The following is a 144,179-nucleotide window of genomic DNA, read 5'->3' on the forward strand; positions in this document are numbered from 1 at the left end:
CGGATGATATGCGGTACTCATATCCAAACGAGTTCCTAATGCCTCCTGTAGTGATTGCCAGAATTTTGAGGTAAATCTACTATCACGATCGGATATAATGGAAATAGGTATTCCATGCCTTGAAACAACTTCCTTTATATACAATCGTAATAGTTTCTCCATTCTACCCGTTTCCTTTATAGGTAAGAAATGTGCAGACTTGGTGAGACGATCAACAATCACCCAAATGGTGTCGTATCCCCAGGCAGTCTTTGGTAACTTCGTGATGAAATCCATAGTAATACCATCCCATTTCCATTCTGGAATTTCTGGTTGTTGAAGTAACCCTGACGGCTTTTGGTGTTCTGCTTTGACTTTGGAACAAGTCAAACATTCCCCAACATATGTTGCAACGTCGGTCTTTAAATTTGGCCACCAATAACGTGTCTTAAGATCTTGATACATCTTTCCAACTCCAGGATGTATCGAGTATCTTGTCTTATGTGCCTCATTCAATATCAACTTCCTTAATCCACCCAACTTCGGTACCCAAATACGATTTGCAAAATATCGAATTCCATCTTCCCGCATAACGAGTTGCTTCTCATACTTCTTCATTATTTCATTTCCTTTATTTTCTTTAGTAAGTGCTTCTCGTTGAACTTCTTTGATTTGTGAGTTGAGATTCATGCGAATTTTTATATTCATTGCTCGAACTCGAATTGGTTCTCGTTCCTTTCTGCTTAAAGCATCGGCCACCACGTTCGCCTTTCCGGGATGATAACGAATTTCACAATCATAGTCGTTTATTAACTCGACCCACCTACGTTGCCTCATATTCAATTGTTTCTGATCAAAAATATGTTGAAGGCTTTTATGATCAGTAAACACAGTGAATTTAACCCCATACAAGTAGTGTCTCCACATCTTCAATGCAAACACGACTGCTCCCAATTCTAGATCATGCGTCGTATAATTTCGCTCGTGAATCTTCAATTGTCGGGATGCAAATGCAATAACTTTCTTCCGTTGCATAAGAACACAACCAAAACCTTGTCGCGAAGCGTCACAATATATTTCAAAATCATCGTTCCCTTCAGGTAACGATAAAATAGGCGCCGTAGTTAACTTCTTCTTCAGTAATTGAAATGCATTCTCCTGCTCCGAGGTCCATTCGTATTTCTTCCCTTTTTGCGTTAACGCTGTCAACGGCTTAGCTATTCGGGAAAAATCTTGAATAAACCTTCTATAATAACCAGCTAAACCCAAAAATTGGCGTATCTGTGTTGGTGTATTAGGAGTCTCCCATTTTTCAATAGCTTCAGTTTTTGCTGGATCAACCTGAATTCCTTCGCTATTAACAACATGGCCAAGAAATTGCACTTCTTTCAACCAAAAAGCACACTTAGAAAATTTAGCATATAGCTGTTCTTTTCTTAACAACTCCAATATCAACCTTAAATGCTCTTCATGCTCTTGCTCACTCTTGGAATAGATAAGAATATCATCAATGAAAACGATAACAAACTTATCTAAATACGGACTACAAACTCGATTCATGAGGTCCATGAATACAGCTGGCGCATTCGTCAATCCAAACGGCATGACCAAAAATTCGTAATGACCATAACGTGTCCGAAAAGCAGTTTTCGGAATGTCCTCTTCTTTGACGCGTAGTTGATGATAGCCCGATCTTAAGTCGATTTTCGAATACACACATGATCCTTGCAATTGATCAAATAAGTCATCAATTCTCGGTAGTGGATACCGATTCTTGATAGTTAACTTATTTAATTCACGATAATCTATACACATCCTGAAAGATCCATCTTTCTTCTTAACAAACAAAATTGGAGCTCCCCACGGTGAAGTACTCGGTCGTATGAATCCACGGTCCAGTAATTCTTTTAACTGACTTTGAAGTTCTTTTAACTCGGACGGTGCAAGTCTATATGGAGCACGAGCCACTGGTGCAGCTCCTGGTACTAAATCTATTTGAAATTCTACCGATCTAAATGGAGGTAATCCCGGCAATTCTTCCGGAAAAACTTCAGGAAAATCTCTTGCCACAGGCACGTCGTTGATGCACTTTTCTTTCTTTTCGACTTTATTAACATGTGCTAAAATAGCGTAACATCCCTTTTCTAAACACTTCTTGGCTTTCAAACAGCTAATGAGTTTTAGCTTTGAATTACCCTTCTCTCCATAAATCATCACCGGTATTTTATCCTTACCAGGAATACGAATTGCCTTCTTAGCACAAACAACTTCCGCTCCTATTTTGGACATCCAGTCCATGCCGACTATTACATCAAAACCTCCTAATTCCACGGGTATTAAGTCGATTTTAAACGTTTCTCCGGCTAGATTTATTTCACAATCACGACAAATTTTATCGGCTTTAATTAGTTTACCATTAGCTAACTCAATCAAGTACTTAGCATCTAGAGGTAATGATGAACAATTCAATTTAGTGTAAAAATTTATACACACGTAACTTCTATCGGCGCCAGTATCAAATAAAATAGATGCTGATAAGTTATTAATGGTAAACGTACCCGTAACAAGCTCCGGGTCTTCTCGTGCCTCACTAGCATTAATAACAAACGCTCTTCCACGTGCAGGTCCGCCATTCTTTTCTGGATTCGGGCACTGACTCTTATAGTGACCTTGTTTTCCACACCCAAAACAAGTAATGTTAGCCAAAGCAGTTCTATTTGCGTTGGTGGCAGGAGTCTTGCTACCGTTTGCATTTGTAACGAGAGCCTTACAATCTTCAGCAAGATGTCCCTGTCGATTGCATTTGGTGCACAACACACTACAGTAACCAAAGTGATGTTTGTGACATCGGTTGCATAAAGGACTTTGTCCTTTGTAACCAAAGCCTGAACCGCTACCCGCACCTTTCGGGGTTTCTGGTTTCTTAAAAGATTGCTGTTGGTAACCTCGATCATAATTTCCGTTCCACTTCCTTTTGTTACTCGATACCTTCACCTCAGTAGTGAATGCTTTCTTATCCAGAATGACCTGATCCATTAACTCGTTCGCCATGGTTATAGCTTCATGAATTGTCTTAGGTTTCGACGCCGTAACGTTTGCCTTGACCTTTTTGGGCAACCCACCTTTGTACATTTCAATCTTCCGTGCTTCGGTTGGAACCAATTCAGGACATAGTAAAACCAATTCCATGAATCGCTGATTGTAGTTGGTGATTTCAGTACCAACCACCTTCAAACTTCGTAACTCATCTTCTAACTTAATAACCTCATTCCTTGGACAATACTCGGTGATTATCATTGCTTTGAATTCTTCCCATGGAGTATCATAAGCTACATCTCCTCCTACCGCCTTCACATAATTCTTCCACCATGTGAGTGCACTATCTTGTAAAGTGCACGATGCATACTTGGTCATGTCTTTTTCATCACAACCACTGATTTTGAACACCGTCTCCATCTTTTCTATCCATCGGGTTAAACCGATCGGTCCTTCCGTTCCACTGAATGATGAGGGCTTGCAAGCTTGAAACGTCTTGTAGGAGCATCCTACACGAGGATTTGGATTAACTGCAGCAGCTCTTGCAGCCTCAACCCATAACATTCTATCGTTCACTCACTGGTTGATGAGTTCCTCGAGTTCTTGTTCCGTCATTCGATTCAATCGCGCCATTTCCTAATGAAAGAAAATAATTATTCACATGGAATATTATAGATGTAGTGTGTATTTATAGTACATTTATAGCTTGTTAATAATATGAACCAGGTATTATTATAAAAGCCTTTTCTTCTTATTAGCGTTTTATAATTATATCTAGGGTAGTACCTACCCGTTAATGTTCATACTTAATAGCTTAGTACAGAATCAATTACTACAATCTAAATAATACTTAACCATGGAAAATTATTGCATTTCATACTTCGCTATTTTACATATGCTTACATCAAACTTTAAACAAACCACACTAATAATATTATACAAAACATTATTTGATTCCATGGTTTAATTCGGCAGCGCATCGTTTGATCTATTTCCCAAAACATTTATGTCCAGGGAATCCCCCAACGCGAATCCTAGCTGTCTCCCTACGTTTTGGCTGAGGTGCCGAAGAACTAGATGCGGGGATAGCACTAATAGGAATAGCGGGAATAGGGGTGGTAGTGTTGAGTGGAATTGGTGCCACTTCATTCTCACTAAGTTCGGGATTTGAATTTTCTAATTCATTCACTTTTCGTTTCTTTCCTTGATCGAATTTTTTCTTTCGTAATTTCTAGTATTTCTTCCTCGGGTTCACTTTCTTCTTCGGGTTCACTTTCCTCTTCGGGTTCACTTTCCTCCTCGGGTTCACTTTCCGATATTTCTATAGTTGGTTCATCCGGAAATTGTGAGTCTTCCCCAAAAATACCACTTTCGTCATCGGATATGTTAATGACTGAAACACAATCTGAAGATTCTGGTTCGGAGTCGCTGAATGTGATAATAAGTTTCGAGCCCGACATCTATCACATAACAACTAACCCATTAGTACTTACATAATATTTATATATAAATTTTTAACCAACAGTGATAAGCAATGGTTTTTAAAATCAGACCCGGTCAAAGTCCAGACTTTACTAATGTATCCTAACGACTTCTCGGTTAGACACACTAATGCAAACCTGGTTCGCTAAGACCAACGCTCTGATACCACATGTCATAACCCGTCCTTAACCATAAGAACGCGTTAGATAACGTATGATTTCATTGCGAGGTATTGACCTCTATATGAGACATTTTTGAAAGAAAACTGCATATATTATACATTACAAACCATAACCATTATTTTTGTTACAAGCTTAAGACAATAAAAAGAAGATTAACGTTTAGCGATAATCTTCGACTTACAAACTTTACAAATGATGACAACAACACGGTTTCTAGCATATTTTACAATACAACATCTCGGATATGCAGTTTTATTTTTGACACAAACATGCGTACGCAAGATCCTGGTTAGATCCAACATGATGCAGCGGAAACTTTAGAAATCACCTGAGAATAGACATGTTTTAAAAGGTCAACATAAAGTTGGTGAGATATAGGTTTAATGCCGGCAGCAATATATATATATATAGACCACAAGATTTCGTATATAAACAGTTTCATAAAAGTATTCTAAGTGGTTGAGCACTTGGTAACCATACTTAACATTTTCACGTCGCATATTCCCTTTAATATGAAATCTTACTACACCGTACCAAGTGTAGTCACCAAACGAAGTACTGTGCAACCGTTGAATACTGGTCGTCCAGTCCGGTTGGGGTTGTCAGGCCCGATAGATCTATCAACAGGATTCGCGTTTACAATACCGCTGTAAATATTAGTTACCAAGCTACAGGGAAGTATGCCAGTGGTACAACTCAACGTAGAACATATTTTTCAGTTACTTGTGTCCATATCGTAAAACATAAAATACATGTATTCTCATCCCGAAATATTTAGAGTTTAAAAGTGGGACTATATACTCACGGTTGTCTTTGAAGATATAGATAATTGACTTGGTCTCCCGGTTGATATCACGAACCTATCCATATATAATATATCAATATGTTTTCATTTTTAAACAAACGTTATAAATATATACTTGTTATACTTTTAATACTTTGAATAATTCCTTAGTCCGTAGTTAGCAGTCCGATGTTAGTAATTCAATTTTAATGGTTCATTTTTAGATGTTTAATATACCCGCAATGAAATAAATAAAACCCCCAACGAAATCAATAAAACCCCAACGTATATGTATTGGTCGAGATTAATCTTGACCCACGGTACCGGTGTTGTCAAATGACGTGTTGCGTACATAAAGTACCGGTGTTGTCAAATGACGTGTTGCGTACAATCATGGGATCTTATGATTAATCTTCTCGTGTTGTTTACGGGTGATCCTGAACCATATAAAATTGAATTATAAGTACATATATATAAAATATCATGTTATCTTAGAAATATGTGATTTATATCATTTTTTTCCAATTGATCCCGTAGTTGAAATGATCTAGGATAACCAATTTTGTTTCGGTCATAGTTTCTTCGTTACAAATCCGTTTTCGTTGATTCAAATTGCCATCTTCTTGGATCGAGTTCTTCTTTAAGACTATGAACTGTAAATACCTTTGTTTGTATTCAAAATCATACGGCATAAGTGAAACATTAGTGAAACATATGAAGTTAAACATTTTTGTTACAACAAAATCATTTAATGACCATTTTTTCTAAAAAATACTTATACTTTGAAAAACCAAGTTTTACCTTGTTAAATTAACATATAAATAAGTTATGTTACATGTCTTGAAGTATTTTAAAAGTTAAGTTAGAAGGATCTATTTAGTTTGCAAACAAGTTTGAAAACATTCAAACTATGTTCTTGTTGTTAAACTTTTGTACCACAAAATAAGATAGCTATATATATATGAATTGAATAAGGTTATGAACATAAATTCTACCTCAAGTTCCTTGGATAAGTTTGCTGTAAAAGAGGAGTAAGAAGCTAGAACAAAAAGGGTGATTGAAGTGGATGAAAGATTGGAAGTAAGTTGGTGTTCTTGGAGGGTTTTCTTGAAGTGTTTTTGTATGGTTTTCTTATGGTGTTTTAGTATGGTTTTTGAAGCTAGATCTTCTTGGTAAGTTGCTGAAGTGTTATGGAGTTTAGAGTTCTTGAAAGAGTGTGTGTTTTTGCTAAGATAATTGAAGTGAAAGTGAATCAAAAATGGGAAATGAATGGAAGTATTTAAGGTGGTGATGGTGGCGTTTTTGATGGTGTACAAGGACAAAAGTTTTAGTTGTTTTCTTGTATAATTAGTCAAGTATTCATCCAAAAGTAATTACCTAGCTCTAAGGGCATGAATAATGGCTGGTTAGGTGGTGATTTTGATGTGTATTTACTATTAGTAAATACGTATAGGAGCTAGGTATGATACGAGTACAAATACTCTAGGTATACGTATAGAAATTTTGTGAAAAATGAAATGAGGATTCAAATATAGCTATCTTTTGTGAATACACTTATATGGTTTTATGTATTTAAGTTCTTTAAAAGTAATTAAATACATTACTTATACAATATATGTATAACATTATAAGTCTTAAGTATATATGTCAAATAACGTTACGTATTGTTATCGTTTTGAAAACTTAAGTTAGTAGTTTCAAAATACACATATAACTTGTTGTTATTAATATAAAATGAGGTATTAAAACATTCTTAAATCATGTTAAATATGTATATATACATATATATACACAAACGTATAATTATCATATATTGTATAGTTCGTGATATCATCGGTCAAACTAGACGGTCAAACGTTGTGTAAAACTCTTTTCGGAAATATAAGTCTCAACAATTTGGATTGCTTATCATGTTGGTAAGGTTTAATTTATGTAAATATCAATCTTATAAGTATAGAACGATCGAAAAAGTGCGGGTCGTTACAATACACTTGGTTAATTATGTTAAATTATAAGTAAATATATTATTAAGTGTATTAATAATGAAATACATATGTAAAAATAAGACTACTAACTTAATGATTTCGAAACGAGACATATATGTAACGATTATCGTTGTAACGACATTTAACTGTATATATATCATACTAAGATATATTATATATCATAATATCATGATAATATAACAATTTAACATCTCATTTGTTATAATAAATAATGGGTTAACAACATTCAACAAGATCGTTAACCTAAAGGTTTCAAAACAACATTTACATGTAACGACTAACGATGACTTAACGACTCAGTTAAAATGTATATACATGTAGTGTTTTAATATGTATTCATACACTTTTGAAAGACTTCAAGACACTTATCAAAATACTTCTACTTAACAAAAATGCTTACAATTACATCCTCGTTCAGTTTCATCAACAATTCTACTCGTATGCACCCGTATTCGTACTCGTACAATACACAGCTTTTAGATGTATGTACTATTGGTATATACACTCCAATGATCAGCTCTTAGCAGCCCATGTGAGTCAACTAACACATGTGGGAACCATCATTTGGCAAATAGCATAAAATATCTCATAACATTACAAAAATATGAGTAATCATTCATGACTTATTTACATGAAAACAAAATTACATATCCTTTATATCTAATCCATACACCAACGACCAAAAACACCTACAAACACTTTCATTCTTCAATTTTCTTCATCTAATTGATCTCTCTCAAGTTCTATCTTCAAGTTCTAAGTGTTCTTCATAAATTCCAAAAGTTCTAGTTTCATAAAATCAAGAATACTTCCAAGATTGCAAGTTTACTTCCAAAGTTTCTAAATCCATTCCAAGTAATCATCCAAGATTAAGAAACCTTTGTTACTTACAGTAGGTTATCTTTCTAATACAAGGTAATAATCATATTCAAACTTTAATTCAATTTCTATAACTATAACAATCTTATTTCGAGTGGAAATCTTACTTGAAATTGTTTTCGTGTCATGATTCTGCTTCAAGAACTTTCAAGCCATCCAAGGATCCTTTGAAGCTAGATCTATTTTTCTCATTTCCAGTAGGTTTATCCAAGGAACTTGAGGTAGTAATGATGTTCATAACATCATTCTATTCATATATATAAAGCTATCTTATTCGAAGGTTTAAACTTGTAATCACTAGAACATAGTTTAGTTAATTCTAAACTTGTTCGCAAATAAAAATTAATCCTTCTAACTTGACTTTTAAAATCAACTAAACACATGTTCTATATCTATATGATATGCTAACTTAATGATTTAAAACCTGGAAACACGAAAAACACCGTAAAACCGGATTTACGCCGTCGTAGTAACACCGCGGGCTGTTTTGGGTTAGTTAATTAAAAACTATGATAAACTTTGATTTAAAAGTTGTTATTCTGGGAAAATGATTTTTTATTATGAACATGATACTATATCCAAAAATTATGGTTAAACTCAAAGTGGAAGTATGTTTTCTAAAATGGTCATCTAGACGTCGTTCTTTCGACTGAAATGACTACCTTTACAAAAATGGCTTGTAACTTATTTTTCCGACTATAAACCTATAATTTTTATGTTTAGATTCATAAAATATAGTTCAATATGAAACCATAGAAATTTTATTCACTCAAAACGGATTTAAAATGAAGAAGTTATGGGTAAAACAAGATTGGATAATTTTTCTCATTTTAGCTACGTGAAAATTGGTAACAAATCTATTCCAACCATAACTTAATCAACTTGTATTGTATATTATGTAATCTGGAGATACCATAGACACGTATACAATGTTTCAACCTATCATGTCGATACATCTATATATATTTCGGAACAACCATAGACACTCTATATGTGAATATTGGAGTTAGCTATACAGGGTTGAGGTTAATTCCAAAATATATATAGTTTGAGTTGTGATCAATACTGAGATACGTATACACTGGGTCGTGGATTGATTCAAGATAATATTTATCGATTTATTTCTGTACATCTAACTGTGGACAACTAGTTGTAGGTTACTAACGAGGACAGCTGACTTAATAAACTTAAAACATCAAAATATATTAAAAGTGTTGTAAATATATTTTGAACATACTTTGATATATATGTATATATTGTTATAGGTTCGTGAATCAACCAGTGGCCAAGTCTTACTTCCCGACGAAGTAAAAATCTGTGAAAGTGAGTTATAGTCCCACTTTTAAAATCTAATATTTTTGGGATGAGAATACATGCAGGTTTTATAAATGATTTACAAAATAGAGACAAGTACGTGAAACTACATTCTATGGTTGAATTATCGAAATCGAATATGCCCCTTTTTATTAAGTCTGGTAATCTAAGAATTAGGGAACAGACATCTTAATTGACGTGAATCCTAAAGATAGATCTATTGGGCCTAACAAACCCCATCCAAAGTACTGGATGCTTTAGTACTTCGAAATTTATATCATATCCGAAGGGTGTCCCGGAATGATGGGGATATTCTTATATATGCATCTTGTTAATGTCGGTTACCAGGTGTTCACCATATGAATGATTTTTATCTCTATGTATGGGATGTGTATTGAAATTTGAAATCTTGTGGTCTATTGTTACGATTTGATATATATATATATATATATATATATATATATATATATATATATATATATATATATATATATATATATATATATATATATATATATATATATATATATATAGGTTAAACCTATAACTCACCAACATTTTTGTTGACATTTAAAGCATGTTTATACTCAGGTGAATACTAAGAGCTTCCGCTGTTGCATACTAAAATAAGGACAAGATTTGGAGTCCATGTTTGTATGATATTGTGTAAAAACTGCATTCAAGAAACTGATTTCGATGTAACATATTTGTATTGTAAACCATTATGTAATGGTCGTGTGTAAACAGGATATTTTAGATTATCATTATTTGATAATCTACGTAAAGCTTTTTAAACCTTTATTTATGAAATAAAGATTATGGTTTTTTTAAAAATGAATGCAGTCTTTGAAAAACGTCTCATATAGAGGTCAAAACCTCGCAACGAAATCAATTAATATGGAACGTTTTTAATCAATAAGAACGGGACATTTCAGTTGGTATCCGAGCGTTGGTCTTAGAGAACCAGAAAATTTGCATTAGTGTATCTTATCGAGTTTGGTAGGATGCATTAGTGAGTCTGGACTTCGACCGTGTTTTCTTTAAAAATGATTGCGTAACATTTTTGTTGGAAACTATATATTATTAACATGTATATATTATGTGATATATTAATCTCTTAACATGTTTGATATTGTGTGATAGATGTCTACCTCTAGCACAAATCCCATTGACTCACCTAATAATAACGAAGAATCGAATATATATTGGACTGATTCACAAGTTCCCGAAGAAGAACCGGAAGAAGAATCAGAACCGGAAGAAGAATCAGAACCGGAAGAGGAGGAACCGGAGGAGGAAATAGAACCGGTGGGGGAAATAATAAAATGGTTAAGTAAAATAAAATCCTCAACCAACCGACCAAGGTTAATTATGGTTAATGGTGTTTCCGCCAAGGATGCAAAATATTGGGAGGATTACCAATTCTCCGATGAATCGGATTCCGACGAGAATTCCGATGATGTTATAGAAATTACCCCAACTGAATTTAAAAAGGCAAAAGAAAATAATAAGGGAAAGGGCATAAAAATAGAGAAATCTAATTCCAACCCCGATGAACTTTATATGTATCGTCAACCCCCGAAGCCCTTAAGTCGTAACAATGACCCGGGAACCTCTAAACCACCAGGTTTTTCTAAACCGTTGTGGAAAACGACAGCTCGTATTAGGGGAACATCATATATCCTTAGAAACTTGGCAAAACGAACCAAAACCGAAGAAGAAGAAACGAGCGAGTCGGAATAAGATAGTTGTATTCGTGTGGTGCAATATATGTAATATAGTGTACTTATGCTTTATGATATATGTAAAAATTGCTTGTATTAATAAGTATTTTTTTTTATGAATCTAACTCTTGTCTATTTTACAGTATAAAAACACAAAATGGATAGACAACCCAATATTTTAAGAGACCTACCCGGAGACATGATTGATGAAATCTTGTCTAGAGTCGGTCAGAATTCTTCGGCACAACTATTTACGACGAAATCAGTTTGTAAGACATTCGAAGAACGTTCCAAGAATGTCTTGTTTTATAAGAGACTTTCGTTTGAAAGATGGGGGATATCACATTGGGAAACCCATAAGTTACGATGTGTTTACTTTGACGCATATATTGCGGGGAACCCAAATGCTATTTTACGCAACGGGTTAAGAAATTATTTTGACTCAATGTATCCGAATATAGGACTTCATGATTTAGAAAAAGCGGCTAACATGCAACATAAAGAAGCATGCTATGCTTACGGGTTAGTAATGTTTGCTTCTCACCAAAGTGAGTAAAAGAACATCGGGCTACAACTACTAAACAAAACGTTCCCACAAGTGACGGAGTCGGTAATTGGGGTAAGAAATGAGGTTTTTAGGTTATTACGAGACTGTTGGTCATTACGTAACCCTCGTCCCTTTGACGACGTTACAACACGCTATCTTATCAACGGCCATAACGGTTATGTTCCACAAGACCAAGGATGGGAAGTAGTCCTAGTAAAACCAGAATGCATGACTTGTTTCTGGACGTATGAATTACGTGTCTTTATTGCCTTTGCTGAACGACTTGTGTACTAGCTAGAATTATCTTCACAACTATCTTGTATCAAAGTTATTGTGTGCTATATTTCATGCTTTATGTAAAATAAGCGGTATTGTAAGTTTGTAAAATATTGTATAAAAGTTTGAACGCGAAATATTATTATAATCAGTTTTTCATATAGAATTGTAGTAGTTGAATTGTATATTAGCTACTAAGTATGAACTTAACGGGTAGGTACTACCCGAATTTAAACTTATAAAACGCTAATATGAAGAAAAAGCTTTTATAAATGAGTTCATATTATGCTACGAAATACTATTAACTACTCTTAATATTCTGTATGATTAACTTGTTCCATTTGACTATCATCCCAACAATCGCAACATCAATCGCAACTACAACAAACGGCCCAACAACAACAACAACAACAACAACAACAACAACAGTAACTACAACAATCATCCCAACAACAATAATAACCGCAACAACAACAACAATTAGAAGCAGCTATGCCAAAGGTGTGAAAAGTATCACTCGGGGTTCTGCACCATATTTTGCAACAAGTGTAAAAGAAATGTTCATAGCGCGGCGAAGTGTGAGGTCTACGGACCCGGGGTTAACAGAACGAAAGGAACAAATGGTGTCGGAACGAGTAATGGCGGAGCAAGTAGTGTCGGAGCAAGTTATGCCAATGTAGTTTGTTATAAATATGGAAAACCGGGCCAGATTATTAGAAATTGCCCGAACCAGGAGAACACGAATGGACAAGGCCGCGGAAGAGTTTTCAATATTAACGCGGCGGAGGCACAGGAAGACCCGGAGTTTGTTACGGGTACATTTCTTATTGACAATAAATCTGCTTACGTTTTATTTGATTCGGGTGCGGATAGAAGCTATTGAGTAGAGATTTTTGTGCTAAATTAAGTTGTCCATTGACGCCGTTGGATAGTAAATTTTTACTCGAATTAGCAAACGGTTAATTAATTTCAGCAGATAATATATGCCGGAATCGAGAAATTAAACTGGGTAGCGAAATATTTAAGATTGATTTGATACCAGTAGAGTTAGGGAGTTTTGATGTAATAGTTGGCATGGACTGGCTGAAGAAGGTGAAAGCAGAGATCGTATGTTATAAAAATGCAATTCGCATTGTACGAGAAGAAGGAGAACCCTTAATGGTGTACGGAGAAAAGGGCAACATGAAGCTACATCTTATTAGTAATTTGAAGGCACAAAAACTAATAAGAAAAGGTTGCTATGCTGTTCTAGCACACGTCGAGAAAGTACAAACTGAAGAAAAGAGCATCAATGATGTTCCTGTCGCAAAAGAATTTCCCGATGTATTTTCGAAAGAATTACCGGGACTACCTCCACATCGATCTGTTGAATTTCAAATAGTTCTTGTACCAGGAGCTGCACCAATAGCTCGTGCTCCTTATAGACTCGCACCCAGCGAGATGAAAGAACTGCAAAGCCAACTGCAAGAACTATTAGAACGTGGTTTCATTCGACCAAGCACATCACCATGGGGAGCTCCTGTTTTGTTTGTCAAGAAGAAGGATGGTACATTTAGGTTGTGTATTGACTTCAGAGAGTTGAACAAAATTACCATCAAAAACCGTTATCCACTGCCGAGAATTGACGACTTATTTGATCAACTACAAGGCTCGTCGGTTTATTCGAAGATCGATTTATGTTCTGGATATCATCAAATGCGAGTAAAGGAGGATGATATTCCAAAAACTGCTTTTAGGACGCGTTATGGTCATTACGAGTTTATGGTTATGCCGTTTGGATTGACTAACGCACCAGCAGTGTTCATGGACTTTATGAACCGAGTGTGTGGGCCATATCTTGACAAGTTTGTCATTGTTTTCATCGATGACATACTTATTTACTCAAAGAATAATCAAGAGCACGAAGAACATTTGAGAAAAGTGCTAGAAGTATTGAGGAAAGAAAAACTGTACGCTAAGTTTTCAAAGTGTGCATTTTGGTTGGAAGAAGTTCAATTCCTCGGTCATATAGTGAACAAAGAAGGTATCCAGGTGGACCCGGCAAAGATCGAAACCGTTGAAAAGTGGGAAACCCCAAAAACTCCGAAGCATATACGTCAATTTTTAGGATTGGCTAGTTACTACAGAAGATTCATCCAAGATTTCTCCAAAATAGCAAAACCCTTGACTGCATTAACACATAAAGGGAAGAAATTTGAATGGAAGGATGAACAAGAGAAGGCGTTTCAATTATTGAAGAAAAAGCTAACTACGGCACCTATATTGTCATTGCCTGAAGGGAATGATGATTTTGTGATTTATTGTGACGCATCAAAGCAAGGTCTCGGTTGTGTATTAATGCAACGGACGAAGGTGATTGCTTATGCGTCTAGACAATTGAAGATTCACGAGCAAAATTATACGACGCATGATTTGGAATTAGGCGCGGTTGTTTTTGCATTAAATACTTGGAGGCACTACTTATATGGGGTCAAAAGTATTATATATACTGACCACAAAAGTCTTCAACACATATTTAATCAGAAACAACTGAATATGAGGCAGCGTAGGTGGATTGAATTGTTGAATGATTACGACTTTGAGATTCGTTACCACCCGGGGAAGGCAAATGTGGTAGCCGACGCCTTGAGCAGAAAGGACAGAGAACCCATTCGAGTAAAATCTATGAATATAATGATTCACACTAACCTTACTACTCAAATAAAGGAGGCGCAACAAGGAGTTTTAAAAGAGGGAAATTTAAAGGATGAAATACCCAAAGGATCGGAGAAGCATCTTAATATTCGGGAAGACGGAACCCGGTATAGGGCTGAAAGAATTTGGGTACCAAAATTTGGAGATATGAGAGAAATGGTACTTAGAGAAGCTCATAAAACCAGATACTCAATACATCCTGGAACGGGGAAGATGTATAAGGATCTTAAGAAACATTTTTGGTGGCCAGGTATGAAAGCCGATATTGCTAAATATGTAGGAGAATGTTTGACGTGTTCAAAGGTCAAAGCTGAACATCAGAAACCATCAGGTGTACTACAACAACCTGAAATCCCGGAATGGAAATGGGAAAACATTACCATGGATTTCATTACTAAATTGCCAAGGACTGCAAGTGGTTATGATACTATTTGGGTAATAGTTGATCGTCTCACCAAGTCAGCACACTTCCTGCCAATAAGAGAAGATGACAAGATGGAGAAGTTAGCACGACTGTATTTGAAGGAAGTCGTCTCCAGACATGGAATACCAATCTCTATTATCTCTGATAGGGATGGCAGATTTATTTCAAGATTCTGGCAGACATTACAGCAAGCATTGGGAACTCGTCTAGACATGAGTACTGCCTATCATCCACAAACTGATGGGCAGAGCGAAAGGACGATACAAACGCTTGAAGACAGGCTACGAGCTTGTGTTATTGATTTCGGAAACAGTTGGGATCGACATCTACCGTTAGCAGAATTTTTCTACAACAACAGCTACCATTCAAGCATTGAGATGGCGCCGTTTGAAGCACTTTATGGTAGAAAGTGTAGGTCTCCGATTTGTTGGAGTGAAGTGGGGGATAGACAGATTACGGGTCCGGAGATAATACAAGAAACTACCGAGAAAATCATCCAAATTCAACAAAGATTGAAAACCGCCCAGAGTCGACAAAAGAGCTACGCGGACAGTAAAAGAAAAGATATAGAGTTTGAAATTGGAGAAATGGTCATGCTTAAGGTTTCACCTTGGAAAGGCGTTGTTCGATTTGGTAAACGGGGGAAACTAAATCCAAGGTACATTGGACCATTCAAGATTATAGATCGTGTCGGACCAGTAGCTTACCAACTGGAGCTACCTCAACAACTCGCGGCTGTACATAACACTTTCCACGTCTCAAATTTGAAGAAATGTTTTGCTAAAGAAGATCTCACTATTCCGTTGGACGAAATCCAAATCAATGAAAAACTTCAATTCATTGAAGAACCCGTCGAAATAATGGATCGTGAGGTTAAGATACTTAAACTGTAACGACCCGGAAATTTCCAACCAAATTTAAACTTAACCTTTATATGTTTCCGACACGATAAGCAGAATTTGTAATGTTGAATCTTAAAAAGTTTGGAACTACATTCATGTAATCAATTACCCTTTGACCGTGTTCGACGATTCACGAACAATTATGTGTATATAGATATGTATATATAATATATAATATTAACTGAAAACATTAACAAAGTATTAGATATATGATACTTTACATGAACATATTTGTTTCGATATATTTATCGACAGAATTAAGAGATAATATCAAATGATTGAATTATCAGATACATTATGATATGATTACGGGCCTATGTTATGAGGTCCACTATGATTTAAGAAATCTATTCTTTTTGACAACTCATTACTTAACCAGTATGATAAAGATAACGATATTTATATTTTATTTTATTAAATATATATAACGATTTAAATTAATATTATATATTTTTATACGCGTATTATACGTACATAGTTTTATACTTTTACTATACTTTAACTTTACCTTTACTTTACTTTTACTTTACTTTAACTTTAATAATTCATACTTTAATAATTCACTTTAATAATTCATACTTTAATAATTCACTTTAATAATTCAAAAATCTATTATAAATAGAATTCAATAGGTTTCATTATTTCATAGAAACTTGAAAATATATTTCTCTAAACTCTCTCAATCGAATTACATATATATATATTTACTTAGTACTATTTCAAGATATTATTAGTATACATAAAATACTACGACGGAGTTATATTCAGACGATTTCAAAATAAGTTTTCAAATGGGATATAGCTAAGGAAATTATGGGTTATAGCTATGAAGGTTATGGGTATTGATCGAGGGTATTGCTCGTGAGGTCAACCTAACATTTATCATTTTCGTTGCGTCTACGTACTTTCCTGCAATATTGAATCACAATATTGATACGTTCGTGAATCCGAGACAAACCCTGCACTTGTTCAGTGCCGTCATATACATAATTGCTATAAAATACAGTATTGTGAGTTTCATTTGCTCCCTTTTTATATATATTTTTGGGCTGAGAATACATGCGCTGATTTATAAATGTTTTACGAAATAGGCACAAGTACTAAAACTAATTCTATGTGGGTTTAAACCAGAAATATACCCTTAGCTTGGTAACATTAAACTACTTGTCTATGTACAGTAGGCGCGAATCCTAAAGATAGATCTATTGGGCCTGACAAACCCCATCCTGACTATGGGATGCTTTAGTACTTCGAGGTTATTTTAAACACACCTGATCTGGTGTACTTCAGAGGGTAAAACATGAACGTTAAGGCTTGTTACCGGGTGCCTACAACTTATAGAATACTTTTATACACTTGCGAGTGTACGGATATTTATAGAAACTAAAATCTTGTGGTCTATTACTATTACGGAAATGATGGATTATGATAAACTAATGAACTCACCAACCTTTTGGTTGACACTTTAAAGCATGTTTATTCTCAGGTATTAAAGAAATCTTCCGCTGTGCATTAGCTCATTTTAAGGATATTACTTGGAGTCATTCATGGCATATTTTGAAAGACGTTGCATTTGAGTCATTGAGTTCATCAAGATTATTATTAAGCCAATTATAGTTGGATGTATTATGAAATGGTGTGCATGCCGTCAACTTTCTTTGTAAAGAAAGTTTGTCTTTTAAAAACGAATGCAATGTTTGTAAAATGTATCATATAGAGGTCAAATACCTCGCGATGTAATCAACTATTGTGAATCGTTTATAATGTATATGAACGGGTCCTTTCAGTTAGTATCAGAGCGGTGGTCTTAGCGAACCAGGTCTTGCATTAGTGTGTCTAACTGATAGTTGTTAAGATGCATTAGTGAGTCTGGACTTCGACCGTGTTTGCATGTCAAAATTTTTGCTTATCATTTTTAGTCAGAAATCATCTACTTACCATCCTTAGGAAATTACCTGCTTATCATTCTTAAGTCTAGACGCGTTTTCCTACATTTATTTCATAATAGTGTATAGACGAATTCTTATCTTAGCATATCTGTTACTGTGAACTTTGACTGACACCTTTCAAAGATTCCTCCGTAATTTATGGGATTTTGGTATTATATATACATATGTAAATTATGTATTGAAGAATACCAAATCTAAATTCTACAATCTATTTCATACCAAAAAAATTCTTTCCCTGACCATACAAGATAGATCCCTCAACCAGTTCGAGTTCCTCGGATTCCGACAGCTATGCCGATATGGATTTCCACATGAGCTCCGAAAGCAGCGTGACCGGAATGAATCAACCAATTAGCCATCATCTATTCTGGATGAATTGGGGATGGGTTCGTAATCTACTTAACCATTGGAGACAAGAAGAAGGCGATCCCTTTCATCCACCACATTGCCCTCTTGGCAATGAACCTGAAGCACTTACCGGCGAACCTGTCCGAAACACCATTTTCTCTCTCATTTCCAGAGTATCTCGTCATGATTGTATACTACACCAAATTCTAGATCTTATTTATCCGCTCGCCCGAACTGACAATTACCCCGGTGTAATAGAAGAAGTCAACGAGCTTCGCGCTCGGGTAGTAGCTTTGGAGAATATGGTGCAAAGATTACAAACACCAGCAGCAGCACCAACAGCATAACTAGTACCGTCATCAACAGTACCATTACCACCACCAACAACAACCGCATCGCAAACCTCAACTTCACAATCTGTCCCACGAGCATCGACATCATACGCCATGTAGATACCAAGGAATACCACAACGATGAAGTATTGATTCATAACTTCATTGGGGAAACATTCTACGGCGATTATGTAATTTCTAAAGTTTAGAAATTATCTATCCTCGCCTTAACTATAAATCAAATGAGTTTAATTTAATATTAACTCATTAAATCAATATTACATCTGAAGAAATATACACATATATATTTCCATAAAGACTGTAATAAAATTCTTTTGTACAAAATATTAATTGTGAATTTTTTTTAACGGGTAGGTAATACCCGAGAGATATATAAATTCACAATTATTATGTTACATTCTTCGAATCTGATTCAGCAAATCATCCATTATACTCCCTACTTTCACAACAATATACATTCTTTTATAAAAATCAAAACAACCATACTCATTCAAAATCTAATTACATATTCTGATTTTGAAATCTCATAATTCGATTCAAGATATAACCGAAATCGTCACTCTTAGATTCCTACATCTTTCAAAACTATACTTTGACTTTAAAACTGTCCTAGAACCTCATTTCTATTCATGGAACTCACAAAAATATTTATATCATTCAAAATCTTAGAACATCATATGTATATTAACAATTACAATATGTGTTCAAACACTTCGAAATTCCTAAAGACATGCGAGATGATGATCCAACCACATATTACCCACTGTCATGCATCTGAAAAGCTCTCGAAACCAAAGTTATAGTTTAACACGTATCCATGTCAGATCCTTTGATATTTATTACCAAATATAATTTTTCAATCTCTTTCCAAAATAGACAGTTTTGTCACAGCTCCAGCAAATCACCTTCATTTGTTTATACGAATAAACCTTATTATAACAATTACCCCTTCATCATTGTTACCGGGGAACCTTTCATATCTCGCCACATTAGCAGTAAACTTATCAACAACTTCATTAACCTTCGACTTAAGCCTCTCCGAAAAGCCACTATACTTATTCATTAAAACCCCATCATGTACTCACCTACATCCTGTAACAATAATTGTCACACCAACTACTGGGAATTAGCAATCAGTATTTTGAATTTCGCGACAATTTTACGTCAAAAGTTATACATATAACGTCTATCTCCTAGACTTACATACTTCAAATGTGAATTTTCTGAAAAACATCCCAAACCATGAACTAGTTCTCCGAAATTGTAAAAATGCTGATGAAGTAGCAAAAACTGTAAACGGCTTTAACCGTCAAAAGTTTGATGATAAAGAATAGTATGGTGGTAAAGTTGAGAAAAAGAGAAGGTTTGAAACTGGAAAACGGATTGAGCATACCATGAAGGATGCTGTGGACAAATCACAAAGACTAAACCTTCCTTCAAAGGATCCAAATGATTCAGTGTCTACTGAAATCGTTAGCAAACAACTTACTTCTTATTCTAAACCTTCACAGACAAATCTTCTTCATCATCCATATTATCGTATCTTTTATTATAATATCTTCGATATTCCTGAAGATATTTTCACAACTATTCTTATCTGAAATCTTTTATCTCTTCGCAATATCTGCGTTACAACATAAAAAGAAACTGTGTTTGTTTCTAAATTCTAAAAAAAAAATTTGAATTTAAAATAGAAATGTTTTTGAAGTAGTGTTGGGAACTGAAGCATGAATTAGTATAATATAATGACACTTGATCAACGTGATTATATTACAGTAAGTCATGCTGAGTTTCTAATGGAACGTGATGATTCACAGAACATACTGTTATCATGTACTGTTTACACGACTCTTACATTCTACCCAATTTCCAAACATATTAAGAACATATCATCTTGATAGCTCTATATTTTTGGATATTCTGGTAATTTGCCAAATCAAGATCGTGCCATTACGATTTTCTTCTTGGAATATTAACTATGTTCATCCAAAAATTCATATCTACGAAATCTGGACCATTATCCGCTTGACTTAAGGTCGGAAAGAGAAAACGAAAGCATGAAGCTCCGAAATATAATGGAGAATATAAAGCCCGACAACAACCCCGAAATTACAAACCTTGTATATCAATGCGTATAGCAATATAAAGACACGGGAGAATGAAAAACACAATAACCCCAAGGTAATGGTAGAAGAAAATAACTTCCTCCGGTGGTAGATGAAAAAGAAGAATGACATATATGAAAGTTAAGAGTATATCAAGAATCAATACTGGATGAAGCATATTAACGAATGCTTTAAAGTATGAATTGGGGAGAAAGACTAGAAGGTGTGAGATGTGGAAATAAAGAAACGAAGGGGGTGGAATTATAGTAAAATATCAGACAGAGAAATCGAGACAGATTATCGCATTTAATCAAAGAAGATCCTGATTTCCTTAATCGCCGAAGAACCAAATCTTATTGCAAAGATTTTCTTTAAATCCCATGAATTCCGAAAATCAATCATAACTACGTCATCGGTTAAAACGAATATACGTTTACTCATTTCACTCTCTTGCGATAGCTTCACTTATACTCTTCGCGTAATCAAATTATTTTATCTATATTACTCAATGATGATAAAACTCTATTTATCAACTCATATTCATCATGAAAACATTTTTATAGTTAGCCATGACGACCTCGATCAAATTTCAGGACGAAATTTCTTTAACGGGTAGGTACTGTAACGACCCGGAAATTTCCGACCAAATTTAAACTTAACCTTTATATGTTTCCGACACGATAAGCAGAATTTGTAATGTTGAATCTTAAAAAGTTTGGAACTACATTCATGTAATCAAATACCCTTTGACCGTGTTCGACGATTCACGAACAATTATGTGTATATAGATATGTATATATAATATATAATATTAACTGAAAACATTAACAAAGTATTAGATATATGATACTTTACATGAACATATTTGTTTCGATATATTTATCGACAGAATTAAGAGATAATATCAAATAATTGAATTATCAGATACATTATGATATGATTACGGGCCTATGTTATGAGGTCCACTGTGATTTAAGAAATCTATTCTTTTTGACAACTCATTACTTAACCAGTATGATAAAGATAACGATATTTATATTTTATTTTATTAAATATATATAACGATTTAAATTAATATTATATATTTTTATACGCGTATTATACGTACATAGTTTTATACTTTTACTATACTTTAACTTTACCTTTACTTTACTTTTACTTTACTTTAACTTTAATAATTCATACTTTAATAATTCACTTTAATAATTCATACTTTAATAATTCACTTTAATAATTCAAAAATCTATTATAAATAGAATTCAATAGGTTTCATTATTTCATAGAAACTTGAAAATATATTTCTCTAAACTCTCTCAATCGAATTACATATATATATATTTACTTAGTACTATTTCAAGATATTATTAGTATACATAAAATACTACGACGGAGTTATATTCAGACGATTTCAAAATAAGTTTTCAAATGGGATATAGCTAAGGAAATTATGGGTTATAGCTATGAAGGTTATGGGTATTGATCGAGGGTATTGCTCGTGAGGTCAACCTAACGTTTATCATTTTCGTTGCGTCTACGTACTTTCCTGCAATATTGAATCACAATATTGATACGTTCGTGAATCCGAGACAAACCCTGCACTTGTTCAGTGCCGTCATATACATAATTGCTACAAAATACAGTATTGTGAGTTTCATTTGCTCCCTTTTTATATATATTTTAAGGCTGAGAATACATGCGCTGATTTATAAATGTTTTACGAAATAGGCACAAGTACTAAAACTAATTCTATGTGGGTTTAAACCAGAAATATACCCTTAGCTTGGTAACATTAAACTACTTGTCTATGTACGGTAGGCGCGAATCCTAAAGATAGATCTATTGGGCCTGACAAACCCCATCCTGACTATGAGATGCTTTAGTACTTCGAGGTTATTTTAAACACACCTGATCTGGTGTACTTCAGAGGGTAAAACATGAACGTTAAGGCTTGTTACCGGGTGCCTACAACTTATAGAATACTTTTATACACTTGCGAGTGTACGGATATTTATAAAAACTGAAATCTTGTGGTCTATTACTATTACGGAAATGATGGATTATGATAAACTAATGAACTCACCAACCTTTTGGTTGACACTTTAAAGCATGTTTATTCTCAGGTATTAAAGAAATCTTCCGCTGTGCATTAGCTCATTTTAAGGATATTACTTGGAGTCATTCATGGCATATTTTGAAAGACGTTGCATTCGAGTCATTGAGTTCATCAAGATTATTATTAAGCCAATTATAGTTGGATGTATTATGAAATGGTGTGCATGCCGTCAACTTTCTTTGTAAAGAAAGTTTGTCTTTTAAAAACGAATGCAATGTTTGTAAAATGTATCATATAGAGGTTAAATACCTCGCGATGTAATCAACTATTGTGAATCGTTTATAATGTATATGAACGGGTCCTTTCATAAACAAAACAAGATACCGATTGTTAAGGTTCGATGGAATGCTCGTAGAGGACCCGAGTTCACCTGGGAGCGTGAAGATCAGATGAAGAAGAAATACCCGCATTTATTTCCAGAAGATACGTCAACACCTCCAACTGCTTAAAATTTCAGGACGAAATTTATTTAATGGGTAGGTACTGTAGTGACCCGAACTTTTCCATGTTTATATATATATTAAATGAAATTGTTATTTACATGATTAAGTGTTTTCAACATGTTAAGCAATCAAACTTGTTAAGACTTGATTAATTGAAATAGGTTTCATATAGACAATTGACCACCCAAGTTGACCGGTGATTCACGAACGTTAAAACTTGTAAAAACTATACGATGACATATATATAGTTATATATATAGTTAACATGATTTTATTATAAGTATGTATCTCATTAGGTATTTTAACAATGAGTTATATACATAAAAATGAGACTATTAATTTAAGAAACTCGAAAACGATATATATAACGATTATCGTTATAACAACGTCTTACTAGGTACATATGAATCATATTAAGATATTGATACACTTATTTAATTATGTTAAATGATAAGTAAATATATTATTAAGTGTATTAATAATGAAATACATATGTAAAAATAAGACTACTAACTTAATGATTTCGAAACGAGACATATATGTAACGATTATCGTTGTAACGACATTTAACTGTATATATATCATACTAAGATATATTATATATCATAATATCATGATAATATAACAATTTAACATCTCATTTGTTATAATAAATAATGGGTTAACAACATTCAACAAGATCGTTAACCTAAAGGTTTCAAAACAACATTTACATGTAACGACTAACGATGACTTAACGACTCAGTTAAAATGTATATACATGTAGTGTTTTAATATGTATTCATACACTTTTGAAAGACTTCAAGACACTTATCAAAATACTTCTACTTAACAAAAATGCTTACAATTACATCCTCGTTCAGTTTCATCAACAATTCTACTCGTATGCACCCGTATTCGTACTCGTACAATACACAGCTTTTAGATGTATGTACTATTGGTATATACACTCCAATGATCAGCTCTTAGCAGCCCATGTGAGTCACCTAACACATGTGGGAACCATCATTTGGAAACTAGCATAAAATAGCTCATAAAATTACAAAAATATGAGTAATCATTCATGACTTATTTACATGAAAACAAAATTACATATCCTTTATATCTAATCCATACACCAACGACCAAAAACACCTAAAAACACTTTAATTCTTCAATTTTCTTCATCTAATTGATCTCTCTCAAGTTCTATCTTCAAGTTCTAAGTGTTCTTCATAAATTCCAAAAGTTCTAGTTTCATAAAATCAAGAATACTTCCAAGATTGCAAGTTTACTTCCAAAGTTTCTAAATCCATTCCAAGTAATCATCCAAGATTAAGAAACCTTTGTTACTTACAGTAGGTTATCTTTCTAATACAAGGTAATAATCATATTTAAACTTTAATTCAATTTCTATAACTATAACAATCTTATTTCGAGTGGAAATCTTACTTGAAATTGTTTTCGTGTCATGATTCTGCTTCAAGAACTTTCAAGCCATCCAAGGATTCCTTGAAGCTAGATCCATTTTTATAATTTCCAGTAGGTTTATCCAAGGAACTTGAGGTAGTAATGATGTTCATAACATCATTCGATTCATACATATAAAGGTATCTTATTCGAAGGTTTAAACTTGTAATCACTAGAACATAGTTTAGTTAATTCTAAACTTGTTCGCAAATAAAAGTTAATCCTTCTAACTTGACTTTTAAAATAAACTAAACACATGTTCTATATCTATATGATATGCTAGCTTAATGATTTAAAACCTGGAAACACGAAAAACACCGTAAAACCGGATTTACGCCGTCGTAGTAACACCGCGGGCTGTTTTGGGTTAGTTAATTAAAAACTATGATAAACTTTGATTTAAAAGTTGTTATTCTGAGAAAATGATTTTTATTATGAACATGAAACTATATCCAAAAATTATGGTTAAACTCAAAGTGGAAGTATGTTTTCTAAAATGGTCATCTAGACGTCGTTCTTTCGACTGAAATGACTACCTTTACAAAAACGACTTGTAACTTATTTTTCCGACTATAAACCTATACTTTTTATGTTTAGATTCATAAAATAGAGTTCAATATGAAACCATAGCAATTTGATTCACTCAAAACGGATTTAAAATGAAGAAGTTATGGGTAAAACAAGATTGGATAATTTTTCTCATTTTAGCTACGTGAAAATTGGTAACAAATCTATTCCAACCATAACTTAATCAACTTGTATTGTATATTATGTAATCTTGAGATACCATAGACACGTATACAATGTTTCGACCTATCATGTCGACACATCTATATATATTTCGGAACAACCATAGACACTCTATATGTGAATGTTGGAGTTAGCTATACAGGGTTGAGGTTGATTCCAAAATATATATAGTTTGAGTTGTGATCAATACTGAGATACGTATACACTGGATCGTGGATTGATTCAAGATAATATTTATCGATTTATTTCTGTACATCTAACTGTGGACAACTAGTTGTAGGTTACTAACGAGGACAGCTGACTTAATAAACTTAAAACATCAAAATATATTAAAAGTGTTGTAAATATATTTTGAACATACTTTGATATATATGTATATATTGTTATAGGTTCGTGAATCAACCAGTGGCCAAGTCTTACTTCCCGACGAAGTAAAAATTTGTGAAAGTGAGTTATAGTCCCACTTTTAAAATCTAATATTTTTGGGATGAGAATACATGCAGATTTTATAAATGATTTACAAAATAGACACAAGTACGTGAAACTACATTCTATGGTTGAATTATCGAAATCGAATATGCCCCTTTTTATTAAGTCTGGTAATCTAAGAATTAGGGAACAGACACCCTAATTGACGCGAATCCTAAAGATAGATCTATTGGGCCTAACAAACCCCATCCAAAGTACCGGATGCTTTAGTACTTCGAAAGTTATATCATATCCGAAGGGTGTCCCGGAATGATGGGGATATTCTTATATATGCATCTTGTTAATGTCGGTTACCAGGTGTTCACCATATGAATGATTTTTATCTCTATGTATGGGATGTGTATTGAAATATGAAATCTTGTGGTCTATTGTTACGATTTGATATATATATATAGGTTAAACCTATAACTCACCAACATTTTTGTTGACATTTAAAGCATGTTTATTCTCAGGTGAATACTAAGAGCTTCCGCTGTTGCATACTAAAATAAGGACAAGATTTGGAGTCCATGTTTGTATGATATTGTGTAAAAACTGCATTCAAGAAATTGATTTCGATGTAACATATTTGTATTGTAAACCATTATGTAATGGTCGTGTGTAAACAGGATATTTTAGATTATCAATATTTGATAATCTACGTAAAGCTTTTTAAACCTTTATTTATGAAATAAAGATTATGGTTTTTTTTTAAAATGAATGCAGTCTTTGAAAAACGTCTCATATAGAGGTCAAAACCTCGCAACGAAATCAATTAATATGGAACGTTTTTAATCAATAAGAACGGGACATTTCAAATTATATATATTTTATGTAAATATAGCTGTTAAAAATATAGCGTTAAACCCAGCTAGCTCCCTGTGGAACGAACCGGACTTACTAAAAATTACACTACTCTACGATTATGTACACTGCCTATAAGTGTTGTAGCAAGGTTTAAGTATATCCCATCTATATAAATAAATAAAACTTGTGTAAATTGTATTGTATTTCGTAATAAAAATAATAGTATTTCGTACTACACCTCGCACACATCAGTAATAAAGTTTGTGATACCTCTGGAAAGAAGAAGAAGAATAAGAAAGTACAAGAAACTAAAGCCGTAAAAGTAAACCCGGTGAAGACAGTTTCACCAAAAATTTCACCAAGGTTGGGTGATCCGGGTGAATTTATTGTTCCTTGTCTACTTAGTGATTGTATCATGTATGATGCACTAGCAGATTTAGGTGCAAGTGTAAGTGTTATGCCTCTTTCATTATATAAGATATTAGGAGTAGGTGAGCTAAGTCCAACAAAAATGAGTGTTCGACTCTTTGATTAAACCATTAGGCATCCAGTTGGAATTGCTGACAACCTAACTATTCAAGTAGGTAATTTAACCTTTCTAGTCGAATTTGTTGTTATTGACATAGAAGAGGACTCAAACATTCCTCTATTTTTAGGTCGACCATTCTTAGCGTCCACCGGGGCGTTATTTGATGTAAGAGAGTGTAGAATGACACTTAGTAATGGTGAAAAATCGATCACCTTTATGATTCGAAAGTCTAAATCTCCACCAACCAAAACCGTTGAACCAATAAAGACGATTGGTAAGAACCATGTTGTTTTAGCAACTTCAACGGTAGTGCTTCGCAATAATAAAATGCATACGTGTGGGGAAGATGAAGTAACACCTAATGATGACTTGATAACAAAGAACCCTGTTGTTGATAAGAAATTAAATGACTCTGTTATTAACAGTTCAATGAAGAAACTTATTAAATAGATTCGCGATGCTAGAACCAAGGGGAACTTTAAGTTATGTAACCAGTTAGTATCCAATCTATCTCCTAAATAAAAGGCGAAACTAGTTGAATTTGTGGATATTACACAGGAATCCAACCAATGGCTTAAAGCAAAAGTCACAGATATGCAAGTTGATTATGGTCCAAAAGAAATCGACAATGAAGTTAATCACAATTTCGACACCACAGCAACTTAAGTATGGGGAGATTCAAATGTTCTAAAAAGAAAATGCTGTCTAGAGTTAGTTGTTCTGTTCTCGTGTAGTTCCGAGAATGGAATCCGGTTGGTCTTTTCCACTAGCAGACACTAAAGAACTAGTTTTCTCCCCTCATTCTGGATTTTTTTTGTTTTATAGGTTTAATATAAAATTAATATGCTTTTTAAATTTAAGTTTTGTGTAAAATTTAAGAAAACAAAATTTACTTTATTTCATTAAGTATAAAAAATGATTTCTAAAATTCGTCGTGAGTTAAACACTAGGTCGTAGAACCGAAATTACTTTACCCTATGCCAAAAATATTATATGAACGTGGGGTTATATATCAAACTTCAAAAATATGTATATATATGTTTGTATTTTATGTTATATACAAAACAGAGTAAAATAACATTTTCAAAAATTAGCAAACAGTTCAGAAAAGCAACATTTTTTGAAGAAAAACATGTGTGATAAAATAACAAAAGGAATGAATGATGAGGCTCGCCATCTATCATTCGACGAGTTTTGTAATTACAAACTGGGTATTTTTAATCACTTTTCTACACTAATCACCCTCATGAATTTATAATTATAGTCCGATTTCATGCAAATGAGGGCATTGCATGATCTCAAGTGTGGGTAAGGGTTATAAATTATCTCTGGTTTACACTTAGTTTAATTGCCAAATTTTGTGAAATTTTAAAAAAAATTCAATTAAATGAATTCAAAATCATGTTTATACATATTCATGAAGGATAAAACTAGGTGATAATACCGAAATTATTGTTACCTCAGAAAGGACATAAATTGAGAAACAACCCAAAACGCTTGAATTTATTTAAAATGGAATAGAAGAGAATAAAAAGGCAAAGAAAAAAATAAATAAAAGCTAAGTATGGGAAGAATTTACCAAGTTCTTTAAAACATATATCACATATATTTGTACAAGATTATTGCAGGTACTTTTGTTTTGGACGATACTAATCAGTTTTACCCAATTTACTGTAATATATTTGAAAGAAAGATGGATCTACACGATGAATCAATTTCATCATTAAAAGGAAGTAAAGTCTTCCAGAAAAAGACACGCGCTACTTGATTTAGGTCAGGAAGTTGTCGTCCAGACCAGCTCTAGGTTGACGAAAAATCCAGAAAAGTCATCTCCAAAATCAGCAGGAAATCCACGGACCTCAACATCAAACAGGGTCGCCAAGTGGTCAGACTTATCCTAACCATGAGAGGATCTTTCTTGTAAAATGGGGAGGGCGCCGTGCAAATTAGCTTGATAAGACTAATGAATCAGACCTCCAGAAAGGATAATCTCCTTAAAGATTAAAAATCAGTTTTTAAGACTGATATTACTCAATCCTTGAGATTGACCTTAAAGATTGAGAATTACAAACTCATGGAATTCGATGATATCTAAACTCGAGCTTGAACGAGAAAATATTTTGATCAAAATTAAAAAACCGATTTGTTTTTTGAAAACCTATTTTCAATGCGTTCATTACCATTGAACGTAAAATCCTAAGAATTCACCGGAATTCATTTGGTCGCCTGAACCAAATTGGGTGTCAACCGCAAGAACGGTGGTTGCATAGCATGGTCAAAGACAGGACCTTGTGCCAGACTAAAAAAATTATAGGGTGATCTTTCCTATTTCTCCTACAAAGGATAGTAATTACATCCGATACTTTGTGGACCATGAACACCTGCATGTCATTAGACATTGCCTTAACAGTTGCTTGTTCAACGCTTTCCTTTACAACCGGATGGTAGTTTACCAAAAGGTAATATACGGAGCAAGTAAACTGGACGTGTGTTTTCCTAATACAAGGTTAGCAAGTGGGTGACACAAAACCACAAGTTTTGAGCTAAAATTTTAAAATATGAAACCCACGAAACCCACAAAAATATTTTGCAAACACCGGTGAAGGGTTATTCCGGAAACCTTATCTAGGGTAAAAGCTAGAATGAATTTTTAAAAGATCAAATGTTTTCATAAAGATCTATTTTCTTAAAGGATCTAAATTTTTATAGTCATGTGGGACTGTAAACCACATCGTTACTATCATTGTATATACCGCCGTATCAAAATCACTTATGTATAAAGTGTGAGAATAAAAAAGTGATTCGAGTGAAGTGTAATTTAATTTCAAGTTCTGTATTGTTTGAGGACAAGCAACGTTCAAGTGTGGGGATATTTGATAGTGCTCTAAATGAACATATATTTAGGCGCAATATCCTTCCAATATGTAAAGCTTTTAGTTGCTATTGTTCTATTTTTATGTAATTTTCATTTAAATAAATAAGTGCGAAGACAAAAGAAGCAAATGAAGATTTGAAGACGCAAATGACCAAAAAGCTCAAATGTACAAGATACGATCCAAGTGATTCCATTTATTGATGAGAAATGTCTACAAATTACAAGAGTACAAGTTGCGGAACGCAAAGTACAAGATATCTACGCATACGAAAGGACGTTCGAAAATCCGGAACGGAGACATAAACCGAGCATCAACGCGCAAGTCAACGGTCCTAAAATTACGAGTCAACTATGCACAAGAATATAAATATATATATAATTAATATAAATTATATAAATTATATATATATTTAAATAAAACATCGGCAAACTAGAAAACAAAAACATGTGAGCTGATCCAGCTGGCCATGCGATCGCATGGCCAGGATGCCCATAACCCATGCGATCGCATGGCACCCAAAGTCAGGCCAGGTGCTATAAATTACAATGAATTCAGCGAGTTGTGTACACCTCAATTTTCTTTCTTCCTCTGTAAAGAATTATATATATTTATCTTTATAATTTAAAGTTTAAATTATGTTTAATAATAATTGGGTTAATGTAAGAAATGTTTTAAGGTTTTGTAAAGACGGAACTCTGTCTGTGTAACGCTACGTAATAAATAATCACTGTAAGCTATGTTCTTCCTTTTTAAATTAATGTCTCGTAACTAAGTTATTATTATGCTTATTTGAGCCGAAGTAATCGTGATGTTGGGCTAAATATTAAGACGGGGTTATTGGATTTTGTACCATAATTAGAGTTTGGACAAAAGACCGACACTTGTGAACATTGGACTATTAACTATTAAAAGGTAGGAGGTATTGTTTAAATGAATGACAACTGATAGTGCTCCAAATGAACATATATTTAGGCACAATATACTTCCAATATGTAAAGCTTTTAGTTGCAATTGTTCTATTTTTATGTAATATTCGTTTAAATAAATAAGTGCGAAGACAAAAGAAGAAAACGACGATTTAAAGACGCAAATGACCAAATAGCTCAAATGAACAAGATATAATTCAAGTGGTTCCATTTATTGATAAGAAACGTCTAAAAATGACAAAAGTACGAGCCGCGAAACGTAAAGTACAAGATATTAAATAGTACGCAAGGACGTTCAAAAATCCGGAACTGGGACCAGAGTCAACTCTCAACGCGCGACGCAACGGAGCTAAAATTACAAGTCAACTATGCACATGAATATAATGTAATATATAAATAATTCTTAAAAATTATATATATATTATATTATATAATAAAACGTCGGCTAATAAGAAAACAAAAATATGTGAGCTGTCCCAGGCGGCCATGCGATCGCATGGCCAGAAGGCACAAATTCCATGCGATCACATAGGCATCAGAACCTGGCCACATCTATAAATTGCAACGTTTTTTTAGCAAATTATGTACATATTTTTCTCTTCTCTTCATCTGTAACATAAATATATATATTTATAATTTTAATTTTAATTTAAGTTTAATAATAATTGGGTTATTGTAAGAAATGTTTTACGGGTTTTACGTCGGAACTCTGTCCGTGCAACGCTACGTGATTAATCATTGTAAGTTATGTTCAACCTTTTTAAATTAATATCTCGTAGCTAAGTTATTATTATGCTTATTTAAGCCGAAGTAATCGTGATGTTAGGGCTAGAATATTAAAGATTGGGTTATTAGATTTTGTACCATAATTAAGGTTTGAATAAAAGACCGACACTTGTGGACATTGGACTATGACTATTAATAGATAAGGGGTATTGTCTAATTGAGCGACAACTCATTGGAACCTGTCGAACCTATCTTCAAATTAGTTAATCTAATAATTATTAAAATAATTATGTATGTCCTATTTAGTGACGTTTATACGACATATTTTACGATCATTTAATTAATTTTTCGGGTTGGGTAATTGATTATTCATTCTGATCAAGTGGGTAAATTAATATTCATATCTCATTAAAATAGGGGTGGACTACATACAAGGATGATTGGTGTAATTGTTAATAAAGTATTAAAACCTTGGATTACGCGCAGTCGATAACCTGGTGTAATTATTAACAAAGTATTAAAACCTTGTTACAGTTCGAATCCCTAATTATTTGGAATATTTGACTTCGGGAATAAGGTTAATTTGACGAGCATTTTATAATTATGACCAATGGACTATTATGGACAAAAACCAAATAGGTATCAAATAATCCAGGACAAAGGACAATTAAACCGGGTAATAAATTAAAATCAACACGTCGAACATCATGATTACGAAAGTTTAAATAAGCATAATACTTTCATTTTATATTTCATCGTACCTTTATTTACTGTCATTTTAATTACTGTAATTTACTTTATCGCAATTTAAATTTTATCATTTATATTATCGTCATTTATCTTTACGCTTTATTTAAAATCGACAAACCGGTCATTAAATGGTAAAAACCCCCTTTTATAATAATATTACTATATATAATATAGTTTTAAAAATATAGCGTTAAACTTGGCTAGTTCCCTGTGGACGAACCGGACTTACTAAAAACTACACTACTTTACGATTAGGTTCACTGCCTATAGTGTTGTAGCAAGGTTTAGGTATATCCACTCTATAAATAAATAAATAACTTGTGTAAAATTGTATCTTATTTAATAGTATTTAGCAATAAAAATATAACTATTTCGTACACTACCCTGCACACAAGAAGTTTTTGGCGCCGCTGTCAGGGAACCGAAAGCGAAACGCTAAAAAAAAAAGATTTTTATCAAGTCTTAATTTACTTTTGTAAAAATACGTTTTAAATATCAAAAATATAAAAACAATAATATATATATATATATATATATATATATATATATATATATATATATATATATATATTACTATATTTTTTACGTTTTTTAATTAAAAAGTTTGTATTTTTTTTTTAGTTACAAAAACTAATAGGTAGTTTTTAAAATATAAGTTTTTATTTATATAAATATTTTATATAAAATAAAAACAGAAAAAAAAGAAAAAAAAGTAAAATAAAATAAAAATTACGTTGAACCTGTCAATTTTAAACCTGCATGTGAACTGAACCTGATCCTCATGCGATCGCATGAAGGTTCAGTTATAAATCCATGCGACCGCATGGCCATGTCTGACAGGTCTGAACCTGAGCTGGTTCGGATAGGGTTTGTGTTTAATTAATATTATTATTATTAATTAATTAGATTTAGGGTTAATTAAAATAATAATTAGTTTAATTTAGTTTTATTTTTAGTTTTAGTTAGTTTTATTAAGTTTATTTAAATATATAAAACTAATACTTTTATATAAATAATATAAAAATAATATTTTTATAAAAAATTGTATTTTTATAACTTTAAGCTTATTTTTACATTTTGTATCTTTTTAATCGTTAATTCGTAATATTTATATTTTTCGCTCGTATTTAGTTTTAAGTCATAGTTTTTGCCATAGTTATTTTTATTTAAAATCCCTTAAGTGCTTTTCTTTAGACTAAGATTTAGGTGCTTTAGAATTTTACGACGCCATTTTATAAATTTTAATACCTTTTTAAGTTATAGAGGTTTTGGATATAGAATTCCTTTTAAGCTTTAATACCTTTAGACGCAAGTTTTAATATTTAGTTTTTAGACTTTTAAGTTTCGACGCTCTACTTTCTTATTTTTGTTTTTCGACTTTTTATGTTTCGACGTTTTACGACGCGCTCTTTTTCTTTCTTATTTCTCGATGCTCTAGTTTTTAGGACATAGAATTTTCTATTTCTTCTCTAAAATTTCAAAATGAAAAATTATTTTAAGTGGTTAAATTGATAGACATTCAAAATTTTCTGGTTCGTAGTAATAGTTGGATTTGTTAGTGGCGAGTTGTGGGCTTCCGATTTAAAGGGTCCTGGCTACCTGCTGCATCTATTGGCTATTCGAAACGTGGGCAAAAGCAGAAAAGTCTATTAATTTGATAACTTATATAATTTTTATCTTTTATAACTAATAGGATATTCAGTGAATGCACCGAGCAAAACGTTCACCACCTTTTATACGTTCACCACCTGTAACTCGATCAAGACATATAGCCAATATTGTCGCCGTTGATTTTTCTTTAGAATCGTCATCAAGTCGACCAAGTACTCCAATTCAAATTTCCGATAATCCATTTTTTGAACCCGACCTCACAATTGAGAATCCGGAGGATATTCAGGGACAATTCAGAGATCCTAAACCACTAATCTTTCCTCCGGAACCACAAATCATTCAAACGGAGATTGTTGAGGAACAACCCATTAAATCAGAATCCTTTAGTGATTCAGATTCAACAAATTCAATCATGGAAAATCTGGAACCTCTAAGTATGGAAGACCGAATGAGAGCTAAACGCACTGGCTAAGGTCACGCAATTACTCAACCTGACATTAATGCGCCAGATTATGAAATTAAAGGACAAATCCAACACATGGTAACTAATCAATGCCAATTTAGTGGTGCGCCGAAGGAAGATCCAAACGAACATCTTCGTACCTTTAATATGATCTGTACTTTATTTAAAATCAGAGAAGTTGAGGATGAACAGATGTATCTCATGTTATTTCCTTGGACTTTAAAGGGAGAAGCCAAAGATTGGTTAGAATCGTTACCTGAAGGGGCGATTGATACATGGGATGTGTTAGTTGAGAAATTTCTTAAAAGATTCTTTCCGGCATCTAAAGCCGTGAGACTTCAAGGAGAAATTGTTACGTTCACGCAAAAGCCAAATGAATCTCTATATGAGGCATGGAAAAGATTTGGAAAGTTGTTGAGAGGATGTTCCCAACATGGTTTAGACACTTATCAAATAGTACAAATATTCTACCAAGCTATCGACATTGCTACACGAAAAGACATCGACATAGCAGCTGGTGGTTCCATTATGAAGAAAACTACAACTAAAGCTTACAAAATCATTGATAACGCAGCCTCCCACTCGCATGAGTGGCACTAAGAAAAAGATATCTTTTGTTCATCTAAAGCGGCTAGAGCCGATTCTAGCCATGACTCTGATTTCGTTTCCGCAAAAATAGATGCTTTCGAGAGACGAATGGAAAAGTTGACTAAAGATATTCACGTAATACGAATCAGTTGTATGTAATGCGGTGGACCACACTTAACGAAAGATTGTAACATTGAACAAATGATGGAACAACGTGAGAATGTTTCCTACATGAACCAAAGGCCAGGAAATAATTATCAAAATAATTATCAACCGCCAAGGCCGAACTTTAATCGAAATCAAAACATTCTTTACAATTCAAATGGACCCAACAATAACTCCTACAACCAACAAGGTCCGAATAACCAACCAACTCAAAACAACACTTTCAATCAACACAGACCTAGCTTGTATAAACCACCACAACAAATCGAAGAGAAAAAGCCAAATTTAGAAGAAATGATGGCAAAGCTAATGGAATCTCAAACACAATTTATTACATCTCAAACCCAAACAAATGAGAGGTTTGATCAGTCATTAAGAACTCAACAAGCTTCCATTCTGAATCTAGAAAAACACGTAGGTACTCTTGCTAGCATGATGAGTGAGAGGGAACAAGGAAAGCTACCGAGTAATACTGAAGTAAATCCTCGGAATGAGAATGTTAATATGGTGTCAACAAATTCTGAAAAAGCAGCTCCAGAAGATGGAAAGGTTTTTGATGTGAGTAACAATGAAGAAGTTACAACACCACCACCACCCGAGTATGTAAAGCCAGTGGTGGCACCATACAGACCACCCATCCTGTTTCCAAGAAATGGAGTTGAGTATGAGCAAGTAATAGGTAATAAAGTTTGTGATACCTTTGGAAAGAAGAAGAAGAATAAGAAAGCACAAGAAACAAAAACCGTAAAAATAAACCCGGTAAAGACAGTTCCACCAAAACTTACACCCAGGGTGGGTGATCCGGGTGAATTTATTGTTCATTGTCTACTTAGTGATTGTGTCATGTATGATGCACTAGCAGATTTAGGTGCGAGTGTGAGTGTTATGCCTCTTTCATTATATAAGAGATTAGGAGTAGGTGAGTTAATTCCAACGAAAATGAGTGTTAGACTCTTTGATCAAACCATTAGGCATCCAGTTGGAATTGCTGACAATCTACCCGTTCAAGTAGGTAATTTAACCTTTTTAGTCAAATTTATTGTCATTGACATAGAAGAGGACTCAAACATTCCTCTAATTTTAGGTCGACCATTCTTAGCGTCCACCGGGGCGTTATTTGATGTAAGAAAAGGTAGAATGACACTTAGTAATGATGAAAAATCGATCACCTTTGTGAGTCGAAAGTCTAAATCTCCACCAACCAAAACCGTTGAATCAACAAAAACGATTGTTAAGAACCATGTTGTTTTACCAACTCCAACGGTAGTGCTTAGCAATAATAAAACGCCTAAGTGTGGGGAAAATGAAGTAACACCTAATGATGACTTGATAACAAAGAACCCCGTTGTTGATACGAAAGTAAATGACTCCATTATTAACAGTTCAATGAAGAAACTTATTAAACGGATTCGCGATGCTAGAACCAAGGGGAACTTTAAGTTATGTAACCGGTTAGTATCCAATCTATCGCCTAAAGAAAAGGCAAAACTAGTTGAATTTGTGGATATTACACAGGAATCCGACCAATGGCTTAAAGCAAAAGTCACAGATATGCAAGTTGATTATGGTCCAAGAGAAATTGACGATGACGTTTACCACAATTTTGACACCACAGCTACCTAAGTGTGGGGAGATTCAAATGTTCTAAGAAATAATGTTGTCTAGGGTTAATTGTTCTGTTCTCGTGTAGTTTCGAGAATGGAATTCGATTGGTCTTTTCCACTAGCAGACACTAAAGAACTAGTTTTCTTCCACCGTTCTGAATTTTTGTTTTGTAGGTTTTGTATGAAATTAATATGCATTTTTAAATTTAAGTTTTGTGTAAATTTAAAAACAAAAATTACTTTATTTCATTAAGTTAAAAAAAGTGATTTCTAAAATTCATCGTAAGTTGAAGACTAGGTCATGGAACCGAAATTACTTTACCCAAGGATGGGGCGAAAATTTTTGTTATCATTATCTTTAATTTTATTGATCTAAAGTATACCAAAAAAAATTAAAAAACAAAAAAATCTTTACTTTTAAAACAATCGCTTTAAAAATGACAAATTTTAAATTTTGTCGAGGGACGGACTAGGGAAACATACCGAAACTACCTAAAGTAAAAGTAAACAAAATTTTAAAAAATTATTCATTTAAATTTTTTAATAAATAAAGGTTTTTATAAAAAATATATATATTTATATAATATATATATGTTTGTAGTTTATCTTATGTACAAAACAGGGTAAAACAGCGCATTTTCAAATACTGACATTAAGTTCAGCAAAAGCTACTAATTTTGACGACAAGATGCAAAATATCAAATGTGATATAAAATAATATGTTTGCAAACTGAGTATTTTTATTCACTTTTCTACACTAATCACCCTCATGAATTTATAATTATAGTCTGATTTCATGCAAATGAGGGCATTGCATGATCTCAAGTGTGGGAAAGGGTTATAAATTCTCTCGAGTTTACACTTAGTTTAATTGTCAAATTTTGTGAAAATTTGAAAAATTTTCAATAAAATGAATTCAAAATCATGTTTATACATATTTATGAATGATAAAACTAGGTTTTATTACCAAAATTATTGTTATCTCGGAGAGAACATAAATGGAGAAACAACCCAAAACGTTAGAATTCATTTAAAATGGAATAGAGGAGAATAAAAAGGCAAAGAAAATAAAAATAAATAAAAGCTAAGTGTAGGAAGAATTTACCAAGTTATTTTATACACATATCACATATGTTTGTACAAGATTATTACAGGTACTTTTGTTTTGGACGATTTTAATCAGTTTTACTCGATTTACTGTAATATATTTGAAAGAAAGATGGATCTACACGATGAATCAATTCCATCATTAAAAGGAAGTAAAGTCTTCCGAAAAAGACACACGCTTATTGATTTAGGTCAGAAAGTTGTCGTCTAGACCAGTTGTAGATTCTACGAAAAACCTTGAAAAGTTTTCTCGAAAATCAGCTGGAAATCCACGGACCTCAACATCAAACAGGGTCGCCAACTGGTCAGACTTATCCTAACCATGAGAGGATCTGTCTTGTAAAATGGTGAGGGCGCCGTGCAAATTAGCTTGATAAGACTAATGAATCAGACCCTCAGAAAGGATAATCTCCTTAAAGATTAAAAATCAGCTTTTAAAGCCTGATATTACTCAATCCTTGAGATTGACCTTAAAGATTGGGAATTACAAACTCATGGAATTCGATGATATCTAAACTCGAGCTTGAACGAGAAAATATTTTGATCAAATTAAAACCGATTTGTTTTTTGAAAGCCTATTTTCAATGCGTTCATTACCATTGAACGTAAAATCCTAAGAATTCACCAAAATTCATTAGGTCACCTGAACCAAATCGGGTGTCAACCGTAAGAACGGTGGTTGCATAGCATGGTCGAAGATAGGACCTTGTGCCAGACCGAAAAACTATAGGGTGATCTTTACAATTGCTTCTACAAAGGATAGTAATTGCATCCGACATGATATAGACCATAATCAAAAGCATGTCACGGGACATTGCCTTAATAGTTACTTGTTCAACGCTTTCCTTTACAATCGGACGGTAGTTTACCGAAAGGTAATATACGGAGCAAGTATATTGGACGTGTTGCTTTCCTAATACAAGGTTAGCAAGTGGGTGACACAAAACCATAAGTTTTGAGCTAAAATTTTTAAATCTGAAACCCACCAAACCCATAAAAACAATTTGCAAAGAACAAACACTTCGCCTAATTCTTTTGAATCCCGGCCCGCTTTTTCCCCACTAACTAATTACGTTACGACCACTGAACAAACTTGGTTGACGAACATAGTTTATGCGCCGCTCCGCGTTCTCCAAGTGGTTGATCTTAGCTTAGCGTGCTAGCCGCTGCTTCATTTCGTATAGTGATAACGCTTTCTCTTTCTTAGCGCTTCGCCCCCACACCGGTGAAGGGTTATTCGGGAAAAATTATCTAGGGTAAAAGCTAGAATAAATTTTCAAAAGATCAAATGTTTTCATAAAGATCCAATTTCCTTAAAGGATCTAAATTTTTATAGTCACGTGGGACTGTAAACCACATCGTTACTATCATTGTGTATACCGCTGTATCAAAATCACTGATGTATAAAGTGTGAGAATAAAAAAGTGATTCGAGTGAAGTGTGATTTTATTTTAAGTTCTGTATTACTTGAGGACAAGAAACGCTCAAGTGTGGGGATATTTGATAGTGCTCCAAATGAACATATATTTAGGCACAATATCCTTCCAATATGTACAGCTTTTAGTTGCAATTGTTCTATTTTTATGTAATATTCGTTTAAATAAATAAGTGTGAAGACAAAAGAAGAAAACGACGATTTAAAGATGCAAATGACCAAAAAGCTCAAATAAACAAGATATAATTCAAGTGGTTCCATTTATTGATAAGAAACGTGTAAAAATGACAAGAGTACGAGCCGTGAAACGCAAAGTACAAGATATTAAATAGTACACAAGGAGGTTCGAAAATCCGGAACTGGGACCAGAGTCAACTCTCAAAGCCGCGAAAATGCACATGAATATAATATAATATATAAATAATTCTTAAAAATTATATATATATTATATTATATAATAAAATGTCGGCAAATAAGAAAACAAAAAATATGTGAGCTGTCCCAGGCGGCCATGCGATTGCATGGCCAGAAGGCACAAAATCCATGCGATCGCATGGGCATCAGAATCTGGCCACATCTATAAATTGCAACGTTTTTCAGCGAATTATGTACATATTTTTCTCTTCTCTTCATCTGTAACATAAATATGTATATTTATAATTTTAATTTAAGTTTAATAATAATTGGGTTATTGTAAGAAATGTGTTACGAGTTTTAAGTCAGAACTCTGTCCGTGCAACGCTACGCGATTAATCATTATAAGTTATGTTCAACCTTTTCAAATTAATGTCTCGTAGCTAAGTTATTATTATGCTTATTTAAGCCGAAGTAATCGTGATGTTAGGGCAAAAATATTAAAGATTGGGTTATTAGATTTTTTACCATAATTAAGGTTTGGACAAAAGACCGACACTTGTGGACATTGGACTATGACTATTAATAGATAAGGGGTATTGTCTAATTGAGCGACAACTCATTGGAACCTGTCGAACCTATCTTGAAATTAGTTAATCTAATAATTATTAAAATGATTATGTATGTCCTATTTAGTGACGTTTATCCGACATCTTTTACGATCATTTAATTAATTTTTCGGGTTGGGTAATTGATTATTCATTCTGATCAAGTGGGTAAATTAATATTCATATCTCATTAAAATAGGGGTGGACTACATACAAGGATGATTGGTGTAATTGTTAATAAAGTATTAAAACCTTGGATTACGCGCAGTCGATAACCTGGTGTAATTATTAACAAAGTATTAAAACCTTGTTACAGTTCGAATCCCTAATTATTTGGAATATTTGACTTCGGGAATAAGGTTAATTTGACGAGCATTTTATAATTATGACCAATGGACTATTATGGACAAAAACCAAATAGGTATCAAATAATCCAGGACAAAGGACAATTAAACCGGGTAATAAATTAAAATCAACACGTCGAACATCATGATTACGAAAGTTTAAATAAGCATAATACTTTCATTTTATATTTCATCGTACCTTTATTTACTGTCATTTTAATTACTGTAATTTACTTTATCGCAATTTAAATTTTATCATTTATATTATCGTCATTTATCTTTACGCTTTATTTAAAATCGACAAACCGGTCATTAAATGGTAAAAACCCCCTTTTATAATAATATTACTATATATAATATAGTTTTAAAAATATAGCGTTAAACTTGGCTAGTTCCCTGTGGACGAACCGGACTTACTAAAAACTACACTACTTTACGATTAGGTTCACTGCCTATAGTGTTGTAGCAAGGTTTAGGTATATCCACTCTATAAATAAATAAATAACTTATGTAAAATTGTATCGTATTTAATAGTATTTAGCAATAAAAATATAACTATTTCGTACACTACCCTGCACACATCAACAACTCTTTGGAACCTGTCGAACCTATCTCAAATTAGTTAATCTAATAATTATTAAATTGATTACGAATGTCCTATTTAGTGACGTTTATACGACATCGTTTACAATCATTTAATTAATCAATTGGATTGGGTAATTGATTATTCATTATGGCCAAGTGAATAAATTAATGTATCATGGACTTATTAAAACAGGGGTGGATTACATACAAGGGTAATTGGTGTAATTGTTAACAAAGTATTAAAACCTTGGATTATACGCAGTCGATTTCCTGGTGTAATTATTAACAAAGTATTAAAACCTTGTTACAGTTCGAGTCCCTAATTAGTTGGAATATTTGACTTCGGGAATAAGGTTAATTTGACGAACATTTTATAATTATGACCGATGGACTATTATGGACAAAAACCAGATAGGTATCAAATAAACCAGGACAAAGGACAATTAACCCGGGTAACAATTAATTAAAATTAAAACGTCAAACATCATGATTTCGGAAGTTTAAATAAGCAATAATACTTTTATTTCATATTTCATCGTACCTTTATTTACTTTCATTTTAGTTACTGCAATTTACTTTATCGGAATTTAAATTCTGTCATTTATATTATCGTCATTTATCTTTACACTTTATTTAAAATCGACAAACCGGTCACTAAACGGTAAAACCCCCTTTTATAATATATATATATATATATATATATATATATATATATATATATATATATATATATATATATATATATATATATATATACAAATATAGTTTTTAAAAATATAGCGTTAAACTTAGCTGTATCCCTGTGGAATGAACCGAACTTACTAAAAACTATACTACTCTACGATTAGGTACACTGCCTATAAGTGTTGTAGCAAGGTTTAGATATATCCCATTCTATATAAATAAATAAAACTTGTATCATATTTCGCTGTATTTCATATTAAAAATAATTCTATTTCGTATACATTTTGTACCCCTCCTCTTTAACATCATATATATATATATATATATATATATATATATATATATAAAACTTGAAAATATGATAAATAAGTACCTCATTAAGTATATTAACAAATGATTATATACATATTTTGAGACTACTAACTTAAGGGTTTTGAAACATTACTTATATGTAACATTTAACGACGTAATAACCAAGTCAAAATGTATTTATATGCATTATATTATGAGTATTAATACGTACCTAAAAGACTTTAAATACATTCATTAACATACTTATACTCAACAAAGATAGCTATACTCGTATTCGCATTCGATTTCCTCATGAATTCTACTTTATACCCATCTAATACACAACTTCTATACGTATTTACTATTGGTATATACCAATAGAAATCTGCAATTATTTGTGTAACATGTCATCCATGACATAATCAATTTAACATGTCATCATGACATAATCAATTTAACTTATCTTAGATATTTTCACTAAAAACCAAATTTTAAAGCTTATAAATAAGCACCATTTTTAACTCATTTTTACACATTAATTTTCCAAATTTTCTTTCAAGTATTCAATCTCTCTCAAGTTCTATATTCTAGTTCTACATGTTCTTCATCATGTTCCTAAGATTCTAGCTTCAAAACTAAACTATAATCACCATAACAATAATTAAACGAGAAGACTTCAAGAAGACTTTTCATTTCAAGTTTATATTTCCAAGCTATCAAGGATACCTTCAAGCTCAAGATTATTTCTTATCTTTTCCAGTAACTTTACTTTCTAAACTTGAGGTGATATCCTTGTTCATAATCTCGTTCAATTCATATCTATATAGCTATCTTATTTGGAGTATATAACTTATAACAACTAGACCATAGTTTACTTAATTCTAAACTTGTTTGCAAACATAATTAATCCTTCTAACTTGACTCTTAAAACACTTATACATATGTATTATGATAGTATTATATGCTAACATAAGGATATATAACTTGCATATATGAAGAACACCTTAAAACTGAACATGCGCCGTCGTAGAGAAATCGGGGACTGCTTTGGGTTGGATATTTAAAACCTATCTTAAACTTTGAATTGGAAGTTCATATTCTGAAAAAATATTATTTCATATGAACATGATAACACATCCAAAAATCATGGTTAAACTCAAAGTGGAAGTATGTTTATCAAAATGGTCATCAAGATGTCGTTCTTGCGACGAATATGACCACCTTCTTTTAAATTGATATGTGACCTGTAACCCCGACTTAAAACCTATACTTTTACAGTTTAGTTTTTGAAAATTGAGTTCATTACAAAACCATAGCAATTCGATTCACTCAAATCCGATTTGTAACGAAGAAATTATGGGCAAAACAATATTGGTTAGAAATGGCTAGTTTTAGCTACGGTTTTGATTTGATAAAATCTATACTAACCATATCCTAGCTAAATTATCCTATATCCTACATGTATTTATACATTTCATGACTATTTCTTTGTAATATACTAGTCTTGGTTAATTCCGAGACAATATAATATAATCTTGATTAGTTAAGACAACACGTCTATAATACGTTGAATAAATCATAAGACACCATGTATACAATACGTCTTGATTAATTCTAAAGACAACACGTGTAAAATAGGTCGTGATTGAGTCTTAAACAATACGTATACAAAATGTTTGGATTAATTCTAAGATTATATATATTGGACTATTGGACGATTATGGGACTAATAGCATTGGACTACTAACTTGACAACTTAAATAATCACATGTGATTGAAAATATTATATGAATATAATTGTATTATATTTTGATATATTTGATATATATAATTGTTATTGGTTCGTGAATCCGGAGACTACCGTTCACTTTTCACTACGCTGTGATTATATAATTACCAACTTTGTATCGTGAGTTTATAGATCCCTTTTTAAATGCTTTAAATATTTTTGAGCTGAGAATACATGCACTTTATTTGTATGCAATGGACACAAGTACATATTTAATTCTACACTGAGTTTAAACCGAAAATCCCTTTGCTTTGGTAACTAGTAGCTGCCAGTACATAGGATGTGGACTGGTGGGCGCGAATAATTGTATATGGATCCATAGGGCTTGACATCCCCGTCCGAGCTAGTAGCGCTAGCCTTAAACGGACGTATGTTATTTGAGTTCACGACACGTTGGTTTGCGTGTATTAAAACAACAGGGGTAATTATTATTATAGTGTTAAGTTTAGTTACCAGGGTGCTCTGTTACGTAGAATCTATTGACAAACTTTTGATAAAATATTGTGGTCCATCTTTATATACTTATGACTAGAGCAATTAAACCTATAACTCACCAACATTCATGTTGACCTTTTTAGTATAATTTATGCTCAGGTCCTTAGACTGCTTCCGCTATGATGTGCTTGTTTCCTGCATGGAGTCTCTCATGCTTTGTTTAAATTTTATTGCATTCGAAACAAAACTATGATGTGTAATAAATAATTTGGTTGTGATGTCAACATGTATTATTAAAACTTATGTATTTTGGGGATTTAATTATACTTAAGTAATCACCCACATGTTTATAACTTTTTATGTTTAGAAAGTCACCTATTTTAATGAATGCAATATTTTTATTAAAACGTATCATGTTGAGGTCAAAACCTCACTATGAAATCAATGATTAACGTACCGCGTTAATAGCGATTTTGACGGGTCGTTACAGTTGGTGTCATAGCTTGAGGCCATAGGGAACCAGAATTTGCATTAGTGTATCTAACGGATAATTTCTAAGATGCATTAGTAAGTCTGGACTATGACCATATTTGTTGTTGATATATTTTGCTTATTAATTCCTGTCGGAAACTGTATGTTTAACATGTAAATTATATTTAAACATATAAGATGTCTCAAATATTTGATGCTGAGTTTGAGGAACTAGTCGAGAAATGTGTGAATGAAAGAATTGCTGCAGCCGAGGCAGCAAAAGCAGCAGCCGAATCAGCAGCAGTGAATACAAACCCACAAAACGGATGCTCATACAAAACCTTTCAAGCGTGCAAACCACAAACGTTTAGTGGAACCGAGGGACCAATCGGTCTAATCCAATGGTTTGAAAAAATGGAGTCTGTTTTCAAAATCAGTAATTGTGCGGACTGTGATGACCCGGGAATTTCCGACCAAATTTAAACTTTAATCTTTATATGTTTCCGACACGATAAGCAAAAATCCGTAATGTTGAGTCTCGAAAGTTTTGAAATCTCTATTCATGTAATCAATTACCCTTTGACTATGCTCAACGATTCACGAACCTCTAATTGTAAACAGAAATATATGTATAAATAATCATATATGTAAACAATTATATATAATAAAACTAAACATATTAATGTACTAGTATGTGATTTAGTTATTATGAAAGATAAATTAAAATGACTAAAACTTATTATTTTGAATAAAGAGAGTAGATTGAATATACATAATTTATCAATATCAACAAAGTAATTAAATGTTATACTCAGATATTATTTGTTTCAATATATATAATTAATATAATTATCTACTTAATACTTAAAACCTAATTGTATATATAGTAGTATACATATAAATGAATTTTGTTCATAATTGGCAATTGTATGAATATAATAATATATTAAAATGTATAAATAATAAATACTCAAAATATGTTATTTCAAGTTTAAAGTATAGTTGTACTAGTAATATTATTATTACATTAAATAATAATATCAATATTAGTATTAGTAATAAATATATATCATATAGATATGAAATTAGTATATAAATTGTTATATTATTATTATTGCATTATTGATATACATTTATGGTTGATATCATTAGTAATATTATAATTCCTATTATATCATTATAAATTTGTATTATTATTATTATCATTATTAAGAGTATTATTATTATAGATATATTTATTAATAATAGTAATTATAATCTATAAAAGAAAAATAATTAATAATAATAATAAATAAATATATAAATATAATAGATATACATACATAGAGATAAATATATACAAATATATATATCATATATGTACGCAGCTATACAGATATAATTATAGGAAATCAGTAATAATTTTATTTAGATTATTATTATTAATTTAATTATAATTATTAATTATTAATAATTAATATATATACTGTAGTGACCCGAACTTTTCCATGTTTATATATATTAATTGAGATTGATATTTACATGATTAAACGTTTCCAACATGTTAAGCAATCAAACTTGTTAAGACTTGATTAATTGAAATAGGTTTCATATAGACAATTGACTACCCAAGTTGACCGGTGATTCACGAACGTTAAAACTTGTAAAAACTATATGATGACATATATATGGTTATATATATAGTTAACATGATATTATGATAAGTAAACATATCATTAAGTATATTAACAATGAACTACATATGTAAAAACAAGACTACTAACTTAATGATTTTTAAACGAGACATATATGTAACGATTATCGTTGTAACGACATTTAAATGTATATATATCATATTAAGATATATTAATATATCATAATATCATGATAATATAATAATTTAACATCTCATTAGATATAATAAACAATGGGTTAACAACATTAATTGAGATCGTTAACTTAAAGGTTTCAAAACAACACTTACATGTAACGACTAACGATGACTTAACGACTCCGTTAAAATGTATATACATGTAGTGTATTTAGATGTATTAAAATACTTTTAGAAGACTTCAAGACATATATCGAAACACTCATACTTAACGAAAATGGTTACAGTTACTTTCCCATTCTTTTCTTTCATCAAGAATTCTAGTCGTATTCTTACCCGTATTATACACAGCTTCAAAACGTACTTACTATGGGTATATACCAATAGGAACTAGCATGGGATTCCACTCTTGATTATGTCATGTATGACTAATCAATTTTAACTTCTACCATGAGCTAGACAACTAACTAGAACTCCTTTTAACCCCACTCACCACTCACCAATTAACACTCATCATTCACTCCATTTCACTTCCAAATCTCTTTCTAATTCTCTCTCAACACACCCACACTATTATGAACGTATTTTTCCAGTAGTTAATCATCATCTTCATCAAAAATCACTTCAAGAATCAAGCTATAATCATCATAGGAAGAACACTTCAAGAATACTTCAAAAATCCCTTCAAGTTTACTAATTTACTTCCAAGCTTTCTAATCCATTCCAAGTAATCATCTAAGATCAAGAAACCTTTGTTATATACAGTAGGTTATCTTTCTTATTCAAGGTAATATTCATATTCAAACTTTGATTCAATTTCTATAACTATAAACTATCTTAATTCGAGCAAAAATCTTACTTGAACTTGTTTTTGTGTCATGATCCTACTTCAAGAACTTTCAAGCCATCCAAGATCCTTTGAAGATAGATCATTTCTTGTCACTTCCAGTAGGTTTACCTACTAAACTTGAGGTAGTAATGATGTTCATAACATCATTCGATTCATATATATAAAACTATCTTATTCGAAGGTTTAAACTCGTAATCACTAGAACATAGTTTAGTTAATTCTAAACTTGTTCGCAAACAAAAGTTAATCCTTCTAACTTGACTTTTAAAATTAACTAAACACATGTTCTATATCTATATGATATGCTAACTTAATGATTTAAAACCTGGAAACACGAAAAACACCGTAAAACCGGATTTACGCCGTCGTAGTAACACCGCGGGCTGTTTTGGGTTAGTTAATTAAAAACTATGATAAACTTTGATTTAAAACTTGTTATTCTGAGAAAATGATTTTTATTATGAACATGAAACTATATCCAAAAATTATGGTTAAACTCAAAGTGGAAGTATGTTTTCTAAAATGGTCATCTAGACGTCGTTCTTTCGACTGAAATGACTACCTTTACAAAAACGACTTGTAACTTATTTTTCCGACTATAAACCTATACTTTTTCTGTGTAGATTCATAAAATACAGTTCAATATGAAACCATAGCAATTTGATTCATTCAAAACGGATTTAAAATGAAGAAGTTATGGGTAAAACAAGATTGGATAATTTTTATCATTTTAGCTACGTGAAAATTGGTAACAAATCTATTCCAACCATAACTTAATCAACTTGTATTGTATATTATGTAATCTTGAGATACCATAGACACGTATACAATGTTTCGACCTATCATGTCGACACATCTATATATATTTCGGAACAACCATAGACACTCTATATGTGAATGTTGGAGTTAGCTATACAGGGTTGAGGTTGATTCCAAAATATATATAGTTTGAGTTGTGATCAATACTGAGATACGTATACACTGGGTCGTGGATTGATTCAAGATAATATTTATTGATTTATTTCTGTACATCTAACTGTGGACAACTAGTTGTAGGTTACTAACGAGGACAGCTGACTTAATAAACTTAAAACATCAAAATATATTAAAAGTGTTGTAAATATATTTTGAACATACTTTAATATATATGTATATATTGTTATAGGTTCGTGAATCAACAGTGGCCAAGTCTTACTTCTCGACGAAGTAGAAATCTGTGAAAGTGAGTTATAGTCCCATTTTTAAAAATCTAATATTTTTGGGATGAGAATACATGCAGGTTTTATAAATGATTTACAAAATAGACACAAGTACGTGAAACTACATTCTATGGTTGAATTATCGAAATCGAATATGCCCCTTTTTATTAAGTCTGGTAATCTAAGAATTAGGGAACAGACACCCTAATTGACGCGAATCCTAAAGATAGATCTATTGGGCCTAACAAACCCCATCCAAAGTACCGGATGCTTTAGTACTTCGAAATTATATCATATCCGAAGGGTGTCCCGGAATGATGGGGATATTCTTATATATGCATCTTGTTATTGTCGGTTACCAGGTGTTCACCATATGAATGATTTTTATCTCTATGTATGGGATGTGTATTGAAATATGAAATCTTGTGGTCTATTATTATGATTTGATATATATAGGTTAAACCTATAACTCACCAACATTTTTGTTGACGTTTTAAGCATGTTTATTCTCAGATGATTATTAAGAGCTTCCGCTGTCGCATACTTAAATAAGGATGAGATTTGGAGTCCATGCTTGTATGATATTGTGTAAAAACTGCATTCAAGAAACTTATTTTGTTGTAACATATTTGTATTGTAAACCATTATGTAATGGTCGTGTGTAAACAGGATATTTTAGATTATCATTATTTGATAATCTACGTAAAGCTTTTTAAACCTTTATTGATGAAATAAAGGTTATGGTTTGTTTTAAAATGAATGCAGTCTTTGAAAAACGTCTCATATAGAGGTCAAAACCTCGCAACGAAATCAATTAATATGGAACGTTTTTAATCAATAAGAACGGGACATTTCAGTTGGTATCCGAGCGTTGGTCTTAGAGAACCAGAAAATTTGCATTAGTGTGTCTTATCGAGTTTGTTAGGATGCATTAGTGAGTCTGGACTTCGACCGTGTTTTCTTTAAAAATGATTGCTTAACATTTTTGTTGGAAACTATATATTTTTAACATATGAATATTATGTGATATATTAATCTCTTAACGTGTTTGATATTATGTGATAGATGTCTACCTCTAGAACAAGTCCCATTGACTCACCTAATAATAATGAAGAGTCAAATGTAAATTGGAATGATTCGTGGACTGATTCACAAGTTCCCGAAGAGGAACCGGAAGAAGAGTCGGAACCGGAAGAAGAATCAGAACCGGAAGAAGAATCGGAACCGGAAGAAGAATCGGAACCGGTGGGGGAAATAATAAAATGGTTAAGTAAAAGAGAATCCTCAACCAACCGACCAAGGTTAATTATGGTCAATGGTGTTTCCGCCAAGGAAGCAAAATATTGGGAGGATTACCAATTCTCCGATGAAACGGATTCCGACGAGAATTCCGATGATGTTATAGAAATTACCCCAACTGAATTTAAAAAGGCAAAAGAAAATAATAAGGGAAAGGGCATAAAAATAGAGAAATCTAATTCCAACCCCGATGAACTTTATATGTATCGTCAACCCCCGAAGTCCTTAAGTTGTAACAATGACCCGGGAACCTCTAAACCACCAGGTTTTTCTAAACCAATGTGGAAAATTACGGCCCGTATTAGGGGAACATCATATATCCCTAGAAACTTGGCAAAACGAACCAAAACCGAAGAAGAAGAAACAAGCGAGTCGGAATAAGATAGTTGTATTCGTGTGGTGTAATATATGTAATATAGTGTGCTTATGCTTTATGATATATGTAAAAATTGCTTGTATTAATAAGTATTTTTTTTTATGAATCTAACTTTTGTCTATTTTACAGTATAAAAACACAAAATGGATAGACAACCCAATATTTTAAGAGACCTACCCGGAGACATGATTGATGAAATCTTGTCTAGAGTCGGTCAGAATTCCTCAGCACAACTATTTAAGGCGAGATCAGTTTGTAAGACATTCGAAGAACGTTCCAAGAATGATTTGGTTTATAAAAGGCTTTCGTTCGGAAGATGGGGGATATCACATTGGGAAATCCATAAGTTACGATGTGTTTACTTTGACGCATATATTGCGGGGAACCCAAATGCTATTTTACGCAACGGGTTAAGAAATTATTTTGACTCAGTATATCCAAATATAGGACTTCGTGATTTAGAAAAAGCGGCTAACATGCAACATAAAGAAGCATGTTATGCTTACGGATTAGTAATGTTCGCTTCTCACCAAAGTGAGAACAAGAACATCGGGCTACAACTATTAAACAAAACGTTCCCTCAAGTGACGGAGTCGGTAATTGGGGTAAGAAATGAGGTTTTTAGGTTATTACGAGACTGTTGGTCATTACGTAACCCTCGTCCCTTTGACGACGTTACAACACGCTGTCTTATCAACGGCCATAACGGTTATGTTCCACAAGACCAAGGATGGGAAGTAGTCCTAGTAAAACCAGAATGCATGACTTGTTTCTGGACGTATGAATTACGTGTCTTTATTGCCTTTGCTGAACGACTTGTGTACTAGCTAGAATTATCTTCACAACTATCTTGTATCAAAGTTATTGTGTGCTATATTTCATGCTTTATGTAAAATAAGCGGTATTGTAAGTTTGTAAAATATTGTATAAAAGTTTGAACGCGAAATATTATTATAATCAGTTTTTCATATAGAATTGTAGTAGTTGAATTGTATATTAGCTACTAAGTATGAACTTAACGGGTAGGTACTACCCGAATTTAAACTTATAAAACGCTAATATGAAGAAAAAGCTTTTATAAATGAGTTCATATTATGCTACGAAATACTATTAACTACTCTTAATATTCTGTATGATTAACTTGTTCCATTTGACTATTTTGAAGGAAATGGCACCGACTACTCGACACACCGTGAATATGAATGAAGAGGAATTCCGTACTTTTCTAGCTTCAAACATAGCCGCAGTACAGGCTGCGCTATATACCAACAATAACCTTGGATCTGGCAGTACAGGAAATCGTGTAGGATGCACCTACAAAGAATTCACTGCCTGCAAACCTTTGGAATTTGATGGAACCGAAGGACCGATCGGATTGAAACGGTGGACCGAGAAGGTTGAATCGGTGTTTGCCATAAGTAAGTGTACTGAAGAGGACAAAGTGAAGTACGCTACGCATACCTTCACAGGTTCTGCGTTAACATGGTGGAATACCTATCTAGAGCAAGTGGGACAAGATGATGCGTACGCACTACCGTGGTCAGCATTCAAGCACTTGATGAACGAGAAGTACCGTCCCAGAACCGAGGTCAATAAGCTCAAGACAGAACTTAGAGGGTTACGAACCCAAGGATTTGATATTACCACGTACGAAAGACGATTCACAGAATTGTGCCTATTGTGTCCGGGAGCGTTCGAAGATGAGGAAGAGAAGATCGACGCGTTTGTGAAAGGATTACCTGAAAGAATCCAAGAAGATATAAGTTCACACGAGCCCGCCTCCATACAACAGGCATGTAGAATGGCTCACAAACTAGTGAACCAGATTGAAGAAAGAATTAAAGAACAGACTGCTGAAGAGGCCAATGTGAAGCAAGTCAAAAGAAAGTGGGAGGAAAACGGTGATAAGAATCGCCAATACAGCAACAACAGCAATTACAACAATAATCGCAACAATTATCCCAACAATCGCAACTACAACAAACGGCCCAACAACAACAACAACAACAACAACAACAACAACAACAACAACAACTACAACAATCATCCTAACAACAATAATAACCGCAACAACAACAACAATCAGAAGCAGCTATGCCAAAGGTGTGAAAAGAATCACTCGGGGTTCTGCACCAAATTTTGCAACAAGTGTAAAAGAAATGGTCATAGCGCGGCGAAGTGTGAGGTCTACGGACCAGGGGTTAATAGAACGAAAGGAACAAATGGTGTCGGAACGAGTAATGGCGGAGCAAGTAGTGTCGGAGCAAGTTATGCCAATGTAGTTTGTTATAAATGTGGAAAACCGGGCCACATTATTAGAAATTGCCCGAACCAGGAGAACACGAATGGACAAGGTCGTGGAAGAGTTTTCAATATTAATGCGGCAGAGGCACAGGAAGACCCGGAGCTTGTTACGGGTACGTTTCTTATTGACAATAAATCTGCTTACGTTTTATTTGATTCGGGTGCGGATAGAAGCTATATGAGTAGAGATTTTTGTGCTAAATTAAGTTGTCCATTGACGCCTTTGGATAGTAAATTTTTACTCGAATTAGCAAATGGTAAATTAATTTCAGCAGATAATATATGTCGGAATCGAGAAATTAAACTGGTTAGTGAAACATTTAAGATTGATTTGATACCAGTAGAGTTAGGGAGTTTTGATGTGATAATCGGTATGGACTGGTTGAAAGAAGTGAAAGCAGAGATCGTCTGTTACAAAAATGCAATTCGCATTATACGAGAAAAAGGAAAACCCTTAATGGTGTACGGAGAAAAGGGTAACACGAAGCTACATCTTATTAGTAATTTGAAGGCACAAAAACTAATAAGAAAAGGTTGCTATGCTGTTCTAGCACACGTCGAGAAAGTACAAACTGAAGAAAAGAGCATCAATGATGTTCCCATTGCAAAAGAATTTCCCGATGTATTTCCGAAAGAATTACCGGGATTACCCCCACATCGATCCGTTGAATTTCAAATAGATCTTGTACCAGGAGCTGCACCAATAGCTCGTGCTCCTTACAGACTTGCACCCAGCGAGATGAAAGAACTGCAAAGCCAATTACAAGAACTTTTAGAGCGTGGTTTCATTCGACCAAGCACATCACCGTGGGGAGCTCCTGTTTTGTTTGTCAAGAAGAAAGATGGTACATTCAGGTTGTGTATCGACTACCGAGAGTTGAACAAACTTACCATCAAGAACCGCTACCCACTACCGAGAATCGACGACTTATTTGATCAACTACAAGGCTCGTCTGTTTATTCAAAGATTGACTTACGTTCCGGGTATCATCAAATGCGGGTGAAAGAAGATGATATTCCAAAGACTGCTTTCAGAACACGTTACGGTCATTACGAGTTTATGGTCATGCCGTTTGGTTTAACTAATGCACCAGCTGTGTTCATGGACCTTATGAACCGAGTGTGTGGACCATACCTTGACAAGTTTGTCATCGTTTTCATTGATGACATACTTATTTACTCAAAGAATGACCAAGAACACGGTGAACATTTGAGAAAGGTGTTAGAAGTATTGAGGAAGGAAGAATTGTACGCTAAGTTTTCAAAGTGTGCATTTTGGTTGGAAGAAGTTCAATTCCTCGGTCACATAGTGAACAAAGAAGGTATTAAGGTGGATCCAGCAAAGATAGAAACTGTTGAAAAGTGGGAAACACCGAAAACTCCGAAACACGTACGCCAGTTTTTAGGACTAGCTGGTTACTACAGAAGGTTCATCCAAGACTTTTCCAGAATAGCAAAACCCTTGACTGCATTAACGCATAAAGGGAAGAAATTTGAATGGAATGATGAACAAGAGAAAGCATTTCAGTTATTGAAGAAAAAGCTAACTACGGCACCTATATTGTCATTGCCTGAAGGGAATGATGATTTTGTGATTTATTGTGACGCATCAAAGCAAGGTCTCGGTTGTGTATTAATGCAACGAACGAAGGTGATTGCTTATGCGTCTAGACAATTGAAGATTCACGAACAAAATTATACGACGCATGATTTGGAATTAGGTGCGGTTGTTTTTGCATTAAAGACTTGGAGGCACTACTTATATGGGGTCAAAAGTATTATATATACCGACCACAAAAGTCTTCAACACATATTTAATCAGAAACAACTGAATATGAGGCAGCGTAGTTGGATTGAATTATTGAATGATTACGACTTTGAGATTCGTTACCACCCAGGAAAGGCAAATGTGGTAGCCGATGCCTTGAGCAGGAAGGACAGAGAACCCATTCGAGTAAAATCTATGAATATAATGATTCATAATAACCTTACTACTCAAATAAAAGAGGCGCAACAAGGAGTTTTAAAAGAAGGAAATTTAAAGGATGAAATACCCAAAGGATCGGAGAAGCATCTTAATATTCGGGAAGACGGAACCCGGTATAGGGCTGAAAGGATTTGGGTACCAAAATTTGGAGATATGAGGGAAATGGTACTTAGAGAAGCTCATAAAACCAGATACTCAATACATCCTGGAACGGGGAAGATGTACAAGGATCTCAAGAAACATTTTTGGTGGCCGGGTATGAAAGCCGATGTTGCTAAATATGTAGGAGAATGTTTGACGTGTTCTAAGGTCAAAGCTGAGCATCAGAAACCATCAGGTCTACTTCAACAACCCGAAATCCCGGAATGGAAATGGGAAAACATTACCATGGATTTCATCACTAAATTGCCAAGGACTGCAAGTGGTTTTGATACTATTTGGGTAATAGTTGATCGTCTCACCAAATCAGCACACTTCCTGCCAATAAGAGAAGATGACAAGATGGAGAAGTTAGCACGACTGTATTTGAAGGAAGTCGTCTCCAGACATGGAATACCAATCTCTATTATCTCTGATAGGGATGGCAGATTTATTTCAAGATTCTGGCAGACATTACAGCAAGCATTAGGAACTCGTCTAGACATGAGTACTGCCTATCATCCACAAACCGATGGGCAGAGCGAAAGGACGATACAAACGCATGAAGACATGCTACGAGCATGTGTTATTGATTTCGGAAACAGTTGGGATCGACATCTACCGTTAGCAGAATTTTCCTACAACAACAGCTACCATTCAAGCATTGAGATGGCGCCGTTTGAAGCACTTTATGGTAGAAAGTGCAGGTCTCCGATTTGTTGGAGTGAAGTGGGGGATAGACAGATTACGGGTCCGGAGGTTATACAAGAAACTACCGAGAAGATCATCCAAATTCAACAACGGTTGAAAACCGCCCAAAGTCGACAAAAGAGCTACGCTGACATTAAAAGAAAAGATATAGAATTTGAAATTGGAGAGATGGTCATGCTTAAAGTTGCACCTTGGAAAGGCGTTGTTCGATTTGGTAAACGAGGGAAATTAAATCCAAGGTATATTGGACCATTCAAGATTATTGATCGTGTCGGACCAGTAGCTTACCGACTTGAGTTACCCCAACAACTCGCGGCTGTACATAACACTTTCCACGTCTCGAATTTGAAGAAATGTTTTGCTAAAGAAGATCTCACTATTCCGTTAGATGAAATCCAAATCAATGAAAAACTCCAATTCATCGAAGAACCCGTCGAAATAATGGATCGTGAGGTTAAAAGACTTAAGCAAAACAAGATACCAATTGTTAAGGTTCGATGGAATGCTCGTAGAGGACCCGAGTTCACCTGGGAGCGTGAAGATCAGATGAAGAAGAAATACCCGCATCTATTTCCAGAAGATTCGTCAACACCTTCAACAGCTTAAAATTTCGGGACGAAATTTATTTAACGGGTAGGTACTGTAGTGACCCGAACTTTTCCATGTTTATATATATTAATTGAGATTGATATTTACATGATTAAACGTTTCCAACATGTTAAGCAATCAAACTTGTTAAGACTTGATTAATTGAAATAGGTTTCATATAGACAATTGACTACCCAAGTTGACCGGTGATTCACGAACGTTAAAACTTGTAAAAACTATATGATGACATATATATGGTTATATATATAGTTAACATGATATTATGATAAGTAAACATATCATTAAGTATATTAACAATGAACTACATATGTAAAAACAAGACTACTAACTTAATGATTTTTAAACGAGACATATATGTAACGATTATCGTTGTAACGACATTTAAATGTATATATATCATATTAAGATATATTAATATATCATAATATCATGATAATATAATAATTTAACATCTCATTAGATATAATAAACAATGGGTTAACAACATTAATTGAGATCGTTAACTTAAAGGTTTCAAAACAACACTTACATGTAACGACTAACGATGACTTAACGACTCCGTTAAAATGTATATACATGTAGTGTATTTAGATGTATTAAAATACTTTTAGAAGACTTCAATACATATATCGAAACACTCATACTTAACGAAAATGGTTACAGTTACTTTCCCATTCTTTTCTTTCATCAAGAATTCTAGTCGTATTCTTACCCGTATTATACACAGCTTCAAAACGTACTTACTATGGGTATATACCAATAGGAACTAGCATGGGATTCCACTCTTGATTATGTCATGTATGACTAATCAATTTTAACTTCTACCATGAGCTAGACAACTAACTAGAACTCCTTTTAACCCCACTCACCACTCACCAATTAACACTCATCATTCACTCCATTTCACTTCCAAATCTCTTTCTAATTCTCTCTCAACACACCCACACTATTATGAACGTATTTTTCCAGTAGTTAATCATCATCTTCATCAAAAATCACTTCAAGAATCAAGCTATAATCATCATAGGAAGAACACTTCAAGAATACTTCAAAAATCCCTTCAAGTTTACTAATTTACTTCCAAGCTTTCTAATCCATTCCAAGTAATCATCTAAGATCAAGAAACCTTTGTTATATACAGTAGGTTATCTTTCTTATTCAAGGTAATATTCATATTCAAACTTTGATTCAATTTCTATAACTATAAACTATCTTAATTCGAGCAAAAATCTTACTTGAACTTGTTTTTGTGTCATGATCCTACTTCAAGAACTTTCAAGCCATCCAAGATCCTTTGAAGATAGATCATTTCTTGTCACTTCCAGTAGGTTTACCTACTAAACTTGAGGTAGTAATGATGTTCATAACATCATTCGATTCATATATATAAAACTATCTTATTCGAAGGTTTAAACTCGTAATCACTAGAACATAGTTTAGTTAATTCTAAACTTGTTCGCAAACAAAAGTTAATCCTTCTAACTTGACTTTTAAAATTAACTAAACACATGTTCTATATCTATATGATATGCTAACTTAATGATTTAAAACCTGGAAACACGAAAAACACCGTAAAACCGGATTTACGCCGTCGTAGTAACACCGCGGGCTGTTTTGGGTTAGTTAATTAAAAACTATGATAAACTTTGATTTAAAACTTGTTATTCTGAGAAAATGATTTTTATTATGAACATGAAACTATATCCAAAAATTATGGTTAAACTCAAAGTGGAAGTATGTTTTCTAAAATGGTCATCTAGACGTCGTTCTTTCGACTGAAATGACTACCTTTACAAAAACGACTTGTAACTTATTTTTCCGACTATAAACCTATACTTTTTCTGTGTAGATTCATAAAATACAGTTCAATATGAAACCATAGCAATTTGATTCATTCAAAACGGATTTAAAATGAAGAAGTTATGGGTAAAACAAGATTGGATAATTTTTATCATTTTAGCTACGTGAAAATTGGTAACAAATCTATTCCAACCATAACTTAATCAACTTGTATTGTATATTATGTAATCTTGAGATACCATAGACACGTATACAATGTTTCGACCTATCATGTCGACACATCTATATATATTTCGGAACAACCATAGACACTCTATATGTGAATGTTGGAGTTAGCTATACAGGGTTGAGGTTGATTCCAAAATATATATAGTTTGAGTTGTGATCAATACTGAGATACGTATACACTGGGTCGTGGATTGATTCAAGATAATATTTATTGATTTATTTCTGTACATCTAACTGTGGACAACTAGTTGTAGGTTACTAACGAGGACAGCTGACTTAATAAACTTAAAACATCAAAATATATTAAAAGTGTTGTAAATATATTTTGAACATACTTTAATATATATGTATATATTGTTATAGGTTCGTGAATCAACAGTGGCCAAGTCTTACTTCTCGACGAAGTAGAAATCTGTGAAAGTGAGTTATAGTCCCATTTTTAAAAATCTAATATTTTTGGGATGAGAATACATGCAGGTTTTATAAATGATTTACAAAATAGACACAAGTACGTGAAACTACATTCTATGGTTGAATTATCGAAATCGAATATGCCCCTTTTTATTAAGTCTGGTAATCTAAGAATTAGGGAACAGACACCCTAATTGACGCGAATCCTAAAGATAGATCTATTGGGCCTAACAAACCCCATCCAAAGTACCGGATGCTTTAGTACTTCGAAATTATATCATATCCGAAGGGTGTCCCGGAATGATGGGGATATTCTTATATATGCATCTTGTTATTGTCGGTTACCAGGTGTTCACCATATGAATGATTTTTATCTCTATGTATGGGATGTGTATTGAAATATGAAATCTTGTGGTCTATTATTATGATTTGATATATATAGGTTAAACCTATAACTCACCAACATTTTTGTTGACGTTTTAAGCATGTTTATTCTCAGATGATTATTAAGAGCTTCCGCTGTCGCATACTTAAATAAGGATGAGATTTGGAGTCCATGCTTGTATGATATTGTGTAAAAACTGCATTCAAGAAACTTATTTTGTTGTAACATATTTGTATTGTAAACCATTATGTAATGGTCGTGTGTAAACAGGATATTTTAGATTATCATTATTTGATAATCTACGTAAAGCTTTTTAAACCTTTATTGATGAAATAAAGGTTATGGTTTGTTTTAAAATGAATGCAGTCTTTGAAAAACGTCTCATATAGAGGTCAAAACCTCGCAACGAAATCAATTAATATGGAACGTTTTTAATCAATAAGAACGGGACATTTCATATACTCATACGTACGAATTTGGAATCAAAATTGGTTTTGCGTCTCAATCCAACTGTAATTGATTTTTGTTCCTATCTTCAGCTTGTTACATATTGTGATGACCCGGGAATTTCCGACCAAATTTAAACTTAATCTTTACATGATCTCGATACGATAAGCAAAGTCTGTAATGTTGAGTCACAAATATTTTGAACTTTTTCATATATTCAATTGACCTTCGACTGCTCTCGACGATTCACGAACCACCATTTGTAAATAGATACATATATATTTAAATATATGAATTTGAAATATAAGTTGAAATATTATATGACGTAACTGTTAGAACTAATAATGTAAAATAAAATAATATATAATAACTATTATTTAAATGGTATCTATATATGTTATTACATAATATAATTATTAGATATTACAAAATTAATAATATATTAAATTTAATTATAAGCTAATATATAATTGTTATATTAATATTTTTATTGTTATTATTAATATCAATATCAACATTATTACTAATAATTATTATAATCATTATCACTATTATCATTATAATTATGACAATTATCATTATTAGTAGTAACAAGTATTAATAATATTAAAATTAATATATTTATTAATTATTATATTAATTAAATAAATTATAAAAGTCAGATAAAAATTTACGAATTCGGTTATCCATCAAAATCAACTTTATATATGTTTTTTATGTTTTCTTCCTGATCCCTGTTCATCTGTGATTATATGTCGATACCTACTCAATCATATACCAATCAATCATCATTTTACAACTCCCTTAAACACCACCATATATCATACACAAACACAGTCCACCTTCTCCTAATATTGTGAAACCCATATACCATCCTCTCCATAAACCATGAACTTCCACTCGCCATCTGTTGCTGCACCAAAAGATCACCACCCATCGATCACTAACTAATTACAACTGATCAAACTTGTCTCCGGTCCAAAAACCGACCCAAGAAACTATTCTATCCTACTTCATATTCATCATCATAGTTGCTTTGATCATTTTTTTCTTCTTTCAACTCACACACAAGCCCAAAGGACTGTTAAAACAAGTTTGTTGTTGCTAATGTTTCCTTGATCGAACAATACTATCAACCCTACACAAACCTTTTCGATAAATGCTATTGTTAACCAAACTTATAAACCGAACCACCCAAATATACACCCTAAAAACACGACCAAAAAATAAAAAAATAAAATAAAATAAAACTACCCTACGATTATATCATGGATTACCTTGCTGCTACTGCACGTTGATGGTTCCTGAACTGCAGCTGCTATATTACTTGCTTCCATTAATTCAATTGTCCTTTTAAATACGGTATGTTCTTGTTTCAAACCAAGTGACCGACTACTCTTGACTAATTCAGTTTATGCTTCATTACCGAGACCAAAAGCCACCATAAACATAACCATAAATTGCTGCTGCAATACCTTTTCCATTTTCTAATTTCACCTTTCACTACCTCATTATCGAAACAACCATAATCCGTCACCTTATATCTCCTTTATATATTTTCTTTCTTCTGCTCGATTTCTGTTTCAGACCATCATCAACCTCACCATCGCACACCATCAACACCAACGACCATAGATTATTGCTGTTAATGTTTCCTGGTTCAATCGACACCCAAAACCACCATCATCATCATTCGATACTTACTGCTACACGCTATTTCTGTTTGTTTCGTAAACCCACCCTATCATACGGAGGTTTAATACTTCGATCATTATTGGTGTACGAAACCCATTCACACACCGCAACCCATATGTTCCTGTGTAGATTCAAATCGCGAAGAAGGTTGATAATTGATGATATTTTTTTTTCGGTGATAAACAGTTGTTAAAATTTAATAAATGCAGAGTAATAATTATGTATTGTGTGTTAATGGATGATGATGGATGGTATATGTGACGACCCAGAAATTTCCGACCAAATTTAAACTTAACCTTTATATGTTTCCGACACGATAAGCAGAATTTGTAATGTTGAATCTTAAAAAGTTTGGAACTACATTCATGTAATCAATTATCCTTTGACCGTGTTCGACGATTCACGAACAATTATGTGTATATAGATATGTATATATAATATATAATATTAACTGAAAACATTAACAAAGTATTAAATATATGATACTTTACATGAACATATTTGTTTCGATATATTTATCGACAGAATTAAGAGATAATATCAAATGATTGAATTATCAGATACATTATGATATGATTACGGGCCTATGTTATGAGGTCCACTGTGATTTAATAAATCTATTCTTTTTGACAACTCATTACTTAACCAGTATGATAAAGATAACGATATTTATATTTTATTTTATTAAATATATATAACGATTTAAATTAATATTATATATTTTTATACGCGTATTATACGTACATAGTTTTATATTTTTACTATACTTTAACTTTACCTTTACTTTACTTTTACTTTACTTTAACTTTAATAATTCATACTTTAATAATTCACTTTAATAATTCATACTTTAATAATTCACTTTAATAATTCATACTTTAATAATTCACTTTAATAATTCATACTTTAATAATTCACTTTAATAATTCAAAAATCTATTATAAATAGAATTCAATAGGTTTCATTATTTCATATAAACTTGAAAATATATTTCTCTAAACTCTCTCAATCGAATTACATATATATATATATATATTTACTTAGTACTATTTCAAGATATTATTAGTATATATAAAATACTACGACGGAGTTATATTCAGACGATTTCAAAATAAGTTTTCAAATGGAATATAGCTAAGGAAATTATGGGTTATAGCTGTGAAGGTTATGGGTATTGATCGAGGGTATTGCTCGTGAGGTCAACCTAACGTTTATCATTTTCGTTGCGTCTACGTACTTTCCTGCAATATTGAATCACAATATTGATACGTGAGCATTCATATCTTATCTTTTATATATTAATAGTGTATCCCTGACTAGTGCTCGAGTATATATGATTATGCATGTTTGTATGCTTAGTTTTGTCGTTAAATAGTTTATGATAAATCACGAATTTGATACATATGCTACTGAGATAAGTTATATGATATGCATGTCATTGAAAAGCTGAAGAAAAAAATTAATAACTTTTCATTTAGAAATCGTGTGGTTTCGATGAACGGATTAAAAGATATGGTCAACTGAATTATCATTAATTTTAATATTATTATTAAAACGATTATTATAACTGTTATCAGTTGATGTTATTACTAAAATTATCTTTATTACTAAAAATTAATATTTTTATTGAAACTATCATTTTATTATTTTTATCATTATTATTATTATCAATATTATTTTATCAAATAAATATACGTACAAAGATATTTTTACCACACGTAATGTAATTACATTAATAATACATACCACTATATTTTTATGATATTAAGTGAATTTTATAAATTTTATTACTTGAGATATATAAAAGTATATTTTTATCATATATGAATTTTAATATAAATTTTTATTTATTAATAAATGACTTGTATTATTTAGTATAATAAGATCTGATAAATATATTTAAATATGTAAAACTACTATATATAAGTTATATAATAAACATGTATAGATTTTGAAAGTCATTTTGGGTCAAGTTGACTTTTGTTGACTTTTTCATGTCGGTCTCGAGCATTAGGATTGTGATACACTACGACTTGACCTAAATTGTTAGACAGATATTGAACAACATTTAAATATATATACTTAATATAGGTTCGTGAATCCGAGACAAACCCTGCACTTGTTCAGTGCCGTCATATACATAATTGCTACGAAATACAGTATTGTGAGTTTCATTTGCCCTTTTTACTCTTTACGTTTTTGGGCTGAGAATACATGCAAATGCTTATTAACTGTTTTACAATATTTATATGCGTGAGTTTCATTTGCCCTTTTTACTCTTTACGTTTTTGGGCTGAGAATACATGCAAATGCTTATTAACTGTTTTACAATATTTATATGCGTGAGTTTCATTTGCTCCCTTTTTATATATATTTTTGGGCTGAGAATACATGCGCTGATTTATAAATGTTTTACGAAATAGGCACAAGTACTAAAACTAATTCTATGTGGGTTTAAACCAGAAATATACCCTTAGCTTGGTAACATTAAACTACTAGTCTATGTACGGTAGGCGCGAATCCTAAAGATAGATCTATTGGGTCTGACAAACCCCATCCTGACTATGGGATGCTTTAGTACTTCGAGGTTATTTTAAACACACCTGATCTGGTGTACTTCAGAGGGTAAAACATGAACGTTAAGGCTTGTTACCGGGTGCCTACAACTTATAGAATACTTTTATACACTTGAGAGTGTACGGATATTTATAGAAACTGAAATCTTGTGGTCTATTACTATTACGGAAATGATGGATTATGATAAACTAATGAACTCACCAACCTTTTGGTTGACACTTTAAAGCATGTTTATTCTCAGGTATTAAAGAAATCTTCCGCTGTGCATTAGCTCATTTTAAGGATATTACTTGGAGTCATTCAAGACATACTTTGAAAGACGTTGCATTCGAGTCGTTGAGTTCATCAAGATTAATATTAAGTCAATTATAGTTGGACATAATATGAAATGGTATACATGCCGTCAATTTTTGATGTAAAGAAAGTTTGTCTTTTAAAAATGAATGCAATGTTTGTAAAACGTATCATATAGAGGTCAAATACCTCGCGATGTAATCAACTATTGTGAATAGTTTTAAATGTATATGAACGAGTCCTTTCAGTTGTTATCAGAGCGGTGGTCTTAGTGAACCAGGTCTTGCATTAGTGTGTCTAACTGATAGTTGTTAAGATGCATTAGTGAGTCTGGACTTCGACCGTGTCTGCATGTCAAAATTTTTGCTTATCATTTTTAGTCGGAAATCATCTACTTACCATCCTTAGGAAATTACCTGCTTATCATTCTTAAGTCTAGACGCGTTTTCCCACATTTATTGCATAATAGTGTATAGACGAATTTTTATCTTAGCATATCTGTTACTGTGAACTTTGACTGACATCTTTCAAAGATTCCTCCGTAATTTATGGGATTTTGGTATTATATATACATATGTAAATTATGTATTGAAGAATACCAAATCTAAATTCTACAATCTATTTCATACCAAAAAATTCTTTCCCTGATCATACAAGATGGATCCCTCAACCAGTTCGAGTTCCTCGGAATCTGACAGCTATGCCGATATGGATTTCCACATGAGCTCCGAAAGCAGCGTGACCGGAATGAATCAACCAATTAGCCATCATCTATTCTGGATGAATTGGGGATGGGTTCGTAATCTACTTAACCATTGGAGACAAGAAGAAGGCGATCCCTTTCATCCACCACATTGCCCTCTTGGCAATGAACCTGAAGCACTTACCGGCGAACCTGTCCGAAACACCATTTTCTCTCTCATTTCCAGAGTATCTCGTCATGATTGTATACTACACTAAATTCTAGATCTTATTTATCCGCTCGTCCGAACCGACAATTACCTCGGTGTAATAGAAGAAGTCAACGAGCTTCGCGCTCGGGTAGTGGCTTTGGAGAATATGGTGCAAAGGTTACAAACACCAGCAGCAGCACCAACAGCATAACCAGTACCACCATCAACAACATCAACAGTACCATTTCCACCACCAACAACAACCGCATCGCAAACCTCAACTTCACAATCTGTCCCACGAACATCGACGTCATACGCCATGTAGATACCAAGGAATACCACAACGATGAAGTATTGATTCATAACTTCATTGGGGAAACATTTTACGGCGATTATGTAATTTCTAAAGTTTAGAAATTATCTATCCTCGCCTTAACCATAAATAAAATGAGTTTAATTTAATATTAACTCATTAAATCAATATTACATCTGAAGAAATATACACATATATATTTCCATAAAGACTGTAATAAAATTCTTTTGTACAAAATATTAATTGTGAATTTTTTTAACGGGTAGGTAATACCCGAGAGATATATAAATTCACAATTAATATGTTACATTCTTCGAATCTGATTCAGCAAATCATCCATTATACTCCCTACTTTCACAACAATATACATTCTTTTATAAAAATCAAAACAACTATATTCATTCAAAATCTAATTACATATTCTGATTTTGAAATCTCAGAATTCGATTCAAGATATAACCGAAATCGTCACTCTTAGATTCCTACATCTTTCAAAACTATACTTTGACTTCAAAACTGTCCTAGAACCTCATTTCTATTCATGGAACTCACAATATTAGTATCATTCAAAATCTTAGAACATCATATGTATATTAACAATTACAATATGTGTTCAAACACTTCGAAATTCCTAAAGACATGCGAGATGATGATCCAACCACATATTACCCACTGTCATGCATCTGAAAAGCTCTCGAAACCAAAGTTATAGTTTAACACGTATCCATGTCAGATCCTTTGATATTTATTACCAAATATAATTTTTCAATCTCTTTCTAAAATAGACAGTTTTGTCACAGCTCCAGCAAATCACCTTCATTTGTTTATACAAATAAACCTTATTATAACAATTACCCCTTCATCATTGTTACCGGGGAACCTTTCATATCTCGCCACATTAGCAGTAAACTTATCAACAACTTCATTAACCTTCGACTTAAGCCTCTCCGAAAAGCCACTATACTTATTCATTAAAACCCCATCATGTACTCACCTACATCCTGTAACAATAATTGTCACACCAACTACTGGGAATTAGCAATCAGTATTTTGAATTTCGCGACAATTTTACGTCAAAAGTTATACATATAACGTCTATCTCCTAGACTTACATACTTCGAATGTGAATTTTCTGAAAAACATCCCAAACCATGAACTAGTTCTCTGAAATTGGAAAAATGCTGATGAAGCAGCAAAAACTGTAAACGACTTTAACAGTCAAAAGTTTGATGATAAAGAATAGTATGGTGGTAAAGCTGAGTAAAAGAGAAGGTTTGAAACTGGAAAACGGATTGAGCAGACCATAAAGGAAGCTGTGGACAAATCATAAAGACTAAACCTGCCTTCAAAGGATCCAAATGATTCAGTATCTACTGAAATCGTTAGCAAACAACTTACTTCTTATTCTAAACCTTCACAGACAAATCTTCTTCATCATCCATATTATCGTATCTTTTATTATAATATCTTCGATATTCCTGAAGATATTTTCACAACTATTCTTATCAGAAATCTTTTATCTCTATGCAATATTTGCGTTACAACATAAAAAGAAATGTGTTAGTTTCTAAATTTTAAAAAAAAAAATTTGAATTTAAAATAGGAATGTTTTTGAAGTAGTGTTGGGAACTGAAGCATGAGTTAGTATAATATAATGACACTTGATCAACGTGATTATATTATAGTAAGTCATGCTGAGTTTCTAATGGAACGTGATGATTCACAGAACATACCGTCATCATGTACTGTTTACACGACTCTTACATTCTACCCAATTTCCAAACATATTAAGAACATATCATCTTGATAGCTCTATATTTTATGATATTCTGGTAATTTGCCAAATCAAGATCATGCCATTATGATTTTCTTCTTGGAACATTAACTATGTTCATCCAAAAATTCATATCTACGAATTCTGGACCATTATCCGCTTGACTTAAGGTCGGAAAGAGAAAACGAAAGCATGAAGCTCCGAAATATAATGGAGAATATAAAGCCCGATAACAACCCCGAAATTACAAACCGTGTATATCAATGCGTATAGCAATATAAAGACACGGAAGAATGAAAAACACAATAACCCCAAGGTAATGGTAGAAGAAAATAATTTCCTCCTGTGGTAGATGAAAAAGAAGAATGACATATATGAAAGTTAAGAGTATATCAAGAATCAATACTGGATGAAGCATATTAACGAATGATTTAAAGTATGAATTGGGGAGAAAGACTAGAAGGTGTAAGATGTGGAAATAAAGAAACGAAGGGGGTGGAATTATAGTAAAATATCAGACAGAGAAATTGAGACAGATTATCGCATTTAATCAAAGAAGATCCTGATTTCCTTAATCGCCGAAGAACCAAATCTTATTGCAAAGATTTTATTTAAATCCCATGAATTCCGAAAATCAATCATAACTACGTCATCGGTTAAAACGAATATACGTTTACTCATTTCACTCTCTTGCGATAGCTTCACTTATACTCTTCGCGTAATCAAATTATTTTATCTATATTACTCAATGATGATAAAACTCTATTTATCAACTCATATTCATCATGAAAACATTTTTATAGTTAGCCATGACGACCTCAATCAAATTTTGGGACGAAATTTCTTTAACGGGTAGGTACTGTGACGACCCGGAAATTTCCGACCAAATTTAAACTTAACCTTTATATGTTTCCGACACAATAAGCAGAATTTGTAATGTTGAATCTTAAAAAGTTTGGAACTACATTCATGTAATCAATTACCCTTTGACCGTGTTCGACGATTCACGAACAATTATGTGTATATAGATATGTATATATAATATATAATATTAACTGAAAACATTAACAAAGTATTAAATATATGATACTTTACATGAACATATTTGTTTCGATATATTTATCGACAGAATTAAGAGATAATATCAAATGATTGAATTATCAGATACATTATGATATGATTACGGGCCTATGTTATGAGGTCCACTGTGATTTAAGAAATCTATTCTTTTTGACAACTCATTACTTAACCAGTATGATAAAGATAACGATATTTATATTTTATTTTATTAAATATATATAACGATTTAAATTAATATTATATATTTTTATACGCGTATTATACGTACATAGTTTTATACTTTTACTATACTTTAACTTTACCTTTACTTTACTTTTACTTTACTTTAACTTTAATAATTCATACTTTAATAATTCACTTTAATAATTAATTCATACTTTAATAATTCACTTTAATAATTCATACTTTAATAATTCACTTTAATAATTCATACTTTAATAATTCACTTTAATAATTCATACTTTAATAATTCACTTTAATAATTCAAAAATCTATTATAAATAGAATTCAATAGGTTTCATTATTTCATAGAAACTTGAAAATATATTTCTCTAAACTCTCTCAATCGAATTACATATATATATATATTTACTTAGTACTATTTCAAGATATTATTAGTATACATAAAATACTACGACGAAGTTATATTCAGACGATTTCAAAATAAGTTTTCAAATGGGATATAGCTAAGGAAATTATGGGTTATAGCTATGAAGGTTATGGGTATTGATCGAGGGTATTGCTCGTGAGGTCAACCTAACGTTTATCATTTTCGTTGCGTCTACGTACTTTCCTGCAATATTGAATCACAATATTGATACATGAGCATTCATATCTTATCTTTTATATATTAATAGTGTATCCCTGACTAGTGCTCGAGTATATATGATTATGCATGTTTGTATGCTTAGTTTCGTCGTTAAATAGTTTATGATAAATCACGAATTTGATACATATGCTACTGAGATAAGTTATATGATATGCATGTCGTTGAAAAGCTGAAGAAAAAAATTAATAACTTTTCATTTAGAAATCGTGTGGTTTCGATGAACGGATTAAAAGATATGGTCAACTGAATTATCATTAATTTTATTATTATTATTAAAACGATTATTATAACTGTTATCAGTTGATGTTATTACTAAAATTATCTTTATTACTAAAAATTAATATTTTTATTGAAACTATCATTTTATTATTTTTATCATTATTATTATTATCAATATTATTTTATCAAATAAATATACGTACAAAGATATTTTTACCACACGTAATGTAATTACATTAATAATACATACCACTATATTTTTATGATATTAAGTGAATTTTATAAATTTTATTACTTGAGATATATAAAAGTATATTTTTATCATATATGAATTTTAATATAAATTTTTATTTATTAATAAATGACTTGTATTATTTAGTATAATAAGATCTGATAAACATATTTAAATATATAAAACTACTATATATAAGTTATATAATAAACATGTATAGATTTTGAAAGTCATTTTGGGTCAAGTTGACTTTTGTTAACTTTTGCATGTCTCTCTCGAGCATTAGGATTGTGATACACTACGACTTGACCTAAATTGTTAGACAGATATTGACCAACATTTAAATATATATACTTAATATAGGTTCGTGAATCCGAGACAAACCCTGCACTTGTTCAGTGCCGTCATATACATAATTGCTACGAAATACAGTATTGTGAGTTTCATTTGCCCTTTTTACTCTTTACGTTTTTGGGCTGAGAATACATGCAAATGCTTATTAACTGTTTTACAATATTTATATGCGTGAGTTTCATTTGCCCTTTTTACTCTTTACGTTTTTGGGCTGAGAATACATGCAAATGCTTATTAACTATTTTACAATATTTATATGCGTGAGTTTCATTTGCTCCCTTTTTATATATATTTTTGGGCTGAGAATACATGCGCTGATTTATAAATGTTTTATGAAATAGGCACAAGTACTAAAACTAATTCTATGTGGGTTTAAACCAGAAATATACCCTTAGCTTGGTAACATTAAACTACTAGTCTATGTACGGTAGGCGCGAATCCTAAAGATAGATCTATTGGGTCTGACAAACCCCATCCTGACTATGGGATGCTTTAGTACTTCGAGGTTATTTTAAACACACCTGATCTGGTGTACTTCAGAGGGTAAAACATGAACGTTAAGGCTTGTTACCGGGTGCCTACAACTTATAGAATACTTTTATACACTTGCGAGTGTACGGATATTTATAGAAACTGAAATCTTGTGGTCTATTACTATTACGGAAATGATGGATTATGATAAACTAATGAACTCACCAACCTTTTGGTTGACACTTTAAAGCATGTTTATTCTCAGGTATTAAAGAAATCTTCCGCTGTGCATTAGCTCATTTTAAGGATATTACTTGGAGTCATTCAAGACATACTTTGAAAGACGTTGCATTCGAGTCGTTGAGTTCATCAAGATTAATATTAAGTCAATTATAGTTGGACATAATATGAAATGGTATACATGCCGTCAATTTTTGATGTAAAGAAAGTTTGTCTTTTAAAAATGAATGCAATGTTTGTAAAACGTATCATATAGAGGTCAAATACCTCGCGATGTAATCAACTATTGTGAATAGTTTTAAATGTATATGAACGGGTCCTTTCAGTATATGTCACGATGAGGAGGAATCATAGGATCCACGAATGGCTTCTCCTTTTGAATACAATCATGGACTTAATTAGTTGGTAAAGTTGGGCCATGAATTCCATTTTTTGATGTTGGGCCGTAATAGTAATTGGGCCGAGATCTTTGGTTTGTGTCGGGCCGAATAAAGGATTAAAAGGATTCGGGTATCAGTTAAATTAGAAAGACAACAGATGGAGCTATGGTAAAGGGTGTTAGCGGGTATTCAGGAGGTCTTGGGTTCGAGTCTCATTTGAGGCAATTCTTTTTAGAAAATTTTTTTTTTTTCGAAAGGGTATATACTTTTACTTTCATTTCCATCATCATTATAATTATTATTATTATTATTATTATTATTATTATTATTATTATTATTATTATTATTATTATTATTATTATTATTATTATTATTATTATTATTATTATTATTATTATTATTATTATTATTATTATTATTATTATTGTTATTGTTATGATATTATTATTAATCCCTATTATTATTACTTGTATTGTTATTATCATTAATATAAATATCATTATTATTACTAGTACTAGTATTATCACCAAATATTATTATCATGATAAATATTACTACTAATATTATATTTAGGGGTTACGAATTGATGCCATAGAAACTTTAATTATTGTTTTAGAAATTAATTATGAAGATTTTATTATTGTTATTAACAAAATGTATTATTATTAAAATTATCACTAGAAAAAGGATTGTTATAACTATTATTGTTATTATTGAGTATTAGGTATTATTATCAAAACTATTATTTTTATTACCATTACTATTAAATTATTTATGTTATTAAAAACTACTATTATTACTCTTACTATTAGATTTTTGTTATAAAAAAAAAAAAACAAAACTATCATTAATATTATAGTTTATAGAATTAATAACACTATTATCATTATTATTAGTATTATCATTATTATTATTGTTATCACCTAAGGTATTAATTTAGTATTATTAAAATACAACTTTAACAACCAAATGATATTAATATATAAATATAATTAATACATATAATGTAAGAACCCGTCCTAATCCATCCGGACGAAGTCCATATCGATTACAAACGATTCACAACAGTTGATTACATCGCGAGGTAATTGACCTCTATATGATAAATTTTACAAACATTGCATTCGTTTTTAAAAGACAAACTTTCGTTACATTGACAGTTGACAGGCATGTAGAGCATTTCATAATATATCCAAATATAATTGACTTAATAATAATCTTGATGAACTCAACGACTCGAATGCAACATCTTTTGAAATATGTCATGAATGACTCCAAGTAATATCTCTAATATGAGCAAATGCACAGCGGAAGATTTCTTTCGTACCTGAGAATAAACATGCTTTAAAGTGTCAACCAAAAGGTTGGTGAGTTCATTAGTTTATCATAAAGAATCATTTCATAATTTTAATAGACCACAAGATTTCATACTTCCATTTCTCATAATCATACGTCCCATGCATAGAGACAAAAATATCATTCATATGGATTGAACACCTGGTAACCGACATTCACAATATGCATATAAGAATATCCCCATCATTCCGGGATCCTCCTTCGGACATGATATAAATTTCGAAGTACTAAAGCATCCGGTACTTTGGATGGGGCTTGTTGGGCCCGATAGATCTATCTTTAGAGTTCGCGTCAATTAGGGTGTCTGTTCCCTAATTCTTAGATTACCAGACTTAATAAAAAGGGGCATATTCGATTTCGATAATTCAACCATAGAATGTAGTTTCACGTACTTGTGTCTATTTTGTAAATCATTTATAAAACCTGCATGTATTCTCATCCCAAAAATATTAGATTTTAAAAGTGGGACTATAACTCACGCATATAAATATTGTAAAACAGTTAATAAAGCATTTGCATGTATTCTCAGCTCAAACATGTAATGAGTAAAAAGGGAATCAAATGAAACTCACGATACTGTATTTTGTAGTAAAAATACATATGACGAAATTGAACAATGCAGGGTTGGCCTTGGATTCACGAACCTATATCAGTTGTATATATATTAAAACATATAATGGAAATTGAGTAACTTATATATTATGAGTGATATGATTTATATGCTTCATTGATTCTTTTATTAATATTAATATAATAAATTTTAAGGTAGTTTAATAATTTATTTGTAATTATAATATTTATCCTTCATTAATAATATGAACTTATTTTAAGGTTTATTTGATAAAAATATACATGTATATATATATATATATATATATATATATATATATATATATATATATATATATATATATATATATATATATATATATATATATATATATATATATATTCATTAATAAAATTTATATATAGTTTAGTTAATATCCTTTTAATGATAACATATAGTATTATGTATTATAATTGTAATGTATTTTTAGATAAAATATATATTTGTAATAATAATAATAATAATAATAATAATAATAATAATAATAATAATAATAATAATAATAATAATAATAATAATAATAATAATAATAATGAGTAATAAGTAAACTACCTCAAAGAAATATCCCCTACAAAATGTCCAAGACCGGGTTTGAACGCGCAACCTCTCGCTAACCCGATATCATACCAAACCAACTGCTCTGTCTAATACTTTTTGTTAGAACTAGGATATTAATTTTTTTTTTTATCCCATTTCATTTCTGTTGTTACTTCTTTCTCTTCTTAACATCATCACTATGATCATTCATATCATCATCATCATCTATATCATCTCTAACTTCCTCGTTATTATTTCATGTATTATAGTTATCAATAATTCGATCACCGTCATCAGAGTTATTATAATTGTGATCAAACCATACTCATATTCACCCGAAAATAATTTGGTATAAGTCTAAAGCGTCTAGGCCCAATATACTTCGGCCCATCATAACTTTCTAAGCCTAAATAATATCGGCCCAACAGGATAAATAGTTTTCAACCTACATTAAATCAAGTAAATGGCCTTCTAATAAAAATAAAACGAAAACCAGATTGCCCAACAAGTAGAAACGGCTCATAGAGAAACCTTGTTGAATCTAGGATTCGGTTTCCATGTTATACCCCGTTCGTTTGCAATCACTTTCACAATCTCCTGTAACCGTCACTTTCAAGTATGATTATCATCATCATATATCAGCACCATTATTGTTATTTTAATATAAACGTGATCATTATCATTTTGTTTATGTAACATCAATATTCCAATTTCACACTAGAGACCCACCAACCCTCTTCTTCTCATTATCGTGGACCTATTTATTCATTGAAAGGTACTTGCTTTTCATTATGCTCGACATTTTGAACTGTTTTTGGTGGAACTTTGTATCATCAAATTGTGAAAATTATTTACAATCATAATTAAACAGTCCAGGTCTCCTTGTCACTATTAGTTGTCGATGGGTACTAATATTATGCTTGTCACATCGCGTTTTAAACAGCATCAATATCAGCTACCTTTTATAGCAGCAGAAGGTGGTTTGTAGTAGTAATAATGGTTGTTTGTCGGTTGTTTTGGGTGAAGCAAAGGTGGCGGTCATGAGTGGTTTTCAACAAAAAAAATAAAACTAATAAGGTAGGTGGTGATGATTAAATGGGTGTTGGTGGTTTTGAGTTGTGAAAGTGGTGCCGGTTCTATTGATGGTGAGTTGTGATGATTCGAAAAGAAATAGAAAATAATACCTTGAGATGATGATGAAGATGGCTCGTGTTGATGGGAGATGATCAAGGTGATGACTAGTTGGTGGATCACGATGGCTTTCATTTTTATGGTGATGAAGGTGAAGACCATGGCCTAAAGTGTGCAACCGTAAAAAGAAACAAGGATGGTGTTTGAGTCTTGGGTTCATGAATAAATTCATAAGAAAGAAGGAGAAGTAAGAGAAAGAAGAAATATGGTGATAAGGTGTTGTCTGATTGTTAATCAATGAAAGAATGATTGATTGTTATTTTATTGAGTGGTATTGACAGAAAAATTGATTAAAAAGGATACAAACAAAATAAAATAAAATCAGATTAGGATGGGTAACAACTCGTACGATTATAAATGTTATTGATTGGTATCAATTTCAGACAAGAATCCAGAATTAGGTAAAGGTTGAAAGAAATATGCAACGGATTCTGCTTCAAAAATCATTTTTGCGATTTTATATGAATGATTTTTAATAATTAATAATTATAATTATATTAATAAAAATCAAAATACTAATAATAATAATAATAATAATATTAATAATTAATAATAATAATAATAATAATATGAGTAATAATAATAATAATAATAAGTCATGATAATAATAATTTTAGTGAAATTTATAACAATTATAATAGTAATACTAATTATATCATTATTAATAATAATATTAGTAATAATAATATATAACAATTTTCTTGACTATATATATATTGTTAAAAATAATATTATTAATAATAATGTAACAAATCAAATTTATCAACTTTTACATCTATATTTTATATGATAATATTAATACTACAGATATTGATATTAATATTATTATTTATGTTAATGATAATAAGAAAAGTAATAATAAGAATTTTAATATATTAAATTTTAACTTGTAATTACATATATTTATTTTATATACTATTAATTTCATAATATTAAATGTTTACATAATACATATTATATATTTAATATTCATACATTTTAACGTTCTATTTACGATTAAAGGTTCGTGAATCGTCGGGAATAGTCAAAGGTCGAATGTACATATGAATACAGTTCAAAGTTTTTGAGACTTCATCATTACAGATTTTGCTTATTGTGTCGAAATTAAATAAAGATTAAGTTTAAATTTTGGTCAAAAATTCCCGGGTCATCACATATAACACAACAAACTTAATATTTTTATGTACCAAATGAATATATGAAATATACATATATTATTAATATAAAAAGGATATAATTAGTAAATCTATATATATATTTATTCAATTACAATTATGAGTATTAATAAATATATAAATGTTATATGTTCGTGAATCCGAGGCCAACCCTGCATTGTTCAGTTTCGTCATGTGTATTTTTACTACAAAATACAGTATGGTGAGTTTTCATTACTCCCTTTTTATATATATATTTGGGACTGAGAATACATGTGCTACTTTTATAAATGCTTTACGGAATAGACACAAGTGATCGAAACTACATTCTATGGTTGAATTATCGAAATCGAATATGCCCCTTTTTATTAAGTCTGGTAATCTAAGAATTAGAGAACAGACACCCTAATTGACGTGAACTCTAAAGATAGATCTATCGGTGTGACGACCCGGAAATTTCCGACCAAATTTAAACCTAACCTTTATATGTTTCCAACACGATAAGCAGAATTTGTAATATTGAATCTCAAAAAGTTTGGAACTACATTCATGTAATCAATTACCCTTTGACCGTGTTTGACGATTCACGAACAATTATGTGTATATAGATATGTATATATAATATATAATAACTGAAAACATTAACAAAGTATTTGATATATATGATACTTTACATGAACGTATTTGTTTCGATATATTTATCGACAGAATTAAGAGATAATATCAAATGATTGAATTATCAGATACATTATGATATGATTACGGGCCAATGTTATGAGGTCCACTGTGATTTAAGAAATCTATTCTTTTTGACAATATTCGAAAAATGGTAAAGTGATCTATAAGTAAGAACGTGGAGTGTATATAACTTAGATGTTGGATATCGACAAGTTAAGTAACTCGACATTTTTCATTAAGATGATTTCATACGTTTATTAAACCTTTGGATTTTATCCCATGCTTCACCAACAGACTGTAATTTAAAAACTTGAAACCTATTATGAATATATATAGTTCTACTTTTCTAAAATGTTTTATGATATAACGATTTAAATTAATATTAAATATATTTATACGCGTATTATACGTACATAGTTTTATACTTTTACTATACTTTAACTTTACCTTTACTTTACTTTTACTTTACTTTAACTTTAATAATTTACTTTAATAATTCAGTTTAATAATTCACTTTAATAATTCATACTTTAATAATTCACTTTAATAATTCATACTTTAATAATTCACTTTAATAATTCATACTTTAATAATTCACTTTAATAATTTAAAAATCTATTATAAATAGAATTCAATAGGTTTTATTATTTCATAGAAACTTGAAAATATATTTCTCTAAACTCTCTCAATCGAATTACATATATATATTTACTTAGTATTATTTCAAGATATTATTAGTATACATAAAATACTACGATGGAGTTATATTCAGACGATTTCAAAATAAGTTTTCAAACGGGATAGAGCTAAGGAAATTATGGGTTATAGCTATGGAGGTTATGGATATTGTTCGAGGGTATTGCTCGTGAGGTCAACCTAACTTTTATCATTTTCGTTGCGTCTACGTACTTTCCTGCAATATTGAATCACAATATTGATACGTGAGCATTCATATCTTATCTTTTATATATTAATAGTGTATCCCTGACTAGTGCTCGAGTATATATGATTATGCATGTTTGTATGCTTAGTTTCGTCGTTAAATAGTTTATGATAAATCACGAATTTGATACATATGCTACTGAGATAAGGTATATGATATGCATGTCGTTGAAAAACTAAAGAAAAATTAATAACTTTTCATTTAGAAATCGTGTGGGTTCAATGAACGGATTAAAAGAAATGGTCAACTGAATTATTATTAATTTTAATATTATTATTAAAACGATTATTATAATTGTTATCAGTTGATGTTATTACTAAAATTATTTTTATTACTAAAAATTAATATTTTTATTGAAACTATCATTTTATTATTTTTATCATTATTATTATTATCAATATTATTTAATCAAATAAATATGCGTACAAAGATATTTTTACCACACGTAATATAATTATATTAATAATACATACAACTATATTTTTATGATATTAAGTGAATTTTATAAATTTTATTACTTGAGATATATAAAAGTATATTTTTATCATATATGAATTTAAATATAAATTTTTATTTATTAATAAATGACTTGTATTATTTAGTATAATAAGATCTGATAAATATATTTAAATATATAAAACGACTATATATAAGTTATATAATAAACATGTATAGATTTTGGAAGTCATTTTGGGTCAAGTTGACTTTTGTTGACTTTTGCATGTCGGTCTCGAGCATTAGGATTGTGATACACTACGACCTGACCTAAATTGTTAGACAGATATTGACCAACATATAAATATATATATATATATACTTAATATAGGTTCATGAATTCGAGACAAACCCTGCACTTGTTCAGTGCCGTCATATACATAATTGCTATGAAATACAGTATTGTGAGTTTCATTTGCTCCCTTTTATATATATTTTTGGGACTGAGAATACATGCGCTGTTTTTTATAAATGTTTTACGAAATAGGTACAAGTACTAAAACTAATTCTACGTGGGTTTAAACCAGAAATATACCCTTAGCTTGGTAACATTAAACTACTTTTCTATGTACGGTAGGCGCGAATCCTAAAGATAGATCTATTGGGCCTGACAAACCCCATCCTGACTATGGGATGCTTTAGTACTTCGAGGTTATTTTAAACACACCTGATCTGGTATACTTCAGAGGGTAAAACATGAACGTTAAGGCTTGTTACCGGGTGCCTACAATTTATAGAATACTCTTATACACTTGCGAGTGTACATATATTTATAAACGAAAATCTTGTGGTCTATTAATATATTGAAATGATTGATATGATAAACCTATGAACTCACCAACCTTTTGGTTGACACTTTTAAGCATGTTTATTCTCAGGTATTAAAGAAATCTTCCGCTGTGCATTAGCTCATTTTAAGGATATTACCTGGAGTCATTCATGACATACTTTGAAAGACGTTGCATTCGAGTCGTTGAGTTCATCAAGATTAATATTAAGTCAATTATAGTTGGATGTAATATGAAATGGTATGTATGCCGTCAATTTTTGATGTAAAGAAAGTTTGTCTTTTAAAAACGAATGCAATGTTTGTAAAACGTATCATATAGAGGTCAAATACCTCGCGATGTAATCAACTATTGTGAATCGTTTATAATGTATATGAATGGATCCTTTCCGTTGGTATCAGAGCGGTGGTCTTAGCGAACCAGGTCTTGCATTAGTGTATCTAACTGATAGTTGTTAAGATGCATTAGTGAGTCTGGACTTCGACCGTGTCTGCATGTCAAAAGTTTTGTTTATCATTTTTAGTCGGAAATCATCTACTTACCATCCTTAAGAAATTACCTGCTTATCATTCTTAGTCTAGACACGTCTTGCTGCATTGATTGCATGAATAGTGTATAGACAAAATTCATATCTTAGCGTATCTGCTAAATCATATCTTATCGTATCTATTACCGTAAACTTTGCCTGACATATTCCGTAAATTCCTCCGTAATCTATGAAATCTTTTGATCTATATATATATATATATATAGATATTCTATGTAGTTAGAATACCACCCGATAGCCGGAAAATCATTTCGTATCAAAAAAATCCTTTATCAAATCGTACGAAATGGAATTCGTCATCAGTTCAAGTTCCTCGAATTCCGAAATGGAATCCCACTCAAGCTCCGAAAGCAGTGTGACTGGAATGGATCAACCAATCAGCCATCATCTATTCTGGATGAATTGGGGATGGGTTCGTAGCTTCCTTAATCATTGAAGACAAGAAGAAGGCGATCCTTTCCATCCACCACATTGCCCTCTTGGCAATGAACCTGAAGCACTTACCGGCGAACCTGTCCGAAACACCATTTTCTCTATCATTTCCAGAGTATCTCGTCATGATTATATACTACACCAAATTCTAGATCTTATTTATCCGCTCGTCCGAACCGACAATCACCCCGGTGTAATAGAAGAAGTCAACGAGCTTCGCGCTCGGGTAGTGGCTTTGGAGAATATGGTGCAAAGGTTACAAACACCAGCAGCAGCACCAGCAACATAACCAGTACCACCATCAACAACATCAACAGTACCATTACCACCACCAACAACAACCGCATCGCAAACCTCAACTTCACAATCTGTCCCATGAGCATCGACGTCATACGCCCTGTAGATACTAAAGAATACCACAACGATGAAGTATTGATTCATAAATTCATTGGGAAAACATTCTACGACGATTATGTAATTTCTAAAATTTAGAAATTATCTATCCTAGCCTTAACCATAAATCAAGTGAGTTTAATTTAATATTAACTCATTAAATCTATATTACATCTGAAGAAATATACACATATATTTCCATAAAGACTGTAATAAAATTCTTTTGTACAAAATATTAATTGTGACATTTTTTTAACGGGTAGGTAATACCCGAGAGATATATAAATTCACAATTAATATGTTACATTCTTAGAATCTGATTCAGCAAATCATCCATTATACTCCCTACTTTCACAACAATATACATTCTTTTATAGAAATCAAAACAACCATACCCATTCAAAAATTTAATTACATATTCTGATTTTGAAATTGCCGAATTCAATTCAAGTTATAACCGGTATCATCACTCTTAGATTCTTACATCTTTCAAAACTATACTTTGACTTCAAAACTGTCCTAGAACCTCATTTCTATTCATGGAACTCACAAAAATATTTGTATCATTCAAAATATTAGAACATCATATGTATATTAACAATTACAATATGTGTTCAAACACTTCGAAATTATTAAAGACATGCGAGATGATGATCCAACCACACATTACCCACTGCCATGCACCTTAAAAGCTCTCGAAACCAAAGTTATAGTTTAACACGTATCCGTGTCAGATCCTTTGATATTTATTACCAAATATAATTTTTCAATCTCTTTCCAAAATAGACAGTTTTGTCATAGCTTCAACAAATCACCTTCATTTGTTTATACGAATAAACCTTATTATAACAATTACCCCTTCATCATTGTTACCGGGGAACCTTTCATATCTCGCCACATTAGCAGTAAACTTATCAAAAATTTCATTAACCTTCGACTTAAGCCTCTCCGAAAAGCCACTATACTTATTCATTAAAACCCCATCATGTACTCACCTACATCCTGTAACAATAATTATCACACCAACTACTGGGAATTAGCAATCAGTATTTTGAATTTCGCGACAATTTTACATCAAAAGTTATATGTATACATATAACGTCTATCTCCTAGACTTACATACTTCGAATGTGAAGTTTCTGAAAAACATCCCAAACTATGAACTAGTTCTCCGAAATTGGAAAAATTCTGATGAAGCAGCAAAAACTGTAAACGACTTTAACAGTCAAAAGTTTGATGATAAAGAATAGTATGGTGGTAAAGCTGAGAAAAAGAGAAGGTTTGAAACTGGAAAACGGATTGAGCAGACCATGAAGGAGGTTGTGGACAAATCACAAAGACTAAACCTGTCTTCAAAGGATCCAAATGATTCAGAGTCTACTAAAATTGTTAGCAAACACCTTACTTCTTATTCTAAACCTTCACAGACAAATCTTCTTCATCATCCATCTATGTTAAGAATTCTAAGATATTATCGTATCTTTTATTATAAATATCTTCGATATTCCTAAAGATATTTTCACAACTATTCTTATCCAAAATCTTCTATCTATTCGCAATATCTGCGTTACAACATAAAAAGAAACTGTGTTAGTTTCTAAATTCTGAAGAAAAAAAAAATTTCGAATTTAAAATAGGAATGTTTTTGAAGTAGTATTGGGAACTGAAGCATGAGTTAGTATAATATAATGACACTTGATCAATGTGATTATATTACAGTAAGTCATACTGAGTTTCTAATGGAACGTGATGATTCACAGAACATACCATCATCATGTACTATTTACACGACTCTTACATTCTACCCAATTTCCAAACATATTAAGAACATATCATCTTGATAGCTCTATATTTTAGGATATTCTGGTAATTTTCCAAATCAAGATCATGCCATTACGATTTTCTTCTTGGAATATTAACTATGTTCATCCAAAAATTCATATCTACAAATTCTGGACCATTATCCGCTTGACTTAAGGTCGGGAAGAGAAAACGAAAGCATGAAGCTCCGAAATATAATGGAGAATATAAAGCCAGATAACAACCCCGAAATTACAAACCTTGTATATCAATGCGTATAGCAATATAAAGACACGGGAGGATGAAAAACACAATAACCCCAAGGTAATGGTAGAAGAAAATAACTTCCTCCGGTGGTAGATGAAAAAGAAGAATGACAGATATGAAAGTTAAGAGTATATCAAGAATCAATACTGGATGAAGCATATTAACGAATGCTTTAAAGTATGAATTGGGGAGAAAGACTAGAAGGTGTGAGCTGTGGAAATAAAGAAACGAAGGGGCGGATTTATAGTAAAATATCAGACAGAGAAATCGAGACAGATTATCGCATTTAATCAAATAAGATCCTGATTTCCTTAATCGCCAAAGAACCAAATCTTATTGCAAAGATTTTCTTTAAATTCCATGAATTCCCGAAATCAATCATAACTACGTCATCGGTTAAAACGAATATACGTTTACTCATTTCACTCTCTTGCGATAGCTTCACTTATACTCTTCGCGTAATCAAATTGTTTTATCTATATTACTCAATGATGATAAAACTCTATTTATCAACTCATATTCGTCATGAAAACATTTTTAAAGTTAGCCATGACGACCTCGATCAAATTTCGGGACGAAATTTCTTTAACGGGTAGGTACTGTGACGACCCGGAAATTTCCGACCAAATTTAAACCTAACCTTTATATGTTTCCAACACGATAAGTAGAATTTGTAATGTTGAATCTCAAAAAGTTTGGAACTACATTCATGTAATCAATTACCCTTTGACCGTGTTTGACGATTCACGAACAATTATGTGTATATAGATATGTATATATAATATATAATAATTGAAAACATTAACAAAGTATTTGATATATATGATACTTTACATGAACGTATTTGTTTCGATATATTTATCGACAGAATTAAGAGATAATATCAAATGATTGAATTATCAGATACATTATGATATGATTACGGGCCAATGTTATGAGGTCCACTGTGATTTAAGAAATCTATTCTTTTTGACAATATTCGGAAAATGGTAAAGTGATCTATAAGTAAGAACGTGGAGTGTAAATAACTTAGATGTTGGATATCGACAAGTTAAGTAACTCGACATTTTTCATTAAGATGATTTCATACATTTATTAAACCTTTGGATTTTATCCCATGCTTCACCAACAGACTGTAATTTAAAAACTTGAAACCTATTATGAATATATATAATTCTACTTTTCTAAAATGTTTTATGATATAACGATTTAAATTAATATTAAATATATTTATACGCGTATTATACGTACATAGTTTTATACTTTTACTATACTTTAACTTTACCTTTACTTTACTTTTGCTTTACTTTTACTTTACTTTAACTTTAATAATTCACTTTAATAATTCACTTTAATAATTCATACTTTAATAATTCACTTTAATAATTCATACTTTAATAATTCACTTTAATAATTCATACTTTAATAATTTACTTTAATAATTTAAAAATCTATTATAAATAGAATTCAATAGGTTTTATTATTTCATAGAAACTTGAAAATATATTTCTCTAAACTCTCTCAATTGAATTACATATATATATTTACTTAGTATTATTTCAAGATATTATTAGTATACATAAAATACTACGACGGAGTTATATTCAGACGATTTCAAAATAAGTTTTCAAACGGGATAGAGCTAAGGAAATTATGGGTTATAGCTATGGAGGTTATGGATATTGTTCGAGGGTATTGCTCGTGAGGTCAACCTAACTTTTATCATTTTCGTTGCGTCTACATACTTTCCTGCAATATTGAATCACAATATTGATATGTGAGCATTCATATCTTATCTTTTATATATTAATAGTGTATCCCTGACTAGTGCTCGAGTATATATGATTATGCATGTTTGTATGCTTAGTTTCGTCGTTAAATAGTTTATGATAAATCACGAATTTGATACATATGCTACTGAGATAAGGTATATGATATGCATGTCGTTGAAAAACTAAAGAAAAATTAATAACTTTTCATTTAGAAATCGTGTGGGTTCAATGAACGGATTAAAAGATATGGTCAACTGAATTATTATTAATTTTAATATTATTATTAAAACGATTATTATAATTGTTATCAGTTGATGTTATTACTAAAATTATTTTTATTACTAAAAATTAATATTTTTATTGAAACTATCATTTTATTATTTTTATCATTATTATTATCAATATTATTTAATCAAATAAATATGCGTACAAAGATATTTTTACCACACGTAATATAATTACATTAATAATACATACCACTATATTTTTATGATATTAAGTGAATTTTATAAATTTTATTACTTGAGATATATAAAAGTATATTTTTATCATATATGAATTTAAATATAAATTTTTATTTATTAATAAATGACTTGTATTATTTAGTATAATAAGATCTGATAAATATATTTAAATATATAAAACGACTATATATAAGTTATATAATAAACATGTATAGATTTTGGAAGTCATTTTGGGTCAAGTTGACTTTTGTTGACTTTTGCATGTCGGTCTCGAGCATTAGGATTGTGATACACTACGACCTGACCTAAATTGTTAGACAGATATTGACCAACATATAAATATATATATATACTTAATATAGGTTCATGAATTCGAGACAAACCCTGCACTTGTTCAGTGCCGTCATATACATAATTGCTACGAAATACAGTATTGTGAGTTTCATTTGCTCCCTTTTATATATATTTTTGGGACTGAGAATACATGCGCTGTTTTTTATAAATGTTTTACGAAATAGGCACAAGTACTAAAACTAATTCTACGTAGGTTTAAACCAGAAATATACCCTTAGCTTGGTAACATTAAACTACTTGTCTATGTACGGTAGGCGCGAATCCTAAAGATAGATCTATTGGGCCTGACAAACCCCATCCTGACTATGGGATACTTTAGTACTTCGAGGTTATTTTAAACACACCTGATCTGGTGTACTTCAGAGGGTAAAACATGAACGTTAAGGCTTGTTACCGGGTGCCTACAATTTATAGAATACTCTTATACACTTGCGAGTGTACATATATTTATAAACGGAAATCTTGTGGTCTATTAATATATTGAAATGATTGATATGATAAACCTATGAACTCACCAACCTTTTGGTTGACACTTTTAAGCATGTTTATTCTCAGGTATTAAAGAAATCTTCCGCTGTGCATTAGCTCATTTTAAGGATATTACCTGGAGTCATTCATGACATACTTTGAAAGACGTTGCATTCGAGTCGTTGAGTTCATCAAGATTAATATTAAGTCAATTATAGTTGGATGTAATATGAAATGGTATGCATGCCGTCAATTTTTGATGTAAAGAAAGTTTGTCTTTTAAAAACGAATGCAATGTTTGTAAAACGTATCATATAGAGGTCAAATACCTCGCGATGTAATCAACTATTGTGAATCGTTTATAATGTATATGAATGGATCCTTTCAATCGGGCCCAACAAGCCCCATCCAAAGTACAAGATGCTTTAGTACTTCGAAATTTATATCATGTCTGATGGAGGATCCTGGAATGATGGGGATATTCTTATATGTATATTGTGAATGTCGGTTACCAGGTGTTCAATCCATATGAATGATATTTTTGTCTCTATGCATGAGACGTATATTTACGAGAATTGGAAATATGAAATCTTGTGGTCTATTAAAATTATGAAATGATTATTTATGCGAAACTAATGAACTCACCAACCTTTTGGTTGACACTTGAAAGCATGTTTATTCTCAGGTACGAAAGAAATCTTCCGCTGTGCATTTGATCATTTTAAAGATATTACTTGGAGTCATTCATGACATATTTCAAAAGACGTTGCATTCGAGTCGTTGAGTTTATCAAGATCATTATAAAGTCAATTATAGGATATATTATGAAATGGTATGCATGTCTGTCAACTTTAGATGTAATAACTTTAGATGTAATGAAAGATTGTCTTTTCAAAACGAATGCAATGTTTGTAAAATGTATCATATAGAGGTCAAGTACCTCGCGATGTAATCAACTGTTGTGAATCATTTATAATCGATATGGACTTCGTCCGGATGGATTAGGACGGGTCCTTTCAGTTGGTATCAGAGCGGTGGTCTTAGCGAACCAGGTCTTGCATTAGTGTGCCTAACTAATAGTCATTAAGATGCATTAGTGAGTCTGGAATTCGACCGTGTCTGCATATCAAAAGTTTTACTTATCATTTCGTGTCAAAAATTTCCTGCTTATCATTCTTAGGGAATCACTTGCTTATCATTCTTAGTCTAGACACGTTTTACTGCATTGACTGCATGAATAGTATATAGACAAAATTCATATCTTAGCGTATCTGCTACTTTATATCTTAGCGTATCTGTTACTGTAACTTTTCCTGACAACTTCCGTAGATTCCTCCGTAACTTATGGGATTTTAGTATTATATATGCATATGTAAATTATGTATTGCGGGGTACTAATCTACATCCTATAATCTATTTCTTATCGAAAATCCTTCATCTGATCGTACGAGATGAATCCTGCAACCAGTTCGAGTCCCTCAGATTCCGATAACTATTCCGATAGTTATTCCGACAGCTATTCCGACATAGATGTTCACCTAAGCTCCGAAAACAGCGTCATCGGCATGAATCAACCAATCAGCCATTATCAATCCATCTGATGGGTTCGTAGTCGACTTAATTAATGGAAACACGCAGAAGGCAATCCCTTCCACCAACCGAATTCACCTCTTGACAATGAACCTGAAGCGTTTACCGGCGAAACTGTTCGAGACACCATTTTCAGTCTCATTTCCAGGGTAACTCGACAAGATTATATTCTATCCACAATTCTGAACCTTATTCATCCGCTCGTTCTGACCGACAATCATCCTGGAGTAATAAGTCAATGAACTTCGCGCTCGAATAATTAATTCGGAGAATATGGTGTAAAATGTACCAGCTTCAGCAACATCACCGGCACTAACAGTACCATCAATAACAAAACCAATACCATCAACAATCCATGCTTCAATATCATCATCTGTACTTTGAGTATGATCTTCGTTCTACGTATCGTTCTACCTCATTTATCTTCGTTCGACATGACTAATATGTAATCTCTAAAGTTTTAGAGATTATTTATTCTAGTTCCAACCGAAAAGCAAATGAGTGTAATATCATATTAACTCATTAAATCCATGAATACATCTAAAGAAAATATATATGTATATATGTTTTCATAAAGATTGTAATTAAAAATTCTCTTGTACAAACTGTTAATGGTGAAAAATATTTTAACGGGTAGGTAATTCCCGAGGAATATTTTGATTTCACATTAATAAATTACACTGTACATTCTTCGAATCTGATTCAACAATCATTTACTATCCTACTTACATTCACCGATATATGAATCTGTTCACCACAAAATAACCATTTTCATTTAATTTCATATTTGGATTTTGATTTATCAGAATCCAACAAGTGGCATAATGAAGAAAACATTTGACAAAATAAAATTTGTTAGAAACAAACAAATTAACTATGAGAAATTCTGTTAAGAATCCACGCTAACTGTTCCAAGCTAATTGTTCCCAGCTAACTAATTACACTTTATTTATCGCAATTTAATTATCGCAATTTACATTCTCGTAATTTTAGTTATCGTCATTTAATTCCTGTTATTTACTTTACGCATTTTATTTATCGTCATTTAATTTCTGTATTTATTTTACGCACTTTATATATCGGGACACATATACAAGGTTTTGACATATCATATCGACGCATATATATATATATATATATATATATATATATATATATATATATATATATATATATATATATATATATATATATATATATATATATATATATATGTATATATAGTAATGATCGAGTTCTCTATACAGGGTTGAGGTTGATTCTACAATAATATATATACTTTGAGTTGTGATCGAGTCTGAGACATGTACACGGGTCACTATACGTATTAATTAATTCGAATATTATATATTAAATTATATATGAATTATTGAATTGCTAACTGTGGACTATCGACTGAGAATTACCAACATTGGACAATTAAAATGAATTAAAATATTGATTATAACATATGAAACTAAACAATTCTTCAAGTTTGCCACTTGATTTCGTCTTAAACCTCATTTGTATCTTCACAATTACATTCTGCGTTCAAACCTTTCATGATTCTTGAAAACACCTCAATCGATAGGATGAATCAACCACACTTCATCTACAGAAGGAAAGATTTGTGCATATAATTATGCACCTGAGAAACTCTCGGCAACTGAGAAAAAGTTTAACACGTAGCCGCGTTAGATCCATTGGCATTTATTAGCAAAAATAACTTTGCGATCCCTTTTCAAAGTAGCCAATTTTGTCACAGCTCCAGCAAGTCAATTTTGACTTTTCGTTCGAAAACAACCTTATTATAACCTTGATTTATATGTGTGCTCTTTTATTGTTACCGGGGAACCTTTTATTATATTCCACCATATTACCAGCAGATGTATCAGCAACCTCGTTGCTCCTTGGCTTAAATCTCTCCGACAAATCACTATATTTATCTATTGAATTCTTATCATATACTCATCTGCATCTTGTAACGAGAACTGCCATGCCAATTATCAAGAATCAGCAATCAGTACTTTGAAAACTCAGAGCATATCTACATCAACAGTTATATGTATAACATATATCTCTTAGAATTATGATCTTTCATTCTGAAATTCTGAAAAGCACTCAGTCTACAAATCAATATTCTGAATGTTGAAAAAGCTGAATGAAGCAGCAGAAGCCGTAGACAACCGTAAACGACCTTAATCATCAGAAGTTTGATGATAAAGAATAGTATGTTGGAAAAGCTCAGAAAAGTTGGAACTGGAAAACGGATTGAGCTAACCACTAAGGAGACCAAGGACAAATACAAGGACCATACTCTATATTCAAAGAATCCAGGTAATTCTGGATCCGTTGAAATCTTTAGAGAATATCTTGCTCCGAAGTCACGTTAAAATCTTGCGAAAAATTTTTCTTCATCAACCTTCAAACTTAGAAATTCCAAAATATCATCATCAATATCTTCGATATTTTCTGAGGATATTTTCAAAAATATTCTCGTCCGAAATTATATACCTCTTCGTGATTTCTGTGTATCATTATATTGGAAACATTCAAGAGGAAATTTAGTACCGAAAAGCAGATTATGCGAAACTATGAAGAAAGCCGTGGACAAATCACAAAGAATAAGTTTGACTTCAAAGAATCTAAATGATTCAATGTCTGCTGAAGTCTTTAGCGAATATCTTGCTCGTTACTCTAAACCCTTGCAGACAATAGTCTCCATCATTCTCTGATCTTAGATATTCAAAGATATTATCGTATCTTTCATTATAAATATTCTCGATATTTCTAAATATATTTTTATAACTAATACTGTCTGAAATCATTTATCTCTTCGTGCTATCAGTGTTACATCATATAGAAACTGTTAGTTTCTATATTCTGTAAACTTTCGAGCTTAAACTATGAATGTTATTGATGTAATGTTGGGAACTGATGCATGAGTTAGTATAATATAATGACACTTGATCAACGTGATTATATTACAGTAAGTCATGCTGAGTTCTAATGGGACATGATGGTTCACAGTAGATCATACCACCATCATGTGTCATGTTACATAACTCTTTCATTCTAATTAACTTCTGAACATATCAAGAAAGTATATTCTTGATAGCTCTATTCTCAATGATTCTGGTAATTTGACGAATCAAATCGTGCTATTACGTTCATTCTTGATTATAACATTAAATTCATTCGAAACTCCATACTTACAAATTCTAGACCATTACTCGTTTTACTAGAGATCGAGAGGAGATTAAAAAGACGAAGAGCTTCGAAACATAAAGGAAGATATAAAACTCGACAACAACACTGAAATTACAATAATTAAAAATTAAAACATCGCGACAATTAAAAATTAAAAGATTACAATCAAACTACTCATCGTCGTCAATTGTCATTTGCAAAGTAGCGTTCACCAGTCATTTCACCATCCGTGAGGTACTCTGGAGACATCGGTATTTCTCTTGATGTCTCAACTGCTGCTTCAGCTGATTCATCGAGGTAACGATAACCCAACATCTCTTCATCTTCAAGAACCACATACAAAGAAATGCGTTTACCGTGATCTTCAATGGTATCTTTTATAAAGTACCATTGATCATCGGTACACAGAAAACTTGCCCTACAATCCGCATCATAATCGTCTTTATAAAAGAACACAGACGTGAATTCACACGGAACTTTTTCCTTCAGAAAGGATAGCAAGTCTTGTAAACCAACAACATGAATGTCGATACCTTCAAACGAAATACTGTCGCCCCACTTATATTCCTTCATTTGATTTCAGAAATCACCTCCGTAATGAACATCGAATGAAACAATCATTGGGGGAAGTGTTAACATTTTGCAGTTTGGGAATGTTTGATTTTGATTTTGAGAAAGGTGGAAATATAAAAGAAATATATGTTTGAGTGTATAGAATGAAGTATATGGTTGGTGTTTTTATAGTGTAAAAGTGACCGTTGGGATAGCCGTTGGAATTTTTTTTTTTTTTTTTACTAACGGCTAAAAAAAAATATATAAAATAAAATAAAATTTGGGCAAGTTTTTGGGCGAAGGTGGACGATGCCCGTTGGGACCTCTCTCATGATAGTTTCATTTGTGCTCTTTGAATAATCGAATTATTTTATCTGTATTATTCTGTAATGATGAAAACTCTATTTATCAGCTCATATTCGTCAAGAAAAACATATTTATTGTTAGCCATGACGACCTCACTCAAATTTCGGGACGAAATTTCTTTAACGGGTAGGTACTGTGATGACCCGGGAATTTCCGACCAAATTTAAACTTAATCTTTACATGATCTCGATACGATAAGCAAAGTCTGTAATGTTGAGTCACAAATATTTTGAACTTTTTCATATATTCAATTGACCTTCGACTGCTCTCGACGATTCACGAACCACCATTTGTAAATAGATACATATATATTTAAATATATGAATTTGAAATATAAGTTGAAATATTATATGACGTAACTGTTAGAACTAATAATGTAAAATAAAATAATATATAATAACTATTATTTAAATGGTATCTATATATGTTATTACATAATATAATTATTAGATATTACAAAATTAATAATATATTAAATTTAATTATAAGTTAATATATAATTGTTATATTAATATTTTTATTGTTATTATTAATATCAATATCAACATTATTACTAATAATTATTATAATCATTATCACTATTATCATTATAATTATGACAATTATCATTATTAGTAGTAACAAGTATTAATAATATTAAAATTAATATATTTATTAATTATTATATTAATTAAATAAATTATAAAAGTCGGATAAAAATTTACGAATTCGGTTATCCATCAAAATCAACTTTATATATGTTTTTTATGTTTTCTTCCTGATCCCTGTTCATCTGTGATTATATGTCGATACCTACTCAATCATATACCAATCAATCATCATTTTACAACTCCCTTAAACACCACCATATATCATACACAAACACAGTCCACCTTCTCCTAATATTGTGAAACCCATATACCATCCTCTCCATAAACCATGAACTTCCACTCGCCATCTGTTGCTGCACCAAAAGATCACCACCCATCGATCACTAACTAATTACAACTGATCAAACTTGTCTCCGGTCCAAAAACCGACCCAAGAAACTATTCTATCCTACTTCATATTCATCATCATAGTTGCTTTGATCATTTTTTTTTCTTTCAACTCACACACAAGCCCAAAGGACTGTTAAAACAAGTTTGTTGTTGCTAATGTTTCCTTGATCGAACAATACTATCAACCCTGCACAAACCTTTTCGATAAATGCTATTGTTAACCAAACTTATAAACCGAACCACCCAAATATACACCCTAAAAACACGACCAAAAAATAAAAAAATAAAATAAAATAAAACTAACCTACGATTATATCATGGATTACCTTGCTCCTACTGCACGTTGATGGTTCCTGAACTGCAGCTGCTATATTACTTGCTTCCATTAATTCAATTGTCCTTTTAAATACGGTATGTTCTTGTTTCAAACCAAGTGACCGACTACTCTTGACTAATTCAGTTTATGCTTCATTACCGAGACCAAAAGCCACCATAAACATAATCATAAATTGCTGCTGCAATACCTTTTCTATTTTCTGATTTCACCTTTCACTACTTCATTATCGAAACAACCATAATCCGTCACCTTATATCTCCTTTATATATTTTCTTTCTTCTGCTCGATTTCTGTTTCAGACCATCATCAACCTCACCATCGCACACCATCAACACCAACGACCATAGATTATTGCTGTTAATGTTTCCTGGTTCAATCGACACCCAAAACCACCATCATCATCATTCGATATTTACTACTACACGCTATTTCTATTTGTTTCGTAAACCCACCCTATCATATGGAGGTTAAATACTTCGATCATTATTGGAGTATGAAACCCATTCACACACCGCAACCTATATGTTCCTGTGTAGATTCAAATCGCGAAGAACGTTGATAATTGATGATATTTTTTTTTCGGTGATAAACAGTTGGCAAAATTTAATAAATGCAGAGTAATAATTATGTATTGTGTGTTAATGGATGATGATGGATGGTATATGTCACGATGAGGAGGGATCATAGGATCCACGAACGCCTTCTCCTTTTGAATACAATCATGGACTTAATTAGTTGGTAATGTTGGGCCATGAATTCCATTTTTTGATGTTGGGCCGTAATAGTAATTGGGCCGAGATCTTCGGTTTATGTCGGGCTGAATAAAGGATTAAAAGGATTCGGGTATCAGTTAAATTAGAAAGACAACAGATGGAGCTATGGTAAAGGGTGTTAGCGGGTATTCAGGAGGTCTTGGGTTTGAGTCTCATTTGAGGCAATTCTTTTTAGAAAAACTTTTTTTTCGAAAGGGTATATACTTTTACTTTCATTTCCATCATCATTATAATAATAATAATAATAATAATAATAATAATAATAATAATAATAATAATAATAATAATAATAATAATAATAATAATAATAATAATAATAATAATAATAATAATAAGTTGATTAACGGGTAGGTATCTCAAGATTACATAATATACAATACAAGTTGATTAAGTTATGGTTGGAATAGATTTGTTACCAATTTTCACGTAGCTAAAATGAGAAAAATTATCCAATCTTGTTTTACCCATAACTTCTTCATTTTAAATCCGTTTTGAGTGAATCAAATTGCTATGGTTTCATATTAAACTCTATGAATCTAAACAGAAAAAGTATAGGTTTATAGTCGGAAAAATAAGTTACAAGTCGTTTTTGTAAAGGTAGTCATTTCAGTCGAAAGAACGACGTCTAGATGACCATTTTAGAAAACATACTTCCACTTTGAGTTTAACCATAATTTTTGGATATAGTTTCATGTTCATAATAAAAATCATTTTCTCAGAATAACAACTTTTAAATCAAAGTTTATCATAGTTTTTAATTAACTAACCCAAAACAGCCCGCGGTGTTACTACGACGGCGTAAATCCGGTTTTACGGTGTTTTTCGTGTTTCCAGGTTTTAAATTATTAAGTTAGCATATCATATAGATATAGAACATGTGTGTAGTTAATTTTAAAAGTCAAGTTAGAAGGATTAACTTTTGTTTGCGAACAAGTTTAGAATTGACTAAACTATGTTCTAGTGATTACGAGTTTAAACCTTCGAATAAGATAGCTTTATATGTATGAATCGAATGATGTTATGAACATCATTACTACCTCAAGTTCCTTGGATAAACCTACTGGAAAAGAGAAAAATGGATCTAGCTTCAACGGATCCTTGGATGGCTCGAAGTTCTTGAAGCAGAATCATGACACGAAAACAAGTTCAAGTAAGATCATCACTTGAAATAAGATTGTTATAGTTATAGAAATTGAACCAAAGTTTGAATATGATTATTACCTTGTATTAGAATGATAACCTACAGTAAGAAACAAAGATTTCTTGAGGTTGGATGATCACCTTACAAGATTGGAAGTGAGCTAGCAAACTTGAAAGTATTCTTGATTTTATGTAACTAGAACTTGTAAAATATATGAAGAACACTTAGAACTTGAAGATATAACTTGAGAGAGATCAATTAGATGAAGAAAATTGAAGAATGAAAGTGTTTGTAGGTGTTTTTGGTCGTTGGTGTATGGATTAGATATAAAGGATATGTAATTTTGTTTTCATGTAAATAAGTCATGAATGATTACTCATATTTTTGTAATTTTATGAGATATTTCATGCTAGTTGCCAAATGATGGTTCCCACATGTGTTAGGTGACTCACATGGGCTGCTAAGAGCTAATCATTGGAGTGTATATACCAATAGTGCATACATCTAAAAGCTGTGTATTGTACGAGTACGAATACGGGTGCATACGAGTAGAATTGTTGATGAAACTGAACGAGGATGTAATTGTAAGCATTTTTGTTAAGTAGAAGTATTTTGATAAGTGTCTTGAAGTCTTTCAAAAGTGTATGAATACATATTAAAACACTACATGTATATACATTTTAACTGAGTCGTTAAGTCATCGTTAGTCGTTACATGTAAATGTTGTTTTGAAACGTTTAGGTTAACGATCTTGTTGAATATTGTTAACCCATTGTTTATTATAACAAATGAGATGTTAAATTATTATATTATCATGATATTATGATATATAATATATCTTAGTATGATGTATATACAGTTAAATGTCGTTACAACGATAATCGTTACATATATGTCTCGTTTCGAAATCATTAAGTTAGTAGTCTTATTTTTACATATGTATTTCATTGTTAATACACTTAATAATATATTTACTTATCATTTAACATAATTAACCAAGTGTATCAATATCTTAATATGATTCATATGTACCTAGTAAGACGTTGTTATAACGATAATCGTTATATATATCGTTTTCGAGTTTCTTAAATTAATAGTCTCATTTTTATGTATATAACTCATTGTTAAAATACCTAATGAGATACATACTTATAATAAAAACATGTTAACTATATATATAACCATATATATGTCATCGTATAGTTTTTACAAGTTTTAACGTTCGTGAATCACCGGTCAACTTGGGTGGTCAATTGTCTATATGAAACATATTTCAATTAATCAAGTCTTAACAAGTTTTATTGCTTAACATGTTGGAAACATTTAATCATGTAAATATCAATCTCAATTAATATATATAAACATGGAAAAGTTCGGGTCACTACAGTACCTACCCGTTAAATAAATTTCGTCTCGAAATTTTAAGCTGTTGAAGGTGTTGACGAATCTTCTAGAAATAGATGCGGGTATTTCTTCTTCATCTGATCTTCACGCTTCCAGGTGAACTCGGGTCCTCTACGAGCATTCCATCGAACCTTAACAATTGGTATCTTGTTTTGCTTAAGTCTTTTAACCTCACGATCCATTATTTTGACGGGTTCTTCGATGAATTGGAGTTTTTCGTTGATTTGGATTTCATCTAACGGAATAGTGAGATCTTCTTTAGCAAAACATTTCTTCAAATTCGAGACGTGGAAAGTGTTATGTACAGCCGCGAGTTGTTGAGGTAACTCAAGTCGGTAAGCTACTGGTCCGACACGATCAATAATCTTGAATGGTCCAATATACCTTGGATTTAATTTCCCTCGTTTACCAAATCGAACAACGCCTTTCCAAGGTGCAACTTTAAGCATGACCATCTCTCCAATTTCAAATTCTATATCTTTTCTTTTAATGTCAGCGTAGCTCTTTTGTCGACCTTGGGCGGTTTTCAACCGTTGTTGAATTTGAATGATCTTCTCTGTAGTTTCTTGTATAATCTCCGGACCTGTAATCTGTCTATCCCCCACTTCACTCCAACAAATCAGAGACCTGCACTTTCTACCATAAAGTGCTTTAAACGGCGCCATCTCAATGCTTGAATGGTAGCTGTTGTTGTAGGAAAATTCTGCTAATGGTAGATGTCGATCCCAACTGTTTTCGAAATCAATAACACATGCTCGTAGCATGTCTTCAAGTGTTTGTATCGTCCTTTCGCTCTGCCCATCAGTTTGTGGATGATAGGCAGTACTCATGTCTAGACGAGTTCCTAATGCTTGCTGTAATGTCTGCCAGAATCTTGAAATAAATCTGCCATCCCTATCAGAGATAATAGAGATTGGTATTCCATGTCTGGAGACGACTTCCTTCAAATACAGTCGTGCTAACTTCTCCATCTTGTCATCTTCTCTTATTGGCAGGAAATGTGCTGATTTGGTGAGACGATCAACTATTACCCAAATAGTATCAAAACCACTTGCAGTCCTTGGCAATTTAGTAATGAAATCCATGGTAATGTTTTCCCATTTCCATTCCGGGATTTCAGGTTGTTGAAGTAGACCTGATGGTTTCTGATGCTCAGCTTTGACCTTAGAACACGTCAAACATTCTCCTACGTATTTAGCAACATCGGCTTTCATACCCGGCCACCAAAAATGTTTCTTGAGATCCTTGTACATCTTCCCCATTCCAGGATGTATTGAGTATCTGGTTTTATGAGCTTCTCTAAGTACCATTTCTCTCATATCTCCAAATTTTGGTACCCAAATCCTTTCAGCCCTATACCGGGTTCCGTCTTCCTGAATATTAAGATGCTTCTCCGATCCTTTGGGTATTTCATCCTTTAAATTTCCCTCTTTTAAAACTCCTTGTTGCGCCTCCTTTATTTGAGTAGTAAGGTTATTATGAATCATTATATTCATAGATTTTACTCGAATGGGTTCTCTGTCCTTCCTGCTCAAGGCATCGGCTACCACATTTTCCTTCCCTGGGTGGTAACGAATCTCAAAGTCGTAATCATTCAACAATTCAATCCACCTACGATGCCTCATATTCAGTTGTTTCTGATTAAATATGTGTTGAAGACTTTTGTGGTCGGTATATATAATACTTTTGACCCCATATAAGTAGTGCCTCCAAGTCTTTAATGCAAAAACAACCGCTCCTAATTCCAAATCATGCGTCGTATAATTTTGTTCGTAAATCTTCAATTGTCTAGACGCATAAGCAATCACCTTCGTTCGTTGCATTAATACACAACCGAGACCTTGCTTTGATGCGTCACAATAAATCACAAAATCATCATTCCCTTCAGGTAATGACAATATAGGTGCCGTAGTTAGCTTTTTCTTCAATAACTGAAACGCTTTCTCTTGTTCATCATTCCATTCAAATTTCTTCCCTTTATGCGTTAATGCAGTCAAGGGTTTTGCTATTCTGGAAAAATCTTGGATGAACCTTCTATAGTAACCAGCTAATCCTAAAAACTGGTGTATGTGTTTCGGAGTTTTCGGGGTTTCCCACTTTTCAACAGTTTCTATCTTTGCCGGATCCACCTTAATACCTTCTTTGTTCACTATGTGACCGAGGAATTGAACTTCTTCCAACCAAAATGCACACTTTGAAAACTTAGCGTACAATTCTTCCTTCCTCAATACTTCTAACACCTTTCTCAAATGTTCACCGTGTTCTTGGTCATTCTTTGAGTAAATAAGTATGTCATCAATGAAAACAATGACAAACTTGTCAAGGTATGGTCCACACACTCGATTCATAAGGTCCATGAACACAGCTGGTGCATTAGTTAAACCAAACGGCATGACCATAAACTCGTAATGACCGTAACGTGTTCTGAAAGCAGTCTTTGGAATATCATCTTCTTTCACCCGCATTTGATGATACCCGGAACGTAAGTCAATCTTTGAATAAACAGACGAGCCTTGTAGTTGATCAAATAAGTTGTCGATTCTCGGTAGTGGGTAGCGGTTCTTGATGGTAAGTTTGTTCAACTCTCGGTAGTCGATACACAACCTGAATGTACCATCTTTCTTCTTGACAAACAAAACAGGAGCTCCCCATGGTGATGTGCTTGGTCGAATGAAACCACGCTCTAAAAGTTCTTGTAATTGGCTTTGCAGTTCTTTCATCTCGCTGGGTGCGAGTCTGTAAGGAGCACGAGCTATTGGTGCAGCTCCTGGTACAAGATCTATTTGAAATTCAACGGATCGATGTGGGGGTAATCCTGGTAATTCTTTCGGAAATACATCGGGAAATTCTTTTGCAATGGGAACATCATTGATGCTCTTTTCTTCAGTTTGTACTTTCTCGACGTGTGCTAGAACAGCATAGCAACCTTTTCTTATTAGTTTTTGTGCCTTCAAATTACTAATAAGATGTAGCTTCGTGTTGCCCTTTTCTCCGTACACCATTAAGCGTTTTCCTTTTTCTCGTATAATGCGAATTGCATTTTTGTAACAGACGATCTCTGCTTTCACTTCTTTCAACCAGTCCATACCGATTATCACATCAAAACTCCCTAACTCTACTGGTATCAAATTAATCTTAAATGTTTCGCTAACCAGTTTAATTTCTCGATTCCGACATATATTATCTGCTGAAATTAATTTACCATTTGCGAATTCGAGTAAAAATTTACTATCCAAAGGCGTCAATGGACAACTTAATTTAGCACAAAAATCTCTACTCATATAGCTTCTATCCGCACCCGAATCAAATAAAACGTAAGCAGATTTATTGTCAATAAGAAACGTACCCGTAACAAGCTCTGGGTCTTCCTGTGCCTCTACCGCATTAATATTGAAAACTCTTCCGCGGCCTTGTCCATTCGTGTTCTCCTGGTTCGGGCAATTTCTAATAATGTGGCCCGGTTTTCCACATTTATAACAAACTACATTGGCATAACTTGCTCCGACACTACTTGCTCCGCCATTACTCATTCCGACACCATTTGTTCCTTTCGTTTTATTAACCCCTGGTCCGTAGACCTCACACTTCGCCGCGCTATGACCATTTCTTTTACACTTGTTGCAAAATTTGGTGCAGAACCCCGAGTGATACTTTTCACACCTTTGGCATAGCTGCTTCTGATTGTTGTTGTTGTTGCGGTTATTATTGTTGTTAGGATGATTGTTGTAGTTGCTGTTGTTGTTGTTATTGTTGGGCCGTTTGTTGTAGTTGCGATTGATGTTGCGATTGTTGGTATAATTGTTACGATTATTGTTGTAATTGCTGTTGTTGTTGTATTGGTGATTCTTATCACCGTTTTCCTCCCACTTTCTTTTGACTTGCTTCACATTGGCCTCTTCAGCAGTCTGTTCTTTAATTCTTTCTTCAATCTGGTTCACTAGTTTGTGAGCCATTCTACATGCCTGTTGTATAGAGGCGGGCTCGTGTGAACTTATATCTTCTTGGATTCTTTCCGGTAATCCTTTCACAAACGCGTCGATCTTCTCTTCCTCATCTTCGAATGCTCCCGGACACAATAGGCACAATTCTGTGAATCGTCTTTCGTACGTGGTAATATCAAATCCTTGGGTTCGTAACCCTCTAAGTTCTGTCTTGAGCTTATTGACCTCGGTTCTGGGACGGTACTTCTCGTTCATCAAGTGCTTGAATGCTGACCACGGTAGTGCGTACGCATCGTCTTGTCCCACTTGCTCTAGATAGGTATTCCACCATGTTAACGCAGAACCTGTGAAGGTATGCGTAGCGTACTTCACTTTGTCCTCTTCAGTACACTTACTTATGGCAAACACCGATTCGACCTTCTCGGTCCACCGTTTCAATCCGATCGGTCCTTCGGTTCCATCAAATTCCAAAGGTTTGCAGGCAGTGAATTCTTTGTAGGTGCATCCTAAACGATTTCCTGTACTGCTAGATCCCCGGTTATTGTTGGTATGTAGCGCAGCCTGTACTGCGGCTATGTTTGAAGCTAGAAAAGTACGGAATTCCTCGTCATTCATATTCACGGTGTGTCGAGTAGTCGGTGCCATTTCCTTCAAAATAGTCAAATGGAACAAGTTAATCATACAGAATATTAAGAGTAGTTAATAGTATTTCGTAGCATAATATGAACTCATTTATAAAAACTTTTTCTTCATATTAGCGTTTTATAAGTTTAAATTCGGGTAGTACCTACCCGTTAAGTTCATACTTAGTAGCTAATATACAATTCAACTACTACAATTCTATATGAAAAACTGATTATAATAATATTTCGCGTTCAAACTTTTATACAATATTTTACAAACTTACAATACCGCTTATTTTACATAAAGCATGAAATATAGCACACAATAACTTTGATACAAGATAGTTGTGAAGATAATTCTAGCTAGTACACAAGTCGTTCAGCAAAGGCAATAAAGACACGTAATTCATACGTCCAGAAACAAGTCATGCATTCTAGTTTTACTAGGACTACTTCCCATCCTTGGTCTTGTGCAACATAACCGTTATGGCCGTTGATAAGACAGCGTGTTGTAACGTCATCAAAGGGACGAGGGTTACGTAATGTCCAACAGTCCCGTAATAATCTAAAAACCTCATTTCTTACCCCAATTACCGACTCCGTCACTTGTGGAAACGTTTTGTTTAATAGTTGTAGCCCGATGTTCTTGTTCTCACTTTGGTGAGAAGCGAACATTACTAATCCGTAAGCATAACATGCTTCTTTATGTTGCATGTTAGCCGCTTTTTCTAAATCACGAAGTCCAATATTCGGATATATTGAGTCAAAATAATTTCTTAACCCGTTGCGTAAAATAGCATTTGGGTTCCCCGCAATATATGCGTCAAAGTAAACACATCGTAACTTATGGGTTTCCCAATGTGATATCCCCCATCTTTCAAACGAAAGTCTCTTATAAACCAAGACATTCTTGGAACGTTCTTCGAATGTCTTACAAACTGATCTCGCCTTAAATAGTTGTGCCGAAGAATTCTGACCGACTCTAGACAAGATTTCATCAATCATGTCTCCGGGTAGGTCTCTTAAAATATTGGGTTGTCTATCCATTTTGTGTTTTTAAACTGTAAAATAGACAAGAGTTAGATTCATAAAAAAAAATACTTATTAATACAAGCAATTTTTACATATATCATAAAGCATAAGAACACTATATTACATATATTACACCACACGAATACAACTATCTTATTCCGACTCGCTCGTTTCTTCTTCTTCGGTTTTGGTTCGTTTTGCCAAGTTTCTAGGGATATATGATGTTCCCCTAATACGAGCCGTCGTTGTCCACATTGGTTTAGAAAAACCTGGTGGTTTAGAGGTTCCCGGGTCATTGTTACAACTTAAGGACTTCGGGGGTTGACGATACATATAAAGTTCATCGGGGTTGGAATTAGATTTCTCTATTTTTATGCCCTTTCCCTTATTATTTTCTTTTGCCTTTTTAAATTCAGTTGGGGTAATTTCTATAACATCATCGGAATTCTCATCGGAATCCGATTCATCGGAGAATTGGTAATCCTCCCAATATTTTGCTTCCTTGGCGGAAACACCATTGACCATAATTAACCTTGGTCGGTTGGTTGAGGATTCTCTTTTACTTAACCGTTTTATTATTTCCCCCACCGGTTCTATTTCTTCTTCCGGTTCTGATTCTTCTTCCGGTTCCGATTCTTCTTCCGGTTCCGACTCTTCTTCCGGTTCCTCTTCGGGAACTTGTGAATCAGTCCACGAATCATTCCAATTTACATTTGACTCTTCATTATTATTAGGTGAGTCAATGGGACTTGTTCTAGAGGTAGACATCTATCACAAAATATCAAACACGTTAAGAGATTAATATATCACATAATATTCATATGTTAAAAATATATAGTTTCCAACAAAAATGTTAAGCAATCATTTTTAAAGAAAACACGGTCGAAGTCCAGACTCACTAATGCATCCTAACAAACTCGATAAGACACACTAATGCAAATTTTCTGGTTCTCTAAGACCAACGCTCGGATACCAACTGAAATGTCCCGTTCTTATTGATTAAAAACGTTCCATATTAATTGATTTCGTTGCAAGGTTTTGACCTCTATATGAGACGTTTTTCAAAGACTGCATTCATTTTTAAAACAAACCATAACCTTTATTTCATAGATAAAGGTTTTAAAAAGCTTTACGTAGATTATCAAATAATGATAATCTAAAATATCCTGTTTACACACGACCATTACATAATGGTTTACAATACAAATATGTTACAACAAAATAAGTTTCTTGAATGCAGTTTTTACACAATATCATACAAGTATGGACTCCAAATCTCGTCCTTATTTAAGTATGCGACAGCGGAAGCTATTAATAATCACCTGAGAATAAACATGCTTAAAACGTCAACAAAAATGTTGGTGAGTTATAGGTTTAACCTATATATATCAAATCGTAACAATAGACCACAAGATTTCATATTTCAATACACATCCCATACATAGAGATAAAAATCATTCATATGGTGAACACCTGGTAACCGACATTAACAAGATGCATATATAAGAATATCCCCATCATTCCGGGACACCCTTCGGATATGATATAAATTTCGAAGTACTAAAGCATCCGGTACTTTGGATGGGGTTTGTTAAGCCCAATAGATCTATCTTTAGGATTCGCGTCAATTAGGGTGTCTGTTCCCTAATTCTTAGATTACCAGACTTAATAAAAAGGGGCATATTCGATTTCGATAATTCAACCATAGAATGTAGTTTCACGTACTTGTGTCTATTTTGTAAATCATTTATAAAACCTGCATGTATTCTCATCCCAAAAATATTAGATTTTAAAAGTGGGACTATAACTCACTTTCACAGATTTTTACTTCGTCGGGAAGTAAGACTTGGCCACTGGCTGATTCACGAACCTATAACAATATATACATATATATCAAAGTATGTTCAAAATATATTTACAACACTTTTAATATATTTTGATGTTTTAAGTTTATTAAGTCAGCTGTCCTCGTTAGTAACCTACAACTAGTTGTCCACAGTTAGATGTACAGAAATAAATCGATAAATATTATCTTGAATCAATCTACGACCCAGTGTATACGTATCTCAGTATTGATCACAACTCAAACTATATATATTTTGGAATCAACCTCAACCCTGTATAGCTAACTCCAACATTCACATATAGAGTGTCTATGGTTGTTCCGAAATATATATAGATGTGTCGACATGATAGGTCGAAACATTATATACGTGTCAATGGTATCTCAAGATTACATAATATACAATACAAGTTGATTAAGTTATGGTTGGAATAGATTTGTTACCAATTTTCACGTAGCTAAAATGAGAAAAATTATCCAATCTTGTTTTACCCATAACTTCTTCATTTTAAATCCGTTTTGGGTGAATCAAATTGCTATGGTTTCATATTAAACTCTATTTTATGAATCTAAACAGAAAAAGTATAGGTTTATAGTCGGAAAAATAAGTTACAAGTCGTTTTTGTAAAGGTAGTCATTTCAGTCGAAAGAACGACGTCTAGATGACCATTTTAGAAAACATACTTCCACTTTGAGTTTAACCATAATTTTTGGATATAGTTTCATGTTCATAATAAAAATTATTTTCTCAGAATAACAACTTTTAAATCAAAGTTTATCATAGTTTTTAATTAACTAACCCAAAACAGCCCGCGGTGTTACTACGACGGCGTAAATCCGGTTTTACGGTGTTTTTCGTGTTTCCAGGTTTTAAATTATTAAGTTAGCATATCATATAGATATAGAACATGTGTGTAGTTAATTTTAAAAGTCAAGTTAGAAGGATTAACTTTTGTTTGCGAACAAGTTTAGAATTGACTAAACTATGTTCTAGTGATTACGAGTTTAAACCTTCGAATAAGATAGCTTTATATGTATGAATCGAATGATGTTATGAACATCATTACTACCTTAAGTTCCTTGGATAAACCTACTGGAAAAGTGAAAAATGGATCTAGCTTCAACGGATCCTTGGATGGCTCGAAGTTCTTGAAGCAGAATCATGACACGAAAACAAGTTCAAGTAAGATCATCACTTGAAATAAGATTGTTATAGTTATAGAAATTGAACCAAAGTTTGAATATGATTATTACCTTGTATTAGAATGATAACCTACAGTAAGAAACTAAGATTTCTTGAGGTTGGATGATCACCTTACAAGATTGGAAGTGAGCTAGCAAACTTGAAAGTATTCTTGATTTTATGTAACTAGAACTTGTAAAATATATGAAGAACACTTAGAACTTGAAGATAGAACTTGAGAGAGATCAATTAGATGAAGAAAATTGAATAATGAAAGTGTTTGTAGGTATTTTTGGTCGTTGGTGTATGGATTAGATATAAAGGATATGTAATTTTGTTTTCATGTAAATAAGTCATGAATGATTACTCATATTTTTGTAATTTTATGAGATATTTCATGCTAGTTGCCAAATGATGGTTCCCACATGTGTTAGGTGACTCACATGGGCTGCTAAGAGCTGATCATTGGAGTGTATATACCAATAGTGCATACATCTAAAAGCTGTGTATTGTACGAGTACGAATACGGGTGCATACGAGTAGATTTGTTGATGAAACTGAACGAGGATGTAATTGTAAGCATTTTTGTTAAGTAGAAGTATTTTGATAAGTGTCTTGAAGTCTTTCAAAAGTGTATGAATACATATTAAAACACTACATGTATATACATTTTAACTGAGCCGTTAAGTCATCGTTAGTCGTTACATGTAAATGTTGTTTTGAAACGTTTAGGTTAACGATCTTGTTGAATATTGTTAACCCATTGTTTATTATAACAAATGAGATGTTAAATTATTATATTATCATGATATTATGATATATAATATATCTTAGTATGATGTATATACAGTTAAATGTCGTTACAACGATAATCGTTACATATATGTCTCGTTTCAAAATCATTAAGTTAGTAGTCTTATTTTTACATATGTATTTCATTGTTAATACACTTAATAATATATTTACTTATCATTTAACATAATTAACCAAGTGTATCAATATCTTAATATGATTCATATGTACCTAGTAAGACGTTGTTATAACGATAATCGTTATATATATCGTTTTCGAGTTTCTTAAATTAATAGTCTCATTTTTATGTATATAACTCATTGTTAAAATACCTAATGAGATACATACTTATAATAAAAACATGTTAACTATATATATAACCATATATATGTCATCGTATAGTTTTTACAAGTTTTAACGTTCGTGAATCACCGGTCAACTTGGGTGGTTAATTGTCTATATGAAACATATTTCAATTAATCAAGTCTTAACAAGTTTTATTGCTTAACATGTTGGAAACATTTAATCATGTAAATATCAATCTCAATTAATATATATAAACATGGAAAAGTTCGGGTCACTACAGTAGCCTCCTCAATCATTGGAGACAAGAAGAAGGCGATCCTTTCCATCCACCACATTGCCCTCTTGACGAAGAACCTGAAGCACTTACCAGCGAACCTGTTCGAAACACCATTTTCTCTCTCATTTCCAGGGTATCTCATCACGATTATATACTATACCAAATTCTAGATAATATTTATCCGCTCGTCCGAACCGACAATCACCCCGGTGTAATCGAAGAAGTTAACGAGCTTCGCGCCTGAGTAATGATTTTTGGAGAATATGGTGCAAAATTTACCAGATTCAACAACATCATCAGCACCAACAGTACCATCAGCAACAGCACCGGCAACACCAGTACCACCAACAACAACATCCACAGCACAAGCCACAACACTACACGTCTCAAACTCTCAGTCTGTACCTCCAGCATAATCATCATACTACATGATGTCCTACATCGATTATCTTCGTTCTACATGACGTTCTACATCATTTATCTTCGTACGACATGGCGATTATGTAATCTCTAATGTTTTAGGGATTATATATTCTTGTTCTAATGGTAAATCAAATGAGTTTAATATCATATTAACTCATTAAATCTATGATTACATCTGAAAGAAATATATATGTATATATGTTTTCATAAAGATTGTAATTAAAAATTCTTTTGTACAAACTGTTAATGATGAAAATATTTTAACGGGTAGGTAATACCCGAGGAATATTTAGATTTCACATTAATAAGTTACACTGTACATTCTTTCAAATCTGAATCAACAGTCATTTACTATCCTAGTTACATCCACCGATGCACGTATCCGTTCACCACAGAATAACCATTTTCATCCAATTTCATATTGGAATTTTGATTTATCAGAATCCAACAAGTTGTAACACCCGTTTTCAGTTACGAGTTATTTCGAACGACATTCAAAATACGAGGCATGTAAGTGTATATTTGGATCCCAAATAAAGATGGAGTTGATGTTCTAAAACCTTACCATTGGATAGTAAATCTCATTAAGTTTCCAACGATATTTGATTCGTCAAAAACGGAGTTACGGTTTGAAAGTTACGACCAAAACAAGTTCAGTTTCAGACTCAGTTCATTGGGACTCCGTCCAGACTTTGGGACGCCGTCCAACAATGAAGGTTAGGACGCCGTCGAAGCTTTTTGGACGCCGTCCAGAAGGCCTGACGGGCCAGCAGCTCTATTTTACTCAAATTAAAAGGGGTATTTGGGTCTTTTCACTTGGGGTCGGTTTGGGATCATCAAAAATGATCTAGAACTCCATTTGGAGCTCATTCTCACCCACACAAAACACTCTCATCTTATTTTAGAGAGAGAGGGTTAATTTAGAGTGAGAAAGCTTGGTTTGGTGAAGAAGATGAGCGTTTCGGGTCAAAGCTCGAGAGTTAAAGTTGTTCCTTTCATTCACGGCTACATTTTGGTAGTATTGGTAAGTCTTAACTCCGAATTTCATTGTTAAGATTCTTGTGTACATTTAGGGTTTGAGCTTGTTATTTGTAAAACCCTTTTAGATGATGAAGAGGGTTTATGGAAACCCACTATTTTGATATTTTGCGGGTTTGGGTTGGTTAATAATTTAAGCATGTTTAAGGTTTGTAAGTGGGGTATAATCACTAGTATTAGTGATTTTAGGAGTGTTGGGACTTGTAAGACCCATTTGGGGGTAAAATGGGTGAATTTGGGTTATGTTGAGATAAGGAAAACCCTAATAGCTATGATCTAGGGTTTGGCCATGTGAATTGAAGTTGTAAGTGTTAAATTGTGTTGATTAGTCATTAATACATTTGTAAGTGATGGAAGAATTGTAAATGGGTCATGTTTGGCTAAAATGGTATGTATAAGTGTTGAAATGGGTCGAATGAGTTAAGGTTGACCCAATTGGGTGAAATGGATATGAAACACCCTAAGTTTGTGCTAATTGGTGTTAGTAGACTTACATCACTAGTTTTAGTAATTAAAGATGAGTCTTGGCCATTTTATGGGCGGTTTTGGGTGTGAGTGAGTATTTTGGTTAATTCCACAAGTTGTGTATTAAATGTGTACTTATGTATTAGGTACCTTGCTCGAAGCATACGGAAGTGCTAAATCACCACCGACGTGATAAGGTGAGTGGAATAATTATATGTGTAGGTATATAATGTATCTATTTGTTGTAGCGTGAAATGTGTAGTGTCGAGGTGCTAAGACACCATGTTTCACGTGAAGAGTGTAGCATCGAGGTGTTAAGATGCCACTCGGGTGTAGCATCGAGGTGTTAAGATGCCACCTAGGAGTGTAGTGTCGAGGTGTTAAGACACCACTCCGTAAAATAATGAGTGTTGCATCGAGGTGTTAAGATGCCACTCGGGGTGATGTGCCGAGGTGTTAAGGTGCCACCCTAGGGGTTAGTGGTGCGAGGTGTTAAGTGCCCTAACGGATGTTATGAACACCGATGGTGTTTTCGCGAGCGCCGTTCCCTTGTACTATTGGTTAACCATGGTTATTTGTGTTGTAGCGTAAGCATATTATATTTGTTCATATTATATATGCTTTTGTTATGCTAGCTTCATTATTGGAGGTTATAGCTTGTAATTGTGATGATAAGCTAATTGTGTTGCTAGCATGTATGCGGTATGTGAGTAAGTGTTTGCAAGTAGGTATATTATATATGTATGTGTATAATTATTGCATTCACTAAGCCTCGGCTTACCCCTCTCGTTGTTTACCTTTTTACAGGTATTGTGTTATTGATGCTAGCTAGTTGTTAGACTAGACGTTCAAGAGCGGTTGGGCTTGATGGGGTAGCTTTCGGATAATTGGACTCGGATGGGGGTTTTGGTAGTCCCCGGGATTATGCTCTTGGTATCGGGTTGGGTTGTAGAGTTCTAATCCGTCTAAAGAGATAAATGGGTCGAAACTGCTACTTTATTTGTAAAACGGGTCATTGTGAGCCCGGGGTTGTAAAACTTGTTTTTATGGTGGCAATATCTTAGTTTTACTTAATATGTCATATTGTGAAAATGGTTTCGTTGAAAAGTGTCGGGGAGCGAGTTTTTCGCTCGCGTGTAAACAAAAAACTGATCAGTACTTTTTAGTTCATTGGGACGCCGTCCCAAATACTTGGACGCCGTCCCAGTTGTAAAGGCTGGACGCCGTCCCGATTCTTGGACGCCGTCCAGATGGGCAGTCACGGAAATTTTTTTTTTGTGTCGTGTTTTTGGTAAATCAATGTTGGGTTGTTACAAGTGGTATCAGAGCATAGTCTAAGGGAATTAGGTGACCTTGAGATAGGTGCCTAGTCTTAGACTTATTGGCGATTGTGCGTTATTTGCGGGGCTTGTAGGAGTACGGGTCGGATTGAGATTTGTTAGTGCCATAGAGTAGGTGACTAACTAGGACTAGTGCTTATCCAATGTGGGATTATGTGGGGCCTTATTTCGCGTGTAAATTAGTGCCTTAGATTGCTAGTGCCTAAGGTAAGTAGGCGAACGGGGACGTTGTTTTAGTGATAGTCACCTAGGCTGTAGGATGACGTGTTATTACGGTGTGCTTGTGTATATTTATTATTATGTTGTATATAGGTGTATATATACAGGTATCTTTTGTGCGGTATCCTAGGGATGAATCTATTGGGGAGATTCGTATGTTTGGCGGTTTCGAGTGATCAAGTTCACGGTAAGGACTTTGGTCATTCAGGTACTAGGAGTTATTGCGTGTTATTTTGTGTGAATGTTGCGTCAGTCCGGGTAAAGTACTTTGCGTGACCATGTGGAAATGGTAAGATACGCATTTGTAATAATGACCGATCACCATTATTATGAAAGTGTATCTTGACACTAAACATGACATGACAAGTACCGAACGGAGGAGACGTGGCATGGTTGGGGTAGAACGGGACGAATTATGAATCTTTTATTGGTTCCAAGGATATAGTAGTCTCGAGTGATGTGCTTGTTATCACATCAGGTTCTTTGTGAGTCGGGAAGTGTACGATGGAATCGGTTAGTTAAGTGAGCGAGCTAACTCACAAGTTTGGTGCGTGCTTAGCCACCCTCGGTAGTGGGTGCATTATTGAGATTGTAATTGGTTTTAGTTACCCATCGTAACTAGGATGACCAATTTATGCTTGCGTGTGTGCGACGAGGACTTGAATTCCGTAATGGAATGCGACAAGTCTAATGATTGTAGTTTTGAGTTACACTCGGTAGAGTGTGTGGGTAGAGAATCGTGTTAGGATTCTAATTGTGAGTCGCCTTGGAATTGGCGAATCGAGGAGTCTTCGGGTCATTAAACTCATGGGAGTGGGACCCATATGACGATGTTTACGATAGTGTGTTGGTGTGTTGTGGATTATAGGGTAACATTCCAAACGGAATACCCCTGTCGTTGTGACTGTGCCGATAGGTGGAAGGGTGTAAGACTTGGTGTTCTCAAGCATCTCCTTAGTGTTAGATGAAGGGTTTCGTTAGGCTATATCGTTTTGGCCTTGTGAAAATTGCGGGTAGCATGTGATCGCTAGGAACCTTCGATAAGACGATAAACTGTAAGGTTTGTCGGGTATGTATGACTTCGGGTCATTATTATAGAGAGACGGGTGACATCGGGTGTATGGAACCTAAAGATCGAGTTCTAAAATTTAGTAGGTTGTGGCGGGAGTCTGTATGACCCTGCGTCAGGTGCCTTCTTATACCTGCTAGTGTGATGTTCAACTCCGATGATGGTGTGATAACTTTGTGCTTAGGGTGCCGGTGAGATACCCTTGGAAGCGTCGGAGATTATAATAGTGATCGACGGGTGATGGTAATTTGACGGTTGCGAAAGTCGAAGTTTAAGAGCATTGTGACGAATACTTCTTATGAAGTGACGGGTGAGCGAATCTTGTTGCTCTTAAGTGATAGACGGGTAGAGATGACCGGTGAGCCGGTGACGGACTTAATGGTCGGTTAGTCCGAAGGATATGATGAAGTGTTGACATTGTAGTGGAAGCAATTATGGTGTCGGAATTGGTCACTCTTCTCCATGAGAGTGGGCAATTATTGAAAAAGTTCGTTACGTGGAAGGGCGGGTGATCTCGACTGAGAATCACCACTAAGTAAGCGGCGTGACATATGCCTAGGCTTAGAGGCATATGTAAGACTTTGGTGGAGTTTGCTTTTCGAACGATTAAGGTAGTTAGTTGTGAATTGTGGTATGAAGGTGCGATTTCATCGCGTGTACGACGTCTCAAGTGATTGTGTTTGTCGGCTCTGAGAGCTTAAAGTGAATTTGCGGTGAATTGATGTTATGACCAACGGTGACAATGGTCAGGTGTGACGTGGAATTTCAATTCCGCGGGATGTTATCATCTTGGCGGTGAGAATATGGAGTTAAATCCTAAGTGGGGGAGTTTTTACTGTCGCCCGAGGAAAAACTCCAGTGGTGTTATGTATAGTGAAATGTTAGAGCGTACCGTGCTAAGCCTCAATGGGTATTTGGAGCTCCTAACGAGGAAGAGTGACGGGTTGCTAATGTCGACTCGAGATCGTGCTTTATGATTGTGAGTTACAACTCGAGAATGTTATGCGTGAAGATTGTGATGATGGGATCGAAGGAAGTGTAAGACTTCCTTTGTAAGGTGGTCGTGTAGTACCAATGTGCGGTATGAGACCAAATGTGAAGTTTGAGATCCCGGAGTGAGAGAATGAAGTTGTCGTTGCGGGTGCTCCCGTAGTGAAAAATCTGGGTTGTCGTGAAACCCGGACAGTATAATTGAATGAGAACAAGTTCGATATCGTGACGAATATCGTATTTTCCCTGTCGGGAAATGCAATCGTGGAGATTGTCAGTGGATTATTCCACTTTATGGACGAATGTAAGGCGGAGAGTGTCGATTCTGATTGTCTCACATCGAGACACGCGGATGTTGTTTGTTTGCGAGAGTGTGTTCCCTAGTAATGCGACTGTTAGTTGCATTGAAATGTCGAGACCATCCTTAACGGACAGTCTAGGTAGGAAAGTTCACCCGGCGTGGTGAATATTTTTGTGAGTCGTGTGGCGAATTGCGGAAATTTTGTGATGATGATTCGCCGTTGACGGGATTTTGGTATACGAATAGCTTCTATGCTAGTACTAGGAAGCCGTATTGTATGGTTCAGAGGAGAAACCTTATGACGATGTGTTGATGCTTCGTCTAATTCGTGGTGTATTATTTTTGTCCTGGATTAATCCAGTGACGGATTGGTTGTGTGCGGATTGACTGATGGTTACGGACGTAGCTTGTGGCGAGTTGTAGCCGAGAGAACTTGAAGGTATATGTAGTGATTTTCGTATTTTCCTAAATGGAAATTCTGGACGTTGAGTGTATGAGTTATCGTTTGTTGCGGTAGTGCACGCTAGTGATTATTAGCGTGTGGTTAGGTCTTCGGATTTGTAGAAGATGTTATGGATGTCGGGCTTGGTTGTGTTTCATAAGATCATGAGGCATGACGACGATGTTTGTCGGCAAATTGTTCTACTCTTAGGACGATTGTGAAGTGTATGGTATGAGTTTGGATACTCGGCGTAGGAGCAACGGTTACGGTTGTTTCGACTCGTGGGTTGATTACCCAATATTGTTGTATTATGATGCATTAGTGCACGAAGCGAGAGAGCGGATGCAAGTACTACTTGTGTGACTCCGCATTGGAAGCGGAGATGTTCGAGGGAGAACTGCTTAACTTCTATTATAGGTGCGGATCACGAGGACGTGATCCAATTTAAGTGGGGGAGAGTTGTAACACCCGTTTTCAGTTACGAGTTATTTCGAACGACATTCAAAATACGAGGCATGTAAGTGTATATTTGGATCCGAAATAAAGTTGGAGTTGATGTTCTAAAACCTTACCATTGGATAGTAAATCTCATTACGTTTCCAACGATATTTGATTCGTCAAAAACGGAGTTACGGTTTGAAAGTTACGACCAAAACAAGTTCAGTTTCAGACTCAGTTCATTGGGACTCCGTCCAGACTTTGGGACACCGTCCAACAATGAAGGTTAGGACGCTGTCCAAGCTTTTTGGACGCCGTCCAGAAGGCCTGACGGGCCAGCAGCTCTATTTTACTCAAATTAAAAGGGGTATTTGGGTCTTTTCACTTGGGGTCGGTTTGGGATCATCAAAAATGATCTAGAACTCCATTTGGAGCTCATTCTCACCCACACAAAACACTCTCATCTTATTTTAGAGAGAGAGGGTTAATTTAGAGTGAGAAAGCTTGGTTTGGTGAAGAAGATGAGCGTTTCGGGTCAAAGCTCGAGAGTTAAAGTTGTTCCTTTCATTCACGGCTATATTTTGGTAGTATTGGTAAGTCTCAACTCCGAATTTCATTGTTAAGATTCTTGTGTACATTTAGGGTTTGAGCTTGTTATTTGTAAAACCCTTTTAGATGATGAAGAGGGTTTATGGAAACCCACTATTTTGATATTTTGCGGGTTTTGGGTTGGTTAATGATTTAAGCATGTTTAAGGTTTGTAAGTGGGGTATAATCACTAGTATTAGTGATTTTAGGAGTGTTGGGACTTGTAAGACCCATTTGGGGGTAAAATGGGTGAATTTGGGTTATGTTGAGATAAGGAAAACCCTAATAGCTATGATCTAGGGTTTGGCCATGTGAATTGAAGTTGTAAGTGTTAAATTGTGTTGATTAGTCATTAATACATTTGTAAGTGATGGAAGAATTGTAAATGGGTCATGTTTGGCTAAAATGGTATGTATAAGTGTTGAAATGGGTCGAATGAGTTAAGGTTGACCCAATTGGGTGAAATGGATATGAAACACCCTAAGTTTGTGCTAATTGGTGTTAGTAGACTTACATCACTAGTTTTAGTAATTAAAGATGAGTCTTGGCCATTTTATGGGCGGTTTTGGGTGTGAGTGAGTATTTTGGTTAATTCCACAAGTTGTGTATTAAATGTGTACTTATGTATTAGGTACCTTGCTCGAAGCATACGGAAGTGCTAAATCACCACCGACGTGATAAGGTGAGTGGAATAATTATATGTGTAGGTATATAATGTATCTATTTGTTGTAGCGTGAAATGTGTAGTGTCGAGGTGCTAAGACACCATGTTTCACGTGAAGAGTGTAGCATCGAGGTGTTAAGATGCCACTCGGGTGTAGCATCGAGGTGTTAAGATGCCACCTAGGAGTGTAGTGTCGAGGTGTTAAGACACCACTCCGTAAAATAATGAGTGTTGCATCGAGGTGTTAAGATGCCACTCGGGGTGATGTGCCGAGGTGTTAAGGTGCCACCCTAGGGGTTAGTGGTGCGAGGTGTTAAGTGCCCTAACGGATGTTATGAACACCGATGGATTTTTCGCGAGCGCCGTTCCCTTGTACTATTGGTTAACCATGGTTATTTGTGTTGTAGCGTAAGCATATTATATTTGTTCATATTATATATGCTTTTGTTATGCTAGCTTCATTATTGGAGGTTATAGCTTGTAATTGTGATGATAAGCTAATTGTGTTGCTAGCATGTATGCGGTATGTGAGTAAGTGTTTGCAAGTAGGTATATTATATATGTATGTGTATAATTATTGCATTCACTAAGCCTCGGCTTACCCCTCTCGTTGTTTACCTTTTTACAGGTATTGTGTTATTGATGCTAGCTAGTTGTTAGACTAGACGTGCAAGAGCGGTTGGGCTTGATGGGGTAGCTTTCGGATAATTGGACTCGGATGGGGGTTTTGGTAGTCCCCGGGATTATGCTCTTGGTATCGGGTTGGGTTGTAGAGTTCTAATCCGTCTAAAGAGATAAATGGGTCGAAACTGCTACTTTATTTGTAAAACAGGTCATTGTGAGCCCGGGGTTGTAAAACTTGTTTTTATGGTGGCAATATCTTAGTTTTACTTAATATGTCATATTGTGAAAATGGTTTCGTTGAAAAGTGTCGGGGAGCGAGTTTTTCGCTCGCGTGTAAACAAAAAATTGATCAGTACTTTTTAGTTCATTGGGACGCCGTCCCAAATACTTGGACGCCGTCCCAGTTGTAAAGGCTGGACGCCGTCCCGATTCCTGGACGCAGTCCAGATGGGCAGTCACGGAAATTTTTTTTTTGTATCGTGTTTTTGGTAAATCAATGTTGGGTTGTTACACAAGTGGCATAATGAAGAAAACATTTGACAAATTAAAATTTGTTATAAACAAACAAATTAACTATGAGGAATTTTGTTAAGAATCCACGCTAACTGTTCCTAGCTAATTGTTCCTAGCTAACTGATTATATTTTATTTATCGCAATTTAATTATCGCAATTTTATTTATCGACATTTAATTTCTGTTATTTACTTTACGCACTTTATTTATCGTCATTTAATTTCTGTTATTTATTTTTACGCACTTTAAATATCGGGACACGTATACAAGGTTTTGACATATCATATCGACGCATATATATATATATATATATATATATATATATATATATATATATATATATATATATATATATATATATATATATATATATATATTATTTAGAATAAACATAGACACTCTATATGCAGTAATGATAGAGTTCTCTATACAGGGTTGAGGTTGATTCTACAATAATATATATACTTTGAGTTGTGATCGAGTCTGAGATGTATACGGGTCACGACACGTATTAATTACTTCGAATATTATATATTAAACTATATATGAATTATTGAACTGTCAACTGTGGACTATCAACTGTGGACTGCCGACATTGGACAATTAAAATGAATTAAAATATTGATTATAACTTATGAAAGTAAACAATTCTTCAAGTTTGCCACTTGATTTCATCTTAAACCTCATTTGTATCCTGACGATTACAACCTGCGTTCAAACCTTTCATGATTCTTGAAAAACACCTCAATCGAGAAGATGAACCAACCGCACTTCATCTATGAAAGGAAAGATTTATGCATATAGTTATGTATCTAAAAACACTCGGAACTTGAGTAAACGTTTAAACCGTATCTATGCAAACTCCTTTGGCATTATTATTATCGAAAATAACCATACAATTCTTTCCAAATTAGCCAATTTTGTCACAGCTCCAGCAAGTCAACTTCGACTTTTCGTCCGAAACAACCTTATTATCACCTTGATTTATATGCATGCTCTTTTATTGTTACCATAGAACCTTTTATATTCCACCATATTACCAGCAGATGTACCAGCAACCTCGTCGCTCCTTGGCTTAAATCTCTTTGACAAATCACTATATTTATCTATTGAAGTCTTATCATGAACTCATCGGCATCTTGTAACGAGAATTGCCATACCAATTAACGAGAATCAGCAATCAGTATTTCGAATCCCGCAACATTTCTACATCAACAGTTATATGTATGACATTTATCTCTTAGAATTATGATCTCTCATTCTGAAATTCTGAAAAGCACTCAGTCACAAATCGATACTCTGAATGTTGAAAAAGCTGAATGAAGCAGCAGAAACTATAGACAACAGTAAACGACCTTAATCATTGAAAGTTTGATGATAAATGAAATGTCCCGTTCATATTGATTATAAACGTTCCATATTAATTGATTTTGTCGCGAGGTTTTGACCTCTATATGAGACGTTTTTCAAAGACTGCATTCATTTTTAAAACAACCATAACCTTTATTTTATCGATAAAGGTTTAAAAAGCATTACGTAGATTATCAAATAATGATAATCTAAAATATATCTTTTACACACGACCATTACATAATGGTTTACAATAAGAATATATTACATCAAAAATAAGTTTCTTGAATGCAGTTTTTACATAATATCATACAAGCATGGACTCCAAATCTTGTCCTTATTTTAGTATGCAACAGCGGAAGCTCTTAATAATCACCTGAGAATAAACATGCTTAAAACGTCAACAAAAATGTTGGTGAGTTATAGGTTTAACCTATATATTATCAAATCATAATAATAGACCACAAGATTTCATATTTCAATATACATCCAATACAAGAGATAAAATTCATTCATATGGTGAACACCTGGTAATCGACATTAACAAGATGCATATAAGAATATCCCCTATCATTCCGAGAATTCCTTCGGACATGATAAAAACGAATTCGAAGTACTAAAGCATTCGGTACTTTGGATGGGGTTCGTTAGGGCCAATAGATCTATCTTTAGGATTTGCGTCAATTAGTAGATCGGTTTACTAATTCTTAGGCTACCAAGCAAAAGGGGCATATTCGGCTTCGATCATTCACCCATATAATGTAGTTTCAATTACTTGTGTCTATTTCGTAAAACATTTATAAAACTGCATGTATTCTCATCCCAAAATATTAGATTTTAAAAGTGGGACTATAACTCACTTTCACAGATTTTTACTTCGTCGGGAAGTAAGACTTGGCCACTGGTCGATTCACGAAACTGTAATAAATATGTACATATATATCAAAGTATGTTCAAAATATATTTACAACATTTTTAATACGTTTTACTGTTTTAAATTTATTAAGACAGCTGTCCTCGTTAGTAACCTACAACTAGTTGTCCAAAGTTAGATGTATAGAAAAAAATTGATATATATTATCTTGAATCAATCCATGACCCAGTGTATACACGTCTCAGGCTAGATCACAACACAAAGTATATATATTTTTGGAATTAACCTCAACCCTGTATAGCTAACTCCCACATTACTACATATAGAGTGTCTATGGTTGTTTCAAATAATATATATACATGGGTTGATATGATATGTCAAAACATTTGCATACGTGTCTATGGTATCCCAAGATTATAAAATATATTAGAATACATGTATAATACAATATATGTTAGCTAGGATATGATTTGTATAGATTTGTTAAACATATCCCGTAGCTAAAATAATTAAAAAATATCCAATCTTGTTTTACCCATAACTTCTTCATTTTAAATCCGTTTTAAGTAAATAAAATTGCTATGGTTTCATATTGAACTCTAATTTAAGAATATAAACAGAAAAAGTATAGGTTTATAGTCAGAAATTTAAGTTACATGTCAATTACTAAAGAGGTAGTCATTTCCGTCGAAAAAATGACATCTTGATGACCATTTTGGAAAACATACTTTCACTTTGAGTTTAACCATAATTTTTGGATATAGTTTCATGTTCATAAGAAAAATCTTTTTCTCAGAAGAACAACTTTTAAATCAAAGTTTATCATAGTTTTTAATTAACTAACCCAAAACAGCCCGCGGTGTTACTACAACGGCGTATATCCAGTTTTACGGTGTTTTTCGTGTTTTTCGGTTTTAAATCATTAAGTTAGCATATCATATAGATATAGAACATGTGTTTAGTTGATTTTAAAAGTCAAGTTAGAAGGATTAACTTTTATTTGCGAACAAGTTTAGAATTAACTAAACTATGTTCTAGTGATTTCAAGTTTAAACCTTCGAATAAGGTAGTTTTATATATATGAATCGAATGATGTTATGAACATCATTACTACCTCATTTTTTGTGGATAAACCTACTGGAAATGAAAAAATAGATCTAGCTTCAAAGGATCCTTGGATGGCTTGAAAGTTCTTGAAGCAGAATCATGACACGAAAACAAGTTCAAGTAAGATTTCCACTCGAAATAAGATTGTTATAGTTATAGAAATTGAATCAAAGTTTGAATATCAGTATTACCTTATATTAGAAAGATATCTTACTGTAAATAAGAAAGATTTCTTGAAGTTGGATGATCACTTTACAAGATTGGAAGTATGCTAGCAAACTTGGAAGTATTCTTGATTTTATGAAACTAGAACTTATAGAATTTATGAAGAACACTTAGAACTTGAAGATAGAACTTGAGAGAGATCACTTAGATGAAGAAAATTGAAGAATGAAAGTGTTTGTAGGTGTTTTTGGTCGTTGGTATATGGATTAGATATAAAGGATGTGTAATTTTGTTTTCATGTAAATAAGTCATGAATGATTACTCATATTTTTGTAATTTTATGAGATATTTCATGCTAGTTGCCAAATGATGGTTCCAACATATGTTAGGTGACTTACATGGGTTGCTAAGAGCTTATCATTGGAGTGTATATACCAATAGTACATACATCTAAAAGCTGTGTAATGTACGAGTATGAATACGGGTGCATACGAGTAGAATTGTTGATGAAACTGAACGAGGATGTAATTGTAAGCATTTTTGTTAAGTAGAAGTATTTTGATAAGTGTCTTAAAGTCTTTCAAAAGTGTATGCATACATATTAAAACACTACATGTATATACATTTTAACTGAGTCGTTAAGTCATCGTTAGTCGTTACATGTAAATGTTGATTTGAAACCTTTAAGTTAACGATCTTGTTAAATGTTGTTAACCCAATGTTTATTATATCTAATGAGATGTTAAATTATTATATTATCATGATATTATGATATATTACTATATCTTAATATGATATATACACATTTAAATGTCGTTACAACGATAATCGTTACATATATGTCTCGTTTCGAAAACCTTAAGTTAGTAGTCTTGTTTTTACATATGTAGTTCATTGTTAATATATATAATGACATGTTTACTTATTATTTATCATGATTAAACTTAGTGTATCAATATCTTAATATGATTCATATGTATTTAGTAAGACGTTGTTATAACGATAATCGTTATAGATATCGTTTCGAGTTTCTTAATTCAATAAACTCAATTTTATGTATATAACTCATTGTTAAAATACCTAATGAGATACATAATTATCATAATATCATGTTAACTATATATATATATATATATATATATATCCATATATATGTCATCATATAGTTTTTACAAGTTTTAACGTTCGTGAATCACCGGTCAGCTTGGGTGGTCAATTGTCCATATAAAACCTATTTCAATTAATCAAGTCTTAACAAGTTTGATTGCTTAACATGTTGGAAACACTTAATCATGTAAATTTCAATTTCATTTAATATAAATAAACATGGAAAAGTTCGGGTCACTACAGTACCTACCCGTTAAATAAATTTCGTCCCGAAATTTTAAGCAGTTGAAGGTGTTGACGTATCTTCTGAAAATAAGTGCGGGTAGTTCTTCTTCATTTGATCTTCTCGTTCCCAGGTGAACTCGGGTCCTCTACGAGCATTCCATCGAACCTTAACAATTGGTATCTTATTTTTTTTAAGTCTTTTAACCTCACGATCCATTATTTTGACGGGTTCTTCGATGAATTGAAGTTTTTCGTTGATTTGGATTTCGTCTAACGGAATAGTGAGATCTTCTTTAGCAAAACATTTCTTCAAAATCGAGACGTGGAAAGTGTTATGTACAGCCGCGAGTTGTTGAGGTAATTCAAGTCGGTAAGCTACTGGTCCGACACGATCAATAATCTTGAATGGTCCAATATACTTTGGATTTAATTTCCCTCGTTTACCAAATCGAACAACGCCTTTCCAAGGTGCAACCTTAAGCATGACCATCTCTCCAATTTCAAATTCTATATCTTTTCTTTTAATGTCGGCGTAGCTCTTTTGTCGACTTTGGGCGGTTTTCAACCGTTGTTGAATTTGGATGATCTTCTCGGTAGTTTCTTGTATTATCTCCGGACCCGTAATCTGTCTATCCCCCACTTCACTCCAACAAATCGGAGACCTGCACTTTCTACCATAAAGTGCTTCAAACGGCGCCATCTCAATGCTTGAATGGTAGCTATTGTTGTAGGAAAATTCTGCTAACGGTAGATGTCGATCCCAGATGTTTCCGAAATCAATAACACATGCTCGTAGCATGTCTTCAAGCATTTGTATCGTCCTTTCGCTCTGCCCATCAGTTTGTGTATGATAGGCAGTACTCATGTCTAGACGAGTTCCTAATGCTTGCTGTAATGTCTGCCAGAATCTTGAAATAAATCTGTCATCCCTATCAGAGATAATAGAGATTGGTATTCCATATCTGGAGATAACTTCCTTCAAATACAGTCGTGCTAACTTCTCCATCTTGTCATCTTCCCTTATTGGTAGGAAGTGTGCAGATTTGGTGAGACGATCAACTATTACCCAAATAGTATCAAAACCACTTGCAGTCCTAGGCAATTTAGTGATGAAATCCATGGTAATGTTTTCCCATTTCCATTCTGGGATTTCGGGTGGTTGAAGTAGACCTGATGGTTTCTGATGCTCAGCTTTGACCTTAGAACGCGTCAAACATTCCCCTACGTATTTAGCAACATTGGCTTTCATACCTGGCCACCAAAAATGTTTCTTGAGATCCTTGTACATCTTCCCCGTTCCAGGATGTATTGAGTATCTGGTTTTATGAGCTTCTTTAAGTACCATTTCTCTCATATCTCCAAATTTTGGTACCCAAATTCTTTCAGCCCTATACCGGGTTCCGTCTCCCTGAATATTAAGATGCTTCTCTGATCCTTTGGGTATTTCATCCTTTAAATTTCCCTCTTTTAAAACTCCTTGTTGCGCCTCCTTTATTTGAGTAGTAAGGTTAGTGTGAATCATTATATTCATAGATTTTACACGAATGGGTTCTCTGTCCTTTCTGCTCAAGGCGTCGGCTACCACATTTGCCTTCCCTGGGTGGTAACGAATCTTAAAGTCGTAATCATTCAACAATTCAATCCACCTGCGCTGCCTCATGTTCAGTTGTTTCTGATTAAATATGTGTTGAAGACTTTTGTGGTCAGTATATATAATACTTTTGACCCCATATAAGTAGTGCCTCCAAGTCTTTAATGCAAAAACAACTGCGCCTAATTCCAAATCATGCGTCGTATAATTCTGCTCGTGAATCTTCAATTGTCTAGATGCATAAGCAATTACCTTCGTGCGTTGCATTAATACACAACCGAGACCTTGCTTTGAGGCGTCACAATATAACACAAAATCATCATTCCCTTCAGGTAATGACAATATAGGTGCCGTAGTTAACTTTTTATTTAACAATTGAAACGCTTTCTCTTGTTCATCTTTCCATTCAAATTTCTTCCCTTTATGCGTTAATGCAGTCAAGGGTTTTGCTATTCTGGAAAAGTCTTGGATGAACCTTCTGTAGTAACCAGCTAGTCCTAAAAACTGGCGTATGTGTTTCGGAGTTTTCGGGGTTTTCCACTTTTCAACGGTTTCAATCTTTGCTGGATCCACCTGAATACCTTCTTTGTTCACTATATGACCGAGGAATTGAACTTCTTCCAACCAAAATGCACACTTTGAAAACTTAGCGTACAGTTTTTCTTTTCTCAGCAACTCTAGCACTTTTCTCAAATGTTCTTCGTACTCTTGATCATTCTTCGAGTAAATAAGTATGTCATTGATGAAAACAATAACAAACTTGTCAAGATATGGCCCACACACTCGGTTCATGAGGTCCATGAACACAGCTGGTGTGTTAGTTAATCCAAACGGCATAACCATAAACTCGTAATGACCGTAACGCGTCCTAAAAGCAGTCTTTGGAATATCATCCTCATTCACCCGCATTTGATGATATCCAGAACGTAAATCGATCTTCGAATAAACAGACGAGCCTTGTAGTTGATCAAATAAGTCATCGATTCTCGGTAGTGGGTAGCGGTTCTTGATGGTAAGTTTGTTCAACTCTCGGTAGTCGATACACAACCTGAATGTACCATCTTTCTTCTTGACAAACAAAACAGGAGCTCCCCTTGGTGATGTGCTTGGTCGAATGAAACCACGCTCTAAAAGTTCCTGTAACTGACTTTGTAATTCTTTCATTTCACTAGGTGCGAGTCTGTATGGAGCACGAGCTATTGGTGCAGCTCGTGGTACAAGGTCTATTTAACGGATCGATGTGGGGGTAATCCCGGTAATTCTTTCGGAATTACATCGGGAAATTCTTTTGCGACGGGAACATCACTGATGTTCTTTTCTTCAGATTTAACTTCCTCGATGTGTGCTAGAATGACATAACAACCTTTTCTTATTAGTTTTTGCGCCTTCAAACTACTAATAAGATTTAACTTCGCGTTGTTCTTTTCTCCGTACACCTTTAAAGGTTTTCCTTTTTCACACATAATGCGAATCGCATTTTTGTAACAAACGACCTCTGCTCTCACCTTTTTCAACCAGTCAATGTCAATTATTACATCAAAACTCCCTAACTCGACTGGTATTAAATCAATTTTAAACGTTTCATCCCAGTTTAATTTCTCTCTCCCGACATATATTATCTGCTGAAATTAATTTACCGTTTGCTAATTCGAGTAAAAATTTATTATCCAAAGGCATCAATGGGCAACTTAATTTAGCACAAAATTCTCTACTCATATAGCTTCTATCCGCACCCGAATCAAATAAAACATAAGCATATTTATCGTCAATAAGAAACGTACCCGTAAAAAGCTCCGGGTCTTCCTGTGCTTCTGCCGCATTAATATTGAAAACTCTTCCACGGCCCTGCCCATTAGTATTCCCCTGATTCGGGCAATTTCTAATAATGTGGCCCGGTTTCCCACATTTATAACAAACAGTGTTGGTAATACTTGCTCCGACACTATTCGTTTCGGCATTACTTGTTCTGACATTATTTGCTCCCTTAGTTCTGTTAAACTTTGGTCCGTAGACCTCACACTTTGTCGCGCTATGACCATTTTTTTACACCTGTTGCAAAATGTCGTGCAAAACCCCTGGTGATTTTCTTCACACCTATGACATGGCTATTTTTGGTTTTTGTTGCCGTTGTTGTTATTGAGGTTGTTGTTGGAATTGTTATTGTTGTTAAAACAGTTGTTGTAGTTGTTGTTGTTGTTGTTGGGTTGTTTGTTGTAGTTATTGTTAGGATTGCGGTTATTGTTGCGATTTTTGTTGCGGTTGTTGGGATATTTGTTGCGATTGTGATTGTAATTGTTGTTGTTGTTGTTGTACTGGTGACTCTTGTCACCGTTTTCCTCCCACTTCCTCTTGAGTTGTTTCGTGTTGGCTTCTTCGGCCGCCTGCTCTTTAATTCTTCTCTCAATCTGATTTTGAGTTTATGAGCCATTCGACTTGCCTTCTGTATAGAAGCGGGCTCGTGTAAACTCACATCTTCTTGAATCCTTACTGGTAACCCTTTTACAAATGCGTCGATCTTCTCTTCTTCATCTTTGAATGCTCCTGGACACAATAGGCACAACTCTGTGAATCGTCGTTCATATGTGGTAACTTCGAACCCTTGTGTTGGTAACTCTCTAAGTTCTGCCTTGAGTTTATTGACTTCGTTTCTAGGACGGTACTGCTCGTTCATCAATTGCTTGAATGCCGACCACGGTAGTGCGTAAGCAGCATTTTGTCCTACCTGTTCAAGATAGGTGTTACACCACGTTAACGCAGTACCTGTGAAGGTATGTGTAGCGTACTTAACTTTGTCCTCTTCAGTACACTTACTTATGGCAAACACCGATTCGACTTACTCGGTCGACCATTTCAATCCAATTGGTCCTTCGGTTCCATCAAATTCCAAAGGTTTGCAGGCAGTGAATTCTTTGTAGGTGCATCCTACACGATTTCTTGCGCCGTTAGCTGCATTGCTAGATTCAGAGTTATTGTTGGTATGTAGCGCAGCCTGTACTGCAGCTATGTTTGCAGTAAGAAAAGTACGAAATTCCTCTTCGCTCATATTCATGGTGTATCGAGTAGTCGGTGCCATTTCCTTCAAAATAGCCAACTGAATCGAGTTAATCATACAGAATATTAAGAGTAGTCAATAGTATTTCGTAGCATAATAGGAACTCATTTATAAAAGCTTTTTCTTCATATTAGCGTTTTATAAGTTTAAATTCGGGTACTACCTACCCGTTAAGTTCATACTTATTAGCTAATATACAATTCAACTACTACAATTCCATATGAAAAACTGATTATAATATTATATCACATACAAATATTCTTCAAACTTACAACTTCGCTATATTACATATAACATGAAATATAGTACACTATGATACAGGACAGTTTTGAAGATAAATCTAGTTAATACGCAAGTTGTTCAGCAAAGGAAATAAAGACACGTAATTCATAAGTCCAGAAACAAGTCATGCATTCTGGTTTTACTAAGACGACTTCCCATCCTTGGTCTTGTGGAAAATAACCGTTATGACCATTGGCTAGGCAGCATGTTGTAATGTCGTCAAAAGGACGAGGGTTTCGTAATGTCCAACAGCCCCGTAATAATCTAAAAATCTTGTTTCTCACCCCAACTACTGAATCCGTCACTTGTGGGAAGGTTTTATTTAAAAGTTGCAATCCTATATTCTTTTTCTCACCCTGGTAAGAAGCGAACATCACTAACCCGTAAGCATAACATGCTTCTTTATGTTTCATGTTAGAAGCTCTTTCTAATTCACGAAATCCTATGTTGGGATATGCTGAGTCAAAATAGGTTCTTAACCCGTAGCGTAAAATTGCATTTGGGTTCCCCGCATTTAACGCTTTAAAGAAAACACGGCGTAACTTACGGTCTCCCCAATGTGATATACCCCACCTATCAAAGGAAAGCCTTTTATAAACTAAGGCATTTCCGGAAAGTCTTTCAAATGTTTGACAAGTTAATTTCGCCATAACTAAATGTGCTGATGAATTCTGACCGACTCTAGACAAGATTTCCTCAATCATATCCTCTGGTAGGTCTTCTAAAATATTCGGTTGTCTACCCTTAACGTCCATTTTGTTTTTATAATGTAAAATAGACAAGGATTAGATTCGTAAAAGATAATTAACAAACAATACAAGCAATTTTTACATAGAACATAAAAGTACAAGCACAGTACAATACATATAATACACAACATGATAACAACCCTCTAATCTGAATCAATGGTTTCTTCTTCTTCGGACTTGGTTCGTTTTCCTAATTTTCTAGGAATATATGATGTTCCTCTAATACGACCCGTCATTTTCCATAATGGTTTAGAAAAACCTGGTGGTTTAGAGGTTCCCGGGTCATTGTTACTTTTTAGAAAATACGGATGTTGTCGATACATATAAAGTTCATCGGGGTTGGAATCGGGTTTCTCTATTTTTATACCTTTTCCCTTATTATTTTCTTTCGCTTTATTAAATTGGGTCGAGTTAATTTCTATAACATCATCGGAATCATCATCGGGATCCGATTCATCGGAAAATTGGTAATCTTCCCAATATTTTGCTTCCTCAGCGGAAACACCATTGACCATTATTAACTTTGGTCCGTTGGTTGAGGATTTTCTTTTATTTAATCGATTTACTATAGGTATCAATATTTCTTCCTCTGGAACCTCTTCCTCTTCCGGTTCCTCCTCTTCCGATTCCTCCTCTTCTGGTTCCTCTTCTTCCGGTTCCTCCTCTTCCGGTTCCTCCTCTTCCGGTTCCTCTTCGGGAATTTGTGAATCTTCCCAAAATATATTCGACTCTTCATTATTATTAGGTGAATCAATGGGATTTGTGCTAGAGGTAGACATCTATCACACAATATCAAATATGTTAAGAGATTAATATATCACATAATATTTACATGTTAATAATATATAGTTTCCAACAAAAATGTTAAGCAATCATTTTTAAAGAAAATACGGTCGAAGTCCAGACTCACTAATGCATCCTAACAAACTCGATAAGACACACTAATGCAAATTTTCTGGTTCTCTAAGACCAACACTCGGATACCAACTGAAATGTCCCGTTCATATTGATTATAAACGTTCCATATTAATTAATTTTGCCGCGAGGTTTTGACCTCTATATGAGACGTTTTTCAAAGACTGCATTCATTTTTAAAACAACCATAACCTTTATTTTATCGATAAATGTTTAAAAAGCATTACGTAGATTATCAAATAATGATAATCTAAAATATACCATTTACACACGACCATTACATAATGGTTTACAATAAGAATATATTACATCAAAAATAAGTTTCTTGAATGCAGTTTTTACATAATATCATACAAGCATGGACTCCAAATCTTGTCCTTATTTTAGTATGCAACAGCGGAAGCTCTTAATAATCACCTGAGAATAAACATGCTTAAAACGTCAACAAAAATGTTGGTGAGTTATAGGTTTAACCTATATATTATCAAATCATAATAATAGACCACAAGATTTCATATTTCAATATACATCCAATACATAGAGATAAAATTCATTCATATGGTGAACACCTGGTAACCGACATTAACAAGATGCATATAAGAATATCCCCTATCATTTCGGAAAATCCTTCGGACATGATAAAAACGAATTCGAAGTACTAAAGCATCCGGTACTTTGGATGGGGTTCGTTAGGCCCAATAGATCTATCTTTAGGATTCGCGTCAATTAGTAGATCGGTTTACTAATTCTTAGGCTACCAAGCAAAAGGGGCATATTCGGCTTCGATCATTCACCCATATAATGTAGTTTCAATTACTTGTGTCTATTTCGTAAAACATTTATAAAACTGCATGTATTCTCATCCCAAAATATTAGATTTTAGAAGTGGGACTATAACTCACTTTCACAGATTTTTACTTCGTCGAGAAGTATGACTTGGCCACTGGTCGATTCACGAACCTATAACAAATATGTACATATATATCAAAGTATGTTCAAAATATATTTACAACATTTTTAATACGTTTTACTGTTTTAAATTTATTAAGTCAGCTGTCCTCGTTAGTAACCTACAACTAGTTGTCCAAAGTTAGATGTATAGAAAAAAATTGATATATATTATCTTGAATCAATCCACGACCCAGTGTATACATGTCTCAGGCTAGATCACAACTCAAAGTATATATATTTTTGGAATCAACCTCAACCCTGTATAGCTAACTCCCACATTACTGCATATAGAGTGTCTATGGTTGTTCCAAATAATATATATACATGGGTCGATATGATATGTCAAAACATTTGCATACGTGTCTATGGTATCCCAAGATTATATAATATATTAGAATACATGTATAATACAATATATGTTAGCTAGGATATGATTTGTATAGATTTGTTAAACATTTCCCGTAGCTAAAATAATCAAAAAATATCCAATCTTGTTTTACCCATAACTTCTTCATTTTAAATCCGTTTTGAGTGAATCAAATTGCTATGGTTTCATATTGAACTCTAATTTAAGAATCTAAACAGAAAAAGTATAGGTTTATAGTCAGAAATTTAAGTTACAAGTCAATTACTAAAGAGGTAGTCATTTCAGTCGAAAAAACGACATCTTGATGACCATTTTGGAAAACATACTTTCACTTTGAGTTTAACCTTAATTTTTGGATATAGTTTCATGTTCATAAGAAAAATCATTTTCCCAGAAGAACAACTTTTAAATCAAAGTTTATCATAGTTTTTAATTAACTAACCCAAAACAGCCCGCGGTATTACTACAACGGCGTATATCCGGTTTTAAATCATTAAGTTAGCATATCATATAGATATAGAACATGTGTTTAGTTGATTTTAAAAGTCAAGTTAGAACTATTAACTTTTGTTTGCGAACAAGTTTAGAATTAACTAAACTATGTTATAGTGATTTCAAGTTTAAACATTCGAATAAGGTAGTTTTATATATATGAATCGAATGATGTTATGAACATCATTACTACCTCAGGTTTTGTGGATAAACCTACTGGAAATTAGAAAAATATATTTAGCTTCAAAAGATCCTTGGATGGCTTGAAAGTTCTTGAAGTAGAATCATGACACGAAAACAAGTTCAAGTAAGATTTCCACTCGAAATAAGATTGTTATAGTTATAGAAATTGAATCAAAGTTTTAATATGAGTATTACCTTGTATTAGAAAGATATCTTACTGTAAATAAGAATGATTTCTTGAAGTTGGATGATCACTTTACAAGATTGGAAGTATGCTAGCAAACTTGGAAGTATTCTTGATTTTATGAAACTAGAACTTATAGAATTTATGAAGAACACTTAGAACTTGAAGATAGAACTTGAGAGAGATCACTTAGATGAAGAAAATTGAAGAATGAAAGTGTTTGTAGGTGTTTTTGGTCATTGGTATATGGATTAGATATCAAGGATGTGTAATTTTGTTTTCATGTAAATAAGTCATGAATGATTACTCATATTTTTGTAATTTTATGAGATATTTCATGCTAGTTGCCAAATGATGGTTCCCACATATGTTAGGTGACTCACATAGGCTTCTAAGAGCTGATTATTGGAGTGTATATACCAATAGTATATACATCTAAAAGCTGTGTATTGTACGAGTACGAATACGGGTGCATACGAGTAGAATTGTTGATGAAACTGAACGAGGATGTAATTGTAAGAATTTTTGTTAAGTAGAAGTATTTTGATAAGTGTCTTGAAGTCTTTCAAAAGTGTATAAATACATATTAAAACACTACATGTATATACATTTTAACTGAGTCGTTAAGTCATCGTTAGTCGTTACATGTAAATGTTGATTTGAAACCTTTAAGTTAACGATCTTGTTAAATGTTGTTAACCCAATGTTTATTATATCTAATGAGATGTTAAATTATTATATTATCATGATATTATGATATATTACTATATCTTAATATGATATATATACATTTAAATGTCGTTACAACGATAATCATTACATATATGTCTCGTTTCGAAAACCTTAAGTTAGTAGTCTTGTTTTTACATATGTAGTTCATTGTTAATATACATAATGACGTGTTTACTTATCATTTATCATGATTAAACATAGTGTATCAATATCTTAATATGATTCATATGTATTTAGTAAGACGTTGTTATAACGATAATCGTTATATATATCGTTTCGAGTTTCTTAATTCAATAAACTCAATTTTATGTATATAACTCATTGTTAAAATACCTAATGAGATACATACTTATCATAATATCATGTTAACTATATATATATATATATCCATATATATGTCATCATATAGTTTTTACAAGTTTTAACATTCGTGAATCACCGGTCAACTTGGGTGGTCAATTGTCCATATAAAACCTATTTCAATTAATCAAGTCTTAACAAGTTTGATTGCTTAACATGTTGGAAACACTTAATCATGTAAATATCAATTTCATTTAATATAAATAAACATGGAAATGTTCGGGTCACTACAATAAAGAATAGTATGTTGGAAAAGCTCAGAAAAGTTGGAACTGGAAAACGGATTGAGCTAACCACGAAGGAGACCAAGGACAAATACAAGGACCATACCATATATTCAAAGAATCCAGGTAATTCTGGATCCGATGAAACCTTCAACGAATATCTTGCTCCGTATTCATGTTAAAATCTTGCAGAAAATCTTCCTCATCAATCATCGAACTTAGAAATTTCAAAATATCATCATAAATATCTTCGATATTTCTGAAGATATTTTCATAAATATTCTTATCTGAAATCATTAATCCCTTCGTGCTATCAGTGTTACATCATATAGAAACTGTTAGTTTCTATATTCTGTAAACTTTCGAGCTTAAAATATGAATGTTATTGAAGTAATGTTGGGAACTGATGCATGAGTTAGTATAATATAATGACACTTGATCAACGTTATTATATTACAGTAAGTCATGCTGAGTTTCTAAATGGAACATGATGATTCATAGATTATAACGTCATCATGTGTCATGTTACATAACTCTTTCATTCTGATTAACTTCTGAACATATCAAGAAAATATATTCTTGATAGTTCTATTCTCAGTGATTCTGGTAATTGACAAATCAAATCGTACTATTACGTTCTTTCTCGTTTAGAATATTAAGTTCATTCGAAACTCCATACTTACGAATTCTGGACCATTACTCGCTTTACTAGAGGTCGAGAGGAGAATAAAAAGGCAAATAGCTCCAAAATATAAGAGAAAATATAAAGCCCAATAACAACACGGAGATTACAAACCGTGGATATTAATACGAATAGCAATATAAAGACACGGTAGAATAAAGAATAGTAACACCCCAAGGTAATAGTAGAAGCAAACAAATTTTTCTAGAGGAAGATTGAAAAGGAGGATGACAGAAATGATAATTAGGAAATATCAAGGATTAGAACTGGATTAAGCATTTTCACAATCTTTTGGATGTATGGGCTAAGAAAGAAAGCATAGGAATGGTGAAAATAATGGAACGAAAAAAGTTTAAATTTATAATGGAAATATTGGACAGAGTAATCAAGGCAGATCACCGTATTTAATTATAAAGATCTTAATTTTCTTATTCACCGAAGAATCAAATCTTTTATATTTTGAAGATTTTCTTTGAATCTCTTGAATTCCGGAATTCAATCAAGACGACGTCAAAAGTTAAGACGAACCTTATTTTCTAAATTCAACCATGACTAGTCAAAAGTTATGATGAAACTTGTCTTTCTCATTTCATTCTTTTGTGATAGCTTCATTCGTACGCTTCGAGTTATCGAATTGTTTTATCTATATTACTCAATGATGATAAAACTCTATTTATCAGCTCATATTCGTCTGGAAAACATTCTTATTGTTATCCATGACCACCTCACTCAAATTTCGGGGCGAAATTTCTTTAACGGGTAGGTACTGTGATGACCCGGGAATTTTCGACCAAATTTAAAATTTAATCTTTATATGTTTCCGACACGATAAGCAAAAATCTGTAATGTTGAGTCTCGAAAGTTTTGAAATCTGTATTCATGTAATCAATTACCCTTTGACTATGCTCAACGATTCACGAACCTCTAATTGTAAAAAGAAATATATGTATAAATAATCATATATGTAAACAATTATATATAATAAAACTAAACATATTAATGTACTAGTATGTGATTTAGTTATTATGAACGATAAATTAAAATGACTAAAACTTATTATTTTGAATAAAGAGAGTAGATTGAATATACATAATTTATCAATATCAACAAAGTAATTACATGTTATACTCAGATATTATTTGTTTCAATATATATAATTAATATAATTATCTACTTAATACTTAAAACCTAATTGTATATATAGTAGTATACATATAAATGAATTTTATTCATAATTGGCAATTGTATGAACATAATAATATATTAAAATGTATAAATAATAAATACTCAAAATATGTTATTTCAAGTTTAAAGTATAGTTGTACTAGTAATATTATTATTACATTAAATAATAATATCAATATTAGTATTAGTAATAAATATATATCATATAGATATGAAATTAGTATATAAATTGTTATATTATTATTATTGCATTATTGATATACATTTATGGTTGATATCATTAGTAGTATTATAATTCCTATTATATCATTATAAATTTGTATTATTATTATCATTATTGAGAGTATTATTATTATAGATATATTTATTAATAATATTAATTATAATCTATAAAAGAAAAATAATTAATAATAATAATAAATAAATATATAAATATAATAGATATACATACATAGAGATAAATATATACAAATATACATATATATATATATATATATATATATATATATATATATATATATATATATATATATATATATATATATATATATATATATATATATATATATATATATATATATATATATATATCATATATGTACGCAGCTATACAGATATAATTATAGGAAATCAGTAATAATTTTATTTAGATTATTATTATTAATTTAATTATAATTATTAATTATTAATAATTAATATATATACTCATACGTACGAATTTGGAATCAAAATTGGTTTTGCATCTCAATCCAACTGTAATTGATTTTTGTTCCTATCTTCAGCTTGTTACATATCAACATCAAACGTATCAATCTATTAACTTTACAGCTTGATATATTTTTTTTATTTAATTCTATTTTTGATTAAATTGAACCCATCGATATCAATGGGCAATAAAAAAGCAATCAAGCTGTGTTTTTGACAAACTCATTCAACTTTACGTTCTCTATATCAAATACAATTACATTTAACAGCTGTTAGCGATTGAATTAAACAGAAAAGCTAGGAACACAGCTCGTAGCTCTGTTCTTGGTTCATTTTTACAACAGCTCGATTTTTACATTAATTTCAAAATCTAGAATTGTAGATTTGTTAGTAGTCCTCTATTGAAACTATCTGCAAAAGCTTGGATTCCAATTCTTAAAATTGAGTATGAATTTTGAAGTCAAAGTTTAGTTCTAAAAAGTCAAACTTTTTAGTTCTTCGGGAAATTTGAAATTGTCTTGATGATTCAAGTTAAATTAATGATTCCAATAGGTTCTAGGTGTAATTTGAAACATAATTCGTGTTAAAAACTTTATCTTAAACGTCCTAAAATTCGATCTTTATTTTTGAGTTTTTATTTTTTTTTATTTTTTTTTCGTGTAATCTGAGCTAAATTCTTTCTGTTATTTCTTTTGTTGTTCTCTGTTAATAAGAATCAAACACAACAGATCGATTTATTTAAATTACAAGTTTTAAAAGCAAATGATTAACTCGATGTTAGTGTGGATTGTGGATTCCTATCGATTAAATTTTGAGGAAGAAGGTGAAATAGATAGATGGGTTAAATATTTTGAAAGGGGAATTAAAATAGAAAAACAGAAATCAGAGCAATGGTTTAGGGTGTTTCGGGTTAAGCGAGTGGTCAAGGGTTCGAGTCCTTGGAGTGGCGGTATTCGTTTTTTAGGCCGATTTCCTTTAAGGTAGTTCTCTTACTTTTATTATTATTAGTATTAGTACTAATCTAATTATTATTATTAATGTTGTTATTGTTAGAATTATATTTATTATTATTATTATTATTATCATTATCAATTATATTATTATTTTTAAGTTAATTATTGTTAACACTAATGTTAATATTATGAATGTTATTATCATTATTATTAAATATCAAATAAAACTTATTAGTATTATCATTACCGATATTATTATTATTATCAGTATTATTATCATTTTTAATATTACTAATATATGTATCGTTATTGTTATTAAGAACATAAGTACTATTATTAATATTATCACCATTATTATTAATATGATTATGATTATTAGTATTGTTCTTATTAAACTTACTATTACCATTATTATTACTTGTACTAAAATGGTTATTTTTATAGCTAGTATTATTACTAGTACTATTCGTATTAATATCATCAACACAATCTTATATAAATATTATTTTATCATCCTTATTATTAAAAGTATCATTATTAAAACTATTAGAATTATCATGAAAATAAGTATTATTATTATCATGATTATTAAGATTATCTTTTATTAAAAGTTTCATTTTATTTTTATTATTATTACTTTATTAATATTATTATTATCACAATCGTTATTACTACAAATAAAGTGACGAATGTTAGTATCCAAAATTATTATTTTCCATATCATTATTAAACCTAGTTATATATTATCATTATTTTGGTATTATCATTAATTTAACAAATAAATAATATTGGTATATAAGTATATTTAATACGCATAACTTAACTATATTTATATTTGAAATGAAAATACGTGAATGAATAATAATACTTATAAAATATTAAATATATAAATTGCATCATTAATAATAATATACAAATCTGTTCAATTACTATTATATATTTTAATATATATATGAATGATCTACGTTCGTGAATCCGAGGCCAACCCTACACTTGTTAAATGTCGATATATGTATTTTTACTACAAAATACATTAGGTGAGTTTCATTTGCCTTTTTACCCTTTATATTTTTGGGCTGAGAATACATGCGCAATTTTTATAAATGTTTTACGAAATAGACACAAGTAATCGAAACTACATTATATGGTTGAATTATCGAAATTGAATATGCCCCTTTTTATTAAGTCTGGTAATCTAAGAATTAGGGAACAGACACCCTAATTGACACGAATCCTAAAGATAGATCTATTGGGCCTAACGAACCCCATCCAAAGTACCGGATGCTTTAGTACTTCGATGTTGTTTTATATCATGTCCGATGGATTCCCGGAATGATAGGGGATATTCTTATATGCATCTTGTTAATGTCAGTTACCAGGTGTTCAATCCATATGAATGATATTTCTGTCTCTATGCATGGGACGTTTACTTATGAGAATTGGAAATATGAAATCTTGTGGTATATTAAAATTATGAAATGATTGTTTATGATAAACTAATGAACTCACCAACCTTTTGGTTGACACTTTAAAGCATGTTTATTCTCAGGTATGAAAGAAGTCTTCCACTGTGCAATTGTTCATTTTAAAGATATTACTTGGAGTCATTCATGACATATTTCAAAAGACGTTGCATTCGAGTCGTTGAGTTCATCAAGATTACTATTAAGTCAATTATAGTTAGATATATTATAAAATGGTATGCATGTCGTCAACTTTCGATGTAATGAAAGATTGTCTTTTCAAAAACGAATGCAATGTTTGTAAAATGTATCATATAGAGGTCAAGTACCTTGCGATGTAATCAACCATTGTGAATCGTTTATAATCGATATGGACTTCGTCTGGATGGATTAGGACGGGTCGCTACACGGACGTAGACAAGTCAAAGTATGCTTCATGCACGTTGCAAGACGGTGCACTTACTTGGTGGAACAATTATGCTAAAGCAGAAAGGATAGATTCGGCATACGATATCTCTTGGGAAGAACTGAAAAGGATACTATTTGAAGAATACTGTCCCCGAAATGAGATTAGAAAGATGGAGACTGAGCTACGTAATCTAAAGGTTGTCGGCACGAATCTCACCAATTATGACAAGCATTTCATGGAACTAGCCTTGTTGTGTCCCGAATTAGTGCCAAACGAGAAGCGAAAGATTGAGATGTATATTGACGATTTGTCACTCAATATCAAGGGAAATGTCACATCGTCCAAACCGAAGACGATGCAAGAAGCCATCAGCATGGCACACCAACTCTTAGACCAGATCATAGAGAGTTCGATTAAGGCACCAACTACTGAAGTTAAGACAGCTGAAGGAAAGAGGAAATGGGAAGATCATCAGGGCAAAAGTACTCACCAACACCACTCGAAGAGGCAAGAGACTTTTAAAGGTAAACAAGATGGGGCAACTGCTAGCCTATATTACAAGGGACCCCATCCGTTCTACAAAATATGTTATAAACATCATTCAGTTTATTGCCAGGTGATCTGCGATAATTGCAACAAGAAAGATCATGTGGCGAAAGATTGTTATGCCTCTATTTCTGGAACGAAGACAAACCCGACCGATGTAAAGAAATGTTTTGGATGTAGAAAGCCTGGTCACTTTAAAAATCAATGCCTTGATAAGGAGAAGAACAAAGAACCTGCACGTGGGAGGGCATTTAATATTAATGTCAGTGAAGCACGTGAGGACCCTGGTCTTGTTACGGGTATGTTTAACGTTAATAATCAACTAGCTTCTATTATGTTTGATACTGGTGCTGAAAGAAGTTATATATGTAAAGACTTTAGTTCTAAGTTGAAATGTTCGTCATTGCCTCTAGACGATAAATATACTGTTGAATGAGCTAATGGTAAACTCATAAAAGCCGATAATATTTGCCATGGTTGTAAGATAAACTTAGCTGGTAAAACATTCGAAATTGATTTGATACCCGTAGAATTAGGAAGTTTTGACGTAATCGTTGGCATATACTGGATGTCCAAAATAAGAGCAGAAGTTGTTTGTGCCGAGAAAGCAATCCGCATCCCTCGTAAGGATGAAATGTCATTGATGATTTATGGGGAGAAGAGCAACCCGAAGCTGAATCTTATCAGCTGTATGAAGGCCCAGAAACTTATAAGAAAAGGATGTTATGCTATTCAGGCACATGTGAAGAAAATTAAAATAGAGGAAAGAAGCATTGATGAAGTGCCAGTTGTGAGAGAATATCCCGAAGTATTTCCAGAAGAATTACCTGGGCTACGCTCTAGATATCATCAGCTGAGAGTGAAGGAAGAAAATGTTCCTAAAACCACATTCAGAACTCGTTACGGTCACTATGAGTTTCTAGTCATGTCGTTCAGATTGACTAATGCTCCAGCAGTGTTCATGGATATAATGTACCGCGTCTGTAGGCCATATTTAGACAAATTCATTATTGTTTTTATCGACGACATATTGATTTACTCGAAGAACAAGGAAGAACATGAGCAACACTTAAGACTGGTGCTAGAAATACTCAAGAAAGAAGAACTGTATGCAAAATTTTTGAAGTGTGATTTCTAGTTACAAGAAGTACAATTTTGGGGCCATGTTGTTAGTAAACAAGGAATCCAGATTAAGATCGAATCCATCAGTAAATGGGAAACACCGACGACTCTGACACAAATCTGCCAATTTCTAGGTCTTGCTGGTTACTACTGAAGATTCATTCAAGATTTCTCCAAAATTGCCAAACCCTTAACTGCATTGACTCAAAAGGGAAAGAAGTATGATTGGTCCACGGAACAGGAATCCGCATCAACTATTAAAGAAGAAGTTAATATATATAAATTGATATGATAATATAAATATTAGTATTATTGTTGAAAAATATTAGTGCTATTATAATTAGTATTATTATATTATTATTAATAATACTATTGTTATATATTCTATAGTATATATATATATATATATATATATATACGTCTGCACCCATTTTGTCATTACCGAAAGGAAATGATGATTTCGTGATCTATTATGACGCTTCGCGCCAAGGTTTAGGCTGTGTATTAATGCAACGCACAAAAATTATCGCATACGCCTCACGACAACTAAAAGTTCACGAAATGAACTATACGACGCACGATTTGGAACTTGGAGCAGTAGTTTTTGCACTCAAAATATGGAGACACTATCTATATGGAACCAAGTGTACAGTGTACACCGACCATAAGAGTCTTCAGCATATTTTTGATCAAACATAACTCAATATGAGACAACGTCGCTGGGTAGAGTTATTTACCGATTACGATTGTGAAATCCGTTACCACCCCGGAAAGGCTAATGTTGTAGCTGATGCCTTAAGTCGGAAAGAAAGAGTAAAACCTCTTAGGGTTCGAGCTTTGAATATTACAATTCGTACTGATCTCACAAAGCAAATTCAAGCAGCACAGTTAGAAGTTTTAAAAGAAGAAAACGTAAAAGGCGAAATGATCAGGGGGTTAGAAAAACAACTTGAAGTAAAGGCCGATGGAACTCTGTATGTTGCTGGTAGGATATGGGTACCAAAACATGGTAACCTAAGGCAACTAGTATTGGATGAAGCACACAAAATGAGGTACTCAATTCACCCGGGAAATGGGAAAATGTACCACGATCTCAAGAAGTTCTATTGGTGGCCTAATATGAAGATCTAAATTGCTACTTATGTAAGCAAATGTTTGACATGTGCGAAGGTCAGAGCTGAGCATCAAAAGCCGTCAGGATTACTACAACAACACGAGATTCCTCAGTAGAAATGGGAGAGGATAACCATGGATTTCATTACCAAACTACCAAGGACTGTGAGTGGTTACGACACCATTTGGGTGATAGTTGATCGCCTCACTAAATCTGTTCACTTTCTGCCTATGAAGGAGGCGGACAAAATGGAGACACTGGCATGCCTATATTTAAAGGAAGTTGTTTTCACACATGGTGTACCTATCTCCATCATATCTGATTGTGACACCCGATTCACATCATGATTTTGGCAGTCATTACAAGAAGCATTGGGAACTCGATTAGATCTGAGTACCGCTTATCACCCACAGACAGATGGTCAACGTGAAAGAACAATACAAACGTTAAAAGACATGTTACAGGCATGCGTGATTAATTTTAGAACTAGCTGGGATCGACACTTACCTTTGGCAGAGTTCTCATACAACAACAGCTATCATACGAGCATCAATGCGGCGCCATTTGAAGCAGTTTATGGTAGAAAGTGTAGATCTCCTATTTGTTGGAGAGAAGTTGGAGATAGACAGCTTACTGGACCATAAATTATTTACGAAACCACCGAAAAGTTTATTCAAATACAGCAACGATTGAAAACGGCTAGGAGTTACCAAAAGAGTTATGCTGACGTAAGAAGAAAACCGCTAGAATTTCAAGTAGGCGACAAATTTATGTTGAAAGTGTCACCCTGGAAAGGCGTCGTACGATTCGGTAAACGAGGAAAGCTAAGTCCTGGGTACGTAGGACCCTTTAAAATCACCAAAAGAATTGGAACAGCTGCTTATCGATTAAAACTACCACAAGAACTTAGTGGTATTCATGACACATTCCACGTGTCAAATTTGAAGAAATGTTTAGCCAAAAAGGACGTCGTGATTTCTCTTGACGAAATACGAATCAATAATAAAATTCATTTCATAGAATAACCTATTGAAATCATGGACCGTGAGGTTAAACGATTAAAACATAGCAACATACCAATTGTTAGAGTTCGTTGGAACGCTAGACGAGGGCCCGAGTTTACTTGGGAACGTGAAGATCAAATGAAGCAAAAGTATCCACATTTTTTCACCGATCTTGTTCATAAAACATGTACTACTCAAAATTTCGGGACGAAATTTATTTTAACGGGTAGGTATTATGACGACCCGGATTTTTTTTGTAGATATATATGAGATTAATATTTACATAAATAATTGTTTCCAATATGTTAAGCAATCAAACTTGTTAAGTCTTGAGAAATTGAAAAGGGTTTTATACAAACGTTTGATCACCCAGTTTGTCCGAACGTCATTATCTGTTTTAATTATTTAATTGTGTGTGTGTGTGTGTGTATATATATATATATATATATATATATATATAACTTTAAAATATGATAAATAAGTATCTCATTAAGTATATTAACAAAGGATTATATACATATTTTGAGACTACTAACTTAAGGGTTTTGAAACATTACCTATATGTAATATTTAACAACGCAATAACCCATAAGTCAAAATGTATTTATATGTATTATATTATGAGTATTAATACATACCTACAAGACTTTAAATACATGCATTAACATACTTATACTCAACAAAGACAGCTATACTAGTATTCGCATTCGATTTCTTCATGAATTCTACTCGTATTTATACGATATTTATACCCATCTAATATATAACTTCTATATGTACTTACTATTGATATATACCAATAGAAGTCTGCAATTATTTGTGTAATATGTTATCCATGACATAATCAATTTAATATGTCATCCATGACATAATCAATTTAATATGTCATCCATGACATAATCAATTTAACTTATCTTAGATATTTTCACTAAAAACCAAATTTTAAAGATTATAAATAAAAACCATTTTAACTCACTCTTACACATTCATTTTCCAAATTTTCTTTCAAGTATTCAATCTCTCTCAAGTTCTATATTCTAGTTCTAAGTATTCTTCATCATCTTCATAAGATTCTAGCTTCAAAAACAAAACTATAATTACCATAACAGTAATTAAACAAGAAGACTTCAAGAAGACTTTCCATTTCAAGTTTATATTTCCAAGTTATCAAGGATACCTTCAAGCTTAAGATTATTTCTTATCTTTTCCAGTATCTTTACTTTCTGAACTTGAGGTAATAGCCTTGTTCATAATCTCGTTCGATTATTATCTATATAGCTATCTTATTTGGAGTATATAACTTATAACAACTAGAACATAGTTTAGTTAATTCTAAACTTGTTTGCAAACAAAGTTAATCCTTCTAAATTGACTCTTAAAACACTTAAATATATGTATTATGACAGTATGATATGCTAACATAAGGATATATAACTTGCATATATGAAGAACACCTTAAAACTGAACATACGCCGTCGTAGAGAAATCGAGGACTCTTTGGGTTGGATATTCAAAACCTATCTTAAACTTTGACTTGGAAGTTTATATTCTGAAAAAATGTTTTTTCATATGGACATGATAACACATCCAAAAATCATGGTTAAACTCAAAGTGGAAGTATGTTTATCAAAATGGTCATCAAGATGTCGTTCTTGCGACGAATATGACCACCTTCTTTTAAATTGATATGTAACCTGTAACCCCACCATAAAACCTATACTTTTACAGTTTAGTTTTGGAAAATTGAGTTCATTATAAAACCATAGCAATTCGATTCACTTAAATCCGATTTGTAACAAAGAAATTGTGGGCAAAATAATATTGGTTAGAAATGGCTAGTTTTAGCTACGGTTTTGATTTGATAAAATCTATACTAACCATATCCTCACTAACTTATCCTATATCCTACATGTATTTATACATGTCATGACTATTTCCTTGTAATATACTAGTGTTGGTTAATTTTGAGACAATATAATATAATCTTGATTAGTTAAGACAACACGTCTACAATACGTTGGATAAATCATAAGACACCATGTATAAAATACGTCTTGATTAATTCTAAACACAACACGTGTACAATGGGTCATGATTGAGTCTTAAAAAATATGTATACAAAACGTCTTGATTAATTCTAAGATTATATATATTGGACTATTGGACGATTATGAGACTAATAACATTGGATTGCTAACTTGACAATTTAAATAATCATATGTGATTGAAAATATTATATGAATATAATTGTATTATATTTTCATATATTTGATATATATAATTGTTATAGGTTTGTGAATCCGGAGACTACCGTGCACTTTTCACTACGCTGTGATTATATAATTACCAACTTTGTATAGTGAGTTTATAGATCCCTTTTTAAATGCTTTAAATATTTTTGGGCTGAGAATACATGCACTTTATTTGTACGCAATAGACACAAGTACATACTTAATTCTACACTGAGTTTAAACCGAAAATCCCTTAGCTTTGGTAACTAGTAGCTGCCAGTACATAGGATTTGGACTGGTGGGAGTGAATAATTGTATATGGATCCATAGGGCTTGACATCCCCGTCCGAGCTAGTAGCGCTAGCCTTTTAACGGACGTATGTTATTTGAGTTCACGACACATTGGTTTGCGTGTATTAAAACAACAGGGGTAATCATTATTATAGCGTTAAGTTTAGTTACCAGGGTGCTCTGTTACGTAGAATCTATTGACAAACTTTTGATAAAATATTGTGGTCCATCTTTATATACTTATGGCTTGAGCAATTAAACCTATAACTCACCAACATTCGTGTTGACCTTTTTAGCATGTTTTATTCTTAAGTCCTTAGACTGCTTCCGCTATGATGTACTTGTTGCCTGCATGGAGTCTCTCATGCTTTGTTTAAAGTTTATTGCATTCGAAACAAAACTATGTTGTGTAATAAATAATTTGGTTTTGATGTAAACCTGTATTATTAAAACTTATGTACTTTGGGGATTTACTTATACTTAAGTAATCATCCACATGTTTATAACTTTCTATGTTTAGAAAGTCACCTATTTTAATGAACGCAATATTTTTATTAAAACGTATCATGTAGAGGTCAAAATCTCACAATGAAATCCATGATTAACGTACCGCGTCAATAGCGATTTTGACGGGTCGTTACATTTTAATTGCGGGATGTTGGGACATCGGGCTGTGAATTGTAGACCCATTAGTCGAACACCACATAGGAAGATTGATCTGCGTAAAAAAGTTGATATGCGTAAAACAGACCAAATCTTATTGTAATATGATTACGAATTCGTGCTCAGGGAGCAGCGTTTAAGATTTAAACAACTAATAATTATTCTAAGATTTGGGGATTTTTGTTTTGAATTTAAGTAATTATAAACAGTAGCAAAAGTAAAACAATGAATTAACCAGATAAGGAGAAGCTCTGTCCACTTTAATGCTAAACAAATGACTAGGATTGTTCTTTAATTAAAACCGTTTATTTAAGGTCTAGGTAATTAGTTCATATCGTTCTCACGAAATCAATGAACCAAAGGCATAATGAATTCAATTTACTCACATAAATTATCATTCAGAGGTCCAAATTACCATGTAAAATTAATATAGACTTTCTCTTGGTTAAACTCACGTAAAACCTAGGCTAACGGGATTACTCGGAAAAGCCTACACGATTGTGTTATCACAATATAATTTAATTACCAATTGCACTCACATACAGTTGTCTAGATCTAAAAGATGAAGTACAAGCATATGAATATTGATAAACTCACATAAATCAAATTCGATAACCTGTATAATTAAATAAACGATATATAGATAAACACAACAATGGATCTTTCAAGAAAGCACAATTAATTAAACATAAACCTTAATAAATCACAAGATAGAACAATCCCAATTCATAAGTCTTACATCAAAGTGAACACAATAAAAGTTTAGCCTAACATGGCAAAAGAAAGAACAATTAAACAGTTGGAACAGATAGTATTCATTATAAAATCACTAAAATAATGAAGAACTAGGGTACCAATGATTAATGGATGATCCAATCTTCAACCTTGATGTTATGATCTTCAAATTTGGTGAAGAGTGGCTCAAAAGCCTTCAAAAACGACCCTCCTAGCCTCTGGATTCGTCAAACAATCGATACCCTAAAGTTGGGGTTAAATGGGGTATTTATAAGGCTGAATTTCGGAATGCTGACAGACCCCGCATTGCGGCCACGATTCACCAATCGCGACCACGATTGATGATGTGGCAGATGAATTGCAACCGCGATCCGACTATTGCGGCCGCGATCCGGCTATTGCGACTGTGATCCGGCTGTTGCGACCGCGATTGACGCTGTTTCAGAAAATGCTGACTTCTGTTAATGTATCACGGCCGGGATCCACTTTATTGCAGCCGCGATCACCCTCAGACTCAATAACACTTCATTTTTTCGCGTTTAAATTTACTTTGAGCTTATATGAAGCTAATTCTTCGCCGAAATTAACCAAAACATTAAACCAAAGACTTTGCGAGCTCAAATCATCAATATCACTCAAATAACCACAAAAGTCTTCAAGTCTTCACAAATAAATAACAATAAAGACCCGATATCGAGATATAATATATGTAAAATTTGAGCAATATCAGTCTTAAACGCACTTTTAACAGGAGATCATCTTCATCAATGTCAAAATCATCTTCTGAAAAATCAACTGAAACTAAAGTTTTCCAGACTAACGATTATTACAAGAGACCGTTACCGAAGAGTACTGTTTGGAAGCGAAAATCAGAGGGTAAGGGTGTTCAAAACTGTTAGGACCCCAGAAATTGCATAGATAGTGTGCCAAGCCTTAGAATGGTGGGATATTGAAGAGGTCTATAAATATCCCACAAGGCAGCCTTAGATGTAAGCCATCACACATAGCCAAAGTACCCAAGTGAGTTCAAGAGAGTTGTGGAATTAGTCAATCTTGACTCTTTGATTAATTCTCTCAACATTCATATCAATATACACGATACTCATATCGGACCTAACATGTGGTATCAGAGCGGGACCTTCAACGAAACGAAGGAGATCCCTACGAATATCGTGTGTATCTTCAGACCATCTTCATACCGAATCTTCAAATAT

This window comes from Rutidosis leptorrhynchoides, chromosome 6 (genome assembly GCF_046630445.1).
Source record: "Rutidosis leptorrhynchoides isolate AG116_Rl617_1_P2 chromosome 6, CSIRO_AGI_Rlap_v1, whole genome shotgun sequence".
NCBI lineage: Eukaryota > Viridiplantae > Streptophyta > Magnoliopsida > Asterales > Asteraceae > Rutidosis > Rutidosis leptorrhynchoides.